At 33.4% G+C, this 105,665-nt stretch overlaps 16 protein-coding genes across 26 annotated transcripts; 10 read left to right on the forward strand and 6 right to left on the reverse strand.

The window, feature by feature from the left end:
• The first annotated feature begins 3,626 nt into the window (after positions 1-3,626).
• LOC18105030 (uncharacterized) lies at positions 3,627-5,231 on the forward strand. Its single transcript, XM_024584594.2, has one exon. It carries the CDS (start codon positions 3,976-3,978, stop codon positions 4,960-4,962), a length of 987 nt encoding a protein of 328 aa, XP_024440362.2. The 5' UTR covers positions 3,627-3,975; the 3' UTR covers positions 4,963-5,231.
• A 9,289-nt stretch (positions 5,232-14,520) lies between these two features.
• LOC7492772 (probable purine permease 11) lies at positions 14,521-17,544 on the reverse strand. 2 transcript variants are annotated; one of them, XM_052447177.1, is made up of 2 exons: positions 17,056-17,459; positions 14,521-16,461 (listed from the first exon to the last, which is right to left on the reverse strand). In XM_052447177.1, exons 1-2 carry the CDS (start codon positions 17,060-17,062, stop codon positions 15,362-15,364), a joined length of 1,107 nt encoding a protein of 368 aa, XP_052303137.1. In that variant the 5' UTR covers positions 17,063-17,459; the 3' UTR covers positions 14,521-15,361. The 2 variants fall into 2 exon arrangements, with proteins under 2 accessions (XP_052303137.1, XP_024441438.2); XM_024585670.2 differs by having other exon boundaries at positions 14,633-16,467; positions 17,056-17,544.
• Positions 17,545-20,933: 3,389 nt separating this feature from the next.
• LOC18105031 (acyl carrier protein 1, mitochondrial) lies at positions 20,934-22,948 on the forward strand. The gene is made up of 2 exons (XM_006375036.3): positions 20,934-21,168; positions 22,514-22,948. The coding sequence occupies exons 1-2, from the start codon at positions 20,977-20,979 to the stop codon at positions 22,688-22,690; spliced, it is 369 nt and encodes a 122-aa protein (XP_006375098.3). The 5' UTR covers positions 20,934-20,976; the 3' UTR covers positions 22,691-22,948.
• Positions 22,949-23,980: 1,032 nt separating this feature from the next.
• Positions 23,981-24,998, reverse strand: LOC18105032 (putative invertase inhibitor). Its single transcript, XM_006375037.3, has one exon. The coding sequence runs from the start codon at positions 24,675-24,677 to the stop codon at positions 24,135-24,137; it is 543 nt and encodes a 180-aa protein (XP_006375099.3). The 5' UTR covers positions 24,678-24,998; the 3' UTR covers positions 23,981-24,134.
• A 3,802-nt stretch (positions 24,999-28,800) lies between these two features.
• Positions 28,801-32,115, forward strand: LOC18105033 (protein TRIGALACTOSYLDIACYLGLYCEROL 4, chloroplastic). Its single transcript, XM_006375038.3, has 5 exons — positions 28,801-29,225; positions 29,315-29,561; positions 30,192-30,573; positions 31,119-31,435; positions 31,817-32,115. The coding sequence occupies exons 1-5, from the start codon at positions 28,954-28,956 to the stop codon at positions 32,012-32,014; spliced, it is 1,416 nt and encodes a 471-aa protein (XP_006375100.2). The 5' UTR covers positions 28,801-28,953; the 3' UTR covers positions 32,015-32,115.
• Positions 32,116-32,835: 720 nt separating this feature from the next.
• LOC18105034 (10 kDa chaperonin 1, chloroplastic) lies at positions 32,836-34,904 on the reverse strand. Its single transcript, XM_006375039.3, has 7 exons — positions 34,713-34,904; positions 34,556-34,614; positions 34,406-34,456; positions 34,211-34,276; positions 34,066-34,113; positions 33,903-33,932; positions 32,836-33,143 (listed from the first exon to the last, which is right to left on the reverse strand). Exons 1-7 carry the CDS (start codon positions 34,804-34,806, stop codon positions 33,075-33,077), a joined length of 417 nt encoding a protein of 138 aa, XP_006375101.1. The 5' UTR covers positions 34,807-34,904; the 3' UTR covers positions 32,836-33,074.
• Positions 34,905-37,853: 2,949 nt separating this feature from the next.
• On the forward strand, positions 37,854-38,855 carry LOC18105035 (endoglucanase 13-like). Its single transcript, XM_024585174.2, is given in 5 exon segments — positions 37,854-37,872; positions 37,974-38,107; positions 38,237-38,650; positions 38,740-38,755; positions 38,758-38,855. Coding segments are annotated over 5 exon segments (681 nt in total).
• Positions 38,856-39,485: 630 nt separating this feature from the next.
• On the forward strand, positions 39,486-41,586 carry LOC7494147 (uncharacterized). Its single transcript, XM_002320824.4, has 2 exons — positions 39,486-39,819; positions 40,854-41,586. Exons 1-2 carry the CDS (start codon positions 39,723-39,725, stop codon positions 41,447-41,449), a joined length of 693 nt encoding a protein of 230 aa, XP_002320860.4. The 5' UTR covers positions 39,486-39,722; the 3' UTR covers positions 41,450-41,586.
• Positions 41,587-46,182: 4,596 nt separating this feature from the next.
• Positions 46,183-51,484, reverse strand: LOC18105038 (uncharacterized). 2 transcript variants are annotated; one of them, XM_024584298.2, is made up of 3 exons: positions 50,341-51,484; positions 50,149-50,220; positions 46,183-49,829 (listed from the first exon to the last, which is right to left on the reverse strand). In XM_024584298.2, the coding sequence occupies exons 1-3, from the start codon at positions 51,187-51,189 to the stop codon at positions 49,818-49,820; spliced, it is 933 nt and encodes a 310-aa protein (XP_024440066.1). In that variant the 5' UTR covers positions 51,190-51,484; the 3' UTR covers positions 46,183-49,817. The 2 variants fall into 2 exon arrangements, with proteins under 2 accessions (XP_024440066.1, XP_006375105.1); XM_006375043.3 differs by having other exon boundaries at positions 46,183-49,801; positions 50,341-51,483.
• Positions 51,485-59,186: 7,702 nt separating this feature from the next.
• On the reverse strand, positions 59,187-62,279 carry LOC18105039 (transcription termination factor MTEF18, mitochondrial). 4 transcript variants are annotated; one of them, XM_024584440.2, is made up of 3 exons: positions 60,507-62,279; positions 60,257-60,373; positions 59,187-59,568 (listed from the first exon to the last, which is right to left on the reverse strand). In XM_024584440.2, the coding sequence occupies exon 1, from the start codon at positions 62,230-62,232 to the stop codon at positions 60,559-60,561; it is 1,674 nt and encodes a 557-aa protein (XP_024440208.1). In that variant the 5' UTR covers positions 62,233-62,279; the 3' UTR covers positions 59,187-59,568; positions 60,257-60,373; positions 60,507-60,558. The 4 variants fall into 4 exon arrangements, with proteins under 4 accessions (XP_024440208.1, XP_024440206.1, XP_024440207.1 ...); XM_024584438.2 differs by having other exon boundaries at positions 59,187-59,604; XM_024584439.2 differs by having other exon boundaries at positions 60,257-62,279.
• Positions 62,280-63,185: 906 nt separating this feature from the next.
• LOC18105040 (flowering locus K homology domain) lies at positions 63,186-65,935 on the forward strand. Of its 3 annotated transcripts, none has more exons than XM_052447263.1 (8): positions 63,186-63,513; positions 63,628-63,972; positions 64,255-64,313; positions 64,427-64,515; positions 64,633-64,745; positions 64,963-65,025; positions 65,236-65,306; positions 65,603-65,935. In XM_052447263.1, the coding sequence occupies exons 1-8, from the start codon at positions 63,241-63,243 to the stop codon at positions 65,625-65,627; spliced, it is 1,038 nt and encodes a 345-aa protein (XP_052303223.1). In that variant the 5' UTR covers positions 63,186-63,240; the 3' UTR covers positions 65,628-65,935. The 3 variants fall into 3 exon arrangements, with proteins under 3 accessions (XP_052303223.1, XP_024440168.1, XP_024440167.1); XM_024584399.2 differs by having other exon boundaries at positions 63,188-63,513; positions 65,615-65,935; XM_024584400.2 differs by lacking the exons at positions 65,236-65,306; positions 65,603-65,935 and having other exon boundaries at positions 64,880-65,021.
• Positions 65,936-80,102: 14,167 nt separating this feature from the next.
• LOC18105041 (homeobox-leucine zipper protein HAT3) lies at positions 80,103-82,446 on the forward strand. The gene is made up of 4 exons (XM_006375047.3): positions 80,103-80,639; positions 80,761-81,068; positions 81,170-81,249; positions 81,762-82,446. Exons 1-4 carry the CDS (start codon positions 80,477-80,479, stop codon positions 82,105-82,107), a joined length of 897 nt encoding a protein of 298 aa, XP_006375109.1. The 5' UTR covers positions 80,103-80,476; the 3' UTR covers positions 82,108-82,446.
• Positions 82,447-86,206: 3,760 nt separating this feature from the next.
• Positions 86,207-88,666, reverse strand: LOC18105042 (actin-related protein 2/3 complex subunit 5A). The gene is made up of 4 exons (XM_006375048.3): positions 88,336-88,666; positions 88,175-88,247; positions 87,991-88,091; positions 86,207-86,524 (listed from the first exon to the last, which is right to left on the reverse strand). The coding sequence occupies exons 1-4, from the start codon at positions 88,437-88,439 to the stop codon at positions 86,389-86,391; spliced, it is 414 nt and encodes a 137-aa protein (XP_006375110.2). The 5' UTR covers positions 88,440-88,666; the 3' UTR covers positions 86,207-86,388.
• A 1,536-nt stretch (positions 88,667-90,202) lies between these two features.
• On the forward strand, positions 90,203-92,915 carry LOC18105043 (uncharacterized). The gene has a single exon (XM_006375049.3). It carries the CDS (start codon positions 90,268-90,270, stop codon positions 92,689-92,691), a length of 2,424 nt encoding a protein of 807 aa, XP_006375111.1. The 5' UTR covers positions 90,203-90,267; the 3' UTR covers positions 92,692-92,915.
• A 3,003-nt stretch (positions 92,916-95,918) lies between these two features.
• Positions 95,919-98,707, forward strand: LOC18105045 (phosphatidylglycerophosphate phosphatase PTPMT2). Its single transcript, XM_006375051.3, has 6 exons — positions 95,919-96,393; positions 96,482-96,604; positions 96,885-96,978; positions 97,166-97,248; positions 97,338-97,427; positions 97,927-98,707. The coding sequence occupies exons 1-6, from the start codon at positions 96,208-96,210 to the stop codon at positions 98,308-98,310; spliced, it is 960 nt and encodes a 319-aa protein (XP_006375113.1). The 5' UTR covers positions 95,919-96,207; the 3' UTR covers positions 98,311-98,707.
• A 995-nt stretch (positions 98,708-99,702) lies between these two features.
• LOC18105046 (peptidyl-prolyl cis-trans isomerase FKBP20-2, chloroplastic) lies at positions 99,703-102,966 on the forward strand. 4 transcript variants are annotated; one of them, XM_006375056.3, is made up of 7 exons: positions 99,703-99,867; positions 100,814-100,904; positions 100,986-101,203; positions 101,298-101,407; positions 101,629-101,737; positions 101,898-101,974; positions 102,649-102,966. In XM_006375056.3, exons 1-7 carry the CDS (start codon positions 99,813-99,815, stop codon positions 102,766-102,768), a joined length of 780 nt encoding a protein of 259 aa, XP_006375118.2. In that variant the 5' UTR covers positions 99,703-99,812; the 3' UTR covers positions 102,769-102,966. The 4 variants fall into 4 exon arrangements, with proteins under 4 accessions (XP_006375118.2, XP_024440520.1, XP_024440519.1 ...); XM_024584752.2 differs by having other exon boundaries at positions 100,814-100,872; positions 100,972-101,203; XM_024584751.2 differs by having other exon boundaries at positions 99,742-99,867; positions 100,787-100,872; positions 100,972-101,203.
• The last annotated feature ends 2,699 nt before the right edge of the window (positions 102,967-105,665 follow it).

The following is a 105,665-nucleotide window of genomic DNA, read 5'->3' on the forward strand; positions in this document are numbered from 1 at the left end:
TTTCCCCTGAAAGCAAAGAGTTTTATCCAAGGTTGTAGCTGTCATTTGTCCACCCAACAGCAGCTGGCTTGGACCCAAAGCAGCTTTTACTGTTCAGAAGCTGCAGTTTCAGGCCTGGGTCAACAAGATACTTGGCCATGTTATTACCACCAATGCAGATTGCAAGCGACATGCTCTTTGACAATTTCTTAGGGTCAAGTCAACTTTGGAGCGGGGGTTTGGTTGCCGAAACACCCACCGCAAAAAAAAAAAAAAAAAAAAAAAACCTCAAAGCTTACACCAAGCCCATTATCAAAAGCCTGTTTGCCACTCAAAATTAAGGCACGCATGGAAAGGAAAAGCTCTCTCCGACGCTTTTCAGTAGCGCGTGCATGTCTTCACAAACTGACAAGCAGTCGTGTGATATTATAAGCCTTATATGATTTGCTCTGCTGGGTCGTGCCCGCATGAGAAGACACCTCATTTTGTCCCAGTTAACTAATTTATTTCAAGCACGCGCCACCGGAACCGTGTGTACCACCTAATTACAAATACTAGCAGTATTAAGGAATTCGTACGTTCCCCATTGACCACGCAACCCAATCATTAAATGTAAAAGGTAAAAGACGGTGAACCTTTTTTTCAAAGATCTCTACTACTTTTATTTTAGTGGATGGATTTTAATTAAGTCCGTTTCATGAAAGTAGTTTTTTAAAAAAGTAAATTTTAAAAAAATAAATTATATTTTAATATTTGATAGTATAATAAAAAATAAGTAGGAAAATACTTTCAAATATTAAATTATATCATGAAAAATAAGCTGAAAAATAACTTATTAGTGTTTTATTTTTTTCAAGTTTATTAAAATAATGAGAAACAAATCTTACAAATTAAAAAGTTGAATGAGAATGAAATTGACAAAATATATAATTTAATAAATTATCTCAAATAAAATAAATAATAATTAAAATAATAGAAATCAAATTTAAAAAATTAAAAGATGAAGAAATTAAAAAAATAATAATTAACATTTCATAAATTATTTCAAATAAAATAAGTAACAATAAAAAGAATGATGACCAAATTTAATAGATAAAAAATTTCAATTAAAAAATGTTAACGGAAAAACAAATAACAATTATAAAAATAAAGACCAAAGTTATATAAAAATTAAATTATAAGAGATGAGATTGAAAAACAAATATTCAAAACAATATATATATATATATAAATATATAGTAATCAAAAGTTTGAGGATCACATTTGATATAATCTGCAAATAATATGATATTTTTAAATTTTTTACAACTTTCAGAAAGTGTTTTCCGCCCAAAATGAAGGGAAAACACTTTCCTGAAAACCAAGCTAAATTTTTCTTTGACTGGAAAGTGTTTTTCGTCGACCAACTTTTCTAATGACAAACAAACATATGAAAGTTTGGGAAATGGTTTTCCGGAAACCACTTTTCAAGAAACAAACACATCCTAAATACGGCAACAAATCTCAATTGGCTGTGCTGACCATGAAAACAACACTCGGAAAAATAAGGTTTTGACTGGAAAGTGTTTTCCATTGCTCGGAAAGTGTTTTTCGTCGACCAACTTTTCTAATGATAAACAAACACATGAAAGTTTGGGAAGTGGTTTTCCGGAAACCACTTTTCGAGAAACAAATGCACCCTAAATACGGCAACAAATCTCAATTGGCTGTGCTGACCAAGAAAACAACACTCGGAAAAATAAGGTTTGAAGTTGAGATATCAACAATAAAAATGACGGACCTGTAATTTAAACGAGAAGAGAGATAAAAGAAAAGAAGGTTCAATAAATAATTAACCGACTGATCGCTGTCGACACGCGCCACACTTAAAGAAAGAAAATATGATGACGCTTTAAACAACACGGTGAAAAGACAATTATTACAACTAAAAAGTGTTGAACACACCAATAATTTTTAAATTTAAATATTAATTAATCATCCTAAAAAAAATCAAATTGTCCTTCATAATTTTAAAATTAACAGGAAAATTATGTGAAAAAACCAAGAAATCAGATTTTTCCTGACTCTAAAAGTAAAGATGTCTTTTTATTGTATTTGAAAAAACCGAAACACCCAGGTACCTTTTATCACCAACATTGCGTTTTCTAGCTTGGAGGTTATTAAAATCATTTTTCTGTACTCAAAATAGGAAAAAGCCATGTATACCCCTACTTAAATTTGTAATGACTGGTGAGCTACAGGAAAATACTGTATTGTTCCAGCCTGTAAGCCTTTGGTTTTTTCTCGGAGGAGAAAGAAAAAACCACACTGTAGCAATAAATAGTCAAATATGTTTTAGGGTAAAGTTTTTTTCCTACATATTTTAAAGTTTCTGTTAATATATTCTGCACCTTGTATTGTTTGCAATTTGCTAAGTTCTGGACTGTTGGCTTATTCTTTCCTTATTATAAGAGTAAAGATATCCTTTTATTGTATTTTAAAGAACCAAAATATCTAAATATCTTGGTCAGCAACATTATTTTTTTCTGGCTTGAAGGCTATTAAAGTCATTTTGCAAGCCTTTGGTTTTTTCTTGAAAGAGGGGAAAAAAAATATATTGTAGCGTTAAATTGTAAAATATGTTTGGGTGTATAATGTTTTTCCTACTCTTGTTAATTTATTCCGCACCCTGTATTGTTTGCAATTTGCCAAGTTTCCGTAACTACACCGTTGCAACCCAGTAGGTTAAAAACCTAAATTCAAAAACTAACCCCTTTAAATAATTATTTCATTTATAGCATGTTTATCTTGCACCTTGTAATTTCTTTTTTGCAATTTGCCAGGTTGTGGTAGCTACACTGTTTATAGAAATTCCATGGTGTTTATGGTGTAGCTAATGTTACTTTATTAGCTACTTCATGTAGTATATCTCACATAAATAAACATATATAGGTAAAAAAAAAAAATATTAGGTATAGATTATTTTTTATGGATTATAAACTTTATTTCCTCTATTTTCTGTGTTTATTTATAAGATACGAGAAGTAATTAATAGAACATTACTAGTTATTTCATATATATTATAAAAAAATTTCACCATTCATCCATGAACTTTGCAAAAAAAAGTTTTTGACTTGTATTGGGTTAATATTTTAAAATAAAAGATCAGAATAAAAAAATAAAAGTATAGACAGGATATAAATGTATTCAATTAATGTAATAAAAATATAAAATAAATTTATATTTATAATGTTTTTAAATGAATTTATATATATATTTTTTACAAAGCACAAAAACATATCTCCATATCTATTTTTTCTATTTCTAGACCATAATCAAATGGAATAGTATTATATTATAGCCTAAAAATGTCTACTATTTTTAACTTTAACATAAATAAAAGATCGTGAATCCTGATTTAAAATTATATCTTAAAATATTTTATAAGGTATTTGAAAATGAGATGTTGATTGTTTTTTAAAGTAATTTTTATTTAAAAATATATTAAAATAATAATATTTTTTTATTTTTAATTATTTTTAATATAGCTATCAAAATAATTTTAAAATAAAAAAATCAATTTTAAATTAAAAAAATATTTTAAATTAGAAACGAACGCTTAAACCAACTATAGCTGGTCTGAAAACTCACAAATACCCAAATACTCTCACTATCACACCTCAATCCCAAGCAAACGCTTGAACCCACAAATACTCTCACTATCTCTTCTATTTGCCTGAAAACTCCCACCTCAATCCTTATAGTTGGTCTGCTTCCTCTACACCAACTATAAAAACTCATCCCTCTCTCTCTATTCTCTAACAACAAGACAAAGCCTTTCCCTTTGAGCTCCTCATCAGATCTCTCCATCTGTAAAGTACAGACACCACCTGAACCACCCCATCAAAGACAAAATGCCACCACACACCACCGTCACCACTACATGAACATTCTTCACTCACAAGCAAAACAGATTATAATACGTGTGTATACTCTTGTTGTTGTTGGTTTTACTAAATGAGGTGCAATAAACACCCGTGCGACCTCAGCTGCAGCGTGGGCGTATGCGCTTCTTGCCTCCGAGAACGCTTGTCTGCATTAATCGCCGCCCAGGTTCAAATACAGCAGCAGCAGCAGATAGCACAATTAGCAAAGGCACATCATAACCCACGCGCCGCCACAGTAATAGACGAAAGCCGTAAATCAGATTCTAATTCTCAACATCATCAACAACAACAACAACAACCTCCTCCTCTGATATTTCCCCTCTCTGTTTCTCCTTACGTTTCTCGCCGTAAATCTGACGACCACTCCTCCTGGTACGCCCACAACCAACACCACAACCTCCGTTTCTACAGCACTCCTCAGGTGGGCCCTACCTACACCACCACAACAACCGCAGCGTATAAGAAGCGAAACAAAAAGTTCTCGCTTTTCTCCAGTCTATTCAGGTCCAGATCCGACAAGTTCAGTACACACTCTACTAGCTATCGTGATTCCATAGAAGCATCATCGTCTTCTTCCCCTTCTTGGTTATCAACAATCTTCTCCGGTCGTCGGAGAAAGCAATCAACGCAATTATCCATGGGATACTCCGGCTCGGTTAGTGGAAAGCCTCGACAGAGGTTAGATCGAGGAATGTCGCCAGCGAGAGGCTCGGATTCTGAAGAGGATTGTGAGAATTGCGATCGGTCACCTTCAGGGAGCGGCTTCTCGCCGGAGTCTTCGCCAGGGTGGAAGAAGACACCAGTCTCTCAGGCTTCCATGCGGCGAGGGAAGGCGGGACACACTAGGAACGTGTCTGGATTGACGTTTTGCTTGAGTCCTCTTGTGAGGGCGAGTCCTAACCGGAATTGGAGCCAGAAGGGAGGATTGCCGCCTGAATTGGGACTTTCTGGTGAGACTAGGGCACCGGTAAAGCCGCATCTGTCTACTGCGGCCTCGTTTTGCGCGAACCGGTCGAGGAAGCTTGCCGATTTTGGAAGAGTCAATCACAACCGTTAAGAGTGATGACTATTTCGCGCGTTTGATTTGACCATAGTGTTGATGCTGATATATCTGAATTACGGTTTTGTCCCATCCAAATTCTCTGTTTTTATATATATACATATAACTCTGTGTCAGCATGATTTACGAGTTCAATTATAATGAGAGGAAGGGAAAAATACTAAAGGAAAATTAAAAATAGAAAAAACCAAAAGTCTTTTTGGTTCTTTGCATACATTACTGATGTTTATTACTACCATAAACGAAAATATTTTTTTCTTGTGTAATTTGAGAATTTATTTTTCTACATTTTAATGGATCGAGCCACTTGAGCAATAAAAGAAATTGTTCGAAAAAAATGTATTCTTTTTTCTTCTGGTTTGTAGTATGAAGTATTTTAAAATTAGTTTTCGAATATAATAATTAAATTATCTCTATATTTATTAATTAAGAGTAGGAATACTGTGTTTCAAATATTTATTGTGGCGTGTTTTGCTTGAAATTTGAATCCTAAAGCAAACAGTCGTCGGACATTAATGAGATGTAAACCCAAGTACCTGAAAATTTAAAATCGGACCAGTTTATTCCGGTCACATGTTTTGACCCTTTTTTTTTTCTTCGTATGGTCTGTTCTAGCTATTAAATAAATAAATATTGATAAAAAAGATAATTCGATAGTTTTAGATGATGAAAGCCTTGACTTAAAAAAATAACAAGGTATGATAGCCAATCAATCTAATACAACTGTATGTTCTTTTTGTTTTTTTAATTTATTAAGAGTAGACGAGGTAGATTGTCCTGTTTGTTTTTATATTTTTAAAAAATTTAAATTTTTTATTTATTTATTTTAAATTAATATGTTTTTAATGTTTTTAAATCATTTGATGCGTTAATATTAAAAATATATTATTTTAATATAATTTTAAATAAAAACAATTTTAAAAAATAATTATAATCATACTTCCAAAAAAATCTTATTAAGAGCCCTCGCTCATCAGATGATAGTCAAATAAATTAGAGTTATTAGGACGTTATTAAGTGCTTAAACACTATTTTTTCTACTTTTTCAAACTATTTTTTTAATTGGAAAAAATATTAAATTGATTTTTTTAATTAATTTAATATATTTAATACCAGAATAATTTATTAAAGATAACAGCATTTAACCCCTGTTGTTATTGTTTAATACCACTGTCCCTAGCACAAGTGCACAACACGAGGTTTAAAAACAATTTAGACAAAATGGGAATGGCATCCTTTGTTGACAAATCATACGGGTTTATTAGTGATTGAGGGAGTGATGTTCATGTTCCCCACTAGAATTACGTAAGACAAGCAAATGGGTGGGTAGTCTAGGTGGTTGAAGAGGTTGATGAAGAAGGAACGGCGAAGCTCAAGAGAATTAATTGTGTATTTTCTTATGCAGTTGGACCTGTTTTTCAGAACACTAAATTAATACCTTTTTTATTTTTAAATAATTTCTTCACGTAGATATTAAAAAAAATCTAAAAAAGTATTTTGATATGTTTTTAATTATTATTTCTTGTATGAAAATACATTGTAACTTGTTAATAAACACACTAAAAATGAGGTGTTAATGCATCAAATTTTGAGAGTTATTTATTAAAAACTAATTTTGACATTAATTCAGCAATGAAAATGAAAAAAGGACTAATTATATTGTAAAATATAATTCAGCAATGCCTTGATCAACATTAATTTATTGTTTTTTTCCCAGAATTTTATTCTTTACTAATAAAATCTCCCATTCTTAGCTATTTATCTTTTCTATTTTCCAATGTAGGAAAAAACAAGATATAATGGAAAGAGCATGAAATTGGAAAATAGAAAAGATATAATGGAAAGAGCATGAAATTGGAAAAAAAGGACTAATTAATTACTTTTAACAGACTACGATTACTTGGACAGAATCAACTCTTTAATAAAGGGACGGTGGCGGTGGTGCCAGCCGATCATCTGGTGGGGCCGAAGGAGTTAAATGTCCTGACCAAATCTTCTTTATTAACGGTCAGAAAAAGCAGGGTCATATGATCTAGGGAAAAAACCCTTCTTCTTCGATCTCTTGATGTTCGATTTCTCAGAGAACACAACACGATTCGTTACTATCAAAGTCTTTTTTTCTTGTCTTATACCGTTGTATCGTGGAGACCACCCTCCCCCTCTAGCCGCCGGTTTTTGTTAACTCTAGTTATGTTTGAAAATATAAATATCTAGGTGGTGGTCCAGTGGTAAGAGTTTGGAATTAAGAGGTTTGCTTTCTCTGTGGTCTCAGGTTCGAGCCCTGTGGTTGTTTATATGATGGCCACTAGAGGCTTACATGGTCGTTAACTTCAGGGCCCGTGGGATTAGTCGAGGTGCGCGCAAGCTGGCCCGGACACCCACGTTAAACTAAAAAAAAAATATGGTTTGATTATTTTTCAAAATTTATTTAGAAAAAATATTAAAATAATATTTTTTTATTTTTAAAAAATTATTTTTAATATTAACGTATCAAAACGATCTAAAAATACTAAAAAAAATATTAATTTAAAATAAATAAATTTTAAATTTTTTAAAAATATTTTACAAACACAAAAACAAATATTACAATTCTTCTGAGAAGTTTCTTCAGTTGCAGTCAAACAAGAAAGTGTGAACACGAAAAATTTAATAGCCAGGCATGGAAAGATTAGTCTAGTCAAATATACTTCAATTTATATTCGCATTTAAAACTATATTATGAAACGTATTGAATTTTTTTTAATATTTTAATATAAAAAATAAAAAATTATTTTTATATATTTTTAAATAAAAAATATTTTAAAAAAACATTCCAGAGACGGTCACCATCGAGAAACAAAGTTTCTTTCTTTAATTTAAGCTCATCATCACTTCTAACCCTTTCTTTTATGAGAGATAAATGCTCTAAAAAAACAATAAGGTTGCTTGTACATCCATAGCTTTGATAACCCTTTTGTTTTTTCCAAGAAATTGTCAAGGACTTGGCCAGAGAATTAAAGTGTGTTTATTTTAGTTTTTGTGGTTTGAGGTTGGGTATAATTTATCTATACACAAAACTCAACCATAAAAGCAATTTTTTATTGTTTTTTTTAGTTTTTTTGATGGGTTCCACGTACAAAACCCCACCTCCATCTCAAAAACAAACACCCTCTAAATCTGAATTTATATGCGACGCTAATTTGAAATATCTATTCAAAAAGAAATTAAAGTATATAATTAGGACATCTTGAGCACAGGAACTAGTAAAAATGAAATTATAAATGAAAGAACATATAGATGGTGGTTGGATGACATTTTAACACGTTTTAAATTAAAGTTTAAGGAGGTAATTAGAGAAGTTGGGAATTAATTGTGGAGTTAATTTGGTTAGTTTAAGTTCTGGTTCCTGGAACTTTTGAACAAGAGTGTAAATTTAATTGTCTTATTTATAGTTTCTGACCTTTCCATGTGAATTGAATCAAGAAAATCATGATCCACGTCAATGGGAAATAATAAGAATGGTTGACCTTTTCTTTTTCTTTTTTCTAAAGTACATCTTGTCCATTTTGTGGCCAAATGTTTTTTTTTTTTAATTAAGCTTCGTGTGTACGTAGAATTTCATGGTACACCGGAAGTATTCGATGATATCATGGTAATTATTTTTCAAGTTTATTTTAAAGAAAAATATATGTATAAAAAGAAAATAAAAAATTAATTCCATAACCCATTAAAAATAATTAGAATATTTTTACTGAGAATTTCTTTCTTCTACTTATATATCTTTATTTCTTTAAAATTAATTTCATAACCCATTAATTTCATATATCTTTATTTTTCTTCTAAAACATAGCTACTTTTAGTTGTATTTTATTTAAAAATACTTTTTGGTTAATATTTGTTCTAATTTCACATGTTTTGTTTTGAAATCGAAAGAATAATTATTTTAAAAGAAAAGTATCATGCTTTTACAAATAAGCATGGAATCCCTTACTTTTAACCGTGAGTATAGCTGCTTATTACAAGTTTTATTTAACTAAAACAGTAAAAAAATTCTCATATTTTTTTTTTAAATTACACATTTTAAATATGCTACTGTTTTATTATATAATTATATTTCAAAATATTTTTATATATATTTCATTGATTTTACTGGAATAACGTGTCTATATATATATTTCTTTACCCAAATTCAAGTTTTTTTTCTTAAAAATTAACAATAACTTTCATAAAAAACATGTTTAAATACTCTCAGTACACTTGTTATTGATTGTTTTTTTTTTTTTTTTTTTTATCTCAACTTACAAGTTATAAATCATTTAACACAAATAAAATGTATTTACTTAAATATTTTCAATAAAGTCTTCATTGATCATTAATTTAAATCATAAAAACACGATAACAAAATTTAATCAAACAGTCTTTTAATCCAATTAAACCACATACCACTTCTAATCCAATTAGATTTGCAGAGAATTCTTTTAATCCAGATTTTGATTTTAAATTCTCAGCAATTGACTTATGATTCAAGGTTAATTGCTATACCCACTAACAGTAGTTCTTACGATCGATCTGATGTTAACTTGCTCTACCCACTAACAGTAGATTAAAATCATATAATACTACAAAATAAAATTCTGTAGTCTTATTCAGGGTAGGTTATCGTAGTTTAAATTAAAAATCACACCTTGGTGTGTTTGTTAATGTAATATATTATATTTATTAAAAGTTTTTTTTATTAAATAGTTTTTTTTAAAAAAAGATTTGATACCAACATATAAAAATTAAAAAATAATTTAATATTTTTTAAAATAAAACATGTATATATATATATATAAAAAAAAAACAAAAGCTAGCTGTTGCAATCCGAAACCGTCACGCTTTATAGATTTCGTTTTCTTTTCTGGTGGATGGGACTTGTTAGAGATATGTAGAACCCTAGGAATGTCAATCTCTTTTGCAGTTAAAGTAAGAAGACGTTTTGACGTGTTATGGGATATAGCTATCAGAAAAAGAAATGCACAGCCCCACCGGAGAAGAAGCTAAGCAGACACCAACCTTCCCCTTTTACGGGCTTCTTAATCTTGACCCTAACCAAGTTTTGCTTAAAATGATGGATGAATTTGCTTTCAAGTCTCGTCTGGTTCTGAGATTCAGGTTGATTTTTCGGCCAGAAATCCAACCATTTTTGTTCGGTGAAACAGAAACTAGCTGTCGGATTCGTGGAGTCTTGTAGTTTTTAATTCATATATTTAGTAATTCTTATACTAACACCTATTTTAATTAAACATATTTCTAACTACCACTACAACCACCCTCCTCTTTGGCATTATAATATCTTCAACTTTATACATTAAATTAATATCTTTGATCCGAAGGTATCAAAAATTAAATAATAAATAATAAATATTATAATATATTCTCAATTTAAATAAATTTTTGAAAAGTATCACGTTATCAAACACATATGAAAACTATATTAATAACTACGATTATGGGTCAATTTTTATCTTCAAAAATATTTTATGAAAAATAATTTTCTATGTTTGTTTCCCCTTAAATATTTTACAGGAAAATTGATCAATGTAAAATATTTCACGGTTAATCTTCGAGCTTAATTAATTTGTTGAAAATTATTTTTAACTCATGAAATTTCATAAAATATTTCACGAACAATAATTCACTTATAATATCATCTTCATCAAACTATCTCACTCATCACATCCATCTCATCACCACCGCCACCTAGTTCTCATTTGACACCATCTCACCATCATCTCTTTCATCATTATCACCACGACCACAACCACCTTCTCCTCCATCATCGCTCCATGTCACCACCATCGTTTTCATTATCACTGTCACCTCACCACTAAGACCACCACTTCCTCCTCCTTTACAACCACAATGACTACCTCAACCATCTCTCCCTCCATTGTCACTGTCATATTACCACCATCTCTTCTTTCTTTTTCATCATTCTTACTGTTTCACCATCACTATTATTATTTTATCACTATTGTTATCATGTCACCGTCACTTTTTTTTTTTTTTCATAACCACAACCATAATTATCTCACTACTACTATTATTATCATTGACAAATATTTGCTTGTAAAATATTTTACATGAAAATATTTTTCAAGCCAAACATTAAAAAATATATTACATGCAAAACTTTTTATGGAAGAACATTTTACACATAAATTATTTTACTCGACACAAATAAACCTTGCATAGCAACCAAATCCAAGTCCCAACCTCTAAACCCCTGCAGGGGCTGTGATTTGATGGTAGCTCTTGGTAATGCAAAAACTTAGCGTGGGATATATTTGGACCTCACCCTTGAAAGGGAAAAACTCAAAAGCTCTCATATAAGCTTATTTCAAGTAACTTTATGGTATTCGAGAATTAATTAGTGATATTGTAGTAATTATTCTCTTGTGTCCACTTAAAAAAAAGAAATATACACAAGAAAAGAGGAAGTCTATAAGGAGATATTATCATTATTTTTAGTGGATTATAAATTTAATTTTCCATCTCCTCTATTAATTTTTTTTAAGTGGATCTAAGAGAATAACTAATAGCTAAATAAATATCATATTCTCAGTTTTTGCGGTAATGTTTGTATTGTATATCATGAAATTTCAGGTGCATTGATAAATAAAAATATCTAAAAATTAATGGATAATTCATTTATCATATAAATTAAATATACAAAACAAGCCTATATAAAAAAGATCTAAATCTTATTCTGTAAATAACAAAAAAATATTTTCTTTAATTTTCTTAACTCTCTCTATTACTCTATGTTTTTTTTTAAAAAAAAACAAATATCGATTTTATCATTCAACATTAGATTTATTGGAGATTGAACTTTATAGTTTGTTTTTACGAGATTATCTCAGACTCATGACTCGGACTACAAGTTTGATGAGCTAACTTGATTGACTTGATTCCCTCCCTTATCTAATTGACCTTTTCCCTCTCATGTTTAATTGACTTGGACTCGTCAAAAAAATCAAATCATATTAAATTAATCTCTACATGGTTTAAATTTATTTTTGTACTTGAAAAAATATTACGAACATCTTGTTTATCCTACGACAATTATCTAGTTATATTGTAAATCTCTCTTCCTCCACCACTCTGAATCCTTGAACCATTCCCCCCACGCTAATTCAAAGGCAAACACATCACGTTAGAATGATCAAGTACTAGAAGAAGAAAGACATTTCTCGTAAACTACCAGTCCTAACAATGACACGCAGGGAGAAATGAAAAGGGCTCCCAAATTATTGGCACATCAACAAAGAAGCTTCTTGGAGTCGTGTGCTCGAGGTCGATGGCAATATTTCTTTGACTAGCACCAGGCTCGTGCTCTCTTAAATACAGAAGAGCATGCCATGCCATGTAGCGCCTCGCAGCAATTAATAGAAATCGACTGCAAAGTCTTTCAACGCCCGCCTTGTAAATATAGAATTTTAAGTATGTTCACATTAATTATCGCACCTATCTTTTCAAACCACTACTACGGTTTCTTGGGGGCACTTCCTTGGCCAAGGATGCCATTGACCCGTACATGATAACGTGATACGGGTTGATTTTTAAAATGATTTTTGATATTAGTAAATTAAAATACTAAATCTTGAGGAAAATCATGATAATGATTTTATACTGTTTTTTAATATTAAATCAACCTAATCAATTTGATCTAAATCTGTTTATGTAAAACTCTAATTAAGAACAACGAGAAGAGTACTGAAATTGTCGTGTAATTTTTTTTTAAAAAAAATAATTGTACCAATCACTATCAAGAGAGATTAGTCAAGGGCATGTAACAAGTGTGGTAGCTGCATTTCTCCATCCTCTCCTTCCTTACCTAACTAAGAAGTGTAATTCGATCAAAGAGGTCAATGCCTCCTTAATTTCACGCGTTTCTGTTTATGGTTAGCTGGGCATGGAGTTGCTTTTTTATTTTTTAAATTTATTTCAAAAATTGATACTCGATAATTATTTTTAATTAATTTTTAAGTTATGTATCGTAATTTATATAAATATGCTATCTATCTTCTTTGTTAAAGCTGCTTTCAATTTTTTTTTTGTCCATCACACTTTTAACTAAACTCACTTCTAAAATAAATTATTAACTTTATATATATATATATATATATATATATATATATATATATAATGCCAATTAAGCTTGGAATATATTTGACAAATTTTAGTGCAGTGAGATGAAGCATAGTTATAAGATCTAGATTTGTTCATGACATGGTTTAAAACCCAAGTTACATGTTGAGTATATCAATTTAAAATGTATTGTTTCATTTATTTTTTTTAAATATTGTTTTGGATTTTAGATTGATTTGTCGGATCAACCAGGTCAATCCATAACTTAATTCAATATAAAATCTATCTTGAATCAGGTTTCAAATCAACATGTTACTGAGTTTACTCACCAAGCCTATTTGTATTTTACAAGTAATTGTTGAATCGGAACTCATAATCTAACTTTGAATTTGTAAATGTGAAACGATAATGGAGTTTATAAATATACCAATGACCACTGGAGCCAACAACTGGGGTTATATCAGAGCCTTTTAGTTCTTAGTGTGACTACAAGTATATGCGTGCCAGCAAGAAACATGCAAGCACCAGTAATCAAATGATTCGAAGTGAACAACTCAGTGAATGTTGACGATGAAATTCGTCATCATGGCAGACAGGAAGAGCCATTACATGGACTAAAGCCGAAGCAAACAAAGCTATGTTATTTTATAGGGATGGAAGTGCTACACCTGGCCACTAGCTAGCAGAAAAAACTGCTTAAAAACTAGTAGAACTCCATCAGGACGATCTGACAGCCAAGAAATAATCGTTGTTAATTTGAGATTTGAATGACAAAATGCTGTTCAAGTTGTAATCACTTGAATCCGAATCAAAGAAATACATTAAGAAGGAGATTTTGCATGTCTTATTATGTTGTGAGTTCAGATTAAACAAAGGTGATGCCTGTGTGATTCATTATTAAATGAACAATGACGGGTGTTTATTGTTTAGTTCTTGAGTTTTCAATTCAATTGTAATTTAGTCCTTTATGATGTTGAGATTTCTTACTTATGTTTGCGAGTTTAGTCGAAGATCTATGTTGAATCGAAAAACAAATTTATAGTTAAATTTGGTCTTCAAGTTGTGAAATTGTTGGATCTCTCGCTAGAGAGATTATTATTTTTATCAAAGAAGTCTGGCAAGTCATAATATCGTCCAAACACGGGGGCTAATGAATACACTTCACTCAACAAGCAACCGAGGGGTTCATCAACTGCATAATGGAGCTGAACACAAAAGGCCAAAACAGGGGTTTGGTCAAGTGCAATCTGTCAAAAAGCCTAATTATAAGAAAATGAAAGAATTCTTCTTTCCTCAACCCACCAGCTAATTCCCAGATGGCTTTATCTAATGTAAACAAGTGTGGTCCTTTTCCAAGTGCAGGCGAGATGCCAACGAAGATCTTGTCCTCTGCCTGTAAAGCTTTCGGCAGCATGCACTTATTTGAAGAGAGGACATCAACAGTGAAAGGAATAAAACACAGCAATATCAATCTCACATTACATGGGACTTTTGATTCTTTTCCAATTCTTAGCATCATAAAAGCAATCATTTCTCGCCATCAGAACAGAAGTCAGAGCAGGAATTTATGGGGCATTCCACAATGAGGCCAAAACACTGTTTAGCAGAGGATGTTCAAAAGGCAACCTTTAAAAACACCGAGACAAAAGGGAAATAGTCTAAATTATTAGTACAGCCAAACCAAAGAAAGATATGTGTTATGCTAGACGCACTTGAGAGGAGCCCAAACCCAAAATGATTCTCCTTTTCTTTTCTGAACAATTTCTTTCAATAGGATCATAGTCACCTCCTCTGAGAAAATTTATTGCGCACTGCCATTTTGCACCCCACTCATGCACAAACATAGGAATTTGTTCAAAGTCGAGCAATATTACTCCCTGTTTAGCTCTATTCTAATCAGCTTCTGCCCTACTTGGTAAATAAATGGACCAAGGTAAATCTGCAGTAAATTATAGCTTTCTTTGCTGCTACAAATTTCTTTTTCCCAACCATGTTGTGGATCGAGGAGTTCTTTATTAATGCCCTAGACTACAGAATGAGCCTAGTTCAAAATCCATCACAGCCTCCTCCTGCTTCATAAACTTCTTGACATGTATCATAGAAGCAAAGCTAATGATCAGAGCAGCAGAAGAGGAAAAGGAGGAAAAAATAGTTTGGTTAACGAGATAAAGGACAACTACAAAAATCAAAGTTCCCATAGCATGCGGAATCAATTGCACTACATGAGATCAATTCTTCAAGTCCACCCAAGAGAAAAACTATATGCTCATTGTTTCCAAATCTATCAACACACAGAATTGTTACGGGTTTCGGTAACATTACTCTGTGCCTTCCTCAACTTAGAATCATCAAGATAATTCTGATAAGTATAAGAGGCAAAACCCCAAACAGCCAGAAGCATAGCAATTATCTTCACACCATTCATCTTGTCGTGGAAAACTATAACTGCAGCAATAGGAGATACAGCCAATGCAACAGTACTGATCACATTGGAGAAGAGTGAAGATACCACAAAAATCAAGCCCACAACACCAACAGAACAAACCTGCCAAGTAACTGCAGTCCAGACTAGAGTCAACACATACGAGACACTTCCCTTACCAAAACTCTGCATTTCTCCATGCAAAGTCTTCCATTCCCCGCTAGCAAAAAGACCCGCCACAGAAACACAAGTGGCAACAATAGATGTGAAAATCTGCATTTCTAAAACCACAGAAAATGTTTCCTTTTTTATGACCTTCTGAAACGAAAGCTGCATGAGCGAAAGCAAAAGAGAGTAAATTGCGGAAGCACCAAGAGTGGCAAGGAATCCAAGGAAGTACTTCCACTTAGAGACTCCTGACGGTCCTCCCGAATCATCATTGACAGCAATTAGAGCAGATGAAAAAGAGAGAATAATCACAGAATTGAGAATTAAAGCTGTGAACTTCTGAGAATTGATGAAGTATGAGAACACGGCATTAAATGCTAACTGGGACGCACAGATTAGTGAATAGGTTGAAGCAGATAGATACGACAGCCCCAAAGAATACAAATAGTTATCACCAGCTATAATCACCCCGAGAACCAAGTATATCGAGGCAAGTGTTCTAACTGAAGGAGACGAAGTATAAGAGGCTAAAGGTTCCTTATCTGAAGGAAGCAGGAAGAGTGGAATGAAAAGAATTGGAAAACCAGCAGTCTGAATAACAGTTGCAATCCATTTACTATTTCCACCCTGATCATAATAAAATCTACCCAATAGAACAGCAGCAGACTGTCCTGCGACGAGGAAGAAAATGTTGATTGCCACCAGGAGCCACCATTGCCAGCGCTGGAGTTTGAATAACAGCGATTGTAGGGCTACGGTATTTTCAACCTTGTTCAAGATTGGCTCTTCATTATCTGTAACTGGTTAAAAGTAGAAGAAAGTTTGAAGAACAAAAAGATCAAAAAATAAAATAAAATCTTTTGATCATTACTCAACAAATTATAATTTTTTTTTAAAAATCTACTTTCATACAGAAAAGAGTGAGTTTTACTGTCATAAACATCCCGAAATTAAATGATATAAAAAAATCATGCCCATTAAACATCACCGAATCAATTTTATCATACACTGTTTGGATACTAAGAAAAACTAAGAAAATGAAAAGAACAGCCACCATGTAATCAATGAAACGTCAAATTTATGATTGAAACTAATTCGTATAAACAAACAGCAGCTCTATTTATAAGCCTATGCTCAGTTACGCAGAAACGAGAATCCAATACTGAATATCATTCTCATTCGATACATCACCCACTATTTTGTTTTAAAAATAAGAATTTCTAGACGTAAAAATCAATTTTTTTTTATATATTTTTCACCCCTATAACATACGGACTGAATTAAACTGAAACGAATATAGATAAAAAGGGTCTCATCTCTGTAACCATGACCATCAAGAGAGAAACAAAAACATAAAAAGGTCTAGAAATTGAGAAAGAGAGAGATACCTTCCATGTTGTCTATCGTTGCTGGAGATTAATTGAAGGTCTTCTTTTGCTGTTTAAGGAAGCAAAAACAGCAGAGACAGATGGGTTCTTGACGGTCAAGAATCTGATAACAGAATCCTGATCGTCAATTCAGTCGGTGGTCTCGATTTGTTGTCGTTTTTGGAACAAGTTCAAACGCCGTGATGTTTCTGTTCGGTGGTAAAGATCTGATGGATGCTTCACGGATTCGATTCCGGTACTTATACTGGGTCAACGGCTTTGCAACACTTATCTGATGGCGCTGACATGGATACTGTAGTACGGCTTCCGCAATTTGAGTTGGAATTGATTTTTATCGCATTATTATTAACATTTGTCAATGAACTGTGGATAAGCTCAACCAACCACTTCTATCGGGAGCCTCTTCTCAAGAGCCTTTCCTTTCTAAGCTAAAAAATAAATAAATTAAATTACAAAAAACCAACAGGCATCCGTGGCCGTACTCATTGCGAATCAGAAAATTGTACTGACACTTTTACTCTCACAGATGAAATCAATGAACTTGTTGTACAGGATAATAAAGTCTTTTCGAGAGAAACTTTAGTCATTCTCGGATTAATTCAGGCATATTTGTTTTTTATTTTTTTTAGCACAATAAAATTAGTAGATTATTCTTCAAAACAAGATTTGTTTAACAGGCTCCCGATGGTGTTTTAGTTTTTTTTTTTCCCCTGAAGGATAATAAAATAATTAAATTAATTTTTATTTGACATTTAGAGGTGTTTTCGAATTTTCAACCTAATTCTTTTTTTATTATGATCAGTTTAACTTATGGGTAATTGAATAAATACTAAATATTATTAAAAAAAATAGTAGCGTGTGACTTCTTTTCGTGTCATTTGGGCAGCGTGTGAGGAAGCTATGATAGCCAAACGGTAGCTTATAAGGCGACGTTCCATTCATCCCGGCACCCCCTCCATCCCTGTACAATGCGTGTGGTCAATGGATCTTCGGATAAAACTCTTAGTTCAGTGCTGGGTTTCATGGTCAATCATTTCATTCTACAAAGAGAATGGGGTGATAAAAAAGAAAGAAGATAGATTTGGACATGTTTCCCGAGAGAGGTCGCCTTCTTCTGCTTTGTCCATTTCATTTGATTCACTCGTCTCTTTCTGTCCGGGGAATCATGAAATTTACGGCGGGTTTCATAATTTTTTTTTATACTAGTGCTAACAATTTTTTTCTCTCTTTTTAATTTCCGTGCTTTACTTTTTAAATTTTCAAAGTAACTTTTCAATTTATTTTTTCTTTAAATTTTATCTATATTTTTTTATTACTATTTATTTTATTTTAAATCATTTATAAATTTTTATTGTTCACTTTAAATTTTTTTATTTGTCAAAATTTGATGCAATTATAATAATAAATTCCATTGAATGATGGCCTTGAAAATTCTTTTAATCCAGATTTGGAGTTTTAGATTTGCAAAATACCAAAAAGGCCCTACACCACTTATAATCCAATAAGATTTGCAAAATTCTTTTAATCTAGATTTGGAGTTCAAGTGCTTGCTTATGATTTAAGGTTAATTGCAAGCCAGCTAGTTATAAGTGGAGATGAGTCCGCTGACTCGGGTTAAAATCTTTATAATATTAAAATATATATTTTTTTAAAAGAATATTGGAAAATAGGTTAAGATTATTTTTTAAAATATTTTTTATTTAGAAATATATTAAAATAATATTTTTTATTTTTTAAAAATTATTTTTAACACAGCACATTAAAATAATTTGAAAATAAAAAAATTAATTTAAAATAAAAAAATATTTTTTAAAAAAAATAATTTTAAAATATAAAAATAAACTGTATGTTAATTTTATTAAGGAAGGTTATCACTCTGTACAGTTCATTTTCTGAGAGCCATGGCCTATAACACGTCAAGACGTCTTGTAACTTTTCCTGCGACAGGAGATTGACGTTCTTATGATTTTATATATCTCTAAGAAGTCCCATCCACCCAAAAAAAAGGCGAAATACAAGGAGTGTTATTGTTTAAGGAGGTCTGATTTATAAATTTAATTTATAGCTAGCCTGATAACCAAGGTCGGTAAATTTTTTTTTTAAAAACGATATGAAATATATAATATAAATTTGAATTGTAAAATTATAAAATCACAAATAAAATATTTTAACTAATTATATAATAACAATTCCAATCAAGTAGTAAATAATAATATAATATAATTAAAATAAAAATAAAATAAATAATATAAATGTCCAAACACCTTAAAATATACAATTTAAATAATTAATTAATTAAAAATATTAAATTATTTTTAATAAGTGTTTTAAGGGTCATTCACTAGCCGTATCCTAAATGTATTGATTGAAATTTTAAAAAAAAAATCTCCACAAGATTAGCTATCATTTCAAAAACAATTTTTTTGTTTATTTTGGTTTTTATTAATATACAAGTTATGTGCATGCGATATTTCAAGAACATCAATAAAATCCTCCATTGATACTGAAATTATAAGAATAATAAACATAAAAATTAGCACTCATTGTAACCCAATTTGTTGCTTGAGCTTCATAAATTGCAAAAGCATGTCAATTTGTTTTTGAAATATTAAACTACACAAAGGTTATAACCGAAGCAATTTAATTAAACCACATAAGAGTAAAATATTCATCTCAACCGTGGACCACATAAAATCTTTCTTACCACTTTGAGTGCACTGATCTCCTTTAAAAACCACACCCTCCATCTCCTCCTCTCCTCCTCTCTTGCATTTCTTGACTTTACTCCTCCCATGGCTTCCATTTCCACCACCCTAAAATTCTCTACCTTTCAAATCCCTCTCAACAGATTTCTTTTCTCTCTAAATACCACAAAACTCTCTTTTCCTCCTTCCATTTCCTTCCCTTCCACTTCCACTTCCCTCCTCAAAACCAAAACAATCACCTCCTCACTACCCCCCTCTTCCTCCCCTCCCCTGTCTACGTCCCCAATAAAATCCCAAATCCCAATTAGCGTTGCTGGTGCTAGAAGTGCTAGGGTTGAGAATGTGAGATTTAGGCAAAAGACAGAAAAAAAGGAAGGCTGAGGAGTGGGCAAAAGGCAAAGAGGAAAGGGACCGGGAGTCAATAAATTTTGTAACTTTTGTCAAACTTGTAAACTCGATCGAGTTGACCGAGTTTGATTGAGTCTAATCGAGTTTGTTGGTTTTCAAGTTTTTAACCCGATTTTACGAGTTAACTCGTAATTTTAACAACATTGTTCCTAGACGTTATATTTATACATTGAACTAAGAATAATTCTTAATCGTGTGTTAGTTTTTTTCATTAAGTTTAAGAATTTGTGTTTGAATATTTTTTTATTTGATTTTTACATATAAATTTATTATAATTCTGCAAATCAACACTTCACAGACACATTTCTTAATAAAAGTACAAAGAAAAAGACAGAATTTATATATACATAAAACATTGTACATGGACAAAAACTAAAAAAAATAAGAGTATAATGCTTCCCATTGATCGCGTGAATATAAACGACGTGCATCATGCTTCCTATTTTACATATTCTGTTGTTTTACTGAGGGAAACCTCAATTTAGCCCCTTATTATCAATTCAGTCCCAAACCTTTTAATCCTTATAATTTTATCTAAATTGTAATCAATATGTTATCGTGTTGGATAGAAGAATTTAAAATATTACATGCAAGTTGAATGAAAATCTTTAATCATCGCTGCAATTTAAAGGACGGAGGGTGACATTGTCTTATAATCATAACATTCAGGGTAAGATCGAGAAAATCAAAAGATACTAGGCTGAATTAATAATAATATAATATATTAGGGGCTAAATCTTGAGCTTTTTACCTTTAATTAGTTTGCTTTGCAGTCCAAAAAAAACGAGTGAAAGAGAGATCGAAGGAAATGGCACTGAGAGCAGCCGTGTTACGCCACGTCCGGGTGGCGGTGCAAACCCGGGAACTCAAATCAAATCCGTGGGCTCCGTCCGGTTCGATCCGGTTAATGTCGTCACATGATGACCATCTAACCAAGGAAGAGGTGGCCGAAAGAGTCCTCTCTGTTATCAAGAGCTTCCCTAAAGTCGATCCCTCCAGGGTTAGAACTGATTTCAATTTCGTTTCAGATTTAATTTTTCTGATTTCTGCTGATAAGCTATCATATAAATTCTCAGAAGATTCCTTTTGCTTCTAATTGAATATATTACCTTTCAGAATCCCCGCTTGAAATTAAATAGAATAAAATCTGTACGAGTTAGAAGATGATATGATGTTTAGCATGGATTTCTGGGATTTGTTGTTGATTCTTGATTTTTCTGATCTTGATTAAGATAATACACCCAAAGGTTTTTGAGGTCTTTAAGGAGTCCAATTTCTTTTTCTTTTTATTATTATTATGCATCTTTGGTTAGTGTCGGAGATAGTGGGGAAGAGAGGACATGTATGTTTCCTTGAGAGAGTTAGAAATCCACTCCAAAACTGTCTTAGGTTTATTCAACCAAATACATTTCCATCACTGTACTTTTGTCAAATGACACTAATCAAACGCAACATAACTGTGTATTTGTGTGTGCCAGTCCGATAACCCTAGAATTTAAGGACTTTTGTTTTGTAATTGTGGTAGCTGTATACGATATTGAAGTCACGTTATTTGGGTAGTGTAAAAAGCTCGTATCCATAATTTTGGCATTCCAACAAGAAGAAACTGATGGGGTTTCAAGTGTCTATCTACCCATATAAACGTTGTGGATAGGTGTGTTGCATCCCTGAGGCTGAGGGCATTATTTCCATTGCGGCAGTGTAGTTTGTTCGTTACTTGAGCTAGTAGCGCACTCACAAACACTAACTTTTCTTGACTTTTATAATGTTCATCATGCGAGTGTTACCTTTAGTTAATCTCCTTGCTCACAGACAAGAAATTTTGTTTCTTTTATTATTTTTATTTTTGTGAATGATTTAAATTGCATTAGTTGAAGAAGAAAGCTGGAGCCACTCCTTGCTAAGCTAACTCCCAATTGTAGCAAATAGAAAAGTAAGTAGGCTGGCTTATAGCAGCTTTACAAGTGTTGAATTCTGCAGTCTATTCTCGAGAGAGAAGAGAATGGAATGCAAAATAAAATTAGGTGTGGGTTCCTTAGCAGAGTGAATTTGAAACTTTTTTCTATCCATGAGAAATACATACAAGCACACTAAGAGATAATTCTTCTTTGCTCCTTGCCTCTTATTGAGACTCATGTTTGCTACTTGCCCTCTCGATTACTATGTTAACTTATATTTTAATTTTCTGTACCGAGCTTAAATTCACCTGCTTAATCCCAATCCACGTGTCATGCTGAATTCTGGCACTGTAGTTATGCTTGTCTTTATTTTTTTAAATCAAGCATCTTCATTTCCACGCGTGGAAAATATTTTACTGATGTTGAATTCCAAACATATACCTGCAGGTGACTCCGGAAGTACATTTCCAGAAAGATCTGGGATTGGATAGCTTGGACAACGTGGAGATTGTAATGGCTCTAGAGGAGGAGTTCAAGCTTGAAATTCCGGACAAGGAAGCTGATAGGATTGACTCTTGTAACCTTGCCATTGAATACATTCATAACCATCCACTGGCCAGTTGATTTGAGCATCGGGTTTCTCTCCCTGAATTTCATGGAAAAATTAAAATGACAATCTGTTTTGTTTATTTTACTTGTTCGGTGTTTGTATGGATTGATCCTCGTCTTGGGCTGAGAATAATCCAAGTCTGTTTGATAAGAGGAGCATTGGCAGAACAGGCATTTGACTTTATTATGCTTCAAGTCCAAGTGATCACTAGTTTCCATTTGTGAGGAACCACTCTGATTGCGCAAAATTTCATTTCACATTTAGATGCTCAAGTTTCCTCGTGTTTCCTTTGTGTTCATGGGTTCTATTGTGCGCTGCACTGTTCTTTTAGTGGCTATTTTTCACTTGCAAGGGATTTCTCTGATGCATGCCTCGTTTCTTCGAAATCATAATGCTTTACATATATAGTTCTCATGTTGCTGCACACTGTTGAAACTACTTTTATATATACAATTCTGAGCTGTTTGTCTCTCTTGTTGAAATGGGAAGAAAGAATTTCTCTTGCATTACTATGGAGTGCAATCTCTATTGAATGTTTACTATACAAATCTTCGGTTATGACTAAAGGTGCTGCATCCTTGAACTATGAGGCCATGTTTGCCAATTTTTTTCCTCAAAAAGAACTGTCAATTTCCCTATCGAACCGTTAACCAAATTCACTGCACAGTACCTTTATCATGATTTCTCTTTTGAATTTGACCAGTTACGTTGTAATGAAGGAATTCATGATCACTTGAACTTGTCAATGGTTTTTATCCCATGGAAGTTTGGTGGCCGTCCACTCTCTCTTACTGGATGGGATTCTTTGCTGCAATATAACAATCATTTCATAGATGGATTTTTCTACTACATCTACAAAGTCATATTTGGCGGATCATGCTTCATCGAAATGCAATTCTTCCCGCTTTCTTATTCTTTAAGACAAATATAGGCAACGGAGCGCCGTGTGGAATGAGGCCTCCTGCCTTGTTCCAATCGTCAGCCTGTGAAGAAGCAGCTGTTACTGCCCACGAATGGTTTTCTCCTATGCTGTCTTTTGATTGTTTATATTTCCCAGGATCGTCTGTGCTGTCTTTTGTTCAACACGAATAAATTCCTTTAATCATAGGACGCGACCATTAATATTATATAAGACTATAGAAAAGAAGCGAAATCATTGAACTCCAAAGTCCGAGTACAATTATAATTAATTAGAAGTCACTTTTTCTTAAACTTTTGCTTAAGAAATAGTTAATCATGATTTTTCCAGATCATTTTGTTACATGTGATAGTTGATGGAAGAAATGGAAATAAAAACAATCACAAAGACAATATACGTCGCATCAATAAATTAACAGCTGACCAACACAAAAGGATATTGAAAAAACACCCGTTAACATCAAGAAACCTAACAAGAAATTAAGGAGCAAGGAAGGATTAACAATGATAGAACCTTAATCTCCAACTGCTACATACAGATTAGAGCATGTTGATGAGCGCAAGCGCTATAGCGGACAACTGAAAAGTATCATTATTTCTTTTTGTTAATGGTGAAACTGCACCTTCTTTCTCCTCGAATCCATCTTCACAGGTTGTGGCGGCATCGATGACTGAACTTACTTCGATATTGGCATCCTTATAGTGCTTAGACTTGTAATCAATCATGGCCTGCTTGAGGGTAGGGATGGCGTCAGAATAAAGATCAAGGCAATCATTTAAGCATGCCCTAATGAAGGGGTCCATTTTTTTGTTCTTCAAGAGATTCTTCACGTAGTGCCTTGTGTTGGTCACGTTGTATTTGATTAACTTGATGGACATCATGCCAAGCCCACGAAGGTTATCACACTGGCTGCGATTGGATGCTTGAAGAGAAGTTACACAGAAGTTGTAGCTAAGGTTCGGATCATTTGCTGCACATTTCTTGCAAGTTTCAGGGATGAGATTCTGAGCAATATTGGCATGGAAAGTACAGAAGAGTAGAGGGAGGAAGAGGAGGAGGAGACAGTAAGAGAAGGTGGGCATCTTTTTCGTGTTGTGGAGGATAGGATCAGCTAATTAATTGTGGTCCTGAGGGAGAATTATTTTTCTTATCGTGGAGCTATAGGGGTTAATATAGGTGTAGTTTCTTTAAAGAGATCAATTGACATGTGAGAGAAGGGCTTCGCAGTTCATCTTACTGTAAACGGGCACGTGTAGATTATCATTTCTTAATCTTTGTTTTCTCCCTTGTAGATATCCAGTAATGAAAGCTAGCATTGTTTTCAAACCAGGCTGGAGATCTGACCTGATTTATAATTTGTCATTAAGTTAGGTTAGCGTTAACTCAAATATATTATTAATTTTTTGTTTAAATAATATTATTTTAGTTTTTTTTAAAAGAATTTCTTGTGTTTTTATCCTATTATTTACTAGTTACGAGTTAACCGGCCAAATCAATTTATTTTTTAAAATACCTGTAAAAAGTAATTGAAAAATGAGTTTTTATTTTGGATTGAATAAATAAATAAATAAATAAATATTTAAATGCTACTTCTCTAAAGATTTAAATTTAGATGAAGGTGCGAATTCATTTACCAATAAGATGATTAAACATTAAAAATAATAAAGAATCAACAATTTTTCTTGAAGAGATGGGCATCGTGATGGGGGGGAATCTGATAACTGTGTTTTTCAACAATGTAGCGTGGAAGATACATGCAACGAGCCAAAAGGTTGAAGAACATATGCAAGAAAAATGCAGGTTAGTTATCCAAAACATCACAGCAAATGATTACTTCCCTTCGGAGGCAATGCTTCTGCAAGCCTCTTACCTTTATAATGAGACATATCCATAAATTGCGTCCTTAGTTACCAAGACATGAAGATCATGTTACGTCTTAAATTAAGGTTAGAAAAAGATTAGGTTTGTTTTTTAATTATATCAAAAATTGACTTGATTAAACTCGAATAATATTGTCAATATCTAATTTGAATAAAACTGGTTTCTTTTTGAATTATATAGAAAGTTGACTCGGTTAAATAAAAAGAACATTGTCAATATTCAAGTGAGACTTTATTTATGATTTTTTATATATTTATTTTTGCCCACTTAAATGACATTCTGTTTTTTTTTTTTTTAATTTTAATTTGTCCAAAACTCGTTGGTTTCTACATGATAGAGCTAGATCATCAGTTTCGAACATTATATTGATTTTAATAACTAATTATGATGATGTTCTAATAATTTATTGCCATTATTTATCAATGATTATGAATTGAGTTGGAACGAGTGAATGTTTGCCTGTTGATTTTTGGTTAATTTGAACTCACTTCTCAAGTTCATCATTAATCAAATAATAGGAATGCTTTCTCTGTCAATTAAAAAGAAAATAAAAGAAAAGGCCTCCATTAGTAGCCACTGTTGTTGATAAGTCAATGCAGTGAGTGTAAATATAAAGATAAGTTCGAAAATATAAAGCTGGCGTTTGCTTTAGGTTTTGGAGAATTAGCTTAGAAGTAGCATAAACAGCCACCTCTTTCCACTTATCCAGTAGTTGCCAGCAACACTAGGAAGGAATGTCATGGGATAATATTTTTTAAAATTATTTTTTATTTAAAAATATATTAAAATATATGTTTTTTAAGTTGATAGAAAAAAAGGATAATAGTTATTGTTTGGATCCGCTTTTTAAAAGAATGATAAAAAAAAGAATAATAACCCATTATTTTTTGACTTAGCTAAATATTGAGTCTAGGCATGTGTGGGTCCGATGAACTATCAGGCCCACTATTTTTGGATTCATCCAGAGCCCGTGCTCTTTCTAACTTCAAAGAATCTTCTCATAAGTTAGAGATATTTTATACTTATATTTTGCTGATACTTGAACTATTTCTCTTCAATAAAAAGTGTTCAAGAGCTATAAAAGAGAGTGAGAGATCCTCCAAAAGGTAGTTTGGTTTCTTTTCCATTACGAATTATATATTTATTTTTAGAGTTTTTTTTTTAAATTATGATTGCCCTTTTCTTTCAAATGATACTTATTTAATCACTAGAGGTCCCCAAATATAAAAGGAAGGATTTTTTTGCATGTATCAAGCAGGATTCACCGATCATTTATCCAAGGAAGAGCTTATTAGACTGCTAAAATTAAAAAATTAATCAAATATCTCAAATACCAGCTCGATCAGCCTATATAAACCTATGAGATAAATTCAAACCTCGTTACAAACTAGACACATTTTCAAAATATATTCAAATAAAGTTCCAAACATAATAATAAACAATGTATTTGTATCACAACTTCAGCAAAAAAAATCATTTGTTTCTCAAATAAATAAAAACGTAGTTTGGTAAAAAGTTCTTAATGCTTTTAATGGTTTCGTTTGTCATTACATTTTTATATAGTTTTTGCTTTTATATAATTTATTTTTATTATAAATCCTACCCTTTAATTCATAATTATAACCAATCCAGAATTTAAAGAATCGTCCGTTTCAAGCCCATGTTACAAGCAAGTCTATATATGAGGCAATTTACATCAAAATATACAAGCAGCTATATATATGGCCTACCTTTTTGAGAAAAAAAGATAATATTAATGTTTTGTTTACGTAAGCCAAGGATTAATTAGAGGCCAATTAGTACTTTAATTGAGATTTCGACATTGCATGAAAGTAGGAATTTCTTCTAGTATCAAGCCCATATTAAACTAATCACCATGATGTAACATCAAAATATATGCTTTTTGTATAGAAAGACTCAAGTAATTAACATGGACGTGCCATGGAGAGAGATGGGTCAGAGCTAGGGTCTATATATTTTTGCAGGAGAGGAAGCTGTCTTTTTTTCACTCAATTATATATATTTTATATTTTTAAAGTATATAAATTCACTAGAAGTTGGAAAAATAGAACAAAAATCCCTCATGGACGGCACGAAAATTCCATGATAACATACTCGTTATGTTTGATCATTTGATGGGGAGCTTGTATTTACAGAACGCATTGGTGCTTCAAACTCAAGAATTTCGCTTCTGTTTTCAGATTTTTATCCATTTAATTTCTTGGTCATGTTTCCCTTCTGCTTCTACCAAACCTACAGAGGATTTTGCAGTGCCATTTTTACTTAATATCACAGCTTATTGTCTTTAGCCTCTATTTCTGCTATAGGTAGGAGAATGTCTTTAATGGTATTATCATACATTCTATCATGCTTCTGTGTACACAAACGCCTAACGTCCAAAGCATTGTTCAAGGAAAACAAAGCATCTTAATTGTTAACAAAAACAAAAACACCAAAAGAGTTTTGGTCTGTTTGGGGTTAATGTGGTAGCGGTTCAAAGTGTTTTTTTACTTAGAAATGTATCAAAATAATATTTTTTCATTTTTTAAAAATCATTTTTGAAATCAGCACATCAAAACAATCTGAAAATATATATAAAAAAATTTAGCAAGAAAACAAAAACAATTTTAAATTTTGAGGAAACACGATTTCAACCGTGTTCCCAAACGCGGCGTTTAATGTTACACTATAAAAGCAGAACAATATAATAATAATTTTGGAGGTTAATATGTTATTTTTCTTATGGTTTATTATTGATCACTATTTAATTAACCATGAATAACTTGATCTTTTATATTTTTAAAGCATAATAAAATAAGTAATTATTTTTAAAAATAAAATTTATTTAACTCACATCCAGGGCTTTCTAAATTTTCACCAAATAAATTTTAAATTAGAGCTTCGACTTAAAAAGCTTAAATTTATGTGATAGAGGTGCAAATAAATCAAAACGATCCAGCTAAGGACTTCTTCGAATATTTGGCTATTTATAACCAAGGAACGACATCGTTTCGCTATATTTTCTTCGAAAACAATTTTTTTTTTCCTGGGAGTTTACTATTCATTTTAAACAATAAAAAAACCTCTCAAATTTTAATTTTATGTAGTGTAATTTGATTGGGGTTGACCCAAGAGTAATAGAAGTACTCATCATATATGATGGGCCTAAAAACCAGATTTAGATTTCATGAACTCAATCCAGAAAGAATGGCCCACGATCTCTATTTGTTGGGTTGGACTTTATGTAACTAAAGCCCCAAGATCTTTCAGCCCAACATGCGTCCCTCTTTATCTATTACACCACAAATGCAAGTTCAAAAAAAAAAAAAAAAGCCTCCTCCTAGGAAAATCCACCACAAACCCCAAACAAAACCCCTCAGTACTGTCTCCTCACCCTTTTTCCTCATTTCAAAACCAACTAGCGAGCAACAACACAGATAAGGAAAATCAAAAACCTCACCAGCAACTCACCAAGAAATGGCTAACTTGAGGACGGCTATGGACTCACAATTCTGGGACCAACCCATTTCTTCCTCACAAACCCTAGAAGGTTGTGCTTACTCCATTCCTGGAGACCCATTTCCTCTTGAAGTCACCAGAGCCAGCAAAGCCCTTAGAGTTCAACAACTCTCTGTTTTAGGAAATGGCTTCCCTCTTGGCACCATTCCCTCTTTCTCTCCTACTTCGACCAAGGACCTTGGCGCTTTTTCTCTCCAGTCTCTCTTCCTCAAACTCGCCACCTCTAACAGGTAAAATGATAGCAAAAAGTTTCCTTCTTTTTGGCTTACTTCTTTGCTACCAATTGGTGTGATGAATTTGATTGTGTTTTTATGTGCAGTTGGCTAGGATTAATTGGCCAATTTAGACCAAAGAAGCTGATTTCTTCTATTAAAGGAGAATTTACTAATGCTGATGAATTTGAATGGCCTGCATTTAAAGATGTAGCTAAGCATGTTTTTGACAAGTCGATTTATTCCCTTGGTTTATTCTCACAAATCTCCTTGTCTTCATCTTCTGTGTTGCTAAGCACAGAAAGGCATGGTGACAAGAGGAGACCACGCTACAAGATGATGCTCTGGCATGAGGTATTCGGGTTTTTTTTTTGCATTCAATGTCCATATTTCTATTCTTTAAATTGAGTAGATTATCTTGTAGACATGTCAAATTTTGTAAATCCCATTTTTATATATATAGATATCCGGACATCTTGTTTTACAGATTGTTTTGTAAGTCAATATAGTTTTTTTTTTTTTTTTTTTTAGCTATGTCCTAAGTTAAGGATTTATCTTAGAATTGTTGATTTGTGTTCTTGTTGTCGAAAGGGTATGCCTTCAGGGAATTTAAGTGCAAGGTTGTTAATTCTTGTTGAGAATTTGGTTGTAGATAATGAACACACAGATACAATGAGGCTCGTTAACCAGTGGAGGCACCATTTGTTACTATTGGACAAATTTCTCCTTTTGTTTTCTTCCAGAAGGGAGCGTGGAAGGAAGGATTGGTCCGCGCTATCTATGGGCAGGATGCCTGGAACCTGTGTAGTTTATGGTAGTTCTATTATGAGATCTCTAGCAAATAATCAACCAAACCTTGAAAATCAAAATTGGAATTAGTGATTCTGATCACAAATTGCTTGTTGTGGAGCTTTTAGCTTGTTATGCAGTCTGCAGTGATAGACAGTTGCCTTAACTTTGTCGATTTAACATGTGATTTTACAGCTTCCTGATCATGATATAACTTTGGAGGCTGCGTGGCCTGGGCTATTTCTTGACCACAAAGGGAAATACTGGGATGTTCCTGAGTCAATATCCTTGGATATGTCATCCCTTCCCTCTGAATCTGGGTTCCAATACCGCATTGGTGTACACAAAAACGGCGGTCATCCTCAGCCTGTTAACACCTTAAATGGTGAGGTACCCTGTGCTTTGATGCCTGGATTATGTGCGAAGGCTGCCTTTTCTTATGAAAAGAGAAAGGATTTTTGGAGGCAAAAAGACAAAGTTGATGATACTGCGGTGAAGACAGATAAGGGAAAGGTTTGGCACCCGTCATTTGATATGCGCCTTAGGGAACCTCATTCTGCAATATCTGGGATTATTGGTATGTCGCTGCACTGTATTGGGCAGTTATTTTTTACTAATTAACCTGGAATTTTTGTTTTCTTATTCAAATTTGTTTACTACAGTCTTCTGCAGCTGCTGTAGCTTCTGGCAATTTTATTTAGCTCTTCAATATTTTTTTTTTATCATATTATGCTGCACATTATGATATGCTGTGCTTCGTTTCTGTTTATGGACACATTTTTTCTTTCTTTTGGGTGGCCCATGCACAATCAGTAATGCCACTCACTTGTGCTCCCTCCCTTGATCATCTGAGAACTTAAGTGGATGAAGGCGTTTCTTTTTCATGGAGGCAGGGATGGAAAATGTTTACGGAAAAAATGCTGTATCTGAAACTTAATATGGAAACTAGGATGTGACTGCCTTGTTTGCCATACAGTAGTGAATTGGAACTGGTTATATGAAGTTTCTCATGATTCATACAAATTACTTGTGCTCCCTTTTTTCTTTTCATTCTCCTTTTTGAAAGAAAGTTCCGCTTTGCAATTTGTTTCTGGCTTCTTATTATACTAATATTTGTAATAGGTGGCACCTCTGTGGCCTGGTTTGGGGGCAGTGAAAGCTCCCCATCTACAGAATCGCATGTTGATATGGACACTTCAATTGGCACAAAGAAGAGAAGTCCATTAAATGCCAATCTGTTTGGCTCAGTTTGCTATACTTTTCAGCACGGGAGGTTCACTAAGCTATATGGTGATCTAACTAGGGTAGATGCTCGCCTGGATATCTGTTCAGCTTCTGCAGTTGCTAAAAGGGTTTTCAATATTTTCAGACGTTCTTCCTTTAGTAATGCAGACAATCCACTGTCTTCTCCAAAGCTTAGTCTGATCCTCCAACAGCAGGTACTTTTTTTCTTGCTTCACCTTTGGCTGGCGTCAATGTCATAAGAAGCCAAGTCCTGCATGTGGATTCAATAACCTGTGGCTTGACTAAGCGAATCATGCAATTTTAGTTTTGACAACCACTGGAGATCCAGTTAAACGTTATTTTTTTAAGATTGGATGATTTGAACTTTCAATCACCAAATCAATCCTTTTGGTCAGAAATTTTTTTATACTAATCCGAGGCTCCAGGAGACACATAATGACAGTATTATTGCATACAGTGATGCGAATGGGTTATAAACTTTTGGGAAGTGGTAAAAACTTCCCTGGGATTTTTCGTACTTGGCAAAAAGGTCTTACCTTTGTATACTTCTTAATGTGACAACATGCTTGTTGCAGGTTGCAGGTCCAATTATGGTTCGGGTTGATTCAAAGTTTTCACTTGGTTCTTCCTCTGGGAAACAAGGCCCGCATGTCGAGGATCTCATATGCAGCTTGAGTTACTCATTGAGGCTTTTACGCTCTGGGAAGGTTGTTGCTTGGTATTCTCCAAAAAGAAAAGAGGGGATGGTTGAGTTGCGCTTGTTTGAGTTTTAATTAATTCTGTACTTTTTTCCTGTCATGATTTTGTCTTGAATACACTTGTTTTTTTCTGGAAATTTTTTATTGCAGAGAGCAAAAAAGCCACTTTCTTTTCATCTTTGTTTTTTTCCATCATGATATAGAATGGAGGGGGGAGGAGAATGTAAAGCCATCACGTTTTTGTGAATATATACAAGTCACCATAAGTGATCAAAGTCTTGAGTTTTGTGCTTTCAGCCAAACTCTTCAAATGCATTGAAACGCTACATGTTTATGTCCGGTGATGATGATGCAACTCCAACAAGTGATAACATCACTACACTCAATAGTGCCTGCGGTGCTGAATTAGTGAAGTTCTGTTGTAAGATTGTGGGGTGGCAAGATCAGCACTGGACTGTCACTGACAGCTGATGTTGGTGAGTAGGCAACATCGCTGCAACTGCAGAGAAAGATGGCCCAGTGGTGCTTGTGCAATATGGGCCCTGTGGTGCTTGTGCAAATATTAGGTGGCAGGAGGATAGCGGATGGCGGGTTCCCTGGGGAGGTGAAAGCCCACCAGCTACTGAAAAGTTTTCCTTTCCCCCGAGCACTGATATATAAAACATATTACTGGTGCTCCCAGCCAATCAAAATGAGCTCCAAAAACTGCTGATTTGCGGTGACAAGGATTTATCACTAGATTATGTGATTGGCACACTGTCAATTTCTAGGGAGTTAAATTCCGGATAACAATTTGCCTTTGATTGTCAATTATTTTTATCTTCTTAATCAGAACACGGACCTTGGTAGTTAACAATTAAGGTGTTTGATAAAGAAATGTCTATCAGAACTCAGGATCGTCAACGTCAGCCATTAATGCATAATATTATTGGCTGCCTGAAACAAAAACTCTCGTTTTTTTAAACATCGAAGGAGGGAGTTTAAACAGCACGTAACAAAGAACCTCTAAATCTAGAGTTTACTTCAATACAAACAGTCTGAAGATCCCACATAACTTGACACTGACAGAATAGCGAAATTGACTCCCTCGTTGTAGGGAGTAGGTCTTTTCAAAATTGGCAGAAATCCAGAGATATCACTCCACGACGGCCAACAAATCACCAGCTTTGCAAAAGCAATGCTTAGCATCTGTTCCCAAATCAATCTGCACAGTTTCAGGAAGTCTTATAAACACATCCAGGTACAATAAAAATGCACAATTAACAATACAGTGGGCATAATGACCATTATCTCAATGGTCAGACATGTCAATTACAGCAGAATCAATTTTACACCTACAAAGGTCAAAGTCTGCATGCACATGCTAAGGTTAACAACTCTGGGAGGAGATGGTCATACCCCAGGCAGATATGAAAAAATATCAGCGAACTTCGAATAATCACATAGAATAAAGGCATGCGCCTAACTGGATTCTACAAACATACAATGTTTCAATCTGGAGTGAAGAAAGAATTTGTATTACCAGATTACATGGAAGAACATGTCACAAAAAGAGTATTTGCCATGCTCCACTGTCTACATGATGGCATACTATGCACATCATATTCACTCAATGACAAGAGAAATTTGTATGACATTAACTCCAAGACGTATAGGTATTCTAAAAGTTGCAAGAAAGCAAGCATTTTCATTCACCAAGCCACAATAATCAGGTCATAAAATTCAGGATTTCAGGACAAAAGGCCTCATGGCCAGCATATGCTCATATGGGACCTGTTTGTGTGTGTATGGTTTGATATTTATTTTATAGCAAACTCTTTCAACATAATGATCCGACAAATTCAATATGCTGTCTTCCAGACATTCAAGGGGGATTTGATCCCATACAAACAGGTAGCTACAGAAGCACACTCAGTGAATTCACATGTGACATGCAAGTCTTCCAAACGATAATGCCACTTACCTCATAAGCATTGATGTCCGAGAAAAGAACCTGCAAAATGAGGTATACTTAATGAAAATCACAATAGTTATAGGAATGAAAAATCTCAGAGAATAGCAGAATTAACAGCATTGAAAGCAACAAGATGGACTGATCGTTTATGAACCAAGAAGTACTTATTTACCTTCTTTCCTGCCTCCACTTCCCCAACCTCAGCACCAACAGACAAAACCTAAAACAGAAAACTCAAGATATAATGCTAACAGCAAACAAGAATCAATTCATCCTTCCTAATAAGAACAAGAATGAGCATTGTACATAATTCATACCTCCCCCATTAGATACCGCTCAAATTTAACAGCTGATTTGGGCAACAAAACTCCACCGGACGATTTCTACAATGCATAATTCACCAATCAGCATAACAACTTCTTAAAAATGGGATGTTTACAACATAGGGAAATGCTTTCTATGGGCATCAAGATATGAAATATGAATTGAAGCAAAAGACGAAAACCCATCACCTCAGGAAGGTCCTCGAGACGGATAAGAACTCTATCAGCTTGTGGAACAACCTACAGCAATACCCACCATATTAAAACTAAATCCAAAGCTTAAAAAAAGATAGGATAAAAATAAATTATTGAAACTAAACAAAAATACAAAAGAAAAACCTTAGTGGGTTCCCATTTCTTGGAAATCGCATTAATCCTCAAAGAATTCCTCTTCAGTCCTGGTAAATAAATGACAAGAAACAAATTTAGCGGAAAATAAATACCATGCGCATTAATTTTCCCAGCAAGAAAGTAGAGAGATAGAGAGAACAACAACCTGCGAGTTTGAGCTGAGAGAGAGAGAGAGCGTTGGTTTTGTTTACCGACAGGAAGGGTCTTGTTGTTGGTACAGTAACAAATGTAGACGCCATGGCTAGATAGACAGATAAGGCTTTGGCTTTGGCTGTGCAACGGGAGAACAGAGAGAGGAGAGTTTAGCAGACAAGGGACCGTTTGGCACAAGACTTGTGTCTAAAACCCTCTTCATATGTATGCCCTGACACGTGTTCTAAGGGGAAAATCTCATTTAGGTTCCTGACCAAATTACGAATAAGTTCTGAATATTTTTATTTGTATCCATTTTAGTCCAAAGGTAATCCATCCGTTGTTGATGAAAACTAAAAGATTCAGTCCAATTTGTATATACTCATCAGGTATTTTATTTAAAGAGTCAAAATAAACTCCAATATTCCCTTAATTATAATTTTAGCACGAGAAATATAGCAATTTCTTTTTAATACAAGCTAGTGAAAGGAAGGGAGAAAACATAAATTTAGAACAGTTTGATACTAAAGTTGTCTTTTAGGGTAAATTAGGGTTTGTTTTATCATCTTGGATTGGCTGAAGTGCTTTGTAACCCATAGTATACAAATGAAATGAAATAATTTAAATACCATTAGAAGCATATGGATGGAAGGTTGATGTTTGGAGTAAAATTGGTAAAAGAAAAAGATTCAGGGCTTAACTGATAATAGAGTAATATATTAAGGGCTAAATTGGGGTTCCTATTTTAAATTTCCAAACGCCGGAGTTCTAGAGGGTTCTTTTCTTTTCTTTTTTTGTTACATTTTCTGTTTTTTTCCCCTTCCTGTCTTCGATTGAGAAAATAAAAACGTTCACGTTGTTTCACAAATAAAAGGAATTTTCATGATGCCATAGTTAAATCTTGATCTTACAATTCAAATTAACGGCTAGGATTTTGTTAAGTAGGTTTTTAGTTAAATTAAATATTCTAACTAAATAAATAACAAAAACACCATTAAGATTTCACTCAAATGGATCATTGACGTCCCTTTATTTATATTTCTTCACTATAAATATACGTTGTCTATTTTCATATCCACCACTGCAAAGTTACTCTTGAATATTTTATTAATTTTCTCTCTAGCTAGCTAGGTGCTGACTATTTACCTAAGAGACATCATGTGTTCTACCAGTGTCCTCGGTTTGATTAGCATGATGATCATTATATATCTTGTTTCTCTTGACGAATGGAGCTGTTTCAGTACTTGACTAGTTACATGACTCGCGTGATGCCGCGGGTTAATTTATTTGTATAAAAAATATTAAAAAAAGCTAAGATTTAAAAGTATTAGGTTTTTTTACAAAGCTATACTCAAGAATCTTGAGTTTAGCTGCAACGCCTGACCCTAGAGTAATATTTATAATATTAATAATAACATTAAACTTGCATGATCCAAATTTAAGTGGATCTGACTGCAATACCAAACCCTATAGTTTTGGATGTGGGTCTGACTGCAAGATCGTGTCATAAAAGTGTGATAGTTAAATAGATTAATTAAAAAGAAAAAAACAAAGAAAAAAACCAACATAAAGAAAAAAACTAAAGAAGAAAAAGAAAAAAATCTGAATTAACTGGGCTAACCCTTCAAACCAGGTTAACCCGTCAAACCCGGGATCCGTGTCATGAAAGTTTGATAACTAAATAGAAAAAAATTAAACATTAATAAACTAAATTAAACGAAAAAAATTAATTAAAAAGGAAAAAAAACAAACAAAAAGGCATTAGTCTTTTCATTGTGGATTGTACTGTGCAGTTCACAATTAAAGGCATAAAAATGGCAAAAAAGCAAAAAGAAAAAAAAAAGAAAAACTTAAGGCATCAGTCGATAATATTGATGAACTAAATTAAAAAAAATTAAATAAAAAGAAAAAATAAAAGAAAAAAAAACTTATAAGAAGAAAAAAACTAATGAAGAAAAAGAAAAAAAATCTAAATTAACTGGGTTAACTCGTCAAACCTGAGAACCGTGTCATGAAAGTCTGATAACTAAATAGAAAAACATTTAATATCAACAAACTAAATAATAAAAAATTAATTAAAAAAGAGAGAGAAGGCATCAGCCTTTTCATCGTGGACTGCACTGTGCAGTCCACCGTGAAAGACATAAAAAAAAGAAAAAACTAAAGGCATACAATATTAAAAGATGAAATCGAAAAAACAAAACTAATGAGGAAAAAGAAAAAAAATCTGAATCAACCGGGTTAACCCGCTAAATCAGGTTAACCCGTCAAACCTGAGATTCGTGTCATGAAAGTGTGATAACTAAATAGAAAAAAGATTTAATATCAATGAAATAAATTAAAAAAAAGATTAATTAAAAAGAAAAAAACAAACAAAAAACCAACAGGAAAAAAAAAATTAATAAAAAAAATAAAAAAATCTAAATTAACTAGGTTAACTTTTCAAATCAGGTTAACCCGTCAAACCTGAGATTCGAGTCATGAAAGTTTGATAACTAAATAGAAAAAAAAAATTGACGGGTTAACCCAGAATTAACTGGGTTAACCCGTCAAGCCCGAGATACGTGTCATGAAAGTTAGATAATTAAATAGAAAAAAATTTAACATTAAAAAACTAAACTAAACGAAAAAAATTAATTAAAAATAAGTAAAAAAAAATTTCGGGTTAACTCGTCAAACCCGGGATCCGTGTTATGAAAGTCTGATAACTAAATAAAAAACATTAACATTAATAAACTAAATTAAACAAAAAAAAATTCATTAAAAGAAAAAAACACAAAAAAAAACCCATAAAGGCATAAAAAATACAATTTTTTTTTTAAAAAAGATAGCCCAGCGTTTCATTGTGGACTGTGTGGACTGTACCGTGAAACACCGAGCAGTTTTAGTATATGTTATAATAATATAATAATAATAATATAATTATAATTATAATTATAATTATAATTATTCGTCCACCAAGTGTTTCCCTAACTTATATTTTCTAACGTAAAAGGGCCAAGGCTTGATGTATTTGTTCATTCACCATGAGTTTTTGCTCTTCAAGAATCAAAACACAGAGAGCAGAAAAGAGAGGAGACAAAGTTGAAAAAATAAACGTGGTGGACATCCATCAACTCTTTTCAAACAATCGAAGTTAACAAAAACAAAAGAGATGAGAGTTGAAACAACGCGTGAGAAAACCTGCGAGAAAAAAAGTTTTAGAAGGAAAAACACTATTGGAATCTACAATAAAAATAGAGTAAATATACAATGTTTTCATGAGCTCTTTTAGTTTTTTTTAATTATGGAGCAGCACTTGCTAAATCTTTGTTGTATTATGAAGCTCAACGCTCTGGAAAACTGCCTCCTAACCAGAGAGTGCAATGGAGTGGAGATTCTGGGCTTAAAGATGGCAGCGATGCTCAAGTAATTATACATTATATAAAGAAACATTTTGTCTTTGTTAATTAGAAAATTGGACACATGAATTTATTTGTATATAATTAACAAACAAGTTAATCGACATGGGGTGATTGAATTAATTTGCATTAACAGATCGATCTAGTAGGAGGATACTATGATGCAGGAGATAATGTAAAGTTTGGATTTCCAATGGCATTTACTGTGACAATGCTTGCATGGAGCACTGTCGAATTCCAATCCCAGCTAGAGGCCAAAAATGAACTCTCAAATGCCCTGGACGCCATCAAATGGGGCACAGATTACTTCATCAAAGCCCACCCTCAGCCAGACGTCCTTTATGGTGAAGTAGGTGATGGTGATTCCGATCATTCTTGTTGGGAGAGACCGGAGGAAATGACCACTCCGAGGACTACTTTTAAGATTGATGATCAACACCCTGGTGCTGATCTTGCAGCTGAGACTGCTGCCGCCTTGGCTGCTGCATCTATTGCTTTCAAACCTTCTAACCCTACATATGCAACTGAATTAATAAATCATGCAAAACAGGTACGATATTTGCTACAATGAATTAATTATTCATGTCATAATTATATCTCTTATTAACAATCACGTTAATTTATAACAAATGGTTGCAGCTCTTTGGGTTTGCTCGTAATACCCTGGTCAATACCAAAACAGCATCCCTGTGGCTGGAAAATTCTACTCCAGCAGTGGATATGAGGTAATTACAAATATATTGATGAACAAGTGAATTAATATTATATATAAATGAAAATGTCCGTACAGGATGATTACATATTAGGATCAAATCCAAATAATATGAGATATATGTGGTTGGATTCGGATTAAACTACACCAGCAGCTACTCCTACAGTTCCAGCAGCAGCAGCAACACCAGCTCAGAAACAAGAAGACCACCCGCAAATGTTAACAAAAGAAACAAAAGTTAAAAGCAAGCAAAAAGCGGGGCTGGGAACATATCCGATGTGCGATCCATCCAGAGTTTTCTGAATTCTTTTATTTTATTGTGTTTTTTTGATATTGTAGTAGGGGTTATTTTTTATTTAAAAATATATTAAATAATATTTTTAATATTTATTTTTAATATCAACGGATTCAAACAATCTAAAAATTAAAAATAAATAATTTGAAAAAATAAATAATTGTTTTTTAAAAAAAAATTAAAATGGTTTGAAGTTTGAACTGTCCAGCTGTTTGAAGAAATTGAGAATTGTGGGCCTTGAAAAACTGGATCTCTCTCGATGGGCTTGATCACTGACAAGGAGTCCGCGTGAAAACGGTAGGTAGGTCCCACTTGAAGGAGGTGCCTCGATATCTGCGCTCCATTTCCATGAGTGTGAAAGGGAAGGGAAAGGGAGGGAAAATAGAAAAACAAGTGTCCAAAAAGGCACAAAAACGTCTACTGCCTCGGGACCACCATTCCCATTTCTCCTTAATCTCTGCAACCCTTTTATTCCCTTTGTAAACAATAAACAAACACTTTTCTTTCCCGGAAAATAAAACCCATTTTCCTTTCCTTTACAATGTTTGGGAAATAAGTGAGACCCCTTTTCTACAGTTTTCTTTCCCTTTTCTCTTCTCGTTCTCTCTACCATTGATGATGGTGGCGAAGAAGCATTGTTGTTGCTGTGAATGGAAGTGGATTGTACTTTGCCAGCTATTCCTAGCCACTGTTGTTTGCTCCAGTCACCATGGTAATAATCGTTGGCTTTTCTTTAATTTTCTTGACTTCTCTGAGAATGCGATTCTACTGCAGCCTCATGATTTTTTTTTCCTGATATGTTGTTGTTCTTGACTGATAATTTGCTCTGCAAGGTCTTACCACTCTTTGGTGATAATGCAAGTGTTAAAATTAAAAGGACGGGAATCCGAGCTTCAACATTAAAATTTTTGGCTTTCCTAAAAATTAAGTTTTAGGTAGCATTAGTAGCTCTATTCATTACTAGAAACTCAATACTAGAGCATCAATACTAAAAAAAATTGCATTTTTATCCCAAATAATTCAAAAGAACTACCTGGATCCCAGAACTAGGGATGATTGTGCTTGTAAAGGAAACATATGCAAACATCATCTACGCGCTTAAATCAAGTTATAAATATATTTCTGGAGGCATCAAGGATAGCTTCTATCTGGACCTGCTGTTGAGCTGCTGTAATGAATGAAGGGATGCATGTATCAACAAGCGGAGTAATCTTCTGTCTTTATCTGAAAATTATGTCTTTTGCTGCAAAATTTAAAGCTTTAATAGGGAAGGCAAACTTAAGTTGGTCAAGTAACGTGATTTCCATCTTGTAGGCAACAAAGTTTATAGCTTCTCTGTTATATGATTTGACTATCTACATTAGGAATCTTAAAGAATTGGGAGTCACTAATTAATTTTGTTTCTAGAGGACAGATTTAGCACCAGAAATACAATTTTCTAACTTGCAATTCACGCACACACATGTAAAGGGACTTGCATGTCAGAAGAAAATTTAGGATACAGGATTTTTTGAGCACCTGGGTTAAACTTGGGCCAAAACCATTTTATGGTGAATTTTCATTTGCAAGTGTTGTTAGGAAGCCCGACTCAAAAGGATTTTTAAGTATCTCAAGATAAGTTGGAACTTATGCTTTAGTCATTGATAATTATGACATTTTGAATACTAATAAATGCTGGTTACTGTAATTGCACATCAACAAACTAATTTTTTTTAACGGTGCATTGTTACATGCTGTTGATATCAGGGAACCCTGCGAATGATCTTGTTGATATCATCAATAAGAACCGAACATCCCAGAAACTCCCACAGCTGAATGACAATCCTGGTCTTGGCTGCATGGCTCTGCAATATGTTGAATTATGCAAGGGAAACTGTACTAGCAATGGTGTTGTGAATTGCAAGCCACCTGAAGATGACTTTACTGAGGTTTTCGGTCCAAATTGTGGCGTAGAGCTGCCCACATTTGGCACCGTAACTGGCCATATTGTAGGTTGTCAACCCAAGTACCTTGAGCCATCACCAGCCTTTTCCCATGTTCTGGTTAAGGACAGTAAAGCTTTATCCATAATAAGAAATAAATCGCATACAGAAGTGGGAGTAGGCTTGGTTGGGGCTCATAAAGGTTCCTTCTTTTGGTGTATTTTATTTAGTGATGGCAAGACAAATTCCACTTTTATTCTTGAAGATAACGGCGAAGGGATCAAGCAAAAGAAGGGGTGCTTTAGTGGAAGCACTTTTCCATGCAGCAGTGGACAGAGGATCCCTGTGTTTCTTAACAATGTTTTGGCCTTAGTTCTTCTACGTATTAGTCTGCTACAACACTGGTATCCAACTTGGTAATGTGAATTATTTTCTGAGATAAAATGTGCTCGGATATTTTGTTATATAGGTGGGGAGGACATTGTTTTCGTTGTTGAAGATCCTTGTGAGAGTTGTAATTTTTTTCCACATTTATCATTTTCTTGCAGTTTGTATCAGTTCATGTGTTTCAAAGCTGCGACCGTGACACTTTTGCTGATTAATGCTCTTAGTATACTAGAACGAACACTGGCATTGGTTTGAAAGCTATTTACCATGGCTATTCCATGGTGCTTTTCCTTGCAAAGGAGATAGAGGACTGGAAACCATATCTTGTCCTCTGTAAAGGGAATGAAAACTAGAGCAGTTAGTGCCCCTATCTATCTCGCCGGAATGAGAAATTCACAAAACTTAGCTGTCATAAGACGTTTAAAGTTCCTAAACCATATAGGGTTTTATCTTCATACACTGTAAACCTAACTAAAACTAAGTTGGTTGATGCAAAAAATACAACCAAATTTGACAACATAAAGGAAGATTACAATCCTGGAATATTGATTGTAGAAACCCTAGTAATGAAGAAAACAACAGTCCTAGCTAGCTTTTCCCCTTTGAGGCTGGAAACGGTACCAAATAATAGAACAGTTGATAAATACCAATCATCGTCAAAAAGTTACAATCCTGAAACTGTAAACGTTAAGAATCCAAGAAAAGGAAAGACAAAGCAACCTAATTATGAACATTCAAAACATATAGCACTAAAAATAACGATAACACTAGTAAATATTCTCAAATTAATTACGTACAAAGATACTTAGTATCCGTGTCTTGATGGAGAAAGAAAGAATTTACAAGTAACGAAGACCAGGAAACAGGCTGTCAAGCTTTGTCCGCACATCCTTGTCTCTCTTCTGGGGCTTTCTCTTAGGTTTTTCTCCAGTCAATTGAAGAAAATCAAGTTCAATCTCCTCTTTCGTTAGCGAAATCGAAAAACTTCGTTTCTTGATCCCCTTCTTATTACTCACTCTCTTTTTTTTGCTTACACTCTGAACAAAAATATGATCATGATCACGAGGCTCATCATTGCTATTTCCTTTCAACAACGATCCTTCAACATCATCAGTTGCATTCCCAGTTGGCCTTTTATTATTAATGTTTAAACGAACTGATAGCTTAGGTTCTCTGATTTCAGGCTGTTGGCGAGGCACGGTTTGCTGGGATGACATTGCAGAAGAGTTGAGCACTGACAAACTAGTAGGCTTCATAGTTTTTTAATTAATGTTTTTGGTGTATTTTTACAACCAGGGAGCGGAGCTATAGCCTATAGAGATTTTAGGGTTTAGGATGTCAGTTGGATAGATAGATTCGTTTTTTAATTGCAATATTTCACACACATAGATAAGGTTTAACAACTTATAAATTATTAAACAAGAATGTCGGTGCTTAATCCAATCCTGAGTGGGATTTGATTGAGATTATCAACTTGAATTAGTATTGATTAATCTAAGACGATATTATTTTAAAATTTTAAAATAAAAATAAAATAAGTATTTTATATATATATATTAAAGACATGATTATAAATTGATATGTAAGTTCTATAGAGTATAATGTTGTATCTTTTATTTTATTATAATCCAGATGATATTGTATTTTGATAACATAGTTTAAATAACTATTTTTTAGTTTTTAGTTTTTGAAATTTGAGAAGTTCTAGACATCTAGTAACACTGGCTCTATTAGTTTTTCTTTTTCTTTTTTATTTTATTTTTCCTACTAATATGACATGACTTTTTCTCCTTTTAAATTTGGAGAGGTAACATATTTCTGTCTATTTCTGTATTCCAGCGCAGTACCAAGCGAAAGTTTTCGTTTAGAGTGTTTGACACTGCAGTTAAATCATTTTAAAAAAAATTAAATTTTTTTTATTTTAAATTAATATGTTTTTTGTTTTTTTAAATCATTTTAATGTGTTAATATAAAAAATAATTTTTAAAAAATAAAAAAAATATTATTTTAATGTATTTTAAAATTAAAAACATTTTAAAAAACAATTGTTATCACACTCTCAAACACTCTATACCTATATGTGCAATGTGTAGATAAAACATCTTAAATATGTGATCAAATTATAGTTATTAAAATAGAACCGCCTAGTTTACCTAATAATCTGTCAGTCAAAGTTTAGTTCTGGTTAGGTTATATTTTAATTAATTTGAAGGATGATATTGTTTGATTTAGTGGAATATGACAAATTTGGTTGATGATTTTATATTATTATCTAAAAGCATAAGTTATTAAATTAGATTTTAAGATATACTTAGTTAATAACTTTATATTACTCTCTAACGAGGTTCCAAAATATTATTTTACATTACTCTCTAATACAGTACACTTTTTAAATAAAAACTTTTTAAACTTGAAACTTAAACATGTACAAATTCATATTATATTGTGTTTAATTTGATGAGATTTGAACACATGACTACTTAGTCAATAAAGCTATGATATCATGTCAAATATTTATCTCAACTCAATAGTTTAAACTGTAAGGTGAGACCCCAAGATATGATTTTATATTACTCTTTAACACACATCTCTCAAGTAAAAGTTATTTGAACTTGAGATCTGTATATATGTACAGACTTACACTACCTTGTGCTTAATTTTTTATTAATTAGAATAAGGTGAAGAAATTTGAACTTGTGATCACTTGACCAATAAGGCTTTGTAACTATGTTAAGAAACCATTTTATCTTAAAAATTTAAATTTTTAGGTGAGATAGTTCTTTAATTCAAACGAGACTTAACCAGATTAACTTTTAGTATTTTATTTAATTTTATTTTAAAAAATATTATTTTATTTTAAAAAATACAGTATTATTTTGAGATTGAACAATAAACCCGAGAACTGGATATTGGCCGGGGTATGATAAACATGATTCAAATCAAGGTGAGAAAAAATATCCTAGCAGAATATTCAGCGAAACTTATTGAGTTGAAGAAATAAGTTTTGCAGTTAAATTATTGTGATAGCGCATAGAAAAGTTCTGAAGTCGAAGATATGCATCAGAAAATTAAATTCTTGACGGGCATTCCAAAACAAGTGCCGGAAAAAAGTCTTGGATCTGAAGAGAGTTGCTAAAACGCATGGGAAGGACTCACAATACGACTCGATCACTGGAAGATGTTACTGGATCCTTTGCAAATGAAGATTTTGCATGCACATGAAATTATGCCTGAATTAGACATATACTGCCAAGTGCTTTTAGTGTACAAACAGATTTTAGGAGAAAAAAAAAAAAAAACCAGATTTATACATATAGAAAATAACTGCTACTCTGATGTACTATTATATTCTGGTTATAACTTCAGGGGCGTTCATTGAATTCATAGTTTTACTCCAATGGTGAACCATCACTTGCAGGAGCTAACCCTAAACATTCTAGGAAGCATGTAAGAATCAAGTGCTTCTACTTGGGTCATTTTTTTCCCGTCTTTGATAATCTTGGCCAACGCTGATTCGCAAAGCTTATCCAGAATCAGGCATATGTAATAAGAACAAAAAAAAAACCCTAGTGAAAATGAACAACAGGAGTAGTGCCAACATGATAGATACTATTTATGCTTCGACCTATAATCTCTAGAAGTAATGATTTGCAACTTAAGACCAGGAAACGTGCTATCAAGCGCTGTCTGCACGTCCTTGTCTCTCTTCCGGGGTTTTCTCTTAGGTTTTACTCCACTTAATTGAAGAAAATCAAGTTCAATCTCCGCTTTCGTTAGCGAAATCGAAAAACCTTGTTTCTTGATCGTCATGCCCTTCTTATTTCCACGACTACCCGTCGCCGATTTAGCAACATCCTCCTGCTTCTCCTGCTGCTGCTGCTGCAGGACTGTTGACGGTCCAACGACATTATCCGATGGAGTAGGGGCACTGCTGGCTGCTTCGGATTTCTTAACGTCGGACTTGGTAACGACGCTATTAGTTCTTAAACGAACTATAATTTTGCTTTCATCGTGAGAAGAAGATTTTTGGATGGGAGGATGATCAGGGGATTGCTTGGGGAACTTTCGTGCTGGCTTTCTAGTTGGTTTCATGGCTTTACCTTAATTATTGATGGAATTGAGAAAGACTTCTTGAATTTTTAGACCTCCGACTATCCCATATATTAATATATATAGAGAGAGGCGGGGGGCTTGATCCGTTTGACTTGGTTTGCCAATCCAGGTAGAATTCGGATTAGAATTCCGATTTTTAATTGAGAGTGACAGAGAAGTTGAGAATTAACTTTTTTCCCGGCATCTGTAGCGGTCGTGATGTTTATTTTAAAATGAAAAAATGTGACGGAGCATATACATTAAGAAATTGAGAGATAATTTTATTCATAGAAATTCCACATCACCAATTTAGCTACAATTCTAAGCTTTGACCCATCAATTTTGAGTAAAAGACAAGCATAGTCATGTTACACAGATAGCTTGTTTAAAAGGGTGATTGAGATTACGATTCTAAGGTGGTTTTAAGAAAGAAAAAAAAATTGATTATAAATTATTTTTTTATTTTTTTAAATTATTTTAACACATTAATATTAAAAATAATTTTTTAAAATTAAAAATATATTATTTTAATATATTTCCAAGTAAAAAAAAAAATTTCAGCAGGAATAAAAAAAAAATCAAAGTCCCTGTCTTCATCATTATCATTAGAGGCAGGAAGCAAAACAAAAACAGAAATCAAATAAAGGGACAAAAAATGTTAAAAAGACTGAAAATGTCAAAAATGCCATCTGGAGTTGACAGGAATTGCGTTCATATACAAATAATTTCAAACAGAGACAGATCCTTGAGCTTAGAAGGCACACAATATGATCAATACGGCAGGCGCCCGCTTCGGATGGATGTCCATCTCCATGTTTTAATCTTCCAGCCACTGATTACAGCATCCAACTTTCCAATAAATACGACGGTAAACAACCAATAAACAAGGGCACAAGTCTGGGTAGCACTGACCCCGTCTGTAGTCTGCTGCGGAAGGCACAAAGCAGCAGCTCAGGCCCCATCACTTGTTTGGCAAGAACCTGGGCTGCACCCCTGAGAGACATCAGCAGGCTTTGGAATATTAAAAGCAAACTACTCAATGCATTCCCTGTTATGAACTGGACCTAAAACTGTGTTCGCCTCTCTTTCCACAGCCAGCCTGCTACATTACATCTTCTGTAGATAACATGTAAACAATACCTAACAATTCTAACAGGACCTACGACAACTGAAACATTTTACATGTAGCGAGCTTGTGCCTGAAAAGACACCACCACATGCACGATCCAATAACAAAAAGCAGAGCCAGACTCATATAACAGTTTATAGACTCGCAGTACAAAGAATTTTCAAAAATCAAGCCTTCGAAATGCAGGAAAAGAAAACATGTTGGGGGAATAAACTCGAGTTTATAATCAATAAGACTACGATAATTACCACTCTTCCTCCACACAAACTCTTCACGTCGATCTCAGAAGCAATCCAATCAGCATTCAGTTAGATCCAACTGTGAGCAAAACAGTACATATCAAGAGATAACAAACACATAAATTGCTTATCTCAAACAATGGTTCCAAAATATTATGGCTGCTGGAGTAGGATCTCTTCCTTTTCAGTTCTGCAAATGACTGAGGAGCTTATCCATGGTCTCAATTGGATTTATATGAATGGATCAGAGCTCACAGAAGCTAAACAACAATTATGGAAATAAAGTGCATGCAATATGGAGTGTATTCGCTCAAACAGTTTCAAGTACAAATGGAATCAAATTTATTGTTTTCCAGCAGAGTCATTAATTCGAAGGTTTTAATCAAGAAAACTAGGAGCAAAAGAAAAATAAAAACTATAACAATTTTCTACAAAAATCCCTATCCATTGAACCACTCATTTATATGTTGAGAAAATAGGACATAACTTTGAGGAAATTGATTATCAAACACAAGAATGATATTTAAGATAACTGCGGCTGAAATAATCATATAAATCAATATAGCATATAATTCAGGGCATTCATTTAATTTATGATTTTATGTACATGATGTAAACATAAGAGCACCCAGCCCAAAAAGTTGAAAGAAGTGTTGCATCCTCCTATCCTCATTCTCCAACAACATAGTACTTAGATTCAGTAAAGTTTTCTCATCATTAATAATCTTGTCCGATGCTAATTGGCAAAGCATACTGACACTAATCTGCAAGTATCAAGTGTGATAAAATTCTGAAAATGATAAGATAGGGGCTTGAGTACTTTATATGAATGCTGTTCAGATCCTAGGCCACTTCTAGGACTTGATTCAACCAGATTAAATTTCAAAGATTGCATTGCAGAATCAAATTTCCTCCATATAAAAAATTGAAATGGCCACATTCTTCAATCTTGCAATCTTACTAAAAACAACCATGACAGCCATAGCTCATATAACTTTCACAAAGAACAATGGTTAAAAAAAAGTTGCTTAGCTAATCAAACGATAACATTTCTTTCATCACATCAATCAAGGTCCTGTAAGTTTGGCGTATTTCAAACTGAAACAAATCAAAATACCAAGTACATAAATTGATTATAGCTTCACCAGCCAAACAAATCAAGTTTCCATCGGTACTTGTTGCTTCCAGATATTCCTGCAACATCCTAGAATCATAATCAGGGTTCTAATCCCAGATTTTCAATCCCAGTTATGCAACAGCATGCAATCCAAAGTAGCTAAGTTACTATACATATACTCATATACATGGTGAGACACGGCCAAGGGAACAAAGGGAAAGAATAAGGAAAGATTCCATTTAAAGATTCAACCGGGTATATTTCTCTTAATGGAATAAATTGAGTTAATAAAATACTGATTAATTCATTCATTAAAGTTTAATAAGTATGTAACATTCAAAGAAAAAAAATGCAAGCTAGTCTGGGAATTTGTTTTCTAAGTGGTGTCGCTCAAAAATCTTTAAATAAACAACTAATATGCACTTTAAAGCATACTACCATAATATGAAATGTGAACCAAGTCTGGTCAAAAATGCTAAACTAAGTGACGTACACTACCCAGCATCCGTACATGAATTGAAACATTCCGCATTCTAGGTAACTATGATCTTGATCATTGGAGTTATTTATGATAGCTACCAACTTGTTAGCTTGATAATTGCAACTCCATGATGACATGATATTTTCTGTATGATCTTACAATCTGGTCAAAAATACACTAACTTAATCCATGTATGAAACAACTCATCTCATAAATCTAGCAAATCATATGCTTTCTCTTCTTAGAAGACACGTTTCTTATTAATCGCAACATTATGAATCGATCACGCCAGCTTCTAATCATGACACACATGCATGGCCCGTGCAGTGCACAAATAACGACAACGATGTGCATGGCTCACTCTTCAAAAAAGGAAAGGCAAGCATAAGAAAATTGCTCAATCCCTCAAAGAATCAGACTTTCCTTTAATCAATTAAAAGCCGTTAAAATAAATGTGTTTTGCTCTGTTAACGGCATATTTATAATGGAAAGAGATGCAGACTACCAACTTGTTAGCTTGATAATTGCAACTCCATGATGACATGATATTTTCTGTATGATCTTACAATCTGGTTAAAAATACAATAACTTAATCCATGTATGAAACAACTCATCTCATAAATCTAGCAAATCATATGCTTTCTCTTCTTAGAAGACACGTTTCTTATTAATCGCAACATTATGAATCGATCATGCCGACTTCTAATCATGACACGCATGCATGGCCCGTGCAGTCCACAAATAACGACAACGACGTGCATGGCTCACTCTTCAAAAAAGGAAAGGCAAACTTAAGAAAATTGCTCAATTCCTCAAAGAATCAGACTTTCCTTTAATCAATTAAAAGCCGTTAAAATAAATGTGTTTTGCTCTGATAACGGCATATTTATAATGGAAAGAGATGCAGAAATGAGACGTGTAAGTCGATCACACACCATATACCAACTATTTAGGTTTTGGGTTCTAGACATAATTCATGTTGTTGGAATAACAAGTAACAAGTTCTCGAAAACCAGCATGAAACAGAGAGTTGGGAAAAGCATCTTGATTTCAAACTAACTGAAAACATAAACATCAAAGTTATTCATATCTTCTACTCATTGGAGAGACTTTTCTTATGTACATCTGTAGCTACCCATAACATAAACTATAACACTAACCCTTCCAACATTCCCAAAGACTCCTCGGTGATTAGAAAAAGGCACAAAAACAAGATACATTTGTTACCCTTTCATCTTCACGGGATCATGTGTTTGTTACATTAATTTCGGCATATAAAAAAGGTCTGACAGTCATCACCTCCAACTTCTCAGTCGATTCTCTAACCCTGCAGAGCAGGAGAACTACATTCTCAACTGTATAAATCAAAGCATAAAACAAATTAGCTGAAAATTTATTTTAAAAAATAAATCACATGGTCATTATATATATATACATATAAAACATGTCTTCTTCATCATTATTCTCCTCATTTTCCACTTTTGCTAAGAAGTAACTAAACCCCATATTGACTATTATTTTACTTAAAACCACAACAGCAAGCCACCAATTCCTCTTCCTGTTTCATTGATTCACTGAGCCATCAACTAGGAAATGGAAAAAAAAAGAGAGAGAAGAAGAAGAAGAAAGAAAGAAAATCCTTAAAACAAACAAAAAATCAACACAAAATCAGACCTTCGAAGGAGCTTCATGAACCTTATAGCAATCCGGGGTGATCGAATCCAGCCACATACCAGGAAACAGGCACTGCAAAAACAAAACCAACAAAAAAAACACATAAATTAGTCACCAATTCCATCAATTTACCAACAAAAAAGAAACTTTATAAAACAGAAATAAAGAAAAAGAAAAATAATAGTGACATACATCAAGTTGTTTCTGCACATGCTTTGCTCTCTTCTTAGGCCTTCTCGCCGGCTTTGACCCAGTCAAGGAATAAATATCCTCTTCAATTTCCACTTTCGTAAGAGGAATCGAAAACCTCACCTTCTTCTCCTTTTCCTTTTCCTTCCCCCTCTCCTTCCTGTTATTATTATTATTGTCATTATCATTATCATAATTATTAGCGTCATTACCATTCCGGTTGGACCGAGTCAATTCAGTCCGGTTACCACCCGGCACCTGAGGTTTGATCTCCGGCACCGCACCCCCACAAATCTTCAAAGCACCTCCATTCCCATTCAAACCCTTGTTATTATTATTATTACTATCATTATTAATATTATTAACAGCTCTCCTCGGCCTCAGATTCCACGTCTTCGGCATCAGTTCCTCCACGTCCTCCACTACAGCAGCAGAGCCCTGATCCACTGCACCCGCAGCAACATCACCAACCACGCCCTTGCTGCTTCCGCTGCTGCTTCCGCTTCCGCTGCTGTTTTTGTTAGTCCTCAACCGAATAAAGATCTTCGATTTCCTCTCCGAATTCTCAACATCACCAGATTTTTTCTTCAATAGTTTATCAATCTTGACCCCGCCGTCTCCCTCCGAATCCGCCGCAGAAGCAGCATCGCGGTGAGGAGATTTGTGAGTGCGAAAGCGGTGGTGGTGGTTGGTAACGTTATTGGAATGGTTCATTGACCATTTTAGGTCTTGCAAAGGGAAGTTATGGAGTGGCTGGTGTGGTTTCACAGTACTAGTAGTAGTAGTAGAAGAAGCCATGATAGTGTTGTTGTTTGTGTTTGGCTCAGTTTCCGGTTCAGTGCGAAACACCATTGAAGAGAAAGAGTCCGATTCTTTCTCTGTTTTCGAGAAGCAAAACGACAGCTTATCAGGGATTCTGATGGAGAAGGGAATCAGAAATTCTAGAGCATAGGCTTGTCTGATAAGAAAGGATGGAGGGAAGAGGAGTAGAGGAAGCAGTTAATATACTACTGCTGCCTGTTGAGGATACTCTAGTCTTAAGAGAGGAGGATAGAAACAAGAAGGTTAATTATTGTATTGCCAATTGCGTCCTTGGGATTCAGTGTATTTGCATTTTGCCCTAGTGGGATTTGATTACTTGGGTACGGTTTTATCTATCTGTAGGCGTTTTTTTTCCGCTCATAAGGCAGGTTCCGTGAGCACCAGTGTAGATTTTGTTTTCTATAATAGATTTTTGAATCTATTAATTGCTAGGGCGTAAATTTTTGTGTGGATTATTTATTTAATATTTTTTCCATATGTGTTACAAAACTTTGGTATAGGATAGCATGTTAACCGGTAACTCGTTAATTCAAATTCATCTAATGTAAAGTCAATAAAAAAAATTATTTTATTCATTAAAATGATATTATTTTAAAAAAATTACAAAACATTTAAATCTAAAATTAACTTGAAAAAACCTACTTTTAGCGGCTTTAATTTTCAAATCAAGTATTATTAAAATAATATGATATATATGTTAGAGAAAATAATATTCGTTCGAGAGAAAAACAAACAAACAAAATAGGCATGGCAGTTTGTTTTTGTGTTTAAAATTGTATTTTAAGATTTTTATTTAGTTCAAAAATGTATTAAATTGATATTTTTTCTAGTTTTTATGATAATTTTAATACGTTGATGTGAAAAAATTATTTTGATATATTTTTAAATAAAAAAATTTTAAAAAATATCTTACACTATAATACCAAATATATATTATGCAAAATTAGTATTGTGGTGGAAATAGCTTAAAAGGAAGAAGAAGAAGATTTTGTTGCGGATTAAAGAGGGTTGTTATTTTGTTTGTCCTGGCATTGCAAGAACTTAAATCACTTTCCCTTTGCATGTTCATAAAATAAGGCTATTGTTAGTATAAGCTATTATGGAGAATCTAACGAGTCATGTGTGGAACATCTGTGTTGTGTTCTTACTAGATTTGGTCCTTAAATCTCGAGTTTTTTTTTTTTTTTTAGTTTAATGTGGATGTTCGGACTAGCTTGCGTGTACCTCGACTAATCCCACGGACCCTGAAGTTAACGACCATGTAAGCCTCCAGTGACCATCATATGAGCAACCACAGGGCTCGAACCTGAGACCACAGAAAGAACAAACCTCTTGGTCCCAAGCTCTTACTACTGGTCACTATTGTATGGTTAATCTCGAGCATATTAATCTCCCAACTGCATCCAAAAAGTGGCTACAACTTTAGACACCGAGGAAAAGGTTGTTGACTGGTGGTGGGTTCATTGCAGGATGCCAAGATGAGAGGCTCAAATCAAGGAAAAACATTCTCTTATTACCAAGGATCACAATTTAACATCGACTTATCCGAACCAACCTAAATCAATATGTTTTTTTATATATATAATTACCTTATTTAATAGTCAAAATGATTGGAAATCTTCCATATTTATCCTTTCTTAGTAGGTAATAATAGATTTATATTTATAAGAGGTAATAGATTTAATATGGATATTGTCAAAACCGATTCAAGTTTATATATATATTATTATTTTATTTTATATTGAACAATAAATAACACCCGAGTAAAAGATATTGATGTAAGTACCCTAAACTTGAGAGATAGAATATAAATATTTAAATACTTTACATGTTAAGTAACAAGTAGAGTATGTATATAGTAAAAACTCTATTTGTGAATATTCATTAACATGCCTACTTGTTATTGTGAGATTATAGTTCAAGTTTATCCTACAAAAATGTACAAGAATTCTTCCCTTATATGCTATCAAAATGGTACGTGAATCTTATTATAATATATACTAAAACATTTAGGAAATTTATTGTAGCACTTTCTTTTTTAAATTCCTTTTTTCTATGCCCAAATTAAATTATAATTTATCAAAATTCGATAAGCTCGTGGCAAAAAAAGATTGATGATGAATTGTCCACCCCTTACAAAAAGAAAAAATAATTAAAAAGATAACATGTATGTTGGGCCACCCAGGTTAGGCTCGTGCACCTGATCTATTTTTTATTTTGTTTTGTCCTTCAATTTTTCATTCCAATTACATCATTTATTTTAAAAAAAAATTATTTATTTTTGTTGTCATATATTTAGCTAGAAATATTTTAAAAAAAAAACTACAAACCCAATAAAATCCATGATCCAAGTAAATTTGACAAATTAAGCCACAAAACCCATCTAATATGTTGTCATTTGTTTTTTATTCTAGTTTCATGCTTTAACTTTGTTTAAAAAAAATATATGTTTTTTTTTTCATGTGTTCAGGTAAAAAATAAATTTTTAAAAATAAAATTATCTAACTTAATAAAATCCATAACCCAAATTACGAGTTCGGTAAATTAAGCCACAAAATATATAAAAATCAATCCAATATATTATCATATCTGTATTTTTTAAAAAATACCATGAATCAGTCTTCGTAATATGTTTTATTTTAGTTTATACGAGATGACTTGCCCACGCGCTGCCGCGGGCTTATAAAACAAATGCACTTGATAGTGTTATAATTGTGAACCAGCGCTAGATAAGTAATAGAAATTAAAGGTATGATGGAGCAAATATTTCATGACGGAAAAAAAAAGTTGTGTTGCTGATCAAAAACTTAGAGACTGAACAAAATGATTTGTAGCAATCTACAGTGTTTTGTGAGGAAAGATACAGTGCTTTCGCCACATGATTTAGCTTTTCAGTTAATAAAAAGCAAAAAAAAATACAAAGCTAAATTCTCTACCAACTTAATATTAAAAAAAAACCAACAAAGATAATTTTGGAAGGAAAAAAACCCATGAGAAAAAATGTTGCAGCAATTGATAATGTTTTGTGAGGAAAACTATAGCGCTTTTCCCAATAAAATAAACTAAAAAACTATTTAGAGAAATATTGTAGCAATCCATAGTGTTTTGTGAGAAAAACTACAACGCTTTCCTCATATGATTTAGCTTTATTGTAATTATAATTCTTAACCAACTCAATATTAAAAAAAAAATCGACAAAGATAATTTTGGAAAAAATCATTAAAAAATCACATGGGAAAACACTGCAACAATTCACAGTGTTTTAAAGAAAAAAAATAATAAAGCTAAATTTTTAATCGGCTCAATATTAAAAAAAAATCAACAAAGATAATTTTAGAAAAAAAAATAACAAAACAAACACAAAAAAAAGGGGAAAAATCATGTTGGAAACACTGTAGCAATTCACCGTGTTTTGTGATGAAAGCTACAGTGCTTCCCCACATGATTTAGCCTTATTTTGTAATAACTTGTAATTGTAATTCACAAACAATTCAATATTAAAAAAATAAAATTAAAAAAGATAATTTGAAAAAAATTATAACAAAAAAAAATATGCGGGGAGACACTGTAGCAATCAACAATGTTTTATGAGCAAAGTTACAATATTTTCCCCACATGATTAAGCTTTATTATAAAGTTAAATTTTAACCAACTCAATATTTAAAAAAATAAAATTGACGAAAATGATTTTGAAAAAAAATATCACAAAAAAAGAAAACACAAAAGAAACTGGAAAAAAACCATGTGAGGAAAAACTGTATCAATCCATAGTGTTTTTTGAGGAAAAACATGTATTTACTTATAATTACAATTCTTAACCAGCTTAATATTTAAAAAATAAAATTGACAAAGATAATTTTAGGGAAAAACATAACGAAAACAGAAAAAAACCATGTGGAAAAAAACACTGTAGCAACCAACAGTAATTTTCAAGGAAAGTTAAAGTGATTTCCTCACATATTGTAACTGTAATTTTTAATCAGCTCAATATTAAAAAATAAAATAAAAAAAGATAATTTCAGAGAAAATCATTAAAAAAACCATGCGGAGAAACACTGTAGCAATAAACAATGTTTTAAAGAAAAAAATTACAAAACTAAATTCTCAACTAGCTCCATATTAAAAAAAAATCGAAAAATATAATTTTGAAAAATAAAGAAATAAAATAGAAAAACTACGTGGAAAAACATCGCAACAATCCACAGTATTTTCAAGAAAAAAATTACAAAGCAAAAATTTTAACCAGGTCAATATTTAAAATGTAAAATCAACAAAAATAATTTTGAAAAAAACAAAAAAAAATTTAGGAAAGTTGAAAAAAAAAAGAAAAAATTAGAGAAAAAAAAGGGTAAGAATCACTGTGGATTACCGTTGTAATCCACAATGATTTAGGTGTGGGGTAACAATGATTCCCTCACACCATTTAGATATTGTTTAATAGATAAATTAGTTTTGTTTTGGTTTCTAAATAGTTATTATAATCTCAGAAATCCAATCACAAGTTTAGCTAATTAATCAAGATTTTACAAAATCCATTCAGTGCATCATCATGTCAAAATAATAAAAATAAAAATAAAATTCTGAATTTATGTTCTTGAATTTTTTTTCTGTCTAATTTTTTTAAAAAAGTTCATTATAACCGCAACGTAACGCACCCTCGTGTCATCTAATAGAGTCATGATGAACTGGCCATGACCCAGTTCAATGTTTATTCAACTTGCACTTAAAAAGGAAAAAACGACCTGAATTTTCAATTCTGAGGGTCATCAGACCTCTTCAGATGGTTATACCGATGATAAATTTAGCGGTTAGCACGTAGAGTTAAAAATATTAGCGATTTGATATAAAAGTAAAAAATTTCAGTGAAATAATATATTTTTTATTATATGTATTTCAGAAATACAATATGGTGAAACTTCAATTATCTTATTTAAGTGGTTAATTGGTAAAACCGGTTGATCAATTTCAAAGAAAAATCTTAAATTTGCCAAAACTGGAGGCCTCATAGAGATTTTTTTTTATCGAAAGATTCGACAACCTGTGTAACGACGTAGTATTTATTTTAGAAGAAACAACATCAAGAAACTTTTGTAAAAATTTGAGCGTGATCCAACGATCGAATAAAAAGTTATGGCCATCTTGAGCTATTATTCTAGTTCAGCTTGACCAAACCTCCTATTGATATATAAATACATCTATTAGGTCATTCGCATAATCTGCTTGAGCTAGATTCTTATTTAGTTATAATAGACTCACACCTGACTAATCAGAATCACCCACTATTATATGAACAATAACCTTTTAATATTTTAATTGGATTCTAATTTTTAGTAAACAAGTTAAACAAGAGATGTATATTTTTTATCTATAAACATGTTTAGAAGAAAATCTTCATAGAATTATGATTTTTGTGTAAAACAATCAATTGATTAATACAATAAGATCCAACTTGATCAATTAAAGAAAAAAATTAAAATTTAATTATTTCATGTTTTTGAAATATTAAACTATGGTATTTTACCAGATTTTTTTATCCGGTTCAGATAAAATTTTACATCTACTGTGCTGATTTGTTTTTTAAAATCCTTGTACCGAGACACCTTCATCACACCATGCAGAGAGTGTCAAATGTTGTAATGAGTAGATACACCCTTGGCATTAATGGAAACAACATGCTAATTTATTTCTTTTGGCCTTTTCTTTCATTTTTTTAATTGATAAAATATTTTCCAATTAGTTTGTGATTTTTACATATAAACATTAAAAATTAATGAAATCAAGTTCGTTAGGATAAGTTTAATTAAATCACCTCCATTTAAATTAAATTAATAACTCTAATATCTTATTATAAAAGATCAAAAGTTATAAAACACTAAAAAAAATAAAAAATAAAATTAACCGGATATGAACTAGTCAAAACTTTAATTATCCTATAATTTAATCAAAAACTTATTGGCTTTTTTATCAAAATAATATTAATATAAATTAATATTATTAGAATACAAAATCAACGGCCATCCATCTACTTTTTTTTCAACTATAAAACCCAAAAGTTTTAAATGCGAATGCGTCAAACAAAGCAAGTCCAAATGACTATTACCACTCTTTGTTGGATTATATTTTACCCCACCTGTTATGACGTCGTCAATGCAATACCTATCTCTGTTTTTTTAAGTTTAATATGGATGTCTGGGTCAGCTTGCGCGTATCTTGATTAATCTCACGGATTCTAAAGTTAACAACCATGTAAGCTTCCAATAAGCATCATATAAGCAACTACATGACTCGAACCTGAGACTACAAAAAAAATAAATCTCTTAATCTCAAATTATTACCACTAACCACCACCTATCAATCTCTGTTTTAAAATATTATAAAGGTGAGTCGGCATCACAAATTCTTAACTTTTTATTATAAAGCAAAGCTTACGGGCCCACGAACACGAGGTGTTTATGGGCTCAATATAAGGCCCAGATAAGAGGACCAAAAATGCACTCGAGTAGTTTTAATTTTTTCGAGGCTCATACTGAATCTCTTTATTTTCTGGATCGTCGATGAATTATTCTTTGAATTCATTTTGAAAGGAAAAAAAAATCAAATCCGAAACCCAATAAAACTAATAATAATATTATCATTTAGATTGTAAATATTTCTTTTATTTTCTCACATTCTTTTGTTTACATCTCTTACTTATCTGAGAACCAGAAAATTTCCTTTTCAATTCTTATATAGAGCTACAGTATATTAGTAACAAAATAGTTTATGGGGCGCGCTACGTCCAGATTGGATCATAATTTTTTTGAAAAACAATTTAAGGCACTATTTTGTATCGTAGTTAAATCTAACCTAAAAAATCTAACTCTTTATATAATTTAAGTTTAAAATTAAATTGTGAAAAAATTACCTTGATATATTTCAGTCAACTTGAAAGATTCAAAACAACTCAAATAATCGGTAAAAAATATAATTTGTTTTTTTTAAAAAATCATGATGATTTTTTTATTTTAATATTAAAATAGTAACATATTAGATCGACTCCGGCTTCAAGGCTTAACCGATCACACCTATATTATAAACTCCACTATGTTTAATAACTTTGATTTTTTTTCTTTGTTTTTAAAAAACTACTTTTTACTTTATGATATAATAACAAAATTAAACACTTGTAAAATTAAGTACCAATAAAAAACCAGAACATTTGTTTGAAACTACAATAACCTCATAGAAAATAAATATAAACAAATTATAAAGCCAATTCAAAATAAATCAAATATTAAAGGATGTAATTAAAAAAAAAATTGAATCAAAAGAAAAATACTAGAAGATGACTTAAAACTAAAAAAAAAAACCCAACTCAACAGATAAACTTTGAAACCTCTCAATCCGACTATTTGCTTAACTTGAATTTAAAATTAACTAACGTGAAAGCTGTTTGACATGACCCAATTAACTTGATAAGTATAAAAATAACTAAGAATACTGGTAAAATGAGTGATTTGATTTTTTTCAAATAAATAAATAAATTTAAGATAATATTTTTTTTATAATATTGAAATGATGACATATTAAATCAACTCAGACTTTATGACTCAACCTACCAAACTCATGATTCAGATTTTGAACTCCGTTAGGTTTAAAAACTTTTTTTTTACTTATTTTTTACTTAATAGTATGATAACAAAAATATATGTCGGTAAAATTAAACACTGATCAAATTTCAAAATATTTGTTTGAGATTGTGATAATTTTATATAAAACAAAACCAAAATAAAATATAAAGATCAATTTAAAATTAATAAAATATAAAGGACAAAAATAAAAACAAAAAAAAATCTAAAATCTATGACTACAATAATTTCATAGAAAACAAAATAAATAATGAATACCAATTTAAAATTCATAAAATATTTTTAAAAAAATTGAAAAAAAAGAAAGAAACAATGGGGTAGCTCCTTCACTGTTAACACACAAACACAGTGAAGTTGCTGGAGTTTCACAAAGAAAAAAAATTGAAAGATAAGAGTGTAAAAAAAAAAGAAGGAAAAAAAAAATATGAACGGTGAAGGAATCCAGTTCCTTTTTAGTAGAGTAGATAATTACTCCCCTAAATATCTTAGAGCTCGCCATTAGAAACAAAAACTGCGTGAGAATAAACATCCCCATACATCATTTTCTTATCATAGACAAGCAGTGTCTTTGTAATGTCTTGTAAGAAAGAATTGTGGTATAGTGACTGCTACTTCCAACATCAGAGTTCAGCAGCCTGGCCATCAGCTTTCTCCAGCTTCCATGTCCACTTTATTTGGAGAGGAGAAAGGGGAGGTGCAAGTTTCATGAGAAGTGAGATTGTCCACGAGTCGTCCACATCCCTGGGACTTCTGCCTTCAATTTCAATGCACCCTCCATATGCTGACAGGGATGAAAATATGCAACAGCCATGGTCATCTGTCGACCAATCAGTCATTACAAGCAAACATCTAAGAGTAACAAGAAGAAAAAAGGAAGCAATATATGCCCAGACAATAAGATAGAAGCAAGCAAGCAAACATCTAAGGTTACACCAAGAAAAAATGTGGAATGCTCGTGAACAAACCTAGCCCTCCCAACTCAATTCTCCCAATCTTCAAAACTGGATTGAAGGTTGAAATTGTCAAGGGTTTCTTTCCCCAATTCGACAAGGTTTTAAAAAAAAATTTCCGCATGTCCATATGCAAAGATCAATGCAACAGTTTGCAACAATGCATGCCCAGACAATAAGTTGGAGGTTACTTGAAAAAAAATCACTTCATCTAAACACTATGAGAAGAATTTTTTCAGCACAATTTTCCATGGGATGTTCAAATGTCTGAGAGTCATGAATATTTATGATTAACCGCCAATACATGTAAAACAAAGTCAGACCAAGGTATCTCTTTTTTATGGCAATACATGCATATTAATATGCAGGAGATGTCAACGCGCACACAAGAACTATGTTTGCAAAATCTTTTCCTTAAAGAAATTAAAAGTCGTGTATCTGGAGACAATAGTACTATTATTGATCGCAGAATTGCCAAATATAATGAATACTTTCTAGATGTCAAAAAAGATAACTTACTTAACATGGAACAAACCCCGGTTGTTTCCAAATGATGCGCAAAATTTGTTGGAATTTTCTCAAGGCCGCACCCAGGAAGATCAAATCAACGCTGCTGAATTCATTACTACATAAAGGCTAGAACCAGAGACCGAGGAAAATGAGAGATGCAGGTGTCCCCGGGCAAGTCAGCAAGATATTAACGGATATGACACATCCATCTAATACATGAATGAAAAAACTCAAAACACTGTTTATCAGAAGTATCTACCTGCCAAGAAGATCATCACACCGAATCACCATGTTTTACTGTTCTCCATCTTTCAGTGGGCTTTTGAATGAGAAAAATCAACCCAAAGTTTTGGAGCATCTGGGTGAATTACATGTAAGCGAGCTACAAAACTCTTGTCACTGGTTGCAACAATGCTTGCAATGGAGTACTCCTGCTTACAGAAACCCCTTTCTGTGAGCCACATATGAAATCTATGTCTTGGTTTAATCCGATTCTCCAGGTTAAAACACAAAAATGAAGGAAAAATATCAAGGTACTGCAAGGAGGATTTCATGTCCTCACAAAGGTAGTTTAATTTCTGCTGCAGTATCTCAGGTTTTTGGCTAAGGATCTTTGGCATCATTCTAATCATTGAGCAAAGCTTCGAGAATACAATCCCATAACGAAGAAGGCAATCAACTCGTTCTTGTAATTCACTACTAGTACCATGCAAGTCAGTTAATACCTTAATAGTTAAAGCATTCTCTCCAAACCCGATTGCATGCAAGAACTCCAACTTATTCATTGTATGCATGGGCGTTCTTGTACATTGGATCCTTTCCAAGCTATCTCTATATTTTTCATCCAAATCTTCATCAGGATCACTCATGACATAACTAGCAAGCAACTGATGATTTCCATCCTTAATTTTATTGAAAAACCATTCATGTAACTCCATAGCTCTCATCACATGAGGCAAATTGGCCATTTTATTTCTGCCAAACACATGGCCATAATTTTGAGCAACAGATTTCAATTCTTCAGCACTCAACCCAAAATGCTTCAACAACCCCTTAACTGAAATCACCTGCCCTTCCAACTGAAAATCCAAAATTCCTGGCTTCGTTAGTAATAACAAACCAACATCCTCCTTTCTAACACCAAATTTACAAAAAAACTCCGCCTTTTGAACCAAAACCTCTACTGGGTAATCAACAAAAATTCTTTTACTCTTCCCCATCAACTCCCCTACTTTCCCTTTCTCACAACCCAAATCATAAAACACCCGAATTTTCCTACAAACCTCATACCAAGCATCCACATTTCCTTCAACACAACTCTCCAAATCAAAATCCACAAAAACCCTTTTCAGATCATCAAACAAAGCACCAATCTCGCCACTCAATTCACCTCTCAACACAAAAGGAAACGCCAAGGAAATACCAATCACCGACGTAGTGCTAAACCTAAAACCCTTAAGCCCACAAAGCCTGGACTTCACCTCCTCTTCACTCATACTGAAAACACGTTTCTCCTCTTTATACAACATCCCCAACTTATTCCAGGGAAACCCAAAATCACAAAGCACACAAGAAACATTTATAGCACTCCCCTCTTCAGAAATAAAAAACTTGTCATTAGACAAAAACCCACTAACCTCATCATAATCAATTCCAATACTTTCATAAAAAAACTCTAATTCATTAATGGGATGGTACCTGAGATATTTCTGAAGTGAAGTAGCGAATGTTGGTGAAGTGAAATGAATGTTGGAGACGAGATTTGAGAGAGAAACAAGAGAATTCTTGCTTATTTGATCTGCATAACTGTATGGTAGTGACCTTGTTGAGTGTAGATAATCTGTTAAAGCTTGCTGGGCTAGTTTGATTGCTTGATTCTTGTACTTCCATGGCACACTCGTAAATATTGGACGTTTTGGTAGAGAGCTGCTAAAATGGCGGCAAAATGTTGTATAGATTGAAATTGGTATTGGCATCTTCCACATATTAGGGTTTTTGCTCTGATTTTTCAGGGCTTTATGTTTATTCGCTTGAAAGAGTTCGGGTTTAGTTTTATATAAAGGGTATAATTGTGATTTTAATAGTTTTATGCGTCCTTATTATTCAGGATAAACCCCATTTTAGCTCCTAATATATTTCCTTGTTATCAATTAAGTTTCAAATCTCTTAAGTCTATCAATTTTAGACAATTAAACAATTGCACCCGTCCACTATGCATATCATCTTTCAGTATCTTTATTTAAATATCAAATAAACTCCAATCTATCTAAAAAAATAATTATAATATCAAATCATTATAACAATTTTTTATATGAGATAATGAAGATTTTAAAAAAATAAAATTATTATAATTTAATGTTCTAAAATTAAATTTTAAAATAGATTGGGGGTTATTTTTATGCTTTAAATGGAAATATATAAATTGAATGATTTTTTTATTTGTCATTATCCGTTTGTTTTGCATAAAATATTTTCTGGATTTTTTTATGTTTATTTTCAAATATATTTTATTGCAAAATATTTTACAAAAAAAACTGATTAATAAAAAATATTTTATAATCAACATTCAAATTTAATTCATTTATTAAAAAGTATTTTTGATTCATAAAATATTAATATTCCAATTACATATCAAATTATTTTAATATTCTTCTTCATCTCACTATCATCATTTTCTTCTCTTTAACTATTATCATCTCATCATTATTTTATCACCATCTTCTCCTTCATTTTTATTATTAAAAAATATTTTAAATATAAAATATTTTACACAAAACAAACTAATCACCGTAAAAAAAAAAGAAGAAGAAGGAAAGCATTATAAAATATGGATTATTGGATGGTATTGATAAAATCAAAAGATTTAAAATTTAATTATCAATATAGTAAAATATCAGGGGTTACATTTGAAGTTTTTCCTATTATTTATTGATGGCAGCCTCCGGTCTTTTGTCTATTTGTTTCTCTCTCCAAACAAGGACTAACGTTCTTTGATGGCGCAACCATGGGAATTACAGTTAAATCCCTCGCCGCCAGGCACTGAATTGCCTAAGTTAAACGCCCTCCCGGTGACAGCCAAGCGCCGGCGTGACGATTTTGACGGTGGTGAAACATCCGCCGCAAAACGGCAAGCTAGAGCAGATGTTATATTCAGGATCGTGGTCCCGTCGGGAAAGATCGGAAAAGTAATCGGCAAACAAGGCCATCGTATCCAGAAGATTCGAGAAGATACCAAAGCCACGATCAAAATCGCCGACGCCGTCGCCGTCAGTAATAAAATCCATTCCCCCAATTTTAATGAAAATTAGGGTTTTGTACTTAAATTCAAATGATTGACTATCGAAAGTTTTTTTATTTTTTGTTTTTTTAATGTTGTGTAGAGACATGAAGAGCGTGTGATAATTATAAGCTCGAAGGAAAATGAGAATGGGGCAACTGACGCGGAGAATGCGTTGCAGCGAATAGCAGAGTTGATTTTGAATGAAGATGATGGAGGTAGCAGTGCCGGCGGCGGCGTGGAGATAGGGAAACTAGTCAATGCAGGGCATGTGGCTGCAAATACGATAAGATTATTAATAGCTGGGTCTCAAGCTGGTTCTTTGATAGGAATGTCTGGTCAAAATATAGTGAAATTGAGGAACTCATCAGGTGCAATGATCACTGTTCTTGCGCCGAATCAGTTGCCTCTCTGTGCTTCTGCTTATGAATCTGATCGTGTTGTGCAGGTTGGCTTGTTGTAATGGTTTTAATGAACTTGCTTTTTAAGATTAAGATGGGGTTTTGATGCTTCTTTATTTGATTTAGCTCGTTGTTAGCTGTTTCATGAGTATAAAATAATTGCCTTGCTAGCCTTTTTTTTTTTTACTGAAAATTTGTTTAACTTGGTATAATATTGAGAATTTTAAGGTTGCTTTAGTTGATTTCATTTTCATCAATTGTGAAATGGATAACTAGCTGAAACCGGATAGAAAGAATAATGGGTGACTGAAATTTTTTGTTAAATACAGATATCAGGAGATGTACCTGTAGTGCTAAAAGCTCTGGAGGAGATTGGTTGTCAACTCAGGTTTTGAATGCTATGTTGGTTGATGTTATTTGGTGTTTCAGTCTTGTTTGTTGTATTGTCTTGGGAAAATATATTTTTAAAGTTAAATAATGCTTTGAGTTTATGTGGTTTAGGGAGAACCCACCTAAACAAGTAATTTCTATCAGTCCATCGTACAACTATAGCGCAGTTCCATTTCAACAATATGCGCCCCAAGCTGCAGGTGATTTCATTGTTGTGTTTATAGAAGGAAAAAAAAAATTATACCTGCCGACTGTTTTTCAAATGTTAATATTTTTGTGTTATAACCACATCATCTTTAGGACAACCAATCTTGCAGCTGATTATGTAACCATGGAGATGATGGTCCCGGAGACAATGATGGGTGGCTTGATAGGAAGAAGTGGTTCTAATATATCAAGGATCAGAGTGGAGTCTGGAGCAGTAATCAAGGTCAGCAGATGTCCAAATCTTTATCTGTGATATCCAATTCCCAATCTCTTACTGATTTCTGGTTGAGAATGCAAATATTTAAATCTTTTATCAGTTCTGGGTTTATTGATTTCATAAATTACCTGTTTCACTAGCTGCCTAGCTTGACAAAAACATTGCGATATACAACTTGGTGAGGACGAGTGAGTATTCTTCTCTTTGGTTTTCTCTTATGCAGGTTCATGGTGGGAAAGGTGCGCAAAAACATAGGCATATACAACTAGCTGGTAGTTCTCAGCAGGTATTCCTACTATCAACCATCAATTTTCCACAACAAATAAGAAAAACTCAAAAAAGTTCATCATTGTAACATATAAAAAACAACTATTTTATGGGCTTTGCTTATTGTCCTCGTGTTTTTGTAACGTAATCTTATGTATCAAAAGAGCCAGTCATCTAAGTTGTATTTTCCAAGGTTTTCTTTTTATTGAAACTGCTGGATGCATTACAGGTGGCGCTAGCAAAACAGAGGGTAGATGAATACATATATTCTCAGTTGGTTCAACAAGCTGGCACTCAACAGTAAGTGCTCCTGTCTCAAAATGTTTTCAATTCTTCTCTCCTTGTTTGGTTGTGAAGTTTTCTGTCGTATATCATAGTTTGCTAGAGAGCTGGCTAGTATACTTGCTGAATTTCCACTCCCCATTATTGTGCAATTGAGGGAGAATCGATACTATATTATAAAAGCTTTGAGATATGCTTTGAAGGATAAATTTGTTGATACTTGTTGATTTCTTGCTCTGTCTAGTGGCTGGAATATTAGTTGTGCCAACCTCGAATACAATTCAAGGAATCTATATATAATTTAACATGATAAGGTGTATTTTCAGGTTGCAGATATGATGAAGCTGGAATGGCCAAGATCTTTGTCAGGCTCTCTCGTCTCCACATTTGTTAAAGTTCCTGGCAGCTGTATAACCGGGCCTTGTACCCTTGGTGCTTCATTGATGGGGCACGAACATGAGCCATGTAGGTGGATATCTATTCATTCTGTTGCGTGAATGGTGTATTGGGTTTTGGGATGCTAGTGCTCAATGAACAAACTAACCTTTTGCCTTTATTATTAATTTGGTGAGACTTTTGTAATACCATTTATCTTCTGAGCTGCTCTCACATTACGAAGAAGAGCACCATGAGAAGAGTTCTGCTAACTTGATCAATTGCGTTGGCATTGCATTAAACTGGTTGAGCAATGGAGAATAGCCGAATGGAGGTTGCAATAACGAAGCCATGATGCCTGCGTCTCGCTGTTTGATGCTAAATCACTTGTTTTGAAAGTTGAAACAAATGGGTATGCCTTTAATCTCAAGGCCAAGGAATAAAGGCAGATGCATGCTCTTGGATCTAGAAAGAAGTGGAAAGAACAGAACCGAGTGTTTATCAAATACAATCAGTGATAACTCGCTCTCGGGACAGATAACATTGCAAAATTAACGTTAAGAATCTACAGGGGGCAGGTTTCTGGGCCTTCAATCCAACAAATTCTCAAATAATGTTGGGGCCATGGGATGAATGTTCATGGGCCAAGGAGCCATGAAATTGACACTCAAACATTTCACTATTCATTATAAGGTTTCTTTTGCTTCATTAGGTCCCTGTAGTTTTCTAAGCTTTACAATTCGATCAACAAAGTTCATTTCTATTACATAAAAGTTGAGAAAGGAGAGAGAGAGGAGAGGAAAGAGGAAAGTTTTGGCCGGTCATATTTAAAAAAAAAAAAAAATGTTGATGCTGGTGTCATTGAATTCTTGAAAAATAGTTTGATTGAGGCGGTTTGGTGCTTCAATTGTCTTGAAAAAAGTAGTTCGGAATTTGAAAAATATTTTGATTTTGAGCTAACTAGATATATTTTTGGGTTAGAAATAAGGCTATAGAAGTTTTTTAGATAACATGTGTTTTTAGGTAAAACAAAAGAAGAAGGTTAAAATATGGGTTTGGATTTTCAAAAAAATTATGCCTTGATTTTTCAATTATCAAAATTGGCCGGAAAACCATACATTATCTATCTTAGACATATAATATTTTCTTTTAAAAAAAAAAATTTAAGCACGCCAGACTAGACTTGTAATTTTTTTTTATTATTATTAACATAGGTGTGTCAGTGTGCGCGCACCTCGATTAATTTCATAAGCCTTGAAGTTAACGACCATGTAAGCCTCCAGTGACTATCATATTAGTAACCACAGGACTCGAACCTGAGATCACAGGAAGAGCAAACCCCTTAATCCCAAATTTTTATCACTGGATCACCTACTAGATGATTTACTTATAAAATTTTGATTGTATTAATTGATGGAAGAGTTTTAGTTATAATCACGAAAATAGACAAAATGACATAAAGGGATTAATACTCTATCAGCAAATAAATTTATTGAATTTACATTAATATTCTGGGATTTTATTTTAGAAAAATCATGTTGAATAGTCACGGGCGTGGCTGTGTTCGAATGACATGCATTACATACATACATGTGTGTGTGTGCAAACCGTTTCTCATTAGTTCTGAGAAAATTAGAGTACAATCGAACAGTGAAAGGGCTGTATTTGTACCAAATAGACGTTAAGAAAATAAATAGTAAAAAGACAAATGTGACACCAAAGTCGAAGCAGAGGGACCAATTCCACCATCGCCGACCTTCCTTGAGGTCTTCGTCTTGCAGCATCAAAACCTTTTTAACACTAATATCATAAAAAAAAAAAATTAAATAACGAGACTTCTGGGTGGGCTAAGCCCAAGTTACTATGGACTCAGTTCTACTAAATTAAGGAACAAACTTATTTCAAGCCCTCAAAGGAATTGGGTCAAAGCTTGGACCCCAATTTCATCATTTGAGTGCTTCCTTATGTTGGGTGGTCATTTCCAAGTAGCAAATGTTGCCCTTCTTTTCTCTCAAGACAATCAAAATTAATCATGGATGTCCTTGAAATTAACCTGATTTATATCACTGTCTTGACAATTTATAATTTTAATCCCCATGGAAAATAAAAGAACAAATAACACGTTGACAAAAATATATAAATTCTAACTGATCTAGTTTAGATTATATGCTTGAAATAAACGATGTATTAAGGTATATACATTGAATTAGATAAGTTTTTTTAATTTTTAATTTTTTTTAAAAATTATTTGTTATATGATATGTTCTTAAATCAATACCTTGCTAAATCTTTTTTAAAAAAATCTATATATCTAGCAAAATCCCAAGGATTAATATAATAAATTAGTTTCAGAAATCCTTGAATGGAGTGTTGAAATTGAAATTAAAAAATTGAAGAAATTCATGTGCTCAAGTTGAACCCTCTCTTTCGTTAAAATATCATTTTTTAATTCTATCTCTTGTGTTTCTTTGTATTCAGTAATTAGAGCATGAGTACATAAAATCTCTCACGTAGCAAAGCACATACACATGCCCTAGACATTAATAACGTGCTCCTGTGCTTTTTTTTTTTTTTGCTTTCAATCTTTTGACCATTGACAGATTCAAAACAAGGTGGTCCATCGACACAAATTCTCATACTTAGGTTACAATGCTCCACGACTGTAATCATGGTCAACCATGCACACGAACATTATACCATAAGCTCAGTTGATATATACTATAGTTTAGATTCTTGCTGTAGTAGCCCGCTCGTGCCATCACTGAGTCACAACTAATCTCTCTCATATATCTCTGTCAAGCGCACATTAGAAAAGAAAGAATAATTCCTCTGGATTTTGATGTCCTTTATTGGATTCCTCTGCGACCTGTGATAATTTATACCAGGCACCTGAGAGGTTGCCCGCATAAACGAACCGATGATGATAGGGTTTTCACATGGTTCCATACATCCTTATCAAACTACTATATATCAACTTTGTGAGTTAACTCGGTAATAAATTCACAACCCGATCTTGACTTGGGTGAGGTTCTAATTTGAACTATTTTGATATTTCTCGGCCTAACTCAAATGACCTAGCGGGTATTGTTTTAAATAAAAAAAATAAACCTGGATTAACCGATGACATGCAAGTTGACCTAATGATAACCGAGTTGGACCTTGAACGGCAGCGCAAGTTACAAGTTTCGTATGGGTGTTTATATGATGCATACGCCCCAATAAAATGCATTAATGTGTATGGGTACTGATGAACAGCCCAAATTAAACAAAGCAGTAGCCATGCCTGTAGATGGTCAAGTGCGAAGAAGTAATATTGTGGAATTAAAGTTTTATTTCTATGTTTTGCAGGGATATATAGCAGTTATGATTAAAGATTCCGCTGCATGATGTTTAGAGCTTAATAATACGAGGAGAGTTCTCGGGTGCAGAGCACATGGGGGACAGCCAAATATAGTGATGAGATACGCATCATGGGGGATGTCGGAGATGATCCATTACTGAGGATCAAGGAGGCACTCGCCCTGGTGTTTCTGCTTTACTAGCTCCCTCGGCATGTGTTGGGAGCCTGCGATGCATTGGCATTTGCTGCAGAAATCCATCCGGAAGTTTTCAATCAACAAGATCTGGGTCAATCTTCGCTGCTTTTCACCATATAAGATATAAGTTGAATTTTAAGCTTATAATACGTGAGTTTAAGGAATTATCTTAATTTAATAATTTAAATTGTTAGGTGAGTTATTTATATATAATTTATACCTAGTTAATTATTAATTAAAAGCTACTGATGATTTTGTTACCAATTTTATTATTAATCAAACAATCAATTATCTATGCGGATTTTGACGTTCCAAGAGAGAAACATAAAAGGAGGACTGGAAGAGAAAGTGAAAGGATTTGACGTGACAAAAGTAACATAAAATACCAGAAGAAAATATCAGTCATCACTTCAGCAATGGCGTGTTAGATTTTTTTATTTTTTATTTTATTTTTGGAGAAGGCAATCATCGTGCTGGTTGGCCATTGGCCATGATCACGAGGTGAGTCGACATGTTTTTAAGGATCTTTCAACTCTTTTGTTGTTGTGTTTAATGGTAATCGTATGTATCTGTATTCCGTTAATTAGTGTATTAAAATTAATTTAAAATAAAAAAAATAACTTTTATAACAATCATTAAACTAAAAATAGAATACATGAGTCGACTCGATTGTCAACTAAAAAAATTAATTTATGCGTTTTTTTAATAAAAATAGAAAATAAAACGATCTCTCGGTATAAATGAATTGTTCTCCACCGTACACGAATACATGAGGCAACTCCATTGTTGCTCTTCACGGAACCAATCACAGCATTCTTCTTCTCCTACGTGCATAGAATTGATCGTAATCATACCAAATACCAAAATTGCTATAAATAGCCTATCACTCCCCACGATCATTCATGCTTGAAGCATGGGGGTAGTTTTGGTACTATCGAGAGTGTCATATGATTGGACTAGACCGAGTGTCTGGTAAGAAAGGAACAGGATGACACGCGTGGCCTTATTCAAAATGTGGGTTTGGGACCACGTGTCCAAAAGTAGTGGGACGTAAGCAAGAATCATATGCATGACCCACGTGAACTCTGACACTGCCCCCTCATTTATTCTCATCTTCTCACGTGATTTCACTCCCGCCCTCGTCCCCACTCTACATCGGCTCGTCTTTAGGCTCTACTTGCATCCATCCCTTTCAGAATTCCAAATCCAAAATCAATGGATCACAGGCAACCAAATTCTAAAGTGGTCACTTGTTACCGTAGGTTCAATTCCCAGCATTTATTCATGATCTTGTTTATATTCTATGCACAGGAAAAAAATGATGAAATTAATTCTTGTTTTTTTATAATATATAGTCATGTCTAAACCAGACAAGCATTAAAATTGTTTTTTTTCAAACAAAAATTGTAAAATTAATTTTTATTCTCTTAAAAAACCTAAAATCCATTAATCATGATTAGATGCAAAACAAAACACTAAGAAACTAATTTATTTAGATATTGCTTTAAACTGTGATGTAAATTGTGACGGTGGTTATTTTTTAAAGTATTTTTTTAATATATTAAAAAAATAATTTTTAAAAATATTTATTTTCAACGTCTACACAACACTCATGGTTATGATATGATATGGGGGAGAGCTCCCCCTCGTTCTTGGATATCATAGATATTTTATCATGATGTATCTCAATCTTGTTGATTTGACTTTCTCAAAGTGGGTATAATTTGATGTTTCTTTTTTCGAGCTTTATCTTCGTTTACTTTTCTCTCTTGTATTTGTTTTATTTATTTTTTTCATTTTTAAAGTTGTTCCTTTTATTTTTACAGATATGGTCAAACACTTGCATGCAACACTGAATCTTTTCGTTCTACAAAAAAGAAGGGGAAAATAAAGAGCTTGCTTTCCGAGCTGCAACTAGTGTACATGGTCCCCCCCTACTTGGCATCTCACAACTTGGATGCCTTTTCCACGTATGGTGCCTGTAGTTATTATGACGATAACGGAGGAGGACACCTAGCCACAGGCATTCAGCAATGCCGTTATCATTGATGTGACCATGTTTTATCCTGATCTATGATTAATGGAAAAGGAAACATCAACTCTGTCCCTCGCAAATTAACCAAGTCTCGTTTTCATCCTTTAACAAAAAACAATTATCAATTAAATCCCCGCTATTTAAACATTTCTCGATTGGATCTTTTATCAATATTCTCAATGCATTAAAACAGCATCATTTTGAATAAGATTTGATGGGAAATACCAATCATGGACATTGATAGAATGCCGAGTGGAAAAATATCTAAATGAACAGAAACCCAACTTATTAAACCTTCTATCTTGAAATAAATTCGATAATGTATTTGCTTAAGCACAACTATATCCTTAAAGTTTTACCACCAGCATGCTTGTTGAATATTGCTTTTTAGTTTTTAAAATTCAAGGACTAGCATAAAATTTGCCTTGCACTATTGAATTAACATATCTATCTCGTCCTCAACAGTCTTTCTTTTCTCAATTAGGACCTTTATTGGAACATCTTAATACAAAAAATGATTATTTTCCAACGAAAGAATGTTGTTTTTGTTGGTGCATAGGGGGTTTGAAGATGAATAAATGACTTTGAATCAATAAACAGGTAGGATTTGGATAGAATTCGTGATTGAATATGGATGAAAAGATTCAGTGACGAGGGGCAATATTGAAAGAAAAAAGGTATTCGGTAGCAAAACTGAGTCTATTTATATAGTTGGGGATGACTCTTAAAGTTCCCTCAGAATTAAATTAGCTAGTTGCGTGCATCTTTGAAAAAGGTTCGGGCCAGGAGTCACGTGAGAAATCGTTGCAAGAAACCCCATAATCCTAATACGGACCACACCAGGAGAGAATATGGAAGAGAGCCATGATGACGACGGGGGATTGTCGGCTGGGTGCCTGATGCTGGATTTATTAATTAATAATTTAATGTGCATGGAATCCGCATATGGGAGGAGAACACGTGGGACAGCTAGCACACTCACACACACGTGCGTGGGGGAGGAGTGCTTGAACCTCAATCATCAACCGACAAACTTCTCCTCGTCCTCAAATCATTGTGCCAAGTCCCATGCTCCACTTGAGGCATTCCACCTATCCATTCTTGTATATATCCAGCGACTTGTCGTCATAACTCTAATCATTGTCCGATCCAATCTGATATCGATAGAAAAAAGACTTGATTGTTAGGTTATTGTATCACTAGCGTTGTTTTTTTTTTGTTTTTTTAGGGTTGTTCTTGTCAAGATAATCGGATTACTATAAAAAAAATGTTTAAATCAATCAAATTTTCTCAGATCCCATGAGGTGTGAGTGGACAAATATTGTTTCTGAATATATTTGGAGCGGTTTATATATATATACACATGTACCGAGACCAAGAAATTCGTGAGAAAATATGTTCTTATTATTTAGCCAAGAACTCAGACTAGATTGATGATTTCTTGTCAGCACATATGACATTGAACTGTGACCAAAAAAAAAAAATGAAAATGTTCAGTCGTGTTATTGCATGTATCTTGATCATTTCTTTAGCACGTGGAATTCGTATCTTGGCATGCCCATCACCAATATCATGGCTGGCTAGAAAAAAAAGAAGGGAATCTCCTGGCTTACAATTAATTTCCTCTTGTCGGTATTTTGAATAATAATGGAGAGAATCTTAAGAGCTTTTGAAATGTTGATGCAAATCTAATAAGCACAGAGTATATGTAGTAGCTTGTGTTCTCGGGTGTTTTTTAAAAAATATAAAAAAATATTATATTAATTTTTTTTAATGATTTTGATATATGTTGTTGTTAGAAATACAAAAAGAATATAAAAATTATTTTTAATGTATTTAAAAAAATACTTTTAGAAAATACATTATATTATAATGCCAAACACATCTTAAACTGCTTCAACTGTATTTTTTAATTTTACATTAACCTTAAATATATGAGATTGGTAATAGTTTTTTTTTCTCTGGATATATAGTTCTAATTGTATAGTTATAATAATTTATGATATTTAAAATATAATTATTAATGTTTATTCAGAGAGAGAGAGATGGAGAAGAAAATCAAATTCATTCCACCAAAAAAAAAATGAAATCCATTGAAGAATTATTCCTTTTTTTTCAATTATCTATTCTTCATTAAATATAACTTAAACATCACGAGATTGCATGCGTGACAAAGATTTGAGTTGGGATTTCCTACCTAAGTTATATTCTATGCACGAGAAGCAAATGTGGAGCGTGTACTGCAAGCGCATTGATCGGAGCGTTCGTGGACCGGTGGAAGCATGGAATCAAGAAAGGATAGAGAGTATCCAATGATTGTAGGGAAAGTGCGTGTCTGGTTGTGAAGAGACAGAATAACACGCACGAATCTAAACATCGTACCACGTGTTGACACGTGGCCAAACATCACATGCAATTGCACGTGAAACATACAGGTCCCCACGTGACTCCACTCCACTCTGTCCCTCCAAATTTTTCCACTCTGTTTTTCGCTCACTTGGCTCGCCATTTTAGTTTGTGGTGTTGGGTAAAGTTACTTTTTAAAGTACGTTTTATTTAAAAATTTATTAAAAGAATTTTTTTTAATATTAATATATTAAAATAATTTACAAATATATATAAAAAATAAAGTTAGAGAAGAAAATTTAAAAAATAGCACTTGTCAAACACCAATAACAACCTTTTTTCGGTATCCTACAATTTACTTTACCGTGGACAAAGAAATCGTACGTGCTTTAGGTCTCCTTCCTACCATTTATTTTATTATAAAAATCTTATGTTAACATAAATCTCTTTATATCAAAATGTCTTTGTTATTTTTTAAATTATTGTTATGGTAAGAAAAATTTAGAATTTTACAGACATTTTAGATGCAAAATGAAGTTTTGTAATATCTTTAATTTTTGAATATTTTTTTCTAGTTTAATGATAACCCAATAATGTTGATTCGTCTAGTAAATAAATATTTTTTTGTCAATAATTATTTTATCCCATCAACATTTTAATTTGAGATTGATTTAATAGTAGATTATTGAAGCTCTTGCATAGTAAGGTTTGAGTCTCATTTGTCTTCATTTTAATATGGGAAAATTACATTTAACATTCCATGAATTATATTTGATTTCATGGTTTGAAAAATTACGTTTGTATTCTGTAGTATGATACCTTAATAGCAATTTTCTTTCATAGTTTGCAAAATTATACTTTGCCTCTAGTAATTTGATACGAAAACAACACTTTCACTCTATAATTAGAAAATTTTGACCAATTTTACTTGGGAAAATGGATGGTAACCCAACGAAAATGGCTTGTATGGATATTGAAAAAATTTGCCGAAACCTCCTTTGATTTTTCTTGCCTTCAACAAAAATATGAGGAAATTTTGCGACTAATTGATACGGTTTATAGATTTGAAAAAGATTTATTGCATGAAATATGTACATTAGATAAAAAAAAAAATACTAATATAAATTTAAAAAAAAAGAGGATTCAGTTGGGAAACATGATGAAATTTCAGGACTAATAGATAAGATTTTTAGATTTAGAAAAGATTGCTAATAAATATATAATTTAGGGACCAAATTAAGTTTTATCTTGAAAAACAAGGCGGAAGAAAGGAAGAAAGAGGGTTGGGGATCAAAAATTTATATAGGTATCATTCATGGAATAACTAGTGATATCTAGCGGTTATTTTACTGAGCTTACTCTGAAAAACAAAAACACCAGTAAAAAAGAGAGAATCAAATATAGGACTCACCAAAAATAATAAATATATATCCACTTGGACTTTTTTTTTAATGTTCATCTTTTTATTTAAAATAAGTTTAGTAGACTAATTAATAGAATATTACTATAAAATTACTTGGCAGTCATTGATCAGCTTAAAAAAAATTAAAAATTAAAAATGGTTTTCTCACCTAGTTGAAAGAATTTCACACTTATGGACAAAAGAAACTCCATAAAATGAAAAAAAAAAAAAAAAAAGAGAAGAAGAGAACTCCCGACCGATTATTCACTTCTTGAGAGTATTATAAATGATTTTTCTCATCTACATGTATGCATTAGTAACTCGAAATAAAAACTGTAATTTTGTTAGAACGAAGAATAATTGATAAAGTTGAGGAGCCAAAACACATAATTTTAATTTTGGGGGGCCATTTCATAAAAGTAAAAAAATTATAAGTATAAAAGTTGAGGAGCCAATACAATTTCTTGAAATGAGGTGCTTTAAATTTATCTTGTCACCTCTACCTGGTGAAAGTGATCATTTCTCACGTTTAAAACAGATATATCCCACTCTTCCAAGAAAAAAAAAGGATCTATCCAATCTGAAATTATACTTGTGAATTTACGTTGCATGAAAAAAAAGGATATATCAAATTTATATTTTATTTAGTGTTTTTTTGATAATTTTAATGTTCTAAAATAAAATATTAAAAATATTTTTTAAAAATTTATTTTAATACAATTTTAAAACTAAAAACAATACACCACAATAACAAATACACGTAATTAATAACTATGAAATCACTCTAGAAATATGGGATAAAAAAGCCTAACCAAAACCAACATGCATCGGTTGTCTTTTTTACTGATTGGAAATTCTATGATCCAAATATAATGACTACAATTGTTGCTGATTACTCCTCGTATACATAATTTGTTTGGAAAATGCGACAGAAAGTTACATATTCCAGGATAACTTTTGATCCAAATATATTGACTATGATTGTTGCTGATTACTTTTCGTATTCATAATTTGTTTTGAAAATACGACAAAAAATTACATATTCCAGAATAACTTTTGATAAACTCAAATCTTATATGCTTAAACACTCCCTCCAAAAAAAAAAAACATGAGCCAAGCATGTTATTGAGAGGGATGAGCCCACGAAACAACCTAAGCTTAGGGTGTAGTGGTCGGGCGTCATAGCCCGGCTCCATATCGAGCGTGTTGTCATGCTTGGTGGTAGGTGTACATCCTAACACTTTTGTGGGCTTGAATTATTATGCTCGAGCCTAATATGTTTTGGTTTACGCAACGTGCTTGAAATAATTTTTCACCCCTAACGAGATCTTATAGCTCACCCTTGCCCAACACTATGAAATTTTTTATAGAACCTTACTTGGGTCCATCAATATTTTATATTGATTCAATGCATATTATTTTGAGTATAATAGAACTCAAAATATTACAAGAATGAGATAACTCTTCAACAGTTCAACCTCCCGTCTTCACAAAATAACAAGGTTCGTGGACTATAAATATCTAATGAATCTTTCGAGCGCAAATTTTTCAATCTCTTTATTCTTAATATTTTTTAGTGTATATATATTTTTTTAGAATCCATCTCTTTAAAATATCATTATATTTTTTTATCTCTAAAAAAATAATTTTTTAAACATTTAAGAGTTATGAATCTATTAAAAATAATATTTTACATGTATTAATCATTAGTTAATTTAAGTTAATAAATATAGAAAGTTGTTCATTTCTATAAGCAAATCTTTTCAATTTATGTTGTCATTCATGACAATACATACATACATACATATATATTATCATGAATATATTGGATACCAAATTTGCGATACGTATGGCATACATCTTTATAAATAAGATAAAAAAAATTTAAATTTAAGGAAAAATCTGCACATGATCAAACAATCTTTCTAATTAAAACAAGTATAGTCAACTCACAATAATAAGTTATACCTCAAATTAGGCTTAGAAAGTATATATTTTTTTAACTTTACTTATTTTTTCTGGATATTTTTTTAATATCTGAATTTCCTATCTTTATTTCTTTAATTAGTTATTTTAGAATTTTCTTTCCTTTTCGACATGGATTGATTGTGCATCTATTTGTTGTTTTTAAAATAGTTTTTGACATATTATTACTTAGAATTATTTCTTCTTGGTGCGAAAAAACAACATCTAGAATTTCTCAACCTTTTCTCTCATTTTTTTTTTATCTTTCAGTTTTTTCTTTCAATCGTTAATTATTCTAAACACAACATTGATGAACTTGCGATGCCATTTTTCTTCGACGAGAACAGCAACGTTAAAATCACAGTAAATCATGCAGAGTATGGTACTTGTAAAGTTGGCTTGATACAAAGAGAGGACCTTACGTTGCCCGTTGTCGTAATTTTATTTCTTGACACAATTAATGTCTTTTTTTATATATATATATATATATATATATATATATATATATATATATATATATGTTTTAAATTAGCATACACTACATTACCAACCAAACATATATCTAATAATTAACAACCACCACCTACCGACATCCTTGTTAATATTAACACTTCAATTCATGTTTTTTTTTTCTTAATCATCGTCTTGGTTATTTCAATACACAATACAACTACGACTATATATATATATATATGTGTGTGTATTTTACATGTTGAAATTAATTTTTTATATTTACGACACTTTTTTTAATAATTGCTCTTCATTGAATTCAAACATAATTTTATAATATAAATCAAATCAATATTTTTAAAATCATAGCACGACCTCCCTATGAATATTATCATCATATATTAAAATCTTAGAAAAAACACATGAAAAAAACTATTATTTTTTTGTGAAAATATTGATTCATATGTGAAAATGTGATTAATGATCGATATCATAAAAAGAGGTTCATAATATCTGGAGAGAAAGAGTGAGATTTATATATATATAAAATAATAATCGGCCAATAAAATGAGAGATAAACAGGAGACCTTTACAGTAAAAATGGAAGTTTGACTAAAAATCAACTCAATTAATAAATTTATCACGGAGGACAAATCGTTAAAACGAGGGCTTCAATTCTATTAAATTGAAGAACATCGAGAACGGATCCTTCAATAAATTGGGGATTTGCATGTCCCCTCAATGGGCGACTCATCACACAGGAACCCAAAACAGAAATGTCTTAGCATTAATTCATTCATTAGCCTTTAGCCTTAGACTCACTATCTTTGACCAGACCTGCCGATCAACCCCTCTCCGAGCCCCGTGCCACCCCGAGCCTGAATAAGATGCCGTTATTTGCTTAGAAGTTTCAGCACTGTAAAATTTCTCCCCGAACCTCCATGCGCTCTCTTTAATTTCTTTTTTTTTTCTCACTACATCAATCTATATCTTCTAACAAAATCACATGTCTCTACAAATTAAATTAAACATTTTCCTAAGACACTCTCAATTTTGCGCATTTCTATCAAGTTTTAAATCCTAAATTTTCAAGGTTAACCTAAAAAATAAAATTAAGTTTAATAACTATGATTTATAATAATTAAATTATATTGCTTGTCTGGTACTACTATTTTTGTTTATGATATCCAGTGTAAAAAATATCTAAACAAAATATAATTTAATAATTTTTTCAGGTCAAAAGTAATTTAAAAATAATTTAGAAAACATATTTAAATGCAAAATCGGAATTAGCAACCTTTGGTTGCACGCGCTCACAGTTGAGATACACAACCGTAGGTCCCACTGTAAAATTCACTGATTCGCCGCAGATGGGATGCTGGCAGATTGCCCATTTCGTGGGTCCTCACACTCATGATTGAACACCACCATCATCATAAGCTGATGATCATAGTTGCGTGCAAGAGATTGTAGATTACTACTACTGTACCATCGTTCATAGAAATTTCCAGTCAATGGTCAATGATAGAAAAAGCCGCTTTTTAAGTGAACTCGGTAAAAACCTGGAAAATGAAAGATTTAAGTAGCTGTATGTTTTCGTGGTTAAAAATGTGTTTTGTGATGTTTTAATTTTTTTTTCTGTTTGAAGTTAATTTGTTTTAGTGTTTTTTAATTTTTTTAATATATTAATATTAAAAATATTTTTTTAAAAAAATAAAAAATACTATTTTTCATGTATTTCTGAATAAAAAATATTTTAAAAATAAACTGTTACCGACACTATCTTGAAGTGTATTTATTTTCTGGTTCAAAATGTGTTTTTCTAATTTTAGATGGTTTACAAATGAGCTGGTATTAAATATAAATTTTTTAAAAATAAATAATAATATATTTTGAAAACAAAAAATACCTAAAAAAATAACTATTATTATAATCCTAATCGCTATCTTAACTGTGTGATTAGAAAAGGCTTCCACTAGTTTATCTAATGCTTAAATAGTGTACTTGGTTCCTACTTTGAATTTTATAATTTCTTTAAATATAATCTCAAAATTTATTTTTGTAATTATCCATTCCATCTATAAATGAATATCAAAGATTTTAACTGACATTGTTTGATGGATATATTTTATTAATTATCAAAAAATTAAACGACTAACATCCTCAGTAGAAACCGTACGATTTAATTAAACATTTTGTTAATTCATGTTTAATTGTATTATAACTCTATAATTAATTCAAATTATATTTTATCAAACTAGATGCATTATTAATACTGATCTTAGAAGAAAACTGTAGCTATAAAAATCGGAGGCGGTCGACCTATAGTTATTGGGACAAGAGCATGGCTTTTCAAACACATAAATCTATTAAAGTTATATTAATATTTTAGGATTTTATTTGAAAAAAATTGTATTGAATGGTCACGAGGATGCAGATAAAAAAAGAGTTCTTATTAGTTTTGAAAAAAATTAAAGTACAATCGAACAGTGAAATGATAATATTTATACCAAATAGATATTAAGAAAATAAATAGTAAAAAGACAGAAGTCAAAGTAGAGGGACCAATGCATCATTAAACCAAACGGAAAAGATACGTGGTTACAGTGTATAGAAAGTCAAAGTAACGAACCAAGGTTTGAAGAGGAGGAGTTAACCATGGTAACAAGGAAGGTTACGTGGAGGAGGAGTAAAGCCTGTTAGCAGGAGCTAGCCATACACAGAAAGCTAGCTTATCTAGTAGCATTGTACCATATATGATGATGATGATTTGAGCCAATAGGGGATGGCTGACACAAGCCATGATTGAATCTATACCCATCCGTCACTTTCTCTCTATGTATCTACATATCTATATGTATAGACTAGTCCCATCCTTTTACTGTACCGAGAATAGCAAAAGGCTGTGACACCTCAGGCTCCAAAAACCCAACCATTTTCTACCCTTCTTTTCCCTTTCTGCTCTCTCACAATCTGAATAAAAACCCCTGTTATCCCAGCTGAAAGGAGGCAGAAAGGAGTGTTTATTTTGATTGGGAAGACTGAAGCTTCGGCTCACTGGTGTTCGAGAGGAGTGAAGATGGGTGATAAAAATGATGGACTGGGCTTGAGTTTGAGCTTGGGATTCGATGCTACACAACAAAATCATCAACAGCAGCCTTCTTTGAAGCTAAATCTCATGCCCGTACCTTCACAAAACAATCATAGAAAAACTTCCTTGACTGACCTCTTTCAATCATCAGGTACTTGTTTCGTTTCATGGGTTTTTGCTGGGCTCTAAATAAACAAGCTTATAGTACTGTCTTTGATCCAGATCTGTGTTTTGGATTAATTACATGATTCCCATTGTTTTTTTTATTGCAGATAGAGCATGTGGTACGAGGTTTTTTCAACGAGGAATTGACATGAACAGGGTGCCAGCTGCAGTGACAGATTGTGATGACGAAACTGGGGTTTCTTCACCAAACAGTACGCTATCCAGCTTAAGTGGTAAAAGAAGCGAAAGAGAACAGATTGGAGAAGAAACAGAAGCGGAGAGGGCCTCTTGCTCTCGTGACAGTGATGATGAAGATGGTGCTGGTGGTGATGCTTCTAGGAAGAAGCTGAGACTCTCAAAGGAACAGTCTTTAGTGCTTGAAGAGACTTTCAAGGAACATAATACTCTTAATCCCGTGAGTAGTGTCATTTTTATTTATTTTTTTATCATGTTAGGGTGGTTTTTAATTCTGGGTTTGGTGTAATTTGGTGAAGTGTGGTGGTTTTGTGGTTGCAGAAGGAGAAGCTGGCCTTGGCAAAGCAGTTGAATCTCAGGCCTAGGCAAGTGGAGGTGTGGTTTCAGAACCGAAGAGCAAGGTGAGATATCCCCCCGTCAGGGCTACTGTTTGTATTTCGAAGTAGTATGATCATCAAATGAGTTGATAAGGATGGAATTGTCTTCTTGGATGATTTTTAGTGGAAGACTCAATTTAGTGAGTGTTAATGAAGGGAAAGATTGTTGCCTCTATTGTTCAAGTCAATAGCATTTAATGCACATAGGACTATCAACTAGTTATAATTGCATCCAGTGTTTACAACAGCAGTCGTTCTTTGTGATAATGCATTACCCTATTCATGGGTCAACTACATCTTGAGCAGGAAAAAGAAATAAATTCATTAGGTCTGAAGTTCAGTATCCATGCTTCTGTGGAAGTCATGTAATCTTCAATATCGACAAGTAGGGTGTTTTTGTTGCCAAGTAAATGGATTTGTATTTTTACATTTTGTGATTTCAGAAATTACATATTTATTGTGATTTAAAGTGCTTTTGTTTTTATGCGGAGGAAAATGTCTTGGAAAGTGAACATTTTCTCATCGAATTGATGCAGGACTAAGTTGAAGCAAACTGAAGTCGATTGCGAGTACCTAAAGAGGTGCTGTGAAAATCTAACAGAGGAGAACAGGAGGTTACAGAAGGAGGTGCAAGAGCTTAGAGCACTGAAACTTTCCCCTCAGCTCTACATGCACATGAACCCTCCCACCACCCTCACCATGTGCCCTTCATGCGAGCGAGTTGCTGTCTCGTCAGCCTCATCATCTTCTGCTGCTGCCGCGTCCTCTGCTCTTGCTCCAACTGCCTCAACCCGCCAACCACAACGACCCGTGCCCATTAACCCTTGGGCAACAATGCCCGTCCACCAACGAACTTTTGATGCTCCTGCTTCCAGGTCATGATTGTTAGCTTGAAGTAGGGGCTATTTGGTAAAGATAAAATGGATGAAAGGATTTAGGATAAGATTTCCAGGCATCCACAGAAATTTGAGAGAATGTGGAATAGGGAGAATATGAAATAAGACACGATCAGTGGTGGTAGTGGTTAGGATGTGATTTTGTTGACAAGTCCAGGTTGCAAAGAGTGGACTAGTTGCAAAGTGTAGTGTTTATAAGTTGTAGGATGATTGGAAGGTGCGACAAAGGAATCCGAATACAATATCTCCCTGCTGATTATTGTAGGATTTGATGTAGACAAAGTGGCTTTACTATGTAAAGAGAATAGTATTTTAGTGATCCAAATGAAGGAATGAATTGAATGGTCATCCTATTAACAAAAAATGCTTCTATTCATCCTTCGATTATCGGTGGCTTTTGTGTTTGAATGGTTGTCAATTAGCCTTGCTAAAAGATTCCAGTTTTTTTCTTGTGATTCCAAGCAATGTCTCCATGCTCGAACATTCTACCTAGCTAGCCTAGCCTAGCCGCATGTCCTGGAGCTGTTCTCCAATTGTAAATGTCAAATCTCAGACTTAAACCTCATAGTCTTGGTAGAAGAATTCCATGTCGGCAGCTAAAACATGTAAGATGTTAAACATGGCTGGCTCCATCGATTCCTAGCTCGCTTCCATTTTCATATCCGCAATCCTCTCTTCAGTGTCTGCTCATTCCTTGGTCTGATTACCATAACGTATGGTAGCTGAACCTTCATAAGTAGTTTCTGTTCTTTTGGCCTAATAATTGAACTCAACATATCAGGTGCCAGCGGGTCACTACAGTAACTGAAATTGTGTTTGGAGCTGGGGAGTTTCAAGACTGCATCGTGCTCGAAGATGAGACCTTCGTGGCTGTTTATTTATTTAATTATTTCACGATGAGAAACCACTCAGGTTCACATCCTGTATGTTATCTCTAGCAAAATCTCGAATCAAAATAACACAGAGAAGGAAGTTGTTGTTAAGGATTGTAATTATCCTCCATTCTAAAAGCTGAATTGTCTCTCACTTTTAATCCAAACCATTTAACACCGGTGGTCTTCTAGGATTCTAACAACATCACCACCGTAAAAGAATACAGGCATATAAACAAAAAACCTTATTCAAATTTTATCTCTACAGCAATAGAATCTAAAGATAAAGAATAAAAGAATAAGAAGACAATAGGCAAAAAGAGCATAAAAACCATATTTAAAAGTTGAGATTTGAAATTGAAACATGATCTCAGAAGCTGTCCCATCTCTCAAACCAGTGAACCACACCCTTATGGGTTGAGACCCTCACAGGAAGAGATTGTAGCTGCCCTTTCAGCAGTTCCGGCCATGAGCAAAACAAAAGACATTAAAAGAAAAGGCTTCCTTCCAAGAACCTAATGTCCACCCATCACAAAAAAAATTAAAAGAAGAGGCAGAAAAAACTTCTGGTTCAAATGCAAGGCTGTGACGTGCTAAAATCTGAGTTTGATTACATCGCCTTGAACACAAGAAAAAGCTAAAAGCTGATCGAATTTAAGTCGCCTCTGATTTCATGGGTGATTGTGTCTTGGTCCTTGGACACTATGCCAGTGCATTTATTTATACATCTAACGATGCAGAGGGGACATGGAAGTCTACAAGGCAAAAAAGACGATAGACACTGAACATCTAACGATGCAGAGAAGACATGCAAGTCTACAAGGAAAAAAAGACGATAGACACTGTTATCTATACGTGTAATCTAATTTCAGATCTCCTTTTACATTGATTCAGAGATGAAGATTCAAGAATCTGTCTGATAGGTAGGTAACTGGGCAGAAAATTTAAGATTTCTGGGACAAAACAACAACCTGCTCGGATAAAATATGAAGCAAGAAAACTGATGTCCTTGTCACGAGCTTTGAGGCAAGGAAGACCCTCACATTTTCTTGACATCATCGTCCTACAAAAATTCACTACGTAATTCAATAGTGTTTCACATTTTAAAAAAATATTTTATAAAATAACACAAATAAAAAAATAATTAAAAATTTAGCATAATTAAAAAAAGTTGTAATTGACATATACCACACACGAGTCATATATGATATTTGCGACAACTTTAACAGGGGTATTCTAGGGTAGTCTATTTTGCCATAACTTCCTGTCTAAAAAAAATCAATTCCCACAATTACAAATAACTAATTGACCACAATACATTTTATTTCATTTATACCTCCACATATAATTATTAAGCTTTCTTCTCATACTAAATAATTAATCTATATATATACATACAAATATTAAAAACCAATTAATAGTTATCATTCATAATAAAATTAATCTGGTATTTAATAAATATAAAATAATATTACATATCAATTGATTTTGCCTCTAATATTGGGGGCATAGTGTATCAGATTGTGTGAACCTATCATAAAACTTGATCAGATCGGTATAATGAAACAATTCATAATAGACAAATATTATATCATGTATGTATCTATAACAATCATTAGTTATCGCTTTTTAAAAGCACGATCTCTCTTGGCATTCCACAGAGATCACGGTAAAATACATGAAATATGAATCAGTTTCCCTTGCGACTACCCTAACTACTAATATTGTGCAGTTTGTTTCTGATATCAACATAATACGAAATATGATGAGATAATCCAAAATGTCACATTACCCTATCTGAAAAATACATCTCAACAATGTCAAAACAATGCAATGAGATTTGTGCTAATCAAATGTCAGATCCCTCATAATATATTGGTGAAACTTAAAATATTAAGTCCTACGTTTAAGTCATTCATATAATCTATCAGAACATATAAATAACCAATTGCTAGCATTTGTAATATAATGAAAAAATAATTAAAGTTGACATAATTTAAAACACAAAAACATCTTATGTTGTCTAGTTTCACAAGTTTTTCTATTACGATCCATTTGATTGCATATGTCACATCTATTCTATGAATGTTCCTCTCTAGCATTCATCTCATTATGTAAACGAGTGGATTTTCTTCAACCCTTATATGTCTGCCATCTAATTAGGCATCCATAAATATCTGGACCAGTATATGCAGACCACAATGACGTATCAGATAATGGTTGAAAACGAGGACTAGATGTATTTTTATAATACAAGTTGGAGTAAAAATCATCGATAAATTATATATAGTTCATATTTATGTAATTAGATGTGAATGGTTTTTCATATTTTTCTTGCAACACCAGCCGTTGAAGGAGAAAATGAGAGAAAAGGGAAGAAAGGCATGTCTCCGTCTTGAATTCAAATTCAAAACAAGTCATAGATGGCATCTTCTGCAACTCATATAACTATGATAGATTCTTAATTATCTTTTCATATGCATTACTTTATCATTTTTTTACCGTGTTAAGAAAAAAAAAAACTCGGAGTTTTCACATTGATCTACTCCAGATGCAGTCAAACTTTGTTCAACCAAAGCCACCTTTCTCTGTGCACAGATTACGGAGCCAGCTCTCTGTAGTAACGAAGGATAGTAAAGGGAACCAAATCAATCTGACCATCACTGTACCGAAACCGAAAGTACACGAATCTTACATTGTTTGGTATACACTACTTTCTCTGTCTTCTCAATTTCTTGCATAATTCTTGCATAATTTGATTTTCTATAAACACGAAGTCTCGGCTTCTAACTAGATTATATACTGCGTTAGGGACTGCGGTCAGCCGTGCAATTGCTGCATTCCCAAACGGGTTTTAATCACTCATCCAGACTAGAAAGATAGATTATCAAATCTTCACATCCAGCTAACGTGATTGCAAGAGATTTTCCAGAGTACTCAGATATGAAAAAACATCATAATTCGATAATTTCTGATCATTGGGACATCTACGCTACTAGAAAAGCCATTTTGAAAAGGCACTCTCAGATGCGTTACCAAACACATCTTTGTGAAATTCAGGCCGTATATACAACAAGAAATTCAATTCTTGCAAGCTTTCTCTAATGGGAATTAATGCAAGTCATCCAGTTTCAGTTGCATTTAAATCGATTCAGAGATGAAGGTACACGAATCTTGTCTTATAGGTCAGTAGCTTGGCAGATAATTTAAGACTTGTAAGAACACCTACCCGCTCAAATAAAATATGAAATAAGAAAACCGGTACTGTATCGCAAGCTTTAAGGCAAGGCGAAGCTTTTGGAACATAAAACCCTGACAGCCCCTGCACATTATCATCATTCATAATTAAATATTACATAGATGGATAGATTTGCATTTTGGTATATATGACACAGTCAAACGGTATTCACAGTGTCTGCAAGGGAACGCAATATGCAACCCAATCCAGCCTTTTCTGTTAACTTTTCATGTATCCGCAGGCATTGGTCGCATGTGGGCCGATCTCCAGTTGACAATCCCCTGTACAAGTACCTGTGGATTATGATATCACTGAATTAATGTTAACTGCAAAACGTTACACAAAAACCATGAGAACGGAAAATAATAGACCACACAAAATGCTACATTGAGATTCATCCATTCTTTTTCCTTCTGGGAGTTGCTAGTGTTTAATGCAGGAAAAGATTACATCCTTTAATATGTCCAGACATTGTAGAATATAGAAGGCAAAAATAACATAAACACCAAAGGGTCTAATATAACTCCTCACTAATGTGAATTGGTAATCATGCAGCCATTCACATCCATATTGCTGAAATATGTGAGCTCTTGGTATTAACGTTCAGCCAAAAAGAAGAAGATCTAAACACCACGGCTTCATTTTTACTTTTGAAGTTCATGCTCAGAGCTTTTACTCTACATATATCAGGTACGGATCCAACAACATGTACCGGGATGAAACAAATTCTTCCAGAGTAGAAAACAAAGGCAACACAAATATGTCCAGTCACGCAGAAAGCCAATTATGGACAGGTGTAATAATTCATTGGACAAGAAAAATGACCGATCACATTAATTGAGAGGTATATAACGATGAGTCAAGATTTCAGTTTATGCCATCTTCATGTACAAATAGACTCAAATAAGCTCTAAAACTGTAATTGTATCAATTGTGGACAAAATCAGTTCCATTCTATTTCTCCGGACAAGATAGCCAAATAATATACCAAGAAAACACAAGGAGGTCTTACAAGGAGGCTTTGAAAGAAGAATGATGAATCAGGATATCATTTTGCACATGGCCTTGATCTTATTCTCAAGGTAATTATGGTTTAAAGAACTTTAAGCTGGTTCTCGACTGTACTTTAAATTTTAAATCAACAAGTTTAAGCTGGTAAACAGAGATCCTTTATCTCGAGGAACTGTTTTCTATCGATCGGCATAAGATGCAGGAGAAAAATAATTTCTCCAATCAATAAAGACTACCCAAGGGCTGGGTTAAGATGAAAATCCAATGGCAATAATATTGGTCTAAGGAAAGAAAGGTGTTTGTGAGAGGAGTTTTTGTTTTCAGGAATGACCACTCCAGCAGAAATGTCTTGACTCTCAGCTGGTTTCATTCTTGTCACGGAACAAAGGGAAAATGTTACAAATCCCAAATTATTTCAAGTTTGGAACTGCACATTCAGAACTAGAAGCTTGAAATTGATTGAACAGACTTGAAAATACATTTAAGGGACCAAGTCCTCTGATTCATCACCAAAACAGACTTGAAAACAAATGCCATTAACGTTGAGTGTCGATTAGTCTGCAATCGACAGTAATATCACACAACTTAAATTATGATCAATATTGAGGATGCCCAAAAGATCTAATTGAACTAAACTACCACTCTCCTAACTATAAATGTAAATTCAGCTGATGGGCCAAGTTAAAAACAACAAAAAAAAATATATATAAAAAAAATACAAATGAAGAGGAGAAAGAGAAGTACTGACTTCATGAGAATATCATAGTACTCAGGATCTAAAGCAGAGAACAATGAATCCACATCTTTTATTGCCATTAGAGCTCTGTGCACCACTATCCAATTCGCTGACTACAAAAAGAGAAAATCAAAACTTTCCTTCGTAGATCTTTCAAAAAAAATAAAAAATGAAAAGGATAAGGAAAAGGAAAAACCTTGCATCTCTCATCTCGAGTCTTTGGAGGCGAGCCTTCCAGAGCCGTTTTGAGAGCCTCAACGGGTCTGCCCCTGAGAGAAAGAAACAAAAAAGCAGACCCCGAAAGTTTAATAGCAAAATAAAAGACAGAGAGAAATTGAGATCTCGATAATTACTTACTGTTTGAGTAGGCTTTCGATCTTGCGAGTTTTGTGTTCTATTCTTGTGATTATAGCCTCTGCCTCTGCGCTCTCTGCTTCCACTATCTCTCCTCTCCCTGCCATTCTCCTCCTCTCTCTCTCTCTTTTAAATGAAATTATCGGGGAGGGAAGTTAATCGTTTTTAGCTACGGCGGTTAGCGGTTGAGCCTTCGGCGCCGTGCTTTTCCCGTTTTCGATTCAGCTGGCGATGGTTTATGATCGTTCCTTAATGGGCTAACGGCCTCTGGTTCAAAGTCATCGCGTGCTAAATCGTTTCTAGGTCATAATTATAAGGCCCGATCTCAGGTCACCCTGATTTGGGATCAACCTCGTGCAAAACCCCTGTTATATATATATCATTCAATTTAAAATTAATTTTTTAAAAATAAAACCTATAATATTTGATAAAAGAAAATAAATATTTTCACTGACCCAACTTAGCCAGATTTGAAATTGATAAGTTGCCTAGTTAACTTATCAGATTAGATCATGTAATTATAGTCTAAATTTCTTTTCCTTGTTTTTTATTTAAAAAACAAAAAAAATTCATTTTTTTGTTTTTATTATTTTTTTTAAAATCACATTTAGAAAATACAAACTAGAAAATAATGATACAATAAATGGAAAATCAAATAAATATGAAAAGTGTTTTAGAAACTCAGTGTAGTTGGTGAGAGTCTTGAAAATAATCTTGCAAAAAAAAGACATCACACCACCCTAATAATAGAAAGTAATTGATAATGAGAGCAGTGCAGATAAGGCAAGTCAGTTTCAATGATATCGGATCTTGGAGTAGACATTAGACAAACATTTTATTTTTTTAAAGTGTTTTTTTAAACTATTTTTTATATAATAAGTATTAAATTAATGCTTGGAAATATTTTTTTAATAATTTTAATATGTTAATATAAAAAATAAAAAATATTATTTTAATTTAAAAATACTCTTGGCCTGAATCATTGGCCAATAATTTACTCATGGCCTCTCCATTTATTTTTCTAAAAATAAAATCATGCTGTTAACCTTCCACATGTAATACAGCTAGTCCACCATGGCATGCCCTGCCAGTGGTGTGATTTGGCCTGAGCTGAAAATTGCAAATACATGAATATATATATACATATACATATACATATATATATATATATATATATATACATATATATATATATATATATATATATATATATATATAAAGTAATAAAATTCCATTTCCGATTTCCAAGAAAACAGTGGCGGATGAAGACAAAAATTGGGAAAAAAGAGAGAAATATAATCAGTTCATGGACCCAGTTCTTGACTTTAATTCCAATTTTATTATTTACAAAGTTTCCCGTTTACGTAAGCAAATTACATTGATAAATTCATGAGGTTGGTACGGTGACAAGTAGTCTTGTTCTTTGCTTAATTTCTGAAATTAAAATATTAAATCTAATATCTAAAAGATCTATTAAACTTGTTTTAATTATAAATTAATATAGAGAATATGATTTTAAGATTGTTATATTACAAGCTAATTTTATTAATTTAATTAAATTAAAAATACAAGTAATATAATTCAAGACAATGTAATAAAAAATTAATCTCAATTAAAATATAAAATAGTTAACTCATCTTGAATTGATTTAAATTTAAAAAATAAAAAAAAATTAATTTGGTGTACTCTTATCTAAAATAAAGGTTGACTATGACGCAATCGTTTGAATTTTTTAATTAAAATAATGTTATTTTATTTTTTAAAAAAATATTAAATTAATTCTCTTTTAACTTTATCGACACGTAAACCGGATTTTACCTTAATCGGGTTTTAAAGCGATAGTTTTGGCCGTTGCCTTGCCTCAACCCAAAAGGGCCAAAACAATGGAAGGAAAGAAAAGGACAACCCCGTCATTTAGTACAAACGGTCACAATAATGACACTTTTGAATTCGCCTCCTTCTTTCTTCTCATCACGGACCTCACCCCATGTTCTCCTTTCCTTTCCTTCAAAGTCTTCCTTCCTTCACCTCCTCTTTTCCCCATTCCCACACCCACCAAACAGCAGAAAAAACCTTGTTTCTCCATCAATGGCAGATCCAGTCTCATATTCCAAGCCCCATTTCCCACTCAAGGAGCTTCACAACTCTAAGCCCGTCACCAAAATCAATAAGTCGTCGTCGTCATCTTTCACTAGTCGCGTCCTCTGTAAGTCTCTCTTTTTCGTGCTCTTTCTTGTTCTTATTCCACTATTTCCTTCACAAGCTCCTGAATTTATCAGTCACTCTACTATTCTCACCATATTCTGGGACCTTGCTCACCTTCTTTTCATTGGCCTAGCTGTATGTTATGGCTTTTTTAGTAGTAGAAATGTTGAAGATTTTGACTTTGAACCACCACCCCACTACTCCGATGATTCACAATCATCTTATGTCTCTAGAATTTTTCATTTTTCTCCAATTTTTGAGGATGGGTCCGAAAATTTATCTGGGTTTGATGACAAAAATGTGTACCAGAATTGGGACTCACAGTATTATAGAGGTGAGTCAATGGTTAATGATACCAATGGTCTTGAACTGAACAAAATTGGACAACGGTACTACAGGGGTGAGTCTATGGTTGATGTTGCTAATGGTAATGAACGAAACGAGGGTGGATCTTCAGATGCTGAAAATGGCTTTGAAAATTCATTTGAGAATGGTGACAGTAATGTGGTTCAATCTTGGAATTCCCAGTATTTCCAAGTTGAATCAACAGTTGTAGTGTCTCAACCAAACTATTCACTCGATGAATATGGTAATCTAGGACAAGCAAATGGTTACAGGCCACTAGGATTGCCAGTTAGGAGTTTAAATCCGAGGGTTAGGAATCTGGATAGTCCTCAATTTAGTAATGGAAGCGAGTCTGGTACAAGCTTCTCGGGCTCGGGCTCGGCTGATGGTTCTGGAAGGAGTGTAAAGGAGAATGATTTTGGTGATATGGGTCCTACGAACTTAGAGGGGATGCTTGATGAAACTGTAGCCTTACCTTCCCAAAGTCCATGGCGTCCGAGATTTGAGACAAGGGAAATTAGAGAGAAAGTGGGTTCTTCTTCTGGAGGTTATTCACATTTTAGGCCTCTCTCAGTGGATGAAACACAGTTCGAGTCTCTCAAATCGCAATCTTTCATATCCACAACATCTTTGTCATCTCAAGGGAATCCAGGTCCACAACATCTCGATCCTTCACATTTTAGACCTCTCTCAGTTGATGAAACTCAATTCGAGTCTCTCAAGTCGCAAGCTTTCAGATCCACAACATCTTTGTCATCTCAAGGGAATCCAGGTCCACAACACCTGGGTCCTTCACATTTTAGACCTCTCTCAGCTGATGAAGCTCAATTCGAGTCTCTCAAGTCACAATCTTTCAGGTCCACAACATCGTTGTCATCCCAAGGGAGTTCAGCATCGTATTCACCAACGACGCTCTCGCCCTCACGTTCTGTTTCTTCTGAAATGCCTAACTCTGAAACCGAAGAATTAGGGGAAAACAAGAGTTACCGTGCTTCTTATCCTCCTACTTCTCAATCACCAACAACCAGGAAGGCTGATGCTCCATTGAATGCATTTCATTTGAGGAGATATAGTAGTGGCTCTTTGTTCCAAAAGGATTCCCGGAGAAGCTTGAAGGATGAGTTGAAGGATTTGAAAGGGAAAAGAAATGAGGATACAATGGGGAGTAGAGAGGCGGGGCATGGTTCTTTGAGATCAGTTCAGAAACCTGCAACAAGAAATGAGGATACAATGGGTAGTACAGAGGCGGGGCAGGGTTCTTTGAGATCAGTTCAGAAACCTGCAACACCTGTTAAAATTTCATCACTAAAGGGAAAATCTGTTAGGACTATCAGAGCCAGCCGATATGCTGCAGAGACAATAAAAGCTGGAGAGATGAGTAGAAACCACATTGATGATAAGGTTGGAAAAATATGCAATGAAGCTCAGACAGTAAACATGGGAAAGGATGAAATGGAGAGAGGACCTGATAATATGTTAATTGGCGCCGATAAAAAGAACTCTGATGCTCAGCATCACATGTCAAAGCCAACCCTTTCGAAGTATAAGAAGAAAGAAAATGAAGTAATTTCAGAGAGTGTTACTGTGGAGTCCACAGAAGACTCAGAAAGCGAGAATGATATCTCTCGAGTAAGTTCAGATGAAGATTCCGCTCCGGCCATCTACAATGACGCAGGAGACTACTCTAGTGAGGTTGATAAGAAAGCTGGTGAATTTATAGCCAAGTTCAGGGAGCAGATCAGGCTTCAGAAAGTAGCATCTATTGAGAGATCAAAGGGCAAGCGCATGAATGGTACTTATGTTAGGTGAAAGATAAGCCTATACTGCTCCCAGATAGCTAACAACATGGAGACCAAGTTGGTTATTATTCATTTTTTAGATGGTTTTCCTTCTATTATCCATATTACTCTGTGTTCTAAATCTACTATTGTAGATACTATATACAGTTCTCTTGGAATTGTGAAGTATGAGAGTATCCACCACTTGATAACACAATTAAAGATTTCAGGTCTTCGTCTGATAGAATTCTTCAACCTTCTAGCTATCCTGCATTACTTTGACATCTATTACACTCATAGGATCTCCTTAATAATTAACACACGCCATTCTCATGCCTGCCTTTGTGTTTGGTTTTGCATCATTTACCGTGCTTTGAAAAGCAGAGGTCTTGATTGAGATTCTCAGCAAATGGTGTTGTGTCTGCTATGCTTGCTGCCTGTACATATTAGTTATCTCATGTTAGAAGGATGGCTCTGAAAGGGTTTATGATCATCTAGTGTTGTTCAAGCATAGAATGTGACAAATGAGATTAGGGTTTCTGTGAAGTTACCCAGAACCCTATTGGCATTTCTTGTCTGACCGGGGAATGTACTTCATGGGAGATGATTGATAGTGTTGTGAATAGTAGAGTTCTCTACTGTTCACTGGGCAGGAAAGCGCCGGCCCAGTTTAAATTTTTTTTTTAAAATTGCTTTAGAAAATGTTTTTTTTCGGAAATGTATTAAAATAATTTTTTTTTATTTTTTAAAAATTATTTTTGATATCAGCATATTAAAATATTTTAAAAATATAAAAAATTAATTTTAAATAAAAAATAATTTAAATTTTCATGAAAAACACCATCTCAATTGACGCGTACTACTTGAAGCTTATCGCGAGTGCTTGAAGGAAAAAGCTTATGCTACACATAAATTCACTAAGGAAGAAATATAATTTTTAGATAGTGTTTGATATTGTGGTAGTAGTTTTTTAAAATGTTTTTTATTTAAAAATACATCAAAATAATTTTTTTTATTTTTTAAAATTTATTTTTAATATTAACACATTAAAATATATATATATATATAAAACAAAACTGCTGTTAATAAGTTTCTGAAATAATCTTTTACCGAGCAGAGGTATGGAAGCTGTTGACAAGGCCTACTAATTTGGAAATATTCAAGAAACATGATTCCTTTGTCAGTTAAAAGACATGTTCGATACTAAATTATAGTTTTCTGCATCTATGTGTGGTAATTGACACTTTTGAAATATCCCTCTTTAAGTTATTCGTGAATAAAAAATCTGCTGCTATGTTTTTCAGTTGAAGGCTTGCTTGAACATTGTCTGGTGCCAGAGTGATTTGTCTTAAAACAACTCCTGCGGTTAATAAATTAACCAAAGATTTCATAACATGAAAGCAGGTCAGTCTATTTAAACATCAATGGGAAATTCTTTCTGTTTTCTGCTAGCAAGTTTTGCATCAGAATGAGATCAGCATTCATGAAAAGGGATCATAACTTGTGCAAGGCTTTCTAATTTTGATTGTTCATACATTCTCCACTTGTTTTTTCAACTATATATATATATATATATAATCATCATCTGGCCTGATTTGTTTTCTCCGTTATAGAGCTACCCCAGATGAAAGAAAAAAGATCAGCAAATAGTTACACTCTCATGCTTGCAGGTATTACTTTTAAGCAATTCTTTGATCGTAAACATGAAGAATCAAATATAAAACATAATAACATCATGATTTTCATAATCAAATAATTATTTAAAGAAAGCTTATCTTGATCTATAGCAAGCCTTTTAAAGGATTTAAATCATGGATGTAATTTGACGAAGAAAACAATTTCTCTCTTATAACCCTCAATTGTTTTACACTTGTTTTGTTATGGAATTATGAGATAGAGCCCGTATCAATTTTCTTGATAGACTCTTTGTATATCAGTCATTAAACAGTCAATTATCTCCATATATGAAGCTCATATCTTGCATTAAAGCCAACAGCTTGTGCTATTTCTACCTGTATGAGCAGCTAGCATGCGAGGCATAAAACTTAAAAGCCATGCCTGTGTTCATCAAGACTTGAACCTTGCGTAGGACATGATCATAAGCACAACCACTCATAACTTTTGTTGCACTCATTCTACGTCAAGTAAAGCCCCCCACATCTTGTCAACTAACTCAACTAAATTCGTTCCAGTCGTCGTTGAGTCCCCCCCTTCAAATTCTTGGTAGTTGGTGCATCGTGCAAGTGAATTTTATAGCCTCATGGGAAGCATATTCGTATGCATAGGATTCTGTCCCACAACTATTTCCTCGAGTCTGATTGTGACTGACGAACCATGTTTTAAAGTCGGATCTGATCGTGTCCAGTGGGTGGGGGACAGAATAGGAGCTCGCAGGAGTACTGGTTCTTGGAAGAATGTTTGGACTTCCAATTTTATGAAGCGTTGGGTAGGAAGAAGACCATGGAAAGGTTGCAGTCTTGCAGAGATGCATACCCAGAACGTCCATCAAGCGCTTAAAAGTTGTGGCTGTGTGGATATGATGGGCCGTAAACCAGTGTTTGATGATGTTAAGATATTTTGATTGTATAATATATATTTAACTTTTGGAGAAAAAACCTCAAAAGCCTTTTTTTTTTTATATATAAAAAAAGCCAAAAACCTTTGTTTGGCTTGAAACTATTTGATATTTTTGTTAAGATATTTTGATGCTATAATATATATTTAACTTTTGGAGAATAAGATAAGGTAAAATAAGATTTCGATATTGAAAATGCAAATACATGAATGAGTAAACACTAGGCATATTTTGATTTGCGCTTGAAACTATTTGATTTAAAAAATTATTAAATTGATATGTTTTTAATAATTTTAATTTGTTAATATAAAAAAATTTAAAAAATATATTATTTTAAAATAAAAATACTTTTAAAAAATATTATACACCATAATATAAATTACATGCTAAAAACTTAAAAGATTTGGTTCAAGATTTGCTTAATTTATTGATTTATAAATTTGAATCTCGGGATCAAATATACCATACAAATATGAAAAATGCATCGCTCTTTAACAACATTAAAATAGGAAATAAAAACTCTTCTAAGAATAAAATATGGTAAATCCTTTGACTAATCATTTGAAATAAAAGAGAGGCAAAAGAGACGACGACGTTTTAATGACGGGTCAAGAAAGGAGACGCAGTCGTCATTATACAACCGTTCCTTTCCTTCTACTTTAGAAACAGGAAAATTCCAAATCCTTGTAGAAAACGGGGAGAGAGAGAGAGAGAGAGGAAGAGACAAAAATAAACAAGGCAAGGGCAGCGTACCTTTCGCTTTCCATGTTTGCTGAGAAAAAAGGCAATCCAATCACATACCCAAAAAACAAAAATAAAAAAAAATTAGAAATTTCTTCAAGGAGATCCTCTCCTTCCTCCTCAAATCAACCATGAAATCAACCATTCGATTCTCAATCTCTTCTTCTTGTAATCCGTAGGAGGTTATTTCTACTTGTTTCTTTTCTTTTTTCCTTTTAGGGTTTTGTGAAGATGTATATCGAAGAAATAAATGGAGGAGATCAAGATGACAATTCATGCAGAAAAGTTGTCGTTTTGGACGCGAAGAGAGTCTTGGTAGGTGCTGGAGCTCGTGCTCTCTTTTACCCTACACTGTTGTACAATGTTTTGAGAAATAAGATTCAGTCCGAGTTTCGTTGGTGGGATAGAGTCGATCAGGTATGAAATAAATTATTTTATTTTATTTTATTCAGCCTTAGTTGATGAATACTGACTGACTGACTAAATTGTTTTTGATTATTTTCAGTTTATATTGTTAGGAGCGGTTCCATTTCCGACAGATGTTCCACGATTGCAGGCATTAGGTGTGTCTGGAGTGGTTACATTGAATGAATCATACGAGACTTTGGTTCCTACATCACTATATCATGTGAGTTTCTATGTTCGGTTTCTGGATGTTGTTATACGCAGGTGTTGATGAATGTTTAGCAAATTATTTGAAGCTACTCTTGTTTATGCAATTATTATCGTTCTTGGAGAAATTATTTGCTTAAATGGACAGTGCTTCCGCTAAAAGCCAACCTATTTCGCAAATTGTTGTGTTTTAATTGTTGAAAAAAGAGGGGAAAAGAGTTTGTCTTTGTTCTTTTCACTTGGCTATGCCTGAGTGTTGAAATAGCACTTATGTTCGCTGTTGATTTGTTTTTTAGGCTCATGATATTGATCATTTGGTCATTCCGACAAGAGACTATCTGTTTGCTCCTTTGTTTAGTGATATATGCCAAGCTGTGGATTTCATACATGGTAAGTATGTTCTTAAAGTTCACTTGCTAGCCTTTTATCGTTCCTTTCACGCCGTTTATCTCTTGCAGTCAACATGGTATTGCTGTTGTGTTTTTGTTTTGCTTCCCCTTACCAGAGAGAGTCATTAATAACTGCGTTTATTTGATATTAACGTTCCATTTCTTTATTTTTGTTGTGCTTTATGAAGAAAATGCCTCTCTTGGGAAGACAACATATGTTCATTGCAAGGCTGGTAGGGGGCGCAGTACAACCATTGTTCTCTGTTACCTAGTATGTATAAATTCAAACTTGACTTATCGAATGTCTTAATTTTATTATGCCTTATTTTTACCTGCTTGAGATTTTCTGTTTCTTGACAGGTGGAACACAGGCACATGACGCCCAAATCTGCGTACGAGCATGTGAGATCTATTAGGCCTAGGGTACTTTTGGCCTCTTCTCAATGGCAGGTATTGCTGATATAAGTTTCATGGGTGCATCCATCATTTAAATTCAATTGAAGCCTTCTATGGGTTTGCAACAAACAAAGAAAAACACACGCTACACACACACACACTGAGGAATCTGGACTAAGAAGAGCATGCTCTTACAAGCTTCACTCCAGCTCAAATGACTTGGATTGAGCGGAAGACAAGAATTTATGATTAATGAACATGAATCTGGACTAAGAAGAGCATGTTTTTAAAAGCTTCACTCCAGTTCAAATGACTTGGATTGAGCGGAAGGCAAGAATTTATGATTAATGAACTGGACTCTGTTACTAACGTATACTTTAACTTTGTGCCTATTTTGATCATGGAACTAACTGTATTAACTGTTGATCTGTCATTTTCTTTTCATTATTTATAAGTACAATCATCATTTTATCGGATCGAAGATGCCTTTTATCTTCATTCTATAACGCTTGGGCTTCTGCTAAAATCATTCTGCGTTAACTCCTGTATACAGGCTGTTCAAGACTACTATCTTCTCAAGGTAAAAAAAATTACTATCCCTGGCTGTATGATAATTCAAAAAGCATTAGATCTTCCAACCAAAGAGGATGGAAAACAGGACACCGCAGCTTTTGATGATGGATCTGCTGTGCTGGTAACAGAATCTGACCTTGATGGATATGATGCTACTTGTGCCTTGGGTGTTGTGGGTAATGACATGTTGAGAGAGCCAAGCCTGGCTTGCAAGGTTCAGTTTGCTAGTCAGGCTGCTATCTCCAGACTTTCATGCTTGTGGCTTGGGTACCAACCCGACCAGAAATCCTCAACAAAGAAACTCAGAAGCTCCATCAGGGCTAGTCAGTTGAGTAGCATTACTGTGGACATTCGGGTGTGTTGAGATATCAATACCTACCAAGAGTTAATTTAAGAGTTTCGGCGGGAGTGTTAATTTAAGAGTTTCAGCGGGAGTGTAATTTAGGAGTTTCATTTTTTGTATCTTTTTATCCTAGAACACAACACAAGTGAATAAATGACAGACACAGTTTCCTCCTTTGTTTTCCTCCCTGTTTTGATTTTTCCTAGTTTGAGAGTCTTGTGCAAAGCGGAGGACACGAAGAAGAGTACAGCATCCCTTTGTTGTTCTGCCTGATACATCTACTACTGCAAGATGGGCTATTTCTTTCTTTCCAGGCACAAAGAAATGGCTGGTGATAGTGGTCACAGGTACCGTTTCTTGTATCGAGTCTGAATGCTTGTAAACGTACATGATCAAACATGCTTTTTCTTCGAGCAAATTGGATTCTCTTCCCCTCCCTTTTGATCTTTTTATCAACTTTTGTTCACATTTTAAAATCTGTGAACTTGATACTTCTAGGCTCTAGCCTTGCAAATGCACAGTTGGTATGGATTGTCCGATGCTTCTCTAGACCCCGCTCTCCATCTATGAATTGGGCCTGTGACGAAAAGGGGTGGTGAAAAGTTTTGTTATCGAATTAGTGTAAATTCTAATAAAATTATTTCGATGATCCAGTCCTTGTCTATGTATAAGATCAGATCCAAACTCAAACCATTCCAAGAGATCTGGCGGTGAAGAGTTGGGATTTGGGAATGCTTTGAAGAAAATGTTTGTTGAATCAGAAGATTAAGCATCTTTTGAGTCTGTATTGTAAAGGAGTAATCTTAAAAGATACTAAAATAAACAGCTGTTACAACTTACAATTGTCAAGGAGGTTTGTTTTTGCTTGGTTATAGATCTTACCACGTGTCAATGTCAATCTGGTTCAAGTTATTTGTTTTACAAATAAACTGAATTTTTTACTTATTTTATTTGAGTCAAGTTCTCATCCGATATTTGAAAATGTAATATTTAAAGTATATTTTGTTAGGAAATATATTAAAATAATATATATTTTTAAAAAATTACTTTTAACATCAACATATTAAAATGATTTAAAAGAAAATTAAAACAAAAAAAAATAAACAAAATTTAATTTTTTTAAATGTAAAAATAAATTGGCATACAGTAGACCGGATCGGATCTATATTGAATTTTAAAATTAATACTCATGGAAATTTATTTCCAAAGATTCTCTTTAACATGCAAACACAAAAGGAAAGAAAGATTAATTTGATATGACAATATACGTTAAACATAAACGGTATGGCAATTGGCAAGTTAGTGAAGACGATTTTTTTTTTCATTATTGCAATATTCGACTATATAAAGGTACCGTAGACAATGCCTAATAAATATTTTTGCTGTGAAAACTATTTTTCAAAAAAAGATGTGAGAGTTTCCTTATAAAAAAAAAAAGGAATAAAAAAAGATGGAACAGAACATGAGATAACACCACGAAGAGGTTTTAACAGAAAAGGCCCATCCTGTGCTTCACAAAAGCCATGCTGACAGCAACCTCATCGTTCTATCCTCTCCTGTCTAAGCCATCTTCTCCTCGTAAGTCTGCTTCTCTCTCTCTCTCTCTGCTCCTGCAAGTGCCTCGTGTTTATGTTTTCTGGGTATCTCTCAATTCCCCCCTCTCTCAAGCATGGTTATTGTCCTTCTCTTAGTAGAACAAAGTCGAATGATATAATTTTGTTTGTGCTTATGACATCTACGGATGAACTTTGCTAGCTCTTTCTTCTTTTTTGATGAATCCCCATGCAAACTGATGCTTAAATTTCCTTGCGATACTAATTTTACCATGTTGTTCTTAGCTTCCTAGTCTTCTTGTGTTAGTACACTAGCAGTAAGTAGGTGTGGAGGAAGTGAGACTTGTGGTGGGTGCTAATGTGAATTATTGTGGTGGGTGCTAATGTGCTTGTTGTGGTGGGGGAATGCTTATTCCTCAAACGTGGAAGTGAAACTTGTAATTGGTGCTAATGTGAAGTGATTTATACGTCTTAATTTGGAAATAATTGGATGTGAGATATGATATCAATCTAAGTGTTTTTTATGTTATTAAATGAGATCTCAATAGTATAATTTTATATTAATTTTTAAAATACTTTTTAAAATAATTTTTTTTAAGTTTGAAACTTGAAAAACTTCATTATTTACTCGTGATTATTGATTTAATTAATTAGAATGAAACGATAAGGTTTAAATTTGTAATTTTTGATCATTAAGCATCTAAAATTATATTAAAAAATTATTTTAATTTAAAAATTAAAATTTTTAGATGAACTCTTAATAATGTTTTTATATTACTTTTTCTAAAAGTAATAACATATGTGGAAACCAAGAAAGTTGCATTTACAATAATCTGAGGCTACAACGTTGGAATATTTAATAATTTATAGTTTACTTTTGCCCCTTGGCAACCATACAAGTCCGGAATTGATTTGATTTTTTCCGTATTCCTGTATCGATATAGTTTTTGCTTATGTGAGCTTTGTGGCAGACATAAACCTTATACCATGTCCTGCTTTGGGAGATCTCTTTTCTTTGAAGAAGCGAATGGTACGGTGTTGTCACAACTTGAATGATGATGGGTGAGTGGATAATAATATTTCCTTGATTGCTCTTATTTTTAATGTTGTCTGTTTCTATAATCAACAGTATATATATGCCAGAATGCAGAATGGACATGTAGTATTATGTCATGAAGAGAAATTGAGGCGTAGGTTCCTCCTCTTCTTTTCTTTCTCATCAGGCTTGCTTTCAACTTTTCCTTCTTATGGAAAGACAAAGAGCAAGAACCCGTATGACGAAAGACGCTTGCTGGAACAAAACAAGCGGATCCAGAAAGAGAACAATGTACCTGAAGACTTCCCAAGTTTTATCAGAGAAGGTCCGTGCTTGTGAAAATGCGACAACTTTATTTTTCATTAGGTTTATGTACAACACGTGGAATCGATTTCTAATGTTAGGGGAATGTTATTCAGGTTTTGAGGTTAAGGTAGTAGCACCAGAGAATTATATAAAACGTGACTCAGGGCTTATATACCGGGATTTTGAAGTTGGTGAAGGTGATTGCCCAAAGGATGGCCAACAGGTTTTCTTTCATTTACTTTGAAAGTCACTCTTTCCAGATTTTTTATGTGGATTTGAGATATGTCAACCATTTATAAACAAACTAGAATAGTTTCTGATGAATGTCCTACCATTACAGATGAAATTGATTAATAATCTCAGGATATCAACACTTCATCGAATGATATATCTATAAAAAATATGTTCAGTGTTGAGCTGCAATTCACTCTAGAATCTTTGCAGGTGACTTTCCACTATGTTGGCTATAATGAGTCAGGTCGTCGCATTGACAGCACCTACTTACAGGGTTCTCCTGCGAAAATCCGCATGGGCACTAATGCATTGATTCCAGGTGAAAAGACAACATCCAGAATTTACTACAATCTCGTGTGCCTTCTATCTCGACTATCAATAAAGCTTCCTCATAGTCCCCCCAGCACCTGCTTGTCTTCTTATCATTTCGAACTAAAAATTGTACACAATAAAGGTAGTTAACATGGGATCTTTTGCAGGATTTGAGGAAGGAATTCGAGACATGAGACCTGGGGGGAAGAGGAGGATAATCGTTCCTCCAGAACTTGGGCCACCGGTTAGTTTCTTAAATTGCCTGCCTCTCTATTTGCATAATTCAGCACCTCTTCATCCAACACCTCCCCACCCTCCCCCCTTTCCTTGATCATTTTTTCTTCCTTTTTATTGATCATATGTGTCTGTCCTGTGGGAAATAGTAGTTTAAGGATAAAATAGTAAAAAAAAAAAGTAAGAAAAGAAAACCTAAATGCGACACTCATGATGCTTCTATTCTCATTCCTTCCTTTGAAGCTGAGGCTAAATACTCCCATAAAATGCCATATCCCCTTTTACTCTTTCCATGATTGCTTCACCTGCATGTGAACTGCCAATGTAGTATGGTCAATAACAGTTGTGTCGAAAACTCCACAAACTATTATTTTCCTGGAATTTTTAGAACATTTCTTAGTAAAACAAATAAAAGAAATTGAGTGCCATTATTTTCATTCCTTCGTCCAAAAAGGAAAGGAAGAAGAAATGAAGATATTTCAAGATTATTGGGGGGAAAACTGAATTCGCTCTTGACATTGGATGCTATTCAGTTATTCACATCCAAACTTGTTGCCAACTATCCAGACCATGGGTGCTTCCCTGGATAATATAAATTTTACAGTCATTTCCTTCTCAATCTAAATCTTCATGCTCTGATTCTTTGTTTAAAAGAATTTGTTGATTCCCTTATCCTTTGTACAGGTTGGACCTTCCACTTTTTTCAGCTCAAAACAGTTCGAAGTTTTTGATGTGGAACTTCTCAACGTTAAGGACTGTCAAAGGAGGACTATAGGATTTTACTCTGATGTTGTGTGCAACTGACAGGCTTTTGTGAAGCCTTAAAAAGACAATTTTGTTGGAACATTATCACACTAAAAGTATGTCTTGCTGTGTGGATTTTACCTTGTCTAAGAAAGACTAAATTAGAATTTAGCATTCGAGTACGTAGGAATTTGTTTTCATATGATGACTGTAGAGTTTCAACAATTTTCAGGAATATCATTATTTACTATTTCATAATTGAAGTTTTGCGAACCTTTAGGATATTGTCTTGGATGATAAATGGGTTTGGTTCTCATGCTGTCATCTCTGATTTGAAACCAAAATGAAGATGTGAGAATTTTCTCGTTAATACTCCATCTTGAATGTGGTTTCAACGTGACAAAATTAGGCTCGGGAATATCCTAGCTCTTGAAAATAAAGTTTTATTCGGTAGGTTTTCCTATATTCTTCGAATTCTTCTATATTATAGGTTTCAGACTACAGCTTGGAGTTGGTTTTCCTGTTTCTATTAGCACCTTTTTTTCTCCCTAGTGTCAACCAAATCTTGTAGTCAGCATGAGTAGGGCAATAGAGAAAGACGCCACAGGCAGGGAGGAGGAGGAGGAGGAGGAGGACTTCGGCACTGGGCCACTCTCTTTTCTAATGATAAGTATAAAAAGGAACACCCAAGTGCTGATTAACTTGTGCAATAACAAGAAGCTTCTTGCACATTCACATCATATGGTAGTGTGGTTGGCAGCGGGGCGGCTTTATCCCAGTTGCCGGTTTCACGCCTATGCTTTATTAGGTGATGACATTGTTATCGTGGGTTGCTTCTGAGTTTGACACCGAAACATGTTTTTGGAAAATGTCGGAGACGTTGACAGTGGAAAAAACTGGGAAAGGCGAGGAGAAAGCTCGAACAATTAACAGAGAAAGGTTCATCAGCAAGATATTCCTCCGTGGGGATTCTGTTATTGTTATCCTTATGAATCAGAGACTCGCAAGATGTTTTTTTGCACGGAATTCCTCTACATGAAGAATAAGGAAAAGAAAGAAAGAAAGGATAACAAGTAGGTTTTCTATGTTTTAGTTTTCCTACTAATATTAAGATTTGGCTCAGAATGTCAGGGCCACTCTCTGTTCTGGTAATATCACGCTAGACTTGAAGGAATATGATGCTATGATTATTGGATAATTGGTTTTTCTTTTTAGAGTTGGCTCTCTTGCTTTTGTATGGTTGTCGTTCATTAATCAGCCCTGCATTATCGTGATTGCAGTATGGTCATTGGTCATGACCTTGAAGACTCTATCTAGCTGTAATAGATCAAAACAGCCTTTCTTCTTTTTGGCCTAACATGATGATCAGTTGCATAGTTATCTGCAGCTTTGTCCTGGCCTCTGAAGACCTGTTAAAAGGAACTGTGAATTTCGCAAAAATATCCGGAGAGCAAATAGAAGTTAACAAGAGAAACAAAATTGATGCCGCCATTTCACCAGCCATTGAACTCTTCAGAGAAGAAAAGGGAGCCATGCTGAAGGTCAGTAGTCTCACTGAATTGATGAAATAAACCAACAAGATGCAAGTGAAAATTCTACACTTCTCTATTGCCATGTTCTGGGATCTCCAAAACCAAAACGATGCTATTACTATTGGTTTCTCATGATTGGTTTGATAAATAAAGGTCACTTGTGCTAATAGCCATAGCTTATTTATACATGGGTAAATACAAAGTTGTATTTGGTTAGTATTCTAGGATATATAAAAGGAATAAAAACATGCTTAATTAGATGAACGAAAATAAAGATATAAAATAAATCTGTTTGTGAGATAATTTTGAAATGAATTTTTATTATTTCAAAACAAAAAGGACACGAATATATGTCCTTTCTGTCTCAATTGTCTTTGTTTTTATATCTCGAGATAGTATCTAAACGCTACCCAAAAGATCAAATTCTACTACAAACACCAAGGCATATTCTGAGATTCAACTATCTAGTTGCTTCTGTAGGAGCCCTCTGATAAATAATCGACTCATCTGAACTTGGTTTGGCATGACAGAATGCATATATTCCAATCACGATAAAGCTGAGGACAACAAACCTCACCCATGCTTCATCGTGCAACTGCATGAAAAAAGTCAACAATCATCATTAGCTAGTTTTTCTAAAAGAATCATTTCGATTTCAGAGATTGCAATTTGTAAGGAGGCATTGTTTGTAAGAATGATTCTTTAAAAGTGCACCTGAGCAAACAGGAATATGCTGAAGAAGATGCAAGCAGATGGCACAATGGGAACCCTGGGACATGAAAACCCTGGAGGGTCTTTGTATGTCTAAGAGAAAAATAAACGGAAGTCACAACAGAAGTGGAGACAATCATGAAGAAGAAGAAAGCCACCTCAAAGAACTGGTAACTATGTAGTCTACCTTAAGCAGGAGAGGCCTTGCTAGCCCTATGAAAAATACCAGGCAAAATGCCATTTTTTAACTTAATAATTAGCCTGTCTTTGTTTAGAATTATGGCCAACTGAAAATTAAATAGATAAAAGAAAAAAACCCCTCCCAAAAAAAGAAAATTCAATAGGGAAATCAAAAGGGGAGTATTTGCTTGATGATGATGCCACTAGTGCCCCAGGAATTTTATCAGGCACCAAGAAATTCAATGATTCGTCATGCCCGAAACAGGGACCTGCTTTCCAAAGCCAGCAGTGTTCTCAAGACTTTTTAATTCATTTCGACAACTACCTCTCATGCCCTTCAACTGCAACTAAGAATCAGTGTTTCATGTGTGAAAAGAAAACAAATAAAGTTCTCATCAAAGCAATCTAAAGACCACCCTCCCCCTAGAGACAAGAACTCACCACCACTTAGGTGATAGCATGCTTTATTTAGTGGCATTTCGTCAATGTAGAACAGAGGAATCACAAATTTAATCTCCATAACATCAGGATAAT

Source organism: Populus trichocarpa, chromosome 14 (assembly GCF_000002775.5).
Source record: "Populus trichocarpa isolate Nisqually-1 chromosome 14, P.trichocarpa_v4.1, whole genome shotgun sequence".
In the NCBI taxonomy this organism is placed as follows: Eukaryota; Viridiplantae; Streptophyta; class Magnoliopsida; order Malpighiales; family Salicaceae; genus Populus; species Populus trichocarpa.

Bases quoted from the DNA above. Each gene is read 5' to 3' on its own strand.
- LOC18105030 (XM_024584594.2), top strand. From the start codon at position 3,976: ATGAGGTGCAATAAACACCCGTGCGACCTCAGCTGCAGCGTGGGCGTA.
- LOC18105031 (XM_006375036.3), top strand. From the start codon at position 20,977: ATGGCACTGAGAGCAGCCGTGTTACGCCACGTCCGGGTGGCGGTGCAA. The intron at 21,169-22,513 runs GTTAGAACTGAT...ATATACCTGCAG, and splicing joins CTAAAGTCGATCCCTCCAGG to GTGACTCCGGAAGTACATTT.
- LOC18105032 (XM_006375037.3), bottom strand. From the start codon at position 24,677: ATGCCCACCTTCTCTTACTGTCTCCTCCTCCTCTTCCTCCCTCTACTC.
- LOC18105033 (XM_006375038.3), top strand. From the start codon at position 28,954: ATGGCTAACTTGAGGACGGCTATGGACTCACAATTCTGGGACCAACCC. The intron at 29,226-29,314 runs GTAAAATGATAG...TTTTATGTGCAG, and splicing joins AAACTCGCCACCTCTAACAG to TTGGCTAGGATTAATTGGCC. The intron at 30,574-31,118 runs GTATGTCGCTGC...TATTTGTAATAG, and splicing joins TGCAATATCTGGGATTATTG to GTGGCACCTCTGTGGCCTGG.
- LOC18105034 (XM_006375039.3), bottom strand. From the start codon at position 34,806: ATGGCGTCTACATTTGTTACTGTACCAACAACAAGACCCTTCCTGTCG. The intron at 34,457-34,555 runs GTTTTTCTTTTG...GTATTGCTGTAG, and splicing joins AGAAATGGGAACCCACTAAG to GTTGTTCCACAAGCTGATAG. The intron at 34,277-34,405 runs GTGATGGGTTTT...TATGCATTGTAG, and splicing joins GTCTCGAGGACCTTCCTGAG to AAATCGTCCGGTGGAGTTTT.
- LOC7494147 (XM_002320824.4), top strand. From the start codon at position 39,723: ATGATGGTGGCGAAGAAGCATTGTTGTTGCTGTGAATGGAAGTGGATT. The intron at 39,820-40,853 runs GTAATAATCGTT...TGTTGATATCAG, and splicing joins TGTTTGCTCCAGTCACCATG to GGAACCCTGCGAATGATCTT.
- LOC18105038 (XM_024584298.2), bottom strand. From the start codon at position 51,189: ATGGTGTTTCGCACTGAACCGGAAACTGAGCCAAACACAAACAACAAC. The intron at 50,221-50,340 runs GTATGTCACTAT...TTGTTTTTGCAG, and splicing joins ATGTGCAGAAACAACTTGAT to TGCCTGTTTCCTGGTATGTG.
- LOC18105039 (XM_024584440.2), bottom strand. From the start codon at position 62,232: ATGTGGAAGATGCCAATACCAATTTCAATCTATACAACATTTTGCCGC.
- LOC18105040 (XM_052447263.1), top strand. From the start codon at position 63,241: ATGGCGCAACCATGGGAATTACAGTTAAATCCCTCGCCGCCAGGCACT. The intron at 64,746-64,962 runs GTCAGCAGATGT...TCTCTTATGCAG, and splicing joins AGTCTGGAGCAGTAATCAAG to GTTCATGGTGGGAAAGGTGC. The intron at 65,026-65,235 runs GTATTCCTACTA...GATGCATTACAG, and splicing joins TAGCTGGTAGTTCTCAGCAG to GTGGCGCTAGCAAAACAGAG.
- LOC18105041 (XM_006375047.3), top strand. From the start codon at position 80,477: ATGGGTGATAAAAATGATGGACTGGGCTTGAGTTTGAGCTTGGGATTC. The intron at 80,640-80,760 runs GTACTTGTTTCG...TTTTTATTGCAG, and splicing joins TGACCTCTTTCAATCATCAG to ATAGAGCATGTGGTACGAGG. The intron at 81,250-81,761 runs GTGAGATATCCC...GAATTGATGCAG, and splicing joins TTTCAGAACCGAAGAGCAAG to GACTAAGTTGAAGCAAACTG.
- LOC18105042 (XM_006375048.3), bottom strand. From the start codon at position 88,439: ATGGCAGGGAGAGGAGAGATAGTGGAAGCAGAGAGCGCAGAGGCAGAG. The intron at 88,248-88,335 runs GTAAGTAATTAT...TCTTTCTCTCAG, and splicing joins ATCGAAAGCCTACTCAAACA to GGGCAGACCCGTTGAGGCTC. The intron at 88,092-88,174 runs GTTTTTCCTTTT...CTCTTTTTGTAG, and splicing joins CTCGAGATGAGAGATGCAAG to TCAGCGAATTGGATAGTGGT.
- LOC18105043 (XM_006375049.3), top strand. From the start codon at position 90,268: ATGACACTTTTGAATTCGCCTCCTTCTTTCTTCTCATCACGGACCTCA.
- LOC18105045 (XM_006375051.3), top strand. From the start codon at position 96,208: ATGTATATCGAAGAAATAAATGGAGGAGATCAAGATGACAATTCATGC. The intron at 96,605-96,884 runs GTGAGTTTCTAT...TTTGTTTTTTAG, and splicing joins TTCCTACATCACTATATCAT to GCTCATGATATTGATCATTT. The intron at 96,979-97,165 runs GTAAGTATGTTC...TGCTTTATGAAG, and splicing joins AGCTGTGGATTTCATACATG to AAAATGCCTCTCTTGGGAAG.
- LOC18105046 (XM_024584750.2), top strand. From the start codon at position 99,813: ATGCTGACAGCAACCTCATCGTTCTATCCTCTCCTGTCTAAGCCATCT. The intron at 100,905-100,985 runs GTGAGTGGATAA...TATATATGCCAG, and splicing joins CACAACTTGAATGATGATGG to AATGCAGAATGGACATGTAG. The intron at 101,738-101,897 runs GTGAAAAGACAA...GATCTTTTGCAG, and splicing joins CACTAATGCATTGATTCCAG to GATTTGAGGAAGGAATTCGA.